This window comes from Carcharhinus amblyrhynchos, chromosome 5 (genome assembly GCF_965287045.1).
Source record: "Carcharhinus amblyrhynchos chromosome 5, sCarAmb.v2.hapA, whole genome shotgun sequence".
NCBI classification, from domain to species: domain Eukaryota; kingdom Metazoa; phylum Chordata; class Chondrichthyes; order Carcharhiniformes; family Carcharhinidae; genus Carcharhinus; species Carcharhinus amblyrhynchos.
The window spans coordinates 95,701,669-95,823,564 of record NC_137328.1 but is presented as its reverse complement, the minus strand read 5'-3'; the positions used below and the strand labels follow the sequence as shown (position 1 = coordinate 95,823,564).

Below are 121,896 nucleotides of genomic sequence, written 5' to 3'. Positions count from 1 at the left end.
ACTTCTCTTGTTTCGTATTTCATTATCTCATTCTCATTATCATGTATGCTCTGTCTATGGCTCATAAATATGTCTCTCTGTCCAGAGACGGTCTTTTCATTTTCCAATAACTTCCTTCAATTTTTAAGCCATCCGACATTGATAGTTTCTTCCTCCTCTTCCCCTATTTCCTTCAATTCTTCACTCTGCAACATCTCTTACAAGTCCATTTCCTTTTAGAATGAGCCCTGCCTAAACTCTGTCTTTTCATAATTGCATGCAGCAAATTTCTAGGTTCATTCACTTTCCCAGCACTTAGTCATTTACTTTTTCCTTCCAGCTCATCCTTTCCATTCTCCTCCAAACTTGTGTTTCAAAGCAATTTAGCAAGTTTCTCTCCTCCCTCTGTAAGGTCCATGGCTCTCATGCATTAAAACCAACATCCCAAATCAAGCTCTACACAAGGTGCTTCATGAGTTGATTATTTAGCTTCCTGGTTAGCAACTGTCTAATCACACTGAATGCATTGCTATCCCTGTTCTTATTTCTTTGTTCAAACTTCCATCTGCATACATTATGCTTCATAAATAACTGGATTCTTGAGCCTGTTCTAGTTCTATTTAGTTTATGAATATATGATTATTTCATGGTGTTCTTGAGATATGCATCATGTTGGTTTTGCCAATGTTCACTCATCACAGATCATAGAACCCTACAGTGCAAAAAGAGGTCCTTCGGCCCATCAAGTCTGCACCAAACACCATCCTACCCAGGCCCTACCCCCATATCCCTACATATTATACCCACTAATCCCTCTAACCTATGCATCCCTGGACACTAAGAGGCAACTTCTTAGCATGACCAATCAACCTGACCTGCACATCTTTGGACTGTGGGAGGAAACAGGAGTACCCGGAGGAAACCCATGCAGACATGAGGAGAATGTGCAAACTCCACACAGACAGTGACCCGAGCCAGGAATCAAACCCAGGACTGTGGAGCTGTGAAGCAGCAGTGCTAACCACTGTGCTACTGTGTCACTTCATTCCAAACTTCATGCCATTTTTAAAAAACATTTATTTTTCAGATGTGGGTATAATTTATTGCCCATTCCTAATTGCCCTTGAGAAGGTCGAGGTGAGTTGCCTTCTTGAACTGCTGCAGTCTATGTACACCCACAATGCTCTTGGAGAAGGAATTCCAGGATTTTGACCCAGCAACAGTGAAGGAATGGCAATATATTTCCAAGTCAGAATGGTGAGCAGCTTGGAGATGGAAATCTAGCTGGTTATATTCCCATGTGTCTGTTACCTTTGTCCATCTAGGTTGCAGCAGCTATGGGATTAGAAGGTGCTGTCAGAGGAGCCTTTGTGAGTTCTGGCAATGCATCTTGTAGATGGTATACACTGCTGCTGCAATTCATCAGTGGTGGAGGGAGTGAAGATTAGTGGATGGGGTGCCAATCAACTGGGCTTCCTGGATGGTATTGAGCTTCTTGAGTGTTGCTGGAGATGCAACTATTCAAACAAGTGGATAGTATTCCATCACATTCTTGACTTTTGTCTTGTAGATGGTGGACAGGCTTTGGGAAGTCAGGAGATGAGTTACTCACCATAGAATTCCTAGCCTCTGACCTGCTCTTGTAGTTATAATATTTATATGGCCAGTCCAGTTCAGTTTCAGGTCAATGGTAACCCTCAGCATGTTGAAAGTGGGGGATGCAGCAATGGTAACGCCATTGGATGTCAAGAGATGATGGAAAAGTTCTCTCTTGTTGGATATGGTCATGGACCGGCACTTGTGTAGAGTGAATGTCACTTGCCACTTGTTGGCCCAAACCTGAAGATTGTCCAGGTCTTGCTGCATTTGGGTATGGACTGCTTCAGTATCCGAGGACTCATGACTGGTGCTGAACATTGCGCAATCAGCAAACATCTGCATTTCTGATGGAAGGAAGGTCATTGATGAAGCAGCTGAGAAAGTTTGGGCCGTAGACACTCCCCTGAGGAAATCTATTCAAAATATGACCATGAACATGGCCCTGAGTAACCCTGCTATAACTAATCTATTTCAGAGTTCTTGTAATTCTTGCTTGTTACAAGTGCTTTTTCATCTGAAAATCTAACTGATGTTATCATTCATTTCCCCAATATTACCACCATTTTTGGTGTCTTGAGATTCTTCTTTAATCATTGCTTCTGCATAGACATTGAAGAGAACTGATGCTAAACAAAACCTTTATTTCATTCTATGCCAATGATATTTGACTATCTTTTAAAGAACTTAATCCAGTCATCCTCAACTGCATTTGTTGTATTTAATATTGACCACTGTGCAGGAATATCATTTCTAATCTTGCTCAGACTTGCTCATTTTAAACCAGTGTCTTCTAGATATATCTTTGCAGTCCAAGTCAACTAGCCTGATGGCCTTTTCACCATATTAAGTTACTTGGCAATTCAACAATTAAGATAATCTTTCTTACAGTGGTCTTTTCTCCACTTTAATAACAATTCTGATTTAAGAGTCTCTCCCCATAACTTGCAACCCAGTCATCAAACCTCATTTCATTACCCATTAGTGGGCAACACCATTGCTTCCAATCAGAAGGTTATGCATTCAGAATCCCACTCTGGACGAGAGCTCAAGCACTGGGTTGATGCTCCACTGCGGTACTGAGAGTGTTGCACTACTAGAGATGCCATCTTCCAGATGGGATATTGGACTGGGACCTCCATCTAGGGTGGATGCAAAAGATTCCATTGCACTATTTTAGAGAAGAAGAGCAGGGGGATTATCACTGATTTGTTGGCATAATATTTATCCCATAGTCAATATCAAGAAAGCAAATTATCTGGTCACTATCGCATTAGGGGATTTTCACAGTAACTTCATTGAGGCATTAATGTAAGCCTGTGACACTAGTAAATAAACTTTAAGATCATTTTTGTGCACATACTGGCTCCTGTGTTTCCTACATTATAAAAGCGGCTACGCTTGAAAAGTAGTTTATTGGCAATGAAGTGATTTAGGACATCCTGGTGTGAAAGGCAAAACCATTGAGTCTTGCTGTTGTCTCTGAATCCTCCTATCTTCAAAAGCACAGTAAAATTAAACCTTATCATGTCTTTAGAACATGCTAAAGAACGATCCTATCTGAAACAAATCAAAAAAATGCTGGAAATACTCCGTTCAGACAGCATTTGCAACTTTTCAGGTTGTGATTACTTTTCATCAGAATTCAGTTCCTCTCCAGAAGCCTCTTGACCTGCTGAGCACTTCGATCAATTTTTGACTTATTTCAGTTTTCCAGCATCTACAGTATTTTGCTTTTGTCTTACGTTTAAAATGTAGTTGCTACTTTGTGAATGAATGTGCAATGTTGCACAAACAAGACACTAGTATGGATTATTTTTGATTGATGTTAGCCAAGACAACTTCACGTCCTGCTGTGGAATTACTTATATTCGCCAGAACAGGTAGGCTGGCCCTCAGGTTAACATTTCATCTGAAACGTGGCACATCAAATCATTAGCCCTTCAGTCATGCACCCAATTGTCAGGCAAGATTATGTCTTCAAAACTTGGTGTGTAGTCTGATGCTACGACATTCTGATTTAGAAACAAGGTTGCTATCAAATAAGCTAAAGCATACCTGATTTTGCATCGGTAATAATGGCAAACCTGTCAGTGTAGGCCATCATTCCTCTGCTAAAACTGACAGCTGCTTCTGGAGTCCTCACATTCAAAATCATGCAGAAATCCAGAAGTAGCTGGTGATAATTATATGCTTCACCAGATTTGTGTTATTGAGTTGGGCAATCTTCTGAATGGACAAGAAGTTCCATTCAACACCCTCACTCTTCGTGAGAAGCTAATTTCAAAGTTCTGGAATGTCAAATTTCTGCACATGATAAAAATTACATATTTTTAAGTGTGGTTATCTTTATTTTAGCTTCCACCTTAATTCCAGTTATAATTTCAGTATGTGAAATCTTAATTTCGAAGTGATATTAAGTGCTTTTAACATTTTGATTTGCTGTATGATTATTATACATTGTCATACACAAAGCTGCTATTGACTGATTGGTGACATCTCTGCTGCTGCATGCAAGAGATCCCCTTGGTGCCAGAATTCAACTGGCATCAGAGGAATGTGAGCACAGGACCTTTGTGGGTAGTTTCCTTCAAGGTCAACAGTGAGCACCTTTGCTTCACAGCAAAATCCAGGTCATTATTACAGAATTGTTGCACAAAATAAATGATAGTCCCAACAAAGAATCTCAAATTCCACATATTATTCCAGTTATGAACATACCAGTCACCTGCCTGGGGTTAGAATTTGTGCTAACTTCTGGTCACTCAATCCCCCTCCCAGCCTGAGCGCTCATGTTATTTTTTTTTAAAAAGTTATTAATTTCAGCTTCAATTGTTTTAAAATGTCATTAATTAATGGATTAGAATGCAGTCTATACAGCAGTGTTTTATTTCTGTAAGATCTGATTATATTCTAATTCTGTAAGATCTGATTATATCCTAGAATAATCAACATTTACCATACAGAAGGCTGTTCAACCCATTGCATTACCTCTCTGCTTCAGTTATGAATTCTTTAGACCCAATGGCAGTATCACCAGACTAATAATCTAGAAACTCAACTAAAGTTCTGGGGGCCCAGGTTCAAATCCCACCACGGCAGAGGGTGGAATTTGAATTCAATAAAATATATCTGGAATGAAGAATCTACTGATGAACATGAAATCATCGTCGAAAAAAATCCATCTGGCTAATGTCTTTTTAGGGAAGGAAATAGAGCCATAGAACATTACAGCACAGAAACAGGCCTTTTGGCCCTTCTTGTCTGTGCTGAACCATTTTTCTGCCTAGTCCCACTAACCTGCACCTTGACCATATCCCTCCACACTCCTCTCATCCATGTACCTGTCCAAGTTTTTCTTAAATGTTAAAAGTGAGCCCACACTCACCACTTCATCTGGCAGCTCATTCCACACTCCCACCACTCTCTGTGTGAAGACTGCCCCACTAAATTCCCTTTAAACTTTTCCCCCTTAACCCATGTCCTCTAGTTTTTCTCTCCCCTAGCCTCAGTGGAAAAAGTCTGCTTGCATTCACTCTATCTATACCCATCAAATCTGCCGTCCTTACCTGGTCTGGCCAACATGTGACACCGGAGCCACAACAATGTGGTTGACTCTCAACTGCCCTCCAAGGGCAACTAGGAATGGGCAATAAATGCTGCCCAACCAGTGATACCCAAGTCCTACAAATGAATAACAAAAAAAGCTGCGCTGATCCTTTCCTCAATTACTTCCAGCCACACAATCACCTTCTCAAGGGAAATTAGGATTGGGCAATAAACATGCTGGTCTAGCCAGTGATGTCCAGTCTCATGAAAGAATAAAAGAAACATTAAGTTGCTGAGTACATAATTTTACTCTGTGACAGCTTTATGTTGATGAGACCCTAAACAAAGAAAATATCCTTTCCTAAGTCAGGCTGGCAAAGTCCTTATACAAGCTTACCATTAAAATAATGATAGACTGGGACAGCAAGTGGGTAACATAATTGTTACTTGCATTAACATTGATAGGAAAAGAAAACATAACTCAATTGTTGTTCTTCATTTTATTGTGGGTTTTAATTGATCCCTTTACATCAAATACTCCAGTGGCAGGGGATATTGCACACAAATATCTGAAAAGCACTACATAATACTTTCACTGAAAACTAAGTTCTACATTAGATATGACTGGATAGAATTTTGCAGGATTATAAGACATAAATACCATACACAGCTGCAGTTTGACACATAAAACATTGTTCAGATAATGGGAGGATTGTGAGTTGCTCAGCCAGCAGTAAGGCTGGTCTTTTCCATATTTGGAAGATAAAACTGCATGCAAGTGTTTAAGCAGATTTTTTTTAATGTTCGCAGTCTATTCATTTTTTACAAGTCATCAGTAGAACTTCTGTGAGTTAAGGATGAGAGTAAATTTGGACAGTCACAAGATTGGTTGCAGTCACTTACCCGGGCATTAGGCATTAACAGTTTTTGGTCACTATTACTTTGTAATGTCACAAACATCCCATAAACAGCATCACTTAGTAAATCAGCTGATGTATCATCAGGTCACAGCTACGTAATGTGATGTCACACATAGAATTCAACTTTTGCAATGAGATTTGCTTTAAAAACACTCGGAACCTCAAACACGCATTCACTCTGGTCTCGAAAAGTGAGCAATTCCCTCGCCGCAGTTGCTATCTAAATTTTAAAGGTACTCAATTGTTCTCTTTATTAAAACAAACTTCACAACATTCACCCGTTTGATCCACAGTCTACCACAACGGGGACATGACTGCAGTAAGGTGGAAATGAGTTGCATTGCAAACTTGAAACGTGCAAGTGGATTGTGAACAAATGTTTCATCAGAACCCAGTACGTTAGTTTTGCTACAGTATACAAATCTGGAAGAAAATTAACGATGGCAGGATATCAGTGGATTGTCTATTTCAAAAAATGGTTGGTTGTCGGAATGTAACATGTTCAAACCCACTTAGTTATGGCAATTCTTCACGGCTTGTTCTTTGATCCTCAAACTCCTCAGGAACCATCAGAAATAAGTGCGCAATCATTTTCACCTTACTGACATTGTGAGTTTGAAGGCTTTTAAAAAATACCACACAGAAAGAAACGTACAATACATTGTTAAACTCGTTTCACAGAATCTATTCCGGAGATTCCGACGCTTCCACAGCACAAAGTTTGACTTCTTACCGAGTTCCTTTTAGCTTTGACATTTATTACCACAGTGCACTCTCACAATTACACAACAATGATTTGTCCAACTCAACTGCCTTTTTGTTTGTAGGAAATGTAAACATGAAACAGGAAACAAACAGGGGTGCAAATCAGCAAATGCAACTTGCTGCTTTTTTTTAACAAAAAGCACACTTTGACTATCTGAGCTTTACCTGTTTCAGTACCTGTTGCCTTCACTCTAATTCCATGCTTTGTTATCGCATTTTGATTTCTTCTCTGAAAGCTAGATTTTGATGTTTTGTTTTTATAATTAAAAATTGACCTCAAAACATAATCCATCGCTTTTCAGAAGAAACAAATGAAAAAAGAAGTGCCAGAGGAAAGGGCCTGTGGAAAGCTAAGCTTTAAAATACAACAATGCACTTGAAGAACCGCACCCCCTTTTAAAAAAGCATGTACCCATTAGGAAAAGCTTTGTACCACTCTGTGCATTTATGCACCTTGCTCTGGGCAAATTACATGCCTCTTCAACCAGTACCACTTGAGAAGGTGTCGAGACACATTCAAAGGACTTATTCAAAAGGAACTTGAAAGGAGTCTCCACAAACATTTTACAGAGACATCAATTAAACAGCATGCCACGTGTACATTCTCTCAACACTCACCCAATAATAACACAACTGTCTACTCGAGGTTTCATTATGGTTCCAAAGAAGTGTCAGGGAGGGCAATTTATCTGAAACTGTCATAACAAACTCCTTCACAAGAAATACATAAATTAGAACAGCTTATCTTACAACATGTTTAAATTCAACCATCGGTTCTATATAAGAATCATACAACACAGAAACAGTCTATTCAGCCCATCATGCCTGTACCGCTCTTTTAAAGAGCTATCCAATTACAAACAGGTTTTTAATAAAAGAAACTCAGTAACTTTGATTTTACAATTTGTAATTTTGTACAGATGTGTTCAAGTAAGTAGTACAAGAACAAAGTTTTTCCATGTCTTGTGTTAAGAATGTTACTCTGTATGAAGAACCAAACAATTTACTTCAATCACGACCACCTTCATAAGGACAATTAGGGATGGACAATAAATGCTGGCCTGGCCTAACCCTCATCCTACGTGAGTATACTTTAAAACAACTTTTGAATTTAGCTATTTTTGTATTTCTCCATGATTTCAGAAGTAAAGGCTAGTCAGCAATGTAATGAGCAAGGGAAGAAGGTAGTGCGGTGTCACATTTGGACCTTTGTCTGATTCACCCCTGCCACCCTCACTAACTATCTGCTTGTCACTTCTATTCCACCCCTCTCGAGCCAGCTGGTGGAAGATGTGCAAATTGGCCCAGGGCTTCATTCATTTAAAAATATTTTCTTGGGGGAAAATTATCAGAGACTTCATTTGGCCCTTTGTCTTGACCATGTGGCTAGCAATAGGGCAGTGTGTAAAAACTCAATTCTGTCACCCTGTAGTATAGTATAATCAGAGGAACATGACAGAGCAACACCACATATTTCAAACAGCAGCAGCGGTGTGCAGCTCCAAAAAAACCAAATATAAAGTAAATGGTCACTGCCTTTATAAACTTCTGCACAATTATAATTAGAGCGAGGCCATCCTTTAAAAGAAAAGGCTTCAATTTAGCCAGCATTTAACCACACCAGGTATAAAACAAATATCCTTTTAAGTATCTAAAACTTTCTTGAAGTTTTGGCATTAATTGCAGAAGCTAAAATTAAAAAAAGGTGTTTTTTTTTCCTTTAAATTAGAGAAAACAAATAATTTAATCCCATGTGCTTCAATAATCCTTCTTAAATAACCTACTTGAAAAAACATTTTCAAATAAAACACCACAATAACAAAACTTTATAATACAAATGTAATATTGCATAAGTTCAGTGGCTGAAGCAACATGATAAAACTTGATTCTAATGAAGCCTGCCCACATTAGGAAAGCTGTGTACAAAAACAGTGCAAACATAATGGTGCTTTCATTTTCTGTTAAAACAACTTTGCATCACACTTTTGTTCATATAAAGTATTCAAAAAATAAAATAATCAGCTTTCTTTAAAAAAAAGTACTATACAAAAATGAGGTCATATCTGTGGGGAAGCAGCTGCTTAAGTTGTGCCTCTGATAAAGTTACAATCAGTGGGGTCAAAGGTCATCTAATTCCAGACTAAGGCTCATTACCGAGATCCAACAGTGGATATTTTCAGATCACAATGGAGAGGGAAGTTAAATCCTAAAGATATGAGAAGTTATACTTCACTAAATTCTCCCTGTCCTCATACATTTCTTCTTCTGTGCACCAGTCAATCATTCTGTGTCGGGACATCATGTAACTAGAGAAATGATTCACTTTTGTAAATAACGTTCCCTTTCTGTATTCCGGCAGGACTGCACAACACCAACCTACTCTTCACCAAAGTAGCTGGAGGCCACAATATTTAAACCCCGATCAAAAATCTCCTAGAGCATTCTGCATCTGAATGAGACACGATATCACAATCGAAAGTGGTTCCTCATCCTGCACATTTAGCTAGAGATGGACGCATGCAAGTACCGCAACAAAAAAACTGCTGTCATATTTGGTACAAAAGAAAAGTATGTTCTTGTCACAAAGGTGTTCGCAGTATTCAGCTCTCAGCTGTTGGGATGTTTAACCGGGAAACTACAAGCCTTGGAATAGTACGCAAACAAGAATGAATCAAAACTGGCAGAAAATGATGGGCTTCAGATTATCATTAACGCTGCATATTCACCTCTAACGTAGCATTTTATACTGCACTACCATTTATCAGGTTAAAACAGAGATCTCAATGTATCTCACTTAAACATTTCAATATTCGTTGACCTGTGTTTCTCCTCAAATTAATTTCCCCTATTTCAACAAATCAAACAGGTTTACTAAAATATACACCAAATACATTCTCAACACAAAAATATAATATTCAAAAATATACCAGCTTCCTTGCTAGTTTTTCTAGGAAAGTAGGAACAAAATTATGATCAAGCTTTACAGAGAGGGATTTTCAATCATCTCAGCTGCCTAATTAACTTCTGTGGACTCCAATTATACTGTAAAAGAATCCCAAAGCCTTTATTGCGAGTATCTAATTCACTGATGAGCTGCTGGCAAACCATTTGAAATAGCTTTAGCCTTTCCAGTGTTACTTCAGCTAACCAATCTTTATCATCATCCACACACATTTAACATTGTGGAAGGTACAAGTTGACTTCAGAAAACTCTCCCAATATTTCCATTAGCACCATCTCTAATTGGGAATCCAGTCTGATACAACAAAACATTGTTAATTTATTGGCCCATTAATTTATTCGCTCAAAAACATGCAGTGCACTTTTTTTTAATAAAATGGAAGTGTAGAAAGAATTTTTAAGTGCTCTTTGGAGTATGACACTGCACTTCCTCACTTTTCAAATAATATAGACTTGACTGGTTTTAACCAAATAAAGTAGTGGTGTAAAGAAATGTACTCAACACTTCTAAATCCCTTGCAGAACACAAAATTACAATTCTGTTCACCATATAGTCTGGTACATTTACAGACTTGCAGACTGGTACACTTATAGACTTGTACAACTTGCGTCTTGTGTGTGGTTTCAAGGTAAAATGAGTTTTACAATTACAAATGCTTTGAAGGTATAATATATTGAAGAAAACATACCAAAATATTTTTCCACTGTTGGATCTTTTTCAAATATGAATTAGAACAAAACTAATTCAAATTTGAACTGCACAACATTAGCAGCATTACACCAGTGACTGCACATTACCAGACCTAGTCAAACTTGGATGTAATGCTAAGATATAAGGATCATCAATAAGGTTCTCCCATAGGTATTTTTAGAATTACAAATAATCAATAGTTTGGCTAGTTACAAGCACAAATCCCCTTTCTACCCCAGTCAACATAATGTACCCAGCTAGTGAACCTTTACTGAATTATTTTGGCTAAAAAGGAATTAATTCATGCAAAAAGAGTAGAGGCTACTTCTGAATAACGTATTAAATAACTAAGAAAGAAAGAAAACTTTCTGCATACTTGGAGTGATTTTTCTCCATATTCCAATTCTGCGCTTGCTAAAAAATCAACTACTCTTGGAAAAAAAATATACATCACATTTGAACATCTGCTATGACTGGTCTCAAGGAAATCGTGGTGTCGCATACACAGACACACGCACACTCACACACACATCCATACCCATACACATCACAGCACTAACTCAAACTACTGCCCTATACTGATCTTCACTACTGATCTGTTGTCTGCCTCATACACTTCCCATTTTAAAAAAAGTGCAACCTAGATCACAATACATTCAAGTCACTGTCTAAGGCAAAATGACTAGTATGTGTACTCCCAACTCCTTTGGTTTCTGCTTAAGTATATTAGCTGTCATTTTTTTTAAGCATGCAGTTTTATCAAGGCTTAATGGCAATATGCCATGTTCAAATGCAGAATTAAATCTGTCCAGAAGCTGGTACACAGGGAACATGCCTTAGTTAAATATCTCTGCATATTTATGGGGGGGTGGGTGGATGGGCTGGTTACGTGAATAGGGTTCAAAATACTTGTGAGTTTCGTACATGTTGCATTACCACATGGGAGTTGTATACTGCCTTGCACAGCATTGTAGTCGTTAAAAAGCTAAATATCACACTTCTTTAAAACTATCGTTGTAATGTTCTTTTGTCGTGTAAAAGTTCTGTTCCCATAGGTAAGAATCATGTAACTTTCTTTCACTAAATCAGTTTCTTCCAAAAACTAAAATCCTGAACCAGGATCAACCACACCACAAACGTAATAGATTCGGAGCTTGGCTGATTCAAGTATTTTAAACCCTGTTGTTACTTTTCTTTAGGAATACGAAAGTTTTGCCTTAGCATAGGAACTAAATAATCTGGAAAGTGTTACACGCTAGTGACCTGTATAACAAATCTATCATACAATATTCAGCAGACTCTGAGTTAGATCTGCTTTCCCTCTTTAATTTTAATTTCCATTTGAGTGCTTCCCCTTTTGACAACTGGTTGAATGTTCTGGTTTTAAGGGACTCCCAGTTACAATTCGATCTTGCACGCAGGGAATGATTCATCTTGCATGACGACAGTGCTGCTGCTCGCTAGTACCATGATGTTGAGGTCCTGTTGCTTCTCATGGGTCTGCTGGTACCATTCCCGCATGACTTCGGAGTCATGGGTTGGGATCAGAGTAACCTATAATCCAACACAAAAAGCAGGGTGAAACTCTACTCCATCTGCTAAACAATCAGAGTCACAGCTACTCCCAATTCCATTCATCATTGGTATGAGGACAGTTCAACCTATGAAACAAGTTGCCAGCTGATGCTATGATTGCCGGCCCTTTGCAAACACTTAAAAGAGAACTGAGCCAGTTGCTGACTGGGGCAGAATTTGCATCTTATAAAATGTGGCTGAAATACCAGCTAATGTAAGCAATTTGCATTCATATAGCTTTTTAATGTAATAAAAAGCCCCAAGGCACCAGTCAGGAGTGGCTTTCAACAATGCTTAAAGTGAACCACATAAAGAAGTATTGGGGCAGATGATGAAAAGTTTGGCCAAAGAGGTAAGTTTATGGATTGTCTTGAAAGACAAAAAGGTTTAAGCTCAGGGTGTAGACAGCTGACAGGATGACCATCAATGGTGAAGCAAAAAAAAAATGCTCAACATGCCATAACTGGACAAGTTTTTAAAAAATCATTTATGGAATGTGGGCATCGCTGGCTGTGGCGGGTGGGGTGGGTGGGGGTGGGGGCTTCTCTAGTGCAGAGATTTCAGTCTCTTAGGACTGGCGGTGTTTACAGAGATAAGCAGGAGCAAGGTGATGGAGAGATTTAAAAATAAGGATAAAGATTTCAAACTTGAGTATTGATGGACTGAGCAGCGATGTAGATCAGTGAACAGGGGGGTGGTGGGTGACCCAGGCTGAGGCGGAGTTCAGGTACAGGAAGCAGAGTTTCGGGTGAGCTGAACCTCACAGGAAGTGTAAGGTGGGAAGCCAGCCAGGGTCAATGTGATCTCCTGGACTCGTTTAGTTGCTGAAAAAGGGATCGGGGATAGATTTTTCTTTTTTGTTCTCTTGGAAGTGGTGTCACAACGAAAATTCCCTGGATGCTAGTGCATAGGGATGATTGATGGTGATGCTTCAGGCAACATAACTGTGTCAGCCTGATGAATCAGGTTGTCAATTTCTACCCGTTATTATTACATGTTTGTGTAAATCAGATCAGCCGTGATTTTACTGAATGGCACAGTAGGCTTGAGGGGCCAAATGACCTTCTCCGACTCCTTATTCTGATGTTCCTATGCAAAAACTCAGTCTGGTTAGATGATATTAAACAGGATATACTAGTGATGACTTTTTTTTCACATCTACCTTAGTTAAATATTTTCTATCACATCACTAATTTTCAGCTCACTGTACCTGGCTTCATTTCCCACCATGTCCCCTGGCCTAACTGTACTGGTGACAGAATAGCATTCATTTCCATACTGTCTTTTACTCCTTTATTCATTCTTCCAACTCTGCTGCTTGTGAACACTTCATCCTTGGAGGCTTCACTCCTCTTCAAGATCCTCCTCATTGAAGGTTCATGGTTCCTTTACTCTCAGAATGTTCCTCATTTCGGTTCTCATGTCTCTAAGCGCTTTGTTAAGACCCCCTTAAGAATCAATTCCAGAATTTCCTGATGACTGATGTCAGGCTAACTGGTCAGCAGTTCGCTGTTTTCTCTCTCCCACCTTTCTTCAATTGGGCTGTTACATTTACTGACTACCAACCTGCTGGAGTTATTTTAGAATCGAGAGAATTTTAGAAAATGGCAATGACCATATCCACTTTCTGTGCAAAAATCACTTTTCGAACCCTCAGATGTAGGCCATCAGCTCCTGGGGATTTGTCAGATTTTAGTTTTGAATATGTTGGAGATGGCCAGCTGATATATCCTCATGCTTCACACTTGGCCTTTGTGGTTATTGTCATTGTCAATTTCAGGTGGATCTTGTCTAACACAAGGCGGTGGTCAGGTCCTACATCAGCACCTTGACAAGTCTGAACACCTTGTAGGAATGTCTTTCATCTGCTTTTATAATCAATCTAATTCAGGATGTTAGCATCTGGAGTCCTCGAGTGAAATTCTCCGGCCTCCCAGCAGGGGGGTGGTGCATTGTTTGCTAGCGTCGGGATTCTTTGGTCCCAGTGCTGTCAGTGGGAATTCCCATTGATGTCACGTCATGCCAGTGCAAAACCTGCGGGTATGGGTGCGCTGCCAGCTGGTGTGAACGGCTGGAGAATTCCAGCCCTCGTCTTTCTGTGGATGACCTTGTGTTTGAAGAAGGTGCTTCCAATGCTGAGCCCATTGCTGTTGCAGCAGGTCAGCAGTTGCTGCCCATTTCTGTTCCACACACTTGCAGAGCTACAGGCCCAATCAAACCGTCCGTTTGCCATTGAACTTAGCGTTGAGATCACCAATATTGAATCCTACACATTTACAATACTGATGAAGTTGGGCAACATTGAGGAACAGTTGCAAATCTTCAAAAGAGAAAATAAAGACGGTGAAGAAATCAACATCAGGCAGAGAAGAGGAATCAGCAAAGAACTGATCCACCTCAGGATGCCAACTCCGACTGGTCAGATTCCAAGAGACGTTGGGGAAGTGATGTCATGGAAAGCTGGCAGCATCGTACGCAAGCTATTTAAAAAATAAGCCACATTGCATATGAGGGCAGCACGGGAGATACAGTGGTTAACACTGCTGCCTCACAGCTCCAAGGTCTCAGGTTCAATTCCAGCCTTGGGTGACTGTGCAAACTTCACACAGACATTCTCCCCATGTCTGCGTGAGTTTCCTCCGGTTTCCTCCCACAGTCCAAATATGTGCAGGTTAAGTTGATTGGCCATGCTAAATTACCCCTGAGTGATGGGGGGATTAGCAGGGTAAATATATGGGATTAGGGGGATAGGGCCTTGGTGGGATGGTGCAGGCTTGATGGGCCAAATGGCCTCTTTCTGCACTGTTAGAGATTCTATGAAGTCATCAAAGCAGCTTCCTTGAAATCTTTCGAATATCTCAGTGCAAGAAACGGTGGCAAAGGCTATATATCCAACTGTGAGAAGAACAAGGCCCTTCAATCAACAATGTGCAACAGAACATCCAGGATATCAGCCACTTTCCCTACACAGGAAGCAGTATCACCAGGGAGAATGAGAAAGAGACTTGAAATCCAATCACTCCCAAGCCCATCTTCAGTGTGGGAAAAGTTAAGGCATAACAGGAGGGAGTGAAAGCAGATGGGAGGAGCCTGACCTGACCTCAGGACCCTAACCGAATTCAAGGAGCCAGTTGGCTGTGGTGGGACCAATCGCCTGCAGCGGTTGAAAGGTCAAAGGGCAGCTTCCATCCAGTTAGGATCCACGCATGTCACACAGAAAGAAACCTAAGGGTCCAGTATTGCTCCACATCAGAGACAGTTCAGGGAGTCACTCGCTGTCTCCTCTCACTTACAAGTGCCAGCAGGAAGAGTGCAAGAGAACAAGAGGAGACCCTTTCTCCAGAGAGGACCGAGGACATTGGGGAGGAGGAAGGAAAAGCACCAGGCGAGGCATCATAGCAGTAGCCTGCACCCTCCATCAGTGCAGGAACACACAGCGCGGTGGGCATAGATGTAGTTCAGGTGAGGTCTCACATTCCGGTGGTCACTGCACAGACACATGTCTGCAGCAGGAGAAGGCAGAGTCAGGTAAGTTCACCAGCACTAGGAGGATTGTTGGGGGAGAGGCATCTAAAATGTCCAAGTCAGGTGTGAGTCTCTGGGGTGTGACGTCCATGAGATGCTGGGGAAGCTGCAAGAGGTGGAGCAACATCAGGCAGAGGTGTGGAGGGCCCTCAACAAAGTGGCACTTGAGGTGGAGAGGTCCATCCACCTGCTCCCTAATGAAGTGGTGCTGACAGGTGTATGCATTGAGATCTCCAGGGGGACAGGCCTTTCTGCTGGAGATGTGCGCAGACCTGCACTCCATCACTGTCGCCATGCCTGAGCTTTTGTTGTGAATGGGAGAGAAAGGAATGGGACACCCCAATCTCCCTCCAAGTGCCCTTCTCCTCAAGGAGTCAGGCAGGGACCCTTGGACACTCAATGGGAGGAGTATCTGTTGGACAGCCCTGGGATTACCACTCAGGACTGAGAGAGTGGCACTTTCGATACCCACTTGCCTGTGAACTCTTCAACCTTGCCCTCTGGCACTGCCGAGGCAGCCACACAGCAGGACAGCCAAAGTAAGCTGGAACCCCCAGAGAACAACTGCTAAAGCATCAGAATCAACGGGACAGCGGGCTGCCTCCATCCCTGCTGCGGATGTCAGGACAACAGGTAGAATGCGTAGTCTTGAAGCAAGGTTAGGACGTTGTTGTTTCAGATGTGGTTGCATGGGTGCACTATGATTGTGAAACTTAAGTAAATATAATCCACCTGCATTTTAAGGAGGTTACGTTTCAACCTTCCCCCATCAGCCTCCATCCCATGCGGTGGACCTTGTCCCCAACCTTCCCAAGAAGGACACCCTCTTGACTGGAGACCTGCCCCCACATTATGCTGACCCCGAATCCGCATCTGCTTCTGCACTCCCTTCAAAAACGTTCAACGCCCACTTCACCAGCCATTACTAAACCCTCACCCTGCACCCTACTAGCTCCCACTGCCCCCTTTAACCCTCACCAATTCTTCCTATCACTGATTTCCTCACTAGCATCCCCCCAGGGACTCTTCAATTGACATTACAAACCCCTCCCTCTGATCCCCTTTCCTCTCCTGTATCTGACCAGAGTTTTATAAAGCCTCAGCAGTACATCCCTGCTTTTGTGTGCTAGTCCTCTCAAAATGACCGCTAACATTGAATTTGCCTTCCTAACTGCTAACTGAACCGGCATGTTAACCTTTAGAGAGTCCTGAACCAGAACTCCCAAGTCCTTTTGTGCTTCAGATTTCTGAAGCCTTTCCGCTATCAAACCTCCTACTAGAGGGACTGGAAAATTTCACCCAAAGTGTAAGTAATCCCCTTGAGTTCCTATAATACTTTTTATCTGTTAATATTAATTCCATTAAGTTTTCAGCTCATCTTAGCCCTAGGGTACCCTCTATTTCTGGTATGTAATTCAGATCCACTACTTATTTTACTTCTTTCTTCTATTTATATCTTCTAGTCAGTGGGAAGACCACCTGCTGATTTTATTTGCCGGCCAAAGCTGCCAGTTGGAGGGCGTAAAATCCAGTTACCAAGTCAAAACGGGAGCCAAGATTTTGTAAAATAATTTTAGCAATGAAATCAGGAATTCCATCTGAGAACACAGTGACACTATCAAATAACAGGAGATGAAGAGGGTAGTAAAGTGGAAGAATTGAAAGGAACAAGATGTTATTGCTTCATTGAAAGGTTTGCAAAAGATCAAGCTGCAGCAATTCAGCCATTAAACTGCAGGAAGGTAGGAGAGGAGGATTAATAACAGCATCGCAGTGAAGATCATTGACATAGTACTGCTGGAGGTGCCTGTCAGGACTGATTATAAATCTGTATTCAATTTCTCAGCAGTAACACTAATGGGAAAATAGAACAATCAAACTTTAAATTTAAAACATTATATTATTCAATTTTTTGAATAATTTGTTATCCTTTTTGGAACATGGTAAAAACAGTAGAAGAGAAAGAACACTTAAAAAAAGAAACACTAAGGAAGGGGTTAGTAAGCTTACCGGCATGTTACTACCCCATTGAGACTTGCCCTCGAGGAGAGCATCCAACACAGCCCTGCTTGGCTCCTCAGCTGCATGGTCATTTCCACTCACTACATAGTAGGAAGATCTCACGCGTTTGAAAAACTCTGCATCCACCGTCTTGGCACTGCAGTGATTTGGGATGTACACCAGGTCGAGGTACACGGGAGGTCCTGGGGGCACCGATGGCATGCCTGCTGCCTTACTGCCACTGGAAGCTTAAACAGAAAGGAATCAACATTTCACCAGAATGGCATTTGTAAAAATCAATTCCTACAAAGAGAAAGTGAATTGCAGAATTTTGTTCTAGATACACTCATTTAGTGACAATATTAAATCACCTCAATTTCTCCATGTTGTTCCTGGGGGCACTAATTCATACTTTTTTTCCACTGAGGCTAGGGGAGAAAAAAAACTAGAGGACATGGGTTAAGGGTGAAGGGGGACAAGTTTAAAGGGAATACTGGGGGGGCTTCTTCACACAGAGAGTGGTGGGAGTGTGGAACGAGCTGCTGGATAAAGTGGTAAATGTGGGCTCACTTTTAACATTTAAGGAAATCTTGGACAGGTACACGAATGAGAGGGGTGTGGAGGGATATGGTCCAGGTGCAGGTTAGTGGGACTAGGCAGAAAAATGGTTCGGCACAGACAAGAAGGGCCAAAAGGCCTATTTCTGTTCTGTGGTGTTCTACGGTTCTGTATTGGGTTTATATATCCTCAGTACTGCTAGTCCACCAGTACATTGGTCAAGTGATTTTTCAGGCCTAGACTGTGCATATTGATAGACTATTCAACCACCAGAGGCTTAAACCATTGTCCTGACCCAAAGTCTACATTCAATGGTGTAATGCTTTGTCTCAGATAGTGTTGCATCACCATCTGGTATATGCTCAGCCTCATATTCAATTCTACTGGATATGAGAGTACAGAACTGATTTACCAGGATGTTGCCTGGCATGGAGGGCATTAGCTAAAAGGAGAGGTTGGAGAAACTTGGTTTGTTCTTACTGGAACGATGGAGGTTCCTGATAGAAGTCTACAAGGTTATGAGGGGCATGGATAGAGTGGATAGGCAGAAGCTTTTTCCCAGGGTGGAAGAGTCAATTACGAGGGGGCACAGGTTTAAGGTGCGAGGGGCAAGGTTTGAAGGAAACATACAAGGCACGTTTTTTTTGCACAGAGAGTGGTGGGTGCCTGGAACTCACTTCCATAGGAGGTAGTGGAAGCAGATACAATACTGGCTTTTAAGGGGCATCTTGACAAATACAGGAATAGGATGGGACTCGAGGAATATGGTCCCTGGAAGGGTAGGGGGTTTTAGTTCAGTCAGGCAGCATGATCGGTGCAGGCTTAGAGGGCCGAAGGACCTGTGCTGAAAATTTCTTTGTTCTTTGTGTGAGACCACCCAAAGCTTCCACCCTATATGCTTTCCATTAGGAAGCACAAAGTTCTATTAGGAGTGGAAACTCTGGTTGATTTTTCTTTTTGCTCTCCTTTGAAGCCAAGGGTTTGGTGAGCTGTTATCTTGGCTGAGGTCAGTGAAGTCAGCAGCAACTGGCAATTAACCTGGTTTTATGGTTGAATTCCCAGTTAGATGGTCCCCTTGCCCAATGACGGACAAAGTTCATTATTTGTCATGGATTTTAATAGACATTGGACGTTTTTTGAACAGCTGACTTTGGTTTGAACTAAATCAATCCTTCTCTGCAAATGTTCCCATAAATGCAGGGTTGGTAAATATGATGATTGTTCCAGACTAAAAGTGTCGACATTCTCTGTGCTCAGTTATAAAATACAGATAGATCATAACAATTCACGTATGAATCACTAAACCATCAAACACCTCTTCATTAATTATTGCCTGAAACACATTACAACATGTGGGTTTACTTAAAGCCTTTGCTGCGTAACTTTGAGATTAATTTGACAAATACAAGCCTGTTGGTGCACATACAGGTTTTTATTTTACTGCCAAAGTTGCTGGAATTGTGAGGGCAACAGGGACTTTGGTGAACAGTGGGACAAATAGTGCACCTCCTTAAGCAGTAAGATTTAAGGATTGAGAAATAAAAACTGGAAAGACTGAGGAGGAGGAAGATCTAAAGTGGATGAATTCAATGTCAAATCAGGCATAGAAAGAGAAATAAAAAAAAGGGAAAGAACAACTTAGTTAAGACAGAGAAAAAAAGAGTAACGATCAACTAAGAAAATGGTTTAAATTTAAATTTTACAATTGTAAAATCTCACAAAACAATTCACAACCTGAAAGATTGAGAGTCCGCGGTTATTACTGCTCATTTTCTGGGGAGAAGTTGAATGACTTTCATTCTTCATTATCACATCAATAAAAGGGTACTTATACTCATAATTACTAGATTTAACTTTCTGTGGCAAGTTTAATGGATAGCTATTCATGAAACTCATTGGGACGTTAATGAAAGATGCTGTTTCCTTGAAGAAACAACAGAGCAGTGCAAGTTGGCCTGGGATTTGTAGCGATTTGCAACTCATGGGGTATCTTTTCCTCACTCTAAATTGCTGGCCGATTGGGGCATTAAGTGTAATTCAGATTTCAGTATCTTTTCAGGCAAATTTGACCCAATGGGTGGGGATTTTACTGTCCCACTCATACCAAATTGTAAAATCCCGCTCGAGGTCAACAGATGTTTATATGGTCCCCAACTCGCCTGCTCCATTTCCCGTAGCGGGCAGGATAAAAAAAATCAACATGATGCTGTATAGGTCTTTTTGCATCCTCATGTGGCACGGTGGCACAGTGGTTAGCACTGCTGCCTCACAGTGCAAGGGACCTGGGTTCAATTCCTGGCTTGGATCACTGTCTGTATGCAGCTTGCATGTTCTCCCTGTGTCTACGTGGGTTTCGTCTGGGTGCTCTGGTTTCCTCCCACAGTCCGAAGATGTGCTAGTTAGACGCATTGACCCGAAGAGGCACTGGAATGTGGTGACTAAGGGAATTTCACAGTAACTTCATTGCAATGTTAATGTAAGCCTCACTTGTGACTAATAAATAAACTTTTTACTTTTCATCCCAGACTAACTTACTGATCATCTTTTTGTTTGCCACACTATTTTGCTTTATGTTTATTTCAAAAATTAACTTTGGGATGACAGTCACTTTGAACTGTGGAAAGTATATGTCCAGATATATTTCAATTTAAAATCACACAACTACAAAGGAGCTTTGCAGCTAAGAGAAACGGTGGTGAATGAGTGTTTAAGACCATTTATTTCTCAGCGAATTCATTTTAATTAAAGACTTCCCAAATTCAAACAAAGCTGTAAGACAGGAAGAATGTGGTAAAGATAGAGAAACATTAGAAACTATGGGCACGATCTTGTGTTTCTTCACATCAGTGGGACCCAGTGCACCACCAATATGTGTTTCCCGACAGAGTGGAGGAGAATCAATGGGACATCCCGTTGATAGCGGCAGGACAAAAGATCCTGCCATATATCCTCCTCCTCCCATTCTGATATAGGTTAACAGAAAATACCAATATGGAAAGTACATTTTGCTTATTAAGACCAATTATTGGAAGTAAATCAACAACACTTTGGTCAGAATTTTGCAGCCAGAACCAGAGCAGAAGGGAAGGTGAGAGAAAAATGTGTTGAATTCCAAATTCAGAATGGAGTTACACAGGGAATGGGGTGGCATGGTGGCACAGTGGTTAGCACTGCCACCTCACAGCACCAGGGACCCTGGTTCAATTCCGGCTCTGGGCCACCATGTGGAGTCTGCACATTCTCCCTGCTTTTGTGTGGACTTCCTCCAGGTGCTCCGGTTTCCTCTCACACTCCAAAGATGTTCAGGTTGGGTGGATTGGCCATGCTAAATTGTCTCCTTGTGTGTAGGTTAAAGGGATAAGCAGGGTAAATATGTAGGGCTGTGGAGATAGGGTGGGGTGGACCTGGGTAAGGTATTCTGTCAGAGAGTTGATGCAGACTCCATGGGTCGACTGGCCTCCTTCTGCACTGTAGGGTTTTTATGATGCTACATTTCAATGGCTCCACAGCATTAGAAGTGAATGGTACAGAGGAACATTCAGCTCACAGTGAATGCAGCAGCCATTGCTGAGTTACTCTTTAGTGCACCTGGGGGTTGGAGCAAGAGAACAACCCGGGAATTCAGACAGCAGATGAGCTAAGGTCTTGGGACAATAAACTCCCCAGACATTAAATCTAGCACAACAGCTTGAACAGTCGCGAAGTTTGATAAATGAGGTTGAACAGAGCAGGGATTTTCCATTTCTACTGCAGGGAAAGCCACCAGTGTTCCCAGGTTTAATATCACAGGATCTTTCCCAGGCACTGACAACATCACATGATTCAATTATTTTGCTGGCGACTGCTCTGTCACTTAAGACCTGCTATGCCAAGCACCCACTTACATTTAGTTTAGTCACAATTAACAGCAGAGGCGGCTAAAGACTTTGAAAATTACACTTTACTGCATGGGTTTCATTTTCTGTACATGTTGAGTAATTTATGTCTATTAACGATTCTATGGCATACCTAACCAGGAAAGGACATTGTTGGACATTAATTCTGGTGATAGAGCAACTGTCAAAGTACATCAAGGGATGGTGTCTGTGTGATGTTTCCATTCTGAGGTTATCCATTGTGACTGAACCCCATAGAGCAGGAATTCTCCAGTTTCCTGCCACCCGAATGTCCACAGGAATACACCTCCGCCAATCTATGCAACCCCTCAGCCATTTAAGTGATCAATAATTGGGGTGAGGGTAGATAAGACCCTAAATTGAGGACATGTTGGGGCATTTAGTAGCACAGTGGGAAGACTACCCAGGGAATTCTATGGCACTAGAGTAAGAAAGAGGTTGTGTCTAGGGATTATGAACAGTTAGGGACTAAATTATAAACTATAATAGATTCTAGCAATTTCCCTGTGAAGATGTTAGGTTATTTGGCCAACAGTTTCCCACATTCTGTCTCTCTCCTTTCTTAAGTATGTTGAATCTATTATTAAGGAAATTATAGCAGGCTACTTAAAAAACCATAATGTGATCAAGCAGAGCCAGCATAGATTTCTGAAAGGGAAATCCAAGTATACTACATTTACAGGTTCCACTTTATCCAGCTTGCTGTCACTTCCTCAGAAACTCTAATTTAGTTCAACATGATTTCCCTTTCAGAAAGCTATGCTGGTTCTGTTATGTTACATTAGCTATTCTTCAAATCTGCAGAGATCCTTCCAGGATCTGTGAATTCTGGGAAATTATAACAAATTATCTTTGCAGCCATCTCTTTTGAGACCTTAGGATGCAAGCCATCTAGTCCTGGGGACTTGTTTGCTTTTAGGTCTAATATTTTTGATAAGGTGCCCCATCATAGATTACTACACAAGATAAACCACACGGTACATGGGTTGTGGACAGCGCGGTGGCATAGTGGTTAGCATTCCTACCTCACAGTGCCAGGAACCCGAGTTCGATTCCCGGCTTGGGTCACTGTGTGGAGTCTGCATTTTCTGCCTATGTCTGCGTGGATTCATCCACAGTCCAAAAGGCCTGCTGGATAGGTGCGCACTGACCATGCTAAATTCTCCCTCAGTGTACCTGAACAGGTGCCAGAGTGTGGCATCTAGGCGATTTTCACAGTTACTTCATTGCATTGTTAATGTAAGCCTACTTGTAACACTAATAAATAAACAAAGGGGGGGGTTATCTCAGTTGGCTGGACAGCTGGATTCAATAACAGTGTCGATTCAATTCCCATACTGGCTGAGTTTATCTATGGAGTCCCTGCTTTCTCAATCTTGCCCCTTGCTGATCCTCAGGTTAAATCACCATCAGTCACCTCTCCCCCTCAAGGCAGGAAGCAGCCTATAGTCATCTGGGACTAGGGTGGCTTTCCCCTTTTTTAAATATATTTGCATAGCTAAAGGATTGATTAGAACATAAGAACATAAGAACATAAGAAATAGGAGCAGGAGTAGGCCATCTGGCCCTTCGAGCCTGCCCCGCCATTCAATAAGATCATGGCTGATCTGTCGTGGCTCAGTTCCACTTTCCCGCCCTCTCCCCATAACCCTTAATCCCCTCTCTTATCAAAAACCCATCAACCCGCTTCTTAAAAATATTTAGCGAGGCAGCCTCCACCACTTCAACGGGCAGAGAATTCCAGAGATTCACCACCCTTTGAGTGAAGAAGTTCCTCCTCAACTCCGTTCTGAACCGCCCCCCCTTTATCTTGAGGCTGTGCCCCCTAGTCCTACTGTCTTTTTTGAGCGGGAAGAGTCTTTCCACCTCTATCCTATCCATCCCATTCATCATCTTATACGTCTCAATGAGATCTCCCCTCATTCTTCTAAACTCTAACGAGTACAAGCCTAGTTTATTCAGCCTCTCCTCATAGCTCAACCCCCTCAACTCCGGTATCAGCCTAGTAAACCTCCTCTGCACTCCCTCCAAGGCCAAAATATCCTTGCGCAGGTGCGGCGCCCAAAACTGCACACAGTACTCCAGCTGCGGCCTCACCAATGCCCTATACAGCTGCAGCAAGACCTCCCTACTTTTATATTCAATCCCCCTCGCTATGAAGGCCAGCATCCCATTCGCCTTCCTGACCACCTGCTGCACCTGCAGGCTGGGTTTTTGCGACTCATGCACAAGGACCCCGAGGTCCCTCTGCACCGTCGCCTGCTGCAGTTTTTCGCCACGTAAGTAATAGTCCTTCCTACCATTCTTCCTACCAAAGTGGACCACCTCACACTTGCCAACATTAAATTCCATTTGCCATTTCCTGGCCCATTCGCCCAGCCTATCTAGATCCTTCTGCAGACTCTCCACACCCTCCACACAATTTGCCTTTCCCCCAATCTTGGTATCATCAGCAAATTTCGACACCCTACACTCGGTTCCCTCCTCCAGATCATCTATATAAATGGTAAATAGCTGAGGCCCCAGCACCGACCCCTGGGGCACCCCACTAGTCACCAACCGCCAATCCGAATAGCACCCATTGACCCCCACTCTCTGCCTCCTATTTGACAACCAATCCTCTATCCACGCTAACACCCTACCCCCAACTCCATGTCCTCTGACCTTCTGCAGTAACCTCTAGGAGAGAAAGGATAAATGGGTCTTTTTAAGGTTGGCAACCTGTAACTAGAGTGCCACAGCGATCAGTACTGGGGCCTCAAGTATTTACAATCTGTATCTATGAACTGGATGAAGAAACCAAAAGTACGGCAGATGAATTTGCTGGTGACACCAAGATAGATAAGAAAGTAAGTTGTCAAGAGAAGGAAAAAAAACCTACAGAAGGTTATTGATCAGCTACATGAGTGGGCAAAACAATAGCAGATGGAGTATAAATGTGGGAACAGTGTGAACCTGGTAACAATGGCAGAAAGAATAGAAAATCAGAATAGTTTTTTAAAATGGAGATTAAAAACTCTGCAGGAGAGGGGGATCTTGGTGTCCTGGTACATGTATCACAAAGTTAGCATTCAGGAACAGCAAGTGATTACGAAGGTAAATGAACTGTTGGTGTTTATTGCAAGGGGAATGGAATATAAATCTGAATAAGTTTACTGCAGCTGTACAGGGACTAGGTGAGGCCACAGGCAGTGGAACACTTCCGTCCCGCCTATCACAGGAATTGTAGCGAGCGGGGACTGGACCATGCAAAGGTCCATTGACCTCGGGCAGGATTTTCCACTCTTGGGGTGACCATGACAGGAAAGTCCCGCCCCATATCTGGAGCACTGTGTACAGTTTTGGTCTCCTGATTTTTGATAAGACATGGCAGTCAAGGATCATGTGAAAAATCACGACCAGCTCAGCCAAAATGTTACTGAATGGTGGAGCAGACTCAAAGGCCAAATAGCCTACTTCTGCTCCTGAGTCCTCTGCTCCTATTTGATCAGCTGATACATGACCAGGCAAGTTTTCAGTATTCCAAGCACTGTTGACAATCGATTTGCCAGCCTGGTTCAATAATGGACACCAAGAGGTGTACAGGTTAACCTTGGAGAGGATTCATTCCACTAATGCTCCCGGTATTCCTGAACTCCTACAGCCAAATGAATAATAAAAACAGGAAATGTTGGAAAAACTCAGCAGGTCTGGCAGCACTTGAGAGAGAAAAACAGTTAACATTCTGAGTCTATATGACTCTTCCTCAGATCCTTCTTACCTAATGAGTAAGGTAAGCAAAACAAGAAGCAGGAAATTCATCTAATTCTGTGATGATAACCTGTTACTTTCATTGGTGAAACTCGCAGAGTAGTTTTCAAAATAAGAGTACGAAGCTCCAGGTCAATAGTTTTATTCCTGAGGAATGCTAGAGCAAAAGTGTGGCAAAATCAAATGATAAAGAGCACCATGAGTGAACAAGTACTCAGTTAGTGCGTTCCAGCTTCTCCTTAAACACTAACTTATACAAAATTGAGACAATGATACAAGGTGGAAGAGGTTCCGTGTAGTTTAAGGTGAGGGATTTCTACAGTTCTCCCGATTGTCTGCTATAGCTATGGTGGATGATCAACAGAAAACCTTGAAAGATAGTATTACTGCCTCCTAACTCTCCACCAATGATTATTAAAAGGAAGAGAAAATTCCAGGAAAATAAATGTACTCATTTTCAAGAACGGTTGAACACTTAAAATGTGATATTCTGGCTCCAAATTGAATTATTTAGTACATTCGCTCACTATACAATGTCTAAGTATTTTACCTGGATTTTTAGTAGTATGTGTAGATTTGGAATTTGTGGTGTTAGTAGCATTTTTTGCTTCTTTGTCATCGCCTCGAGCGCCCTTTACTTCTGGATTAGTGTTAGCTTTGGCTCCTTTCTCTACGGAATCCTTCTTTTTAGGAGAGGCTGTCTTTGCAGTTTTATCAGCTGTTTCCTTAGCAGATGCTAGTGCATTGGTTCTGGAAGGGGCACTGGAATGCTTTACTTTGCTGTCAGTTTTTCTGGAAGGGGAGGAAGACTTTGTCTTTGTGGTCTGTTTTTTGGTCTTTGTTCTCTCTTTAACCTCTTTCTTCAATGGCTTGTCTGCCTTTGCCAAGCTCTGGTCAGTCGGCAGCGCCTCAGGATCTACCATGCAAACATCTGGATGTGGTGGTGGAGGACTAGGGTCCTTTAACGAAACAGGTGGTGGGTCCATTTGCCTGTGTACAAGTGTTCTGTCCGTGGGAAGAGTTTCTGACTCATCCTCAGAGTCTAAGGCAGCATCTGCAGTGATCGAAGGGCATTCCTCTGTCCCGGGGGGAAAATCGGAATCAGTCTGCGACGGAGCTGAGTCGCTGACTGATGTCCCCGGAGTATCGTCACATTGTCGGGCCTGCTGCTTCCCACCGGATGGGGGCTGCGCTCCTCCACCTTGTGTCAGTGGCCTTTCGAGATCTTCAGGATCGTCATCCTGCTCAAAAAATTCTAATGGGCTTGGATTGATGAATGAAGGGGAAAGGTCGGCCATATTGAGCCTGAATGCAGTCGGAGTTCTAAAACATGTATCTGCGGCATGTTGAACCTCTGTTGATCGCGCTGTTCCGGATGCAAAATGTCCATCTCCAAGCTCACGTGCATCTTTGGCTTTGTCTTGTTTGCTGCCGAATGTGTCCATTTCTTCCACGTCTGACTCTGTGACCGAAATTTTGCTACGAGAGAGGGCGGGCTCTTGGAACGAGTGTGATGCGTACACAGCGGCCACTTGCTCTGAAGGAGACATGATGGATGAGACCACTGGAGTCTTCTCCTGCAGCAGGCCTGAGCTTGGTGAATCAGGTGTGTGCAGATGGGACACTTCCTTTGCAAGGGAAAGAGGCTGAGCAAGATCAAACATCTGTAGTTCCTCCTGGTCCTGCAGTGGAGAACTTTGCTCTGGTGAACGGGCAGACGATACCCTCTCTGTAAGTAATGGCATTCCAGAAGTAACTGGTTTTCCAGACAGTACACCATATTCCTCTTGCAGTGGAGAACCTGTCTGTGGTGTACGAGCAGATGAAGTTGATGGAGAAGCTTCTGTAGGTGGGGTCGAACCAAATTGCAAATGATCTCTTTCTTGACCATAGAATGATCTGTCAAGCGTAGGCAAAGCATGCTGGGTAAACCCAGGCTCTTGCATATCTGAGGGGCTATAATCTACTTCAGTGGGTCCATTTTCAGATATGTGCTGGAAGCTGGCATTAAACGCAGGTTGTTCAGGAGATTGTCTACTGAAATCCAAAGCCAAAGACTGTTCCGGTGACTCCTGACTGAATTCCACAGACATTGTCGAATGTTCAGGTGACTTAACCTCCTGTACGGGAGTTCTGGATTTGGCAGTTTTCGGAGACACCTCGGGAGGAGAGATGGACATCGGCCTTGGGCAATCCTCTCTGGAAGGTGAAACTTCCGCTTCTTGGAAAGTTGTAGGCGTTTGGACAACAGATACTGAAAGGGATTCATCTACTTCGGTTGAATGAGGAGACCCAACTTCTGCATGCAGTGAGGGAGAAACATCATCTGCGGTCGGTTCTGGGAAAGAGCTTGTGGCAAGAGACGCTGTTGAAGCTGATGCGACTCCTTCTATGTGGGAATAAGTGTCTTCCGCAACCACCTCATCGACAGGAGTAGCTGATTTGTCTGACGTGGTTCCTTCAGAAATAGACATTTTGCTGTCTTCTTTTACCGACCCGATCTGACTGAGATCGACCAGGGTCGGGGACAGTTCGGCTGCTGTTTTAGGAGCGTCAAAGGGACCAAGTGATGGGAAGGTCGGAGCAGCACTTTCTTCCACTTTAGGTTCCTGGCTAAAACTATCTTTGGGAGTCAACAACTCAAAGTCGACAGCACTCTCTTTCTCAGGTGCTGCAGGGCTGGATGAGAAATCATTAAATGGATAAAGATGGGGCGAAGAAAGTAGTTTAAGCTTATCACTCGAGAGTTCCATTGCACCTTCAAGGAATTGCACAGGGAATTCTTCCCCGTCATTTGGAGAGCTATCAACAGGTGAACTGGAACCCAACATGGGTGGACTTCGTAGCGGAGACAAAACCTTTTCTACGGGCGATTCGGAATCAGGTACAGGCTCATCCATGGGGCTATATCTTGGACTGGTCTCGTCGGCTTTCATATCATCCGTCTCAATAATGATTGGGGTTGGGAGTTTTCCTGTCAATTCACTTGCAACTTTACTGTCTTTCTCATCTACTGGAGACTGATAAAATGGGGTGTGACCAGCACTGGGAGACCCAGAGTGTGTGGGAGATGCCATCTCCAGGGTCTTTTCTTCGGGACTAGCACAATGATCATCCGGAATTTCTTGGTCAGAGGTTGTGAGATCTGTGGAGGCCTTGATGTCCGATGAAGTTAAATCAAAGTTGACATTATTGTCACTCAGGGGTGTCCTGGACTGTGGTGATGACCCTGCTGGACTCCTCGCAGGGCTTAATTTGGCTTCCAGATCTTTTATTTGATCCTCATGCTTTTCAGTGTCTAGTTCCTCTTGCTTATCAAATTCATCACGTTTAGGAATGCCTCTGGATGGGCTCTTGAAGCATTTGTCTTCTTCCAGAGAAGATGAGGGAGATATTGTTGAAGCTGATGCTGGATAATCATCACCTTGTGTCACTTCAGTTTTTGAAGTTTCTAACGAGAGTCCATTGTAAGTGTCAGGGACAGGAGAAAGCTTGGCTCCCTCACGACCCTGAGAGATAACTGTAGTTTCCAACTTTGTCATGCTGACAAACTCCTGAGTAGGAGACTCAGTCTCTTCATTATTGGTTTCGTCACTCATGACATCTCTAGGTGTGGACATCTCATCCATCGGGGTTGGTTCACTCGAAATTTCAATTGTGGACTGAGTGAAACCTGATGTTGCTGTAAATTCCTCTGGCGGCTCTTCGTGGGTTTCTTCATCAGAAACAGTTATTTCACTTTCAAAATCAGTGGGTATTGTCTCATTACGAATAGACAGCGTTTGATCAATCATTGAAGAATGAAGTGCAGGGAGTTTATCCAAAGTTGCACCAGGGAACGGAATGTTTACTTTATGCATCTCAGTTGTTTTAATCTCGCCTATATCTTTCTCTTCATCAGCTTCAGCTTCTTCGCTAAGATCGACTCTATTCTCTTCATCTTCTGCCTCATCTTCCACTTCAGCCTTTTCAAGAAAGTCTTCTCGTTCTCTACGATCATCTCCTACTTCAGAATCTTCTGTTTCTTCTTTTTCTACAATCTCTTCTTCAGCCGGTTCCTCAGTTTCAATTAACTCTTCCGCTTCAATGTCTTCGACCTCAACCTTTCCCCCAGTTAAGACGTGCTCTGGTCCAGGTTTGCCTGGAGGCATCTTCTCTCCCAGATCTTCCGCTAGCTCTTCAACGTCTTCAGTCTCTGCCTTTTCTTCATAGTCACCAGGTTCGGACGATTCTTCAAAAGCAGCGCCTTCATCCTCAAATCTTTCTAACGTAACCTTATTTCCAGTTTCAATGTATTCTTGAGGAGACTGTTCAAACTCGCCTTCTGCTTCAGTGGTTGTTATTCCTTCATCAGGAGATTCATCCGTCTCCAAAGAGTCCCCTCGGATGATAAAGCCTCTTTTTTTCACAAGTGTAGCTTCCTGCATTTCGTTATTTATTGAATTTTCTGTTGGGACAATAGGTTCTTGAATGTCTCTTTTCTCCTCTTCATTAAGTTCTTCAAAGTCCTTGGTTAAATCTTCTGGTGAGGACATTAGTGATCGTTCGATCTCTAGTTCATCTGTAGCCACTGCAACGACTGCTGCTGCTGTTGCTGCTGCTGCCCCCGCCATAGCAACTTTCTCCATTTTGGTTTCTTTCTTGACTGGTTTTGGCTTCCCTTTTTCTTTCGGTTTACTTGTAGCAATGTCTTCCTTCTTTATCGGTTCACTCTTCTTTTCCACTTTGGGTTTGGTTGGTAATTTTTTGGCCTCAGTTGCAGTCACTGGTTTTTTAGCTTCTTTAAGAGGTTTCTTCACCTCCTTCTTGACATCCTTGTCAGGTTTTTTGATTTCTTTCTTTTCTTCCTTTTTCACCTCTTTCAATGGTGTTTCTTTTTTCTTCACTTCTTTTTTAACCTCTTTCTTGGCTTCTTTCTTTATTTCTTCTTTCTTAGGCTTCTCTTCTTTTTTGACCTTTGCTTTGTCTTCCTTTGCCTCTGGCTTGGCACTCTCTTTTTTCACTTCCTTTTCTTCTTTCTTCTTGTCCTCCGGCTTCTTTGCTTTCACCTCTTTCTTCACAATCCGTTCCTTGACAGGTTTTGGTTTGTTCTCGGATTTCAGCTTGTCATCCTTCTGCGCTTTCTCCTCGAGCTCCTGCTTAGCCGCTTCCTCTTTTGCTTTCGTTTCTTTTTCTTCGAGCTTTGATTGTGACTCTGTTCTGGGTTTCTCCTTCTTGACTGTGGCTTTTTCCTTCTTCTCCACCTTTTGAAGTTTTTCTTTCTCTTGTTGAGTAGCTGCGGTAGGTTTCACCGCTTCTGCTGTTTCCTCCTTCTTAACTCCTTTAGCAGCGGCTGGCTTCGAGTTAGATTTAAGACTCTCCTTGCTGTCACTGCGTTGCTTCATCTTGGCCTGTTTAACAGTTGGCACAGCCAAGCCAGCTGATAGCTCTTTTTGAGTTACCACTGGGTGTTTAAGGAAGTCTAAATCTTTGAGTTTCTCTAATCCGTCCAGGATATTGTACTGTGGGGCATTTCCTGGGAACAGGGCACGCACTATTTTCTCAGTTGGATTAGCTGGATGCCACACAATCAGTGAGGATATTGAGGTCAAGTATGGAAATGAGATTTCTGCATCTTTGCCATTTGGTAACACCAGTCCAGTTTTAGCTTTGTTACTGCTAGACCAATGTTGCATGAAAAACTGTAGCTCTTTGCTTCCTTTCACTGGATTTAAAATGTACATTTCTAGTCTCCCCACACCCATTTTCTGGAATAGGATTACTGGATCGATTGCATTTCCTACAGTCCTGTACAGGGGTTCTGGTTTTATAGACAACTTGTTTAAGTACTGGAGAGTAAGGCAAGTCTCCTCAGTGTTTCTCCTGACCCTGAAATTAGGCTGCAAGTTTGTCATATTTTCCGGGACATTAAGAAAGACGACGCCCAGTTCTGGCGAGATGAGGTTTTTCAGCCAGTCACTGTTAGCCGTGGACCCTTGCGACTGCTCCTCCTCCAGCTCGGCTATCTTACGTTGCAGCAAACTGTTGACGCCGGGGAGGTTGTCAGCTCCATTGTGGGTGAGCAGGATCGAGTCGACCCTGTCCAAATGTCGCACCAGTTTCCAGAAGCACGACTTGCGATCCGAGCCCCCGTTTATGAGCATGTTAAATCCGTTCACGGCGAACAGTGCCGAGTCCCCTCTCCCGCCGGGGAAAATGTAGCAGCAGGGTTTCGACAGCTTCAGGAAGCCGCCTGAGGCTGGGGGCTCCAAGACGTCAAAGGATGACGGCACCTCAACCGACTCGGAGAGATACTCGGTGAATTCCGAAAGTCCTTCCATCTCTGGCAGAATGGAGACCGAGTTGAGTTTTATATTGATGAAGTCCTGCAGGTTATGCTTTTCCAGATTTGTGTTTTTCCAGTCACCTTCCTCAAGGCAGAATAATGTGAGGCTGGCTTTGTTGGCTGGATGTGTGGTGCTCAGTAGCTCTCCAATCTGACAGCAGAATAAAAGATAACACCTCATTAGTAATTAGTTGTGAAAGACCTCAATTATCACCAAGTTGCCTTTTATAAATAGATTGCAGAACATTCAGTTCCTGCCAAATAAATTATAATTGCTTATTAGGAATACTCACAGCAGGAAGAAACAATGCAACATCCTTCCATTTGTACTTTCCATTATCAAAATAAGTGTAAATATTTTGAATTGCTAATTTTAACTTTGTGTAGTTTGATAACAGAACTCAACTCCTTTTTAGGCAGTTTCATTTTTCTTAGTCCCAATTCTATTCAGTAGATCCCCATTCGCTAACAAAGAACTAAGAACTGCATTTTTCCATTCATATTTCCACGTGTGGGTGTATTTTAAAGGTCATTTTCTCGCCATCTCTTGGTGACTAGATCTCCAGAGGTGCGTGAAATTGGATTACTATAAAGGATAATTAACTTTATTGTAACCTAGAACCTCCAGGTTTTGGAGGGAAATAATGCAGTTGTGTAGTTTTAAACAGATGACTCAACTTAAATAAGGAGGGCATGTTGTGGCACAGTGGCTGGCCTCAAAACACCAGGGACCCGGGTTCAATTCCAGTCTCGGGGGACTGTCTGTATGGAGTTTTCACTTTCTCCCTGATTCTGCATGGATTTCCTCCAGGCGCTCTGGTTTCTTCCCACACTCTAAAGATGTGCAGGTTAGGTCGATTGGCCATGCTAGATTGTCCTTTAATGTCCAAAGATGTTCACATTAGTGAGATTAGCAGGATAAATGTGTGGGTTACAGGCATAGGGCAGAGGGTGGGCCTGGTTAAGATGCTCTGTTGGAGAGTCAGTGCAGATGTGATGGGCCAAATGGCCTCCTTCTGCACTGTAGACATTCTATGATACTATGAAATACAAAACATCTTAGTACCAATTTTACACTTGATGTTTATAATGACTTTAAAGGAAAAGTACCATGGGATTATTTATTTACAATTTGAAATTTCTGCCTTGCAAGCAAGAAATTCTTGAGTGTATACAAAGTTGCCCACTTACCATAGTGAAAGTGAGAGCACATTGTAAGCTTAACATCATCATTTTTGACTTAGACACCAGTTCAAAGCAATTACAAATGGTGTACCGGTGTATTTGATAATCCATTTCTACTTGTTATGGGCTATTCGAGTTCCTTCACCTCCGAATGGTTTGATACCATGGGTGAGATTTTACAGCCTTGCTCGAGCAAGACAGGAAATTCATATCCAACGTCAACAGACTTTTCCGTTGTCTGCCGCTTGCCCACTCCTATTCTGTGGCAGGTGGGGCGGTAGAATTCCGGCACAGCTCTCCAAAGATCCAAAGCAAATTTGGTCAAAGCAATGTTTGACTGCAGAGCAGCGCTGACAATATCAGAACGTTAAAAAAGTGTCTGCTGACTTACCTCCTGGTCTGTAAATATTTCAATAAAGTTCTGAAACGAGAATGAACCGGATTGCAGAATCAGTTCCCCTGTATTTTCACAGCACTGTCCAGTTAGCACCAACAACTTGTGTCGAGCAGCGTCAGTGATCAGGAGGCGTACCTAGGAAAAGAATTTGCGGCTTAGAAATTTGGAGTAAATAGCTACAAGGGTATATTTAGCAAACTTGCACTCCCAGATGAAGTTTCTCATGCCTGGGGGTGAGGGGCGACATGATTGAGGTGTCTAAGATTATGAGTGATGTGGACAGAGTGAGTAGGGAGCAGCTGTCCCCCTTGTTTGAGGGGTCAATCACAAGGGGGCACAGTTTTAGGGTAAGGAGTAGGAGATTCAGAGGGGATCCGAGTAAAACATTTTGATTCAGAGGATGGTGGGGATCTGGAATGCACTGCCTGGGGAATTAGTTGAGGCCAGAAACCTTAAAACCTTTAAAAAAATATTTGGATGAGCGCTTGAAATATTGTAATATTCAAGGATATGGAACAAGTGCAGGAAAATAGGATTAGTGCCCTTTAAGCGGTAGGTATTGTCGGTGCAGACTCAATGGGCCGTAGGGCCTTTTCTGTGCTGTATGACTATGTTAACCTCCCTTTAGGATTTAGCTAATGCCTTCTTCTGGTGTATGAAGGTCGGTGAGGGGAGCACAGGCAAATCTGACAGATTTGCCGTCCCCACATTGAACGTTGTGGTTGCAGTAGATGCCGGAAGTCATTCTGACATGAAAAATAATGGCACAACGTGAGAAGGGATGGGTGCCAAGGTTTCCCAATGTTGAACTTGAGGCTTTGGTTGAACAGATGCAGGGATGGAGAGATGTGCTATATCTGTATGGGTCAAGAGGCCCACCAGACAATCTCTCTGCAGGTAGAGGGATCGGGTGGCCATGATGTTCGAGCCCAAGGACTTGAATGCAGCGCAGTTAAAAAGTTCAACGACATCACAAGATTGACCAAGGTCAGTGAACATATCTTCAAATGCCACATCTCACCAACTGTACCACTAGCCTAATGGTGCTTAATGCACAACAGCCCCTTCACTTACCTGTCAGCCTAACAGTCATAGATGGGCCTCTTCCTCACAGGTAAAGCACTGCTACAAGCCTCATACACACATGCACAAAATGTCAGTGTTTAATCGGAACCCAGTGCATTGCATTACATTCAGTGATGCATTTTCCTCTCTTGCAGGACAAGGTGGCACACAACTGGAGGCAGCAGCCTCCAAGCGCTGGAGGACAGGAGGGGACCATTATTGGAGGGGACACTGTTGAGGCCGTGGCCAGTCACAGCTGGAATATCAAATATGATGGTATGTTAATATCTAATTCTCCTCCTCATGTCTCATTCTCTTCTGATTTACAAACTGCAGACAATGTAATCAGATATTCCTCCCACAACCCTATCATCACGTCCTTCTTTGATACTATGCAAGTGGAAGGGGTGGAAAAGCAACAAGACGATGGAGAAACAGTCAGTAAATCTGTAGCTGCCGGCTCAGGTACAGATACTTTGCATCGTTGTTAGGAGCAGGGTCTGCATGTGGTAAGATGTGGGCCACAGATGTCAGCTCGCTGTAGGGTGAGGTTGCACATGTGTTCTGCTGCAGAGGACTCAGATGAGCACTACAATGGGCAAGATACTGAGGGAAGCTGACGTGGACATACAACCAAATACACACTGTACTGGGAGGCCTGCCAGAAATCCGGTCATTTTTAAAACTTGTTTATGGGATGCCAAGCCTGCATTTATTGCTGAAAAAATGAATTCAAATTCTCAAACTGTCATTGCAAGAGTTAAACTGATGACTTTTAGTCTCATGGTACAAATTTCATAAAGTGATTTGAACCCAGAAATATCAAGTCCACCATGGCAAAATCTGCACAATATTGTACACTAGGCAGAAAATTTCCCAAAAAAAAAACTAGTGTCATTACGGTGAGAATAATGGAATGATCCTTGTCAGTCTCTCAGGCACACTCCGCACGGTAATCCTCCCACACTCAAGGTCACCTTTTTTGGAGAGTTGGGAGCTCTGTGCTGGTACTGGGGATGTGGGAGGGGAGACCTGCCCTAATCATATTGGTGAACCCAGCTTTCGAGTGCTTAGGTATCATTTCCCAAGGGTGCCCCAATCTTACAGGGCACTGGGAGTCCACCTCCCTCCCCCCCCATGGATATCGGGATCCCCCCCCCTCCCCAACATGGGTCACTCGCAGTTGGGCAACGAGGCTCCCTGCCTGACCACCAACATGCCCTCCCCCAATCATCACCACCTTCATGCTACTCTCTCAATTGCCGATATCATGATCCATTCCTGCATGAGCCCCTCCCCATCAGAGCAAATCCACACCCCCCCCCCCCAGTCATGGCTTCCACTCAGGCTCCACCCTCTTGGCATGCCTTGGCACACTATTGGTGCCCAAATGGCACTGCAAAGGTGCCTGGTGGGCACTGCCCAATTGCCCGTGATCACACAGGGGCTTCAATGCTCTGCGAGCCCCCTGGCATGGCTATCACTCCAGGTGACCAGTTGGGCTTCTCGCAATCCTCACACTGCGTCCGAAGGCTGGAGCAGTGTGCGCACTGGGGTTCGAACGGGTTCTACAGATCTAAATGCTAGATTAAATATGCTAATCAGCCTCATGCTCTTACTGGGCACGATCCGGTTTGTGTCATTAGAAAGGGACGGGAAAATTACAAACTATTTGGTGCCAGAAATGAAGGCGATTTTTAGGCCACACGCTATTCTCTGGGATTGGCCCAATCTGTGCCAGGCATAGCAAGGTCGGAGAATCGCCCCCACTGTTTTCAACCTACAAAATTCACAAGAAGCAGGTTCTAACAGAATAATCAATGTTAGAATCACGACAACGTTCTCTAGTGCTCCTTACCAGCTGCCCACCTCGAGCTGTTCTCTTACCTCAGTGCTCACTGCCTCATCGGAAGGATTGATCAGGACAACGGTTTCCAAAACATCACTTCTGTGGTGAAGGATTTTCTGACCTAACGGACATCAAAAATAAAGCTTCAATTAAAAAAAAGAATTCATTCTGAACTGAATAATGAATCCCCTAAATAAGATTTGATCCCAAGACATGCACTGTCCGCCACTTATACAAAGGCAAGAGACTGCAGATGCTGGAAATCCATAACAAAGGCAGGAAATATTGGAAACATTCAGCAGCTCGATGTACCGGTCCTGAAACTGTTAACTCTGTTTCTCTCTTCATGGATACTGCCTGATCTGCTGAGCGCTTCTGGCATTTTTTGTTGTAATTTCTAGCTGAGTATGAGCACAGTTTCAAAGACAGCAAGAATAATATCAAAGGCAAATAGATATAGCAAATTAATAACTGGTCTATCCAAAGATACATTGATTTTCGAAATTGCAAACGGTTTATAAATTGGCATCCAACATCCTGGGTTTACTACTGATGAGAGACTGAACTGGACCAGCCACATAAAAGCTTTGGCTACAAGAGCAGGTCAGAGGCTGGGAATTCTGCAGAGAATAACTTATTTCCTGACTCCCAAAGTCTCCCTACAGTCTACAAGGGACAAGTCGGGGAGTATGAGGAAATGCTCTCCAATTGCTTGGATGAGTGCAGCTCCAGCAACATACAGCAAACTCAACACCATCCAGGACAAAATAGCCTGCTTGTTTGGTACCCCACCCTCAGACATTCACTCCCTTCACCGTCTACACATACAGTGGCAGCAGTGTATATCATCTATGGGATGCATTTACACATCAAGGCACCTTCAACAGCACCTTCCAAACCTGCAAAACGCAATCACGTAGTAGAACTAAGTTGACGGACTAAGATGAATGGAAATGTTGCCACTAGCAAGTCCCTCTCCAAGTCACATACCATCCTGACTTGGAATCATTGCCGTTCCTTCGCAGTTGCTGGGTCAAAGTTGTGGAATTCATTGTCGAAGAACAGTGTGGGTGCACCTACACCACATGGACTGCAGCAGTTTAAGAAGGTGACTCACTACCACCTTCTCAAAGGCAATTAGAGTTGGGCAATAAACATTGGGCTAGCCAGCGATGCCCACATCCCATGAATGAATAAAATTTTTTAAAAATTAGGACATTCTGATTCTTGTGTGCCTCATTTGGACCAACTCTTTGTTGACCTTCCAAATTATTAATTTTAATGATTCCAAAATGTATAATAATGATGAGCGGGATTTGTTTGCCTGAACTCTCAGTATGCACTCCTGCCATGTGAAGCTCTGTACCTGGAATAATGGGACTACAGAAACTTAAAGCAGGCCAAAAGGTCACACAATTATGGAAATATTTATTTAATTAGACCATTCAAGTCATCATGTACTATTCCTCTCTCCCATCGATCTGTCTCTCTTTTTAAATTCATTTAGGGGATAGGTGAGTTGCTGGCAAGGCCAGCATTTATTGCCCATTCCTAGTTGCCCTTGAGAAGGTGGTGGTAAGCTGCTTTATTGAACTGCTGCAGTCCCTGTGGTGTAGGTACATCTACAGCACCATTAGGGAGGGGGTTCCGAGATTTCCAAGATGTGGTGGTGGTGGAGAGAGGGGATGTTTGTGGAAGGGGTAGCAATCAAGCAGGCTGCTTTGACCTGGATGGTGTTGAGCTTTTTGAGTGTTGCTGGAACTGCATTCATCCAGGTGGGTGGAGGGTGTTCCATTACACTCCAGTAGTCTGTCTTGTAGATGATGGAAAGGCTTTGGGGAAATCAGGTGGTGAGTTCCACACTGCAGGACTTCTAGCCTCTGACCTGCTTTGATAGCTATATTACTATATAGCTGGTCGGGTTCAGTTTATGGTCAATGGTAACCCGCAGGATGTTGATAGTGGGGGATTCAGTGATGGTAATGCAATTGGATGTCAAAAAGCGATGGTTATATTCACTCTTGCTGGAGATGGATATTGCCTGGCACTTTCTAAATGATTTTTTTTCTGACCTTTGTGTTCTGGTTTTGTCCCAGGCAGCATTTTTGTTTGATCAGCCAATTGAGCACATTATTGGGACTTACGGAATAGGCCAGTCACTGAAGAGAAGGAATCTTTTCACTTGGCTCCTTGCTAATCCTGAAAACCACACATTCTTACCAAATTAAACTAAATCATTGTCTCTTGCCAAGCTCCAGTTCTGCTTCAGGCAAGTTTGATGTGTCCTTACACTAAGATATATCACAATAACAGAAATACTAGCTGTGCAAACTTTCAGACTAGTGGTGTGCCTCAGGGATCAGTGTTGGGACTGCAATTGTTTACGATTTACATAGATGATTTGGAGTTGGGGACCACATGTAGTATGTCAAAATTCACAGATGACACTAAAATGGGTGGCAGAGCGAAGTGTGCAGAGGATGCTGAAAGTCTGCAAAGGGACACAGATAGTCTAAGTGAGTGGGCGAGGATCTGGCAGATGGAATACAATGTTGGTAAATGTGAGGTCATCAATTTTGGTAGGGATAACAGCAAAATGGACTATTATTTAAATGGTAAAAATTTGCAGCATGCAAAGGCGTACAGAGGGACCTGGGTGTCTTTGTGCAGGAGTTGGTTTGCAGGTGCAGCAGGTCATTAAGAAGGCAAATGGAGTTTTGTTCTTCATTACTAAAGGGATAGAGTTTAAAAACAGTGAGGTTATGTTGCAGCTGGATAAGGTGCTGGTGAGGCCACACCTGGAGTACTGTGTACAGTTTTGGTCTCCTTACTTGAGAGAGGATATACTGGCACTGGAGGGGGTGCAGAGGAGATTCAGTAGGTTGATTTCGGAGTTGAGAGGGTTGGCTTATGAAAAGAGACTGAGTAGACTAGGGCTATTCTCACTGGAATTCAGAAGATTGAGGGGAGACCTTATAGAAACATATAAGATTATGAAGGGAATAGATAAGATAGAAGCAGGGAAGCTGATTCCACTGGTGGGTGAAACTAGAACTAGGGGGCATAGCCTCAAGTTAAGGGGAAGCAGATTTAGGACTGAGTTGAGGAAGAACTCCTTCACACAAAGGGTTGTGAATCTGTGGAATTCCCTGCCCAGTGAAATAATTGAGGCCAACTCATTGAATGTTTTTAAGGCAAAGATAGATAAATTTTTGAACAGTAGAGGAATTAAGGGTTATGGTGAGCGAGTGGGTAACTGGAGTCCACAATAGGATCAGCCATGATCTTATTGAATGGCGGAGCAGGCTCGAGGGGCCAGATGGCTCACTCCTGCTCCTATTTCTTATGTTCAGTCGCTTTGTTTGAAGATTCTTTAACTTGGGCCCAGTTCCCCTGGTCTCCAGATCATCGGAGACTGTACATATGCATGTCGGCACCCTGTGGAAGCCCTGATCCTCTGGCCTACATGGGACCTGTCCAGGAAGGTTCAGCTTCTGACAGGCACTTCCCATGGTCCCCCAGAACCTTCTGTGAATGTCTCCAACTTGAAGTCAGAAACAGAGGCTTTGGACAGTTTCCACGCATTTACCTGGATAATTACCTCAGAAACGTTAGACAGACTAAAACCTGGTCTGACACCAAGACATCTACAAAACTGTCACTCACACTGACCACCACAACCCACCACCCCCCCAAACCCCACCCAACTATCCTCCAGCTGACCCCACCTCACCCAACTGCCACCCTACATGCTTCACCTGTCATCTCAACCACCACTGCCATCTCTGTGCACTCAGTGTACATCCCCACTTCCGACCCCGTGATAGAGAGAAGATCATTGGTGAAGCAGCTGAAGATGGTGGAACCTAGGACACTATCCTGAGAGACTCCTGCAGTTATGCCCTAGCACTGAGATGATTTCTGGGGGTTGGCAGAGGTACTGGAACTGTTTAAGTTTTTAATTTATTTATTAGTGTCACAGATAAGCTTATGTTAACACTGCGATGAAGCTACTGTGAGAGTCTCCCAGTTGCCACACTCCGACGCCTGTTCGGGTAGCACTGAGGGAGAATTTATTAACCTAACCAGTACATCTTTTGGACTGTGGGAGGAATCCGGAGCACCTGAAGGAAACCCATGCAGACAGGAAGAGAACGTGCAGATGCCGCACAGACAATGGCCCCAGCCTGGGAATCGAACCCAGGTCCCTAGCACTGTCAGGTTAATCTCAGAAAACCAGTGGATTTCTCAATCGCATTTTTCTAATGCCTATTGTAATTACCCCAAGGAACCGATTGAAATTGTAAATCTTGAGCAGAGGCTGTAAAATATCTGGCACTCTGAAAATACTGAAATCGGCATGTTATATGCTCCTGAATAGGTCTGTATTCACGTAATGGAAGGATAGAGAAACAGATTTAAAAACGGCACACACGATTGAATTGGAACACAAACCCATGAAACAGGATAACCCATAACATTGCTGCCTCAATTTAAAGAGAATTGGTAGGAGTGATGCAGGATAAGTTCCCTGTGCGTTGCTCCTTTGAGCTCTTCAACCCACGTGGATACAGTCCTCAGGGATCCCAGCAAGTTGGTCCTTCATAAGTCATTGCAGGAGTGCAGATTGCTGCAGTCTTCACAGCCTTTGAATTCTTTATTTGATTTATTATTGTCACACGTATTAGTTTACGGTGTAAAGTATTGTTTCTTGCATGCTTTACAGACAAAGCATACCGTTCATAGAAAAGGAAATGAGGGAGTGCAGAAGATAGTGTTACAGTCATAGCTAGGGTACAGAGAAAGATCAACTTAATGTGAAGTAGGTCCATTTGAAAGCCCGATGGCAGCAGGGAAGAAGCTGTACTTGAGTCGGTTGGTACGTGATCTCAGACTTTCGTACCTTTTTTTTCGACGGAAGAGGGTGGAACAGAAAATGTCTGGGGTGCATGGGGTCCTAAATTATGCTGGCTGCTTTGCCGAGGCAGCGGGAAGTGTAGACAGAGTCAATGGATGGGAGGCTGGTTTGTGTGATGGATTGGGCTACATTCACATCCTTTTGTAGTTTCTTGCCTGGCCGCTGCCCTGCATTCCTCAACAATATAAAAGGGAGCTGTCAGCTCACTCCCATCTCCACAGGCTTGCCTCCAGGTTACATTCTTCTCTGAAAATTGCGAAGCTGTATAATGGAAACATGACCAACAGGCTGCTGCCACCACCCACTTGCATATCTTAGAGGCAAGTAGACTGAGCATCACAATAGTGTTTATCTGAATACCAAACATTCCTCTCCTAGGTGTCCAAACAGGCCTGTGGTTGTGGTGTCACAAATCTCACTGCATGTTACTTTTGATGCTGTTGAAAGTTTCTCAAAATTGGATGAAATGTGAATTTAGGTTTGTATAGTATTAGCCCTGAAAGCAAGAGTACAAGAACAAGCCAACTTTAAAGATTGCTTCACAACATGAAGCATCAATAATGAGGAAAGGAAAAGCGATTTAGCACCAATGAAGACATAGAACATAGAACATAGAACATTACAGCGCAGAACAGGCCCTTCGGCCCACGATGTTGCGCCGACCAGTTACAAAAACAATGACCCACTAGCCTATACCAATCCCTTTTCGTCCATAAACCTATCCAGAGATCTCTTAAACGCCCCCAAACTAGACGCATCTACAACTGCAGCAGGCAGGGCATTCCAATCCCTCACCACCCGCTGGGTAAAGAACCTACCCCTGACATCCGTCCTGTAGCTACCCCCCCTTAATTTAAAGTCATGCCCCCTCGTGCTAGCTTTCTCCATCCGAGGAAAAAGGCTATCACTATCCACCCTATCTAAACCCCTAATCATCTTATATGTTTCAATAAGATCCCCTCTTAGCCGCCTTCTTCCCAACGAAAACAACCCTAGATCCCTCAGTCTCTCCTCATAGGACCTCCCCACCATACCAGGCAACATCCTAGTAAACCTCCTCTGCACCCTCTCCAACGCCTCCACATCCTTCTTGTAATGCGGGGACCAGAACTGCACACAGTACTCCAAGTGCGGCCGCACTAGGAGTAGTGTACAGTTGCAACATTACACTGCGACTCCTAAATTCAATCCCCCTACCAATAAACGCCAAGACACCGTACGCCTTCTTGACAACCTTATCTACTTGATTCCCAACTTTCAGGGATCTATGTACACACACACCTAGATCCCTCTGTTCATCCACACTATTCAAAGTCCTCCCGTTAGCCCTATACTCGACACATCTGTTGCTCCTACCAAAGTGAATTACCTCACACTTCTCCGCATTAAATTCCATCCGCCACCTCTCGGCCCAGCTCTGCAACCTATCTAAGTCTCCCTGCAGACTATGACACCCTTCCTCACAATCTACCACACCTCCAACTTTGGTGTCATCAGCAAATTTACTAATCCACCCAACTATACCCTCATCCAGATCATTAATAAAAATTACAAACAACAGTGGCCCCAAAACAGATCCCTGAGGCACACCACTCGTAACTGCACTCCATGATGAATATTTACCATCCACCACCACCCTCTGTCTCCTATCTGATAGCCAATTCCTGATCCAACTTCCTAGATTACCCACAATCCCATACATCTGCATTTTCTGCAGAAGCCTACCATGGTGAACCTTATCGAACGCCTTACTAAAATCCATGTATACCACGTCAACTGCCTTACCCCCATCCACCTCTTTGGTCACCTTCTCAAAAAACTCAATAAGGTTAGTAAGGCACGACCTACCTGCTACAAAACCATGCTGACTATTTCTAATCAATTCATTACACTCCAAATAACTATAAATCCTATCCCTAATAATTTTTTCTAAAACCTTGCCCACAACAGAAGTAAGACTCACCGGTCTATAATTCCCGGCAAAGTCTCTGTTCCCCTTCTTAAACAATGGGACAACATTCGCTATCCTCCAATCCTCCGGGACTACACCAGAGACCAATGACGACCTGAAGATCTGAGCCAGAGGCTCTGCAATCACCTCTCTAGCCTCCCAGAGAATCCTAGGGTAGATCCCATCCGGACCAGGGGACTTATCTATTTTCAGCCCCTCAAGAATTTCCAGCACATCCTCTTTATCAACCGTAATACTTTCTATTTTACACCCCTGCGACCCAATGTCCTCCTCAGCTATATTCATGTCCCCCTGCGTGAACACCGAAGAGAAATATTGGTTCAATACTTCTCCAATCTCCTCCGGTTCCACACACAACTTCCCCCTGCTGTCTGTAACTGGCCCTAATCTTGCCCTGACCAACCTTCTGTTCTTGACATACTTATAGAACGCCTTAGGATTCTCCTTAATCCTATCAGCCAAAGTCTTCTCATGTCCTCTTTTAGCCCTTCTCAACTCACTCTTCAACTCCCTCCTAGCCAATCTAAAGCTTTCTAGTGCACTATCTGAGCCCTCCAATCTCATCCGAACATAAGCCTCCTTTTTCTTTTTAACCATCGACTCAACTCTTTTAGTGCACCACGGTTCCCTAGCCCTACCAAATCCACCATGCCTGACAGGGACATACCTATCAAGGACTCGCAGTAGCTGCTCCTTGAAAAAATTCCACATTTCAGATGTTCCCAGTCCCTGCAATCCCCTAATCCAATCCATGCTTCCTAATTCACTCCTGATAGCCTCATAATCGCCCTTACCCCAGCTAAAATTGCTGACCCGAGGTTCACGCCTATCTCTTCCCATCACTAAGGTGAACGTAACCGAATTGTTAACAAACTGTGGCATGCTGGCACAGTGGTTAGCACTGCTGCCTCATTGTGCCAGGGACCCAGGTTCAATTCCAGCCCTGGGCCACTGCTTATGAGGAGCATGCACGTTCTCCCCATATCTTCATGGATTTCCTCCGAGTGCTCTGGCTTCCTCCCACAGCCCAAAGATGTGCAGGTTAGGTGGATTGGCCATGCTAAATTGACCCTTAGTGTCCAAAGATGTGTAGGTTTGGGGGATTAGCAGGATAAATACATGGGATGATGCTCTGCCAAAGAGTTGGTGCAGGCTTGATGGGCTGAATGGCCTTCTTTTGCACGTAGGGATCCTATGCTGCTGCTGCCTCTCTTGACACCAGCTGACATGTAGTCACACACAGCAAAGGTAAAACAAGAGGGGTAATTTTGGTGACGTTCCACATCTAATATCCAGGTTCTGTATTGGTGAATGCAGATTGGAGAATTTGGTCTGTAAGAGTAGATTTTATGAATCGGCATTCCAAATATAATTTTTTTTATGAAGCATAAGCACTGAACAAGAATTTGAGTTCTGAAGTCAGTGGTCCTTGGTAACCCCAAGCCGAATCTGCTAATGTCTGAGCCTTCGTTTCTAATATATGTATATATATATACACACACACACACACACATACATCTGATATATAAGGCTCCAAATCAGATTTGTATAATCTGTCCGACATTGTACTGTTTCTATCTTGGGCGTGCGCTCCCATTAAATGAGCTCTGTGCTGGGACTGCAAGCTTGCAGAAATTATCTTTACAGCCACATCTCTTGAGCTGCATTCACGGCCTACAGGATTCCAAGGAGCTTCATAAAATTATCCTTATTCATTTTTCAATCAATTCTTTCCTTTATTCCTATCACGCTTGTATTTCCTTCAAATGTTCCATTCTGGTTTGTACATTTGTTTTTCAACCACTGCTTATTTGACAGCAGAATCCTTGGAGGTTCAGAGAATGACACGCAACCTTATGAAGTTAGGTTGAGGGAGCTGGGACTCTTTTCCCTGGAGAGACGAAGGTTGAGAGGCGACCTGATAGAAGTTTACAAAATGTTGAGAGGAATAGATAGGGTGGACTCTCAGAGGCTATTTCCCCGGTTTGAAATGGTCGCTACGAGAGGACACAGATTTAAGGTGCGGGGAGGGAGGTTCAGAAGTGATGTTAGGGGTAAGTTTTTCACTCAGAGGGTGGTGAGTGAATGGAATCGGCTGCCGTCAGTGGTGGTGGAGGCGAACTCGCTGGGGTCTTTTAAAAGACTTCTGGATGAGTAAATGGGGTTTAATGAGATTGAGGGTTATAGATAGGTCTGTAGGTTGGTAGGTGATGTGATCGGCGCAACTTGTGGGCCGAAGGGCCTGTTTGTGCTGTAGTGTTCTATGTTCTATGTTCTATGCAACGGGCAGACTACTACTGGGGGCGGAGGCTGGGGATTTCTCACTGGGGACAAAGTTCCATCCTTGGCCAATCCGACTGGCCATTCCAGAATCTAGGGACCAATACAACCACCATCTCAATCGTCACTCCCTTTATGACCCAAGGATACAGGCAATCGGGTCTAGGGGACTTACCAGATTTTAGCCCCACTAGCTTTCCTGATCTATTTCCTCGAGTGATTATCACTATTTTAAATTCCTCCCTCGTTTTGCTCCCTGCTGTTGGGTTATTCTTGGGTTTTTTTGGGGGGCTTTAACACAAAATATTTGTCCAAAGTCTTTGCCATTTCTTGTTTTCCCATTAGTAATTCCCCACTCTCACCGACTTGGGGTTCAGCATAGTCATATTTCAATGTATTTATAAAATATTATATTTTATGCATGTAATTAACCTTCCACTTAGCATATATGACTTCTAGGTTCAATGGAACAGAGACTCATTTACCTCTACTGTACACTGAGCATTTAAATCACTTTGATCATCTCCAGTGGTGTGCGGGTTATGTTATTGACAATGCAAAAGTGACCCTTAGGCTGGAATTTTACCGGCACGCCTGGCCCAATTGCGGGGTGGGGGAGGCTCGCAGAATGGCATTCTACATTGGCAGGATCTTACGAGCCTTGAGTGGGCAAAGCTGTAAAATTCTGACATTAGTGTCAAGGGGACCACCGGAGTAAATACGTAGGTTTACAGGAATAGGGCCTGAGTGGGATTGTAGTCAGTGCAGGCTCAATGGGCTGAATGGCCTATTTCTGCACGGTATGGATTCTATGAACATTGTACAATCGGATCATAACATTGCAGAAGGAACAGTGGATTGGGAACCCCTCACAATAATGAATGAGATTTTGCATGGATTTCCTCCAGATGAAATGGTCGCTACGAGAGGACACAGATTTAAGGTGCGGGGAGGGAGGTTCAGAAGTGATGTTAGGGGTAAGTTTTTCACTCAGAGGGTGGTGAGTGAATGGAATCGGCTGCCGTCAGTGGTGGTGGAGGCGAACTCGCTGGGGTCTTTTAAAAGACTTCTGGATGAGTATATGGGGTTTAATGAGATTGAGGGTTATAGATAGGTCTGTAGGTTGGTAGGTGATGATGTGATCGGCGCAACTTGTGGGCCGAAGGGCCTGTTTGTGCTGTAGTATTCTATGTTCTATGCTCCGGTTTCCTCCCACAGGCCAAAGATCTGAGGGTTAGGTTGATTGGCCATACTAAATTGCCCCTTAGTGTCCTGAGATGTATAGGTTAGAGGGATTAGCAGGTAAATATATAGGGATATGGAGGTAAGGCCTGGGCGGGATTGTGGTTGGTGCAGACTCAATAGGCCAGATAGCCTCTTTCTGCACTGCAGGGATTCTATGATTGGAAATCTCTGCTGGGATTCATTCTTGGATATTAAACGACTAACTTTAAACTAACTGACTATATCAAATATATGGATTATCTTGAAAAGATCAAATATCAAATACTCTACTCCTCATTCCTCACCCCAACAATGTTAGAAATGTACTGGCTGTCGGTTGTTACTAACTTGAAAAGTAACGTTGACGAGCTGCATTCATTCTGTTTGCAGTTCTGTTTTCCTGCCTCCTATGGTTGACCTTAAATATGAGTATTATGATGCATAATTTGAATTCTGGTGCCTTCTGCAATTGCTAACAAACATTTGGCAATTGCTACATTATCTTCCAGTAACATTGAGATGGTAGGACAATCCCTGTGCATGGTGGTACAGTGGTTAGCCCTGCTGCCTCACAATGCCAGGGACCCAGGTTTGATTCCCAGCTTGGGTCACTGTCTACGCAAAGTCTGTACGTTCTTCCTGTGTCTGCATGAGTTTCCTCCCACAGTCTGAAAGACATGTGGTTAGGTGCATTGGGCATGCTAAATTCTCCTTCAGTGTACCCAAACAGGTGCTGGAGTGTGGCAACTAGAGGATTTTCACAGTAATTTCATGCAGAGTTAAAGTCTACTTGTGAGACTAATAAATAAAATAAGGTGTGTATGCAATCTACTAAAGCAGACCCACCTTTAACTTTTCATTTTATTAAACAAACAGAGATTGCTACATCAAATTGCCTAAAGGACTCTGACAAGCATGGCTGTGCCATTAGGTTAGCAACAGCCTCCTCATTTGATGACTCACATCAGTAATGAGTCCCTGTGGTGCTGCAGTAAAAGTAGAAGTACACTCACTCTTTCCTCCAGCCAGTGTATCTATACAAAATGTGTGGGTTCAAAAACAATAGGCCTTGACCCATTGTCCTGCTGGATGAATGGTCACATTGCTGCTCACATTGTGACCAGGACTTTGTCTGACCCCAGACATGGTCCACAAGTGCACATTCATCACCTTGGAACAAACATTGTTCTGTTAATTCAATCAGACTCGTGCAAGATCATATGTTTGGTATGAGCACAAATCAATCAATCCCTTCTTTTCTAGCTGGTGGCTACCAAAGGGCAGGCAGTCGGTAGATGATATCACATTTCTTTCCAAGCTCGGAGGCGGACTTACTTAACTCTTCCAGAACTTTGGTTGATTTTAATTCTTTCGTTGAAATACTGTGAACCCAATAATGTTCTGTTGTTCATTATTATTCATTAAAGCGATGTTTCAAAGGAAATGAATTTTGAAACATTTTTGTTCTTTCCTAATCTTATTTCAATAAGTTGAGTTGAAATTAATGTTTCCTACCGCGTTTGCAATTACAGATCAAAGCATTCGTCATCCTAATAATTTTGCCTGCATTCTTTAAAGAGTCCATGGCACTCGTTTCAAAGTTTGAAAGAAGGGGCAGGATCCACTGGAGATTAACTCTTTCTCTCTTCACAGATGATGCCAGACTTGTTTAGTATTTCCAGCACTTTCTATTTTTAACTTCAAAACTCCGGCATCCTTAGCGATTTGCTTTTCTTTTAGTCCATTGGTACATTCTGTATAAGAACCACTTTTCTTTCCCACTCTTTTGCGGATGTTTATTCTTGGGTGTGTGACAATTCCATGGACAAAAAGAGTCTTCCAGTTTGCTCTCACTCCCCACCTTCTCCCCAGCCAGGCCATCTTTCACTCTTTTATTTTATCCTACTCCAGCAATAGGCCAACACAATTCCTACTCTGATTCAATTATCCCTCAGTCTGCACACTCTGTCTCCAACCATCTGTCCAGGATCGAATCCCCATTGAGCAAGTGATTAGCTTTCTTCAGCTGCTTCCCATGGGATTGTCCTCTGGGTCTAATGTTCCTGCCTGACAACCTATACACCATTCCCCCACCATGCTTTGGTCATAGCTTCTGAGCAGTTAACCTCACTAACCTCCTCCTCATCCCTTTCGCACTAACATTATCCCACTCACACTAACCTCAACGGCACAGCAGCAATTACTGTCCCCCTTTATATTTTTCCCTGAAATATTTGTTCACTCGTGAATAAGGCCCTTGTCCTCCATAACTGTATTGTGGGTGATATCTGTCATCTCTGCACTAACAAAACAATGAATCACGGATAGAAACTCTGGCTGGAATTCTCAGGCTGTTCGTGCCGGAGGGAGTCTCTGGTCCTGCCAGCAGTGCACCCCTTGCTGTGCATCTATGAGGTGGAGAGCTCCATGGGTCATGTGTTCAGAGAAGCAGCCACAATGCAGCTTAAGAGCCTGGAGGCAGAAAGAGAATGGGTGGCCACCAGATAGTGTCAGTCCAAGAAAACTAGGCAGATAATGCAGGAGACCCCCAGGGTCCTGCTCACCAATCGGTTTTCCATTTTGGATACTGTTTTCTCAGAGGAGTGTGGTCAGACCCATGGTTGTAGCACCTTAGGCAGCTCTGCTGTACAGGACGGGAGGGAAGAAATAAAGAGCAATTGTAATCGGGGATTTATTAATAAGGGGAGCAGACAGGTGTTTCTGTGGCTGTAGACATGACCCCAGGATGGTATGCTGTCACTGTGGTGCCAGGGTTCAGTTTGTCATGGAGTGGCTGCAGGACATTCTTCTGTGGAAGGGCTGATCAACCAGAGTTTGTGCTCCAAGTTAGTACTTAGGTAGGAAAGAGGTGAAGCCCTGGAAGCAGATTTCAGGGAACCAGAAAGGAGGTTGAAAAGCAGGACCTCTGAGGCAGTAATCTCAGGATTATTCCCAATCCTGTGTGCAAATGCACGTGGAAATAGGAGAATTGAGTGTTTGAACATGTAGCTGGAAAGATAGACGTCCAAATGTGGGGATTTGTTTTTCTGGGTTGGGTGTGTGCATGGGGAAGATGGTTATAATCAGTTTTGCTGTTCAGTCTGCCCTGTGGAGGAACTGGAATGGATTCCGAAATGTTATTTTCTTCTTATTGTGAAAGGGGAAACATCAAATTTCTGAGGCATTGGGGCTGGTTCTGGGGAAGGTGGGGCCTGTACAAACTGGACAGTCTACACCTGAACAGGGATGAACATCCTCACAAAAAGAGATTTGCTCGTGCTGTAGACGAGGTTTTAAACCTGATTGGCAGGGGGTGAGGGCAAGTTCAGAGCAGGGAGAAGGAGATAGAAAATTAGTAAGTGACCTTGAAAGAGAGACGCAGGAGAGGTTAAAACATGTACAGCACAGGAATGTGGCAGTGTTGAAAAGGTATATATGTAACTGCAAAGAGCATTGCACATAAAGATGAGCTGAAGGCTCAGATAGACAAATGGCAGCACAATATCATCGCTATAACAGAGGCTTGGTTTAAAAAGGAGCAGAAATGGCAACTCAATATCCCTGGATTAGAGTTTATTTTTCAGGCTGGAATAGAGTGGGGGATTAAAAAAAAAAGAAGGGGGGGAGGTAGCACTATTGATAAAAGAGTCAATTATAAAGTGCAAAATATTTTTCAATAACAGAGAAATATAATCATCTTACCAGGTTACAGGACAGGCAGACTTAAAATAACATTGAATGTGTTCATAATATTGTTAGATTGGATATAATTCAGCAGGCAAGGCTCGTCAAATATAACTTGGTTAAAAGCAACTGATATCTCCTGAAGGTGTTGGTGCTCACTTGAATTGAGTTTATTGCTCATGGAACATGGTATCAAATATCGAGGAGCAGATGTGGTTGCTATTAGCAAGGACTCAAAATCAGCTTTGATGGCTTGTGGGCAGATGTGCTCAATCTCACGGAAGAAAGATATAACTCTGTCAAATGTCAAAAGGCATTTTAAAAAAAAAACAGTGCCACTGGTTGAAAACATGCGTGCTTTTATTCATTGGCTGAACTCGATAGTATTAATGACCGCATGCTTTGTGAACTGATGGCTACCACAGCAATGATTATGTGGGTCTATGAATAAACTGCCAAATGAGAAGCTGCTGGTTTCAGGAACACACAGGAATTGTGAAGAGTCGCTGCCCCTAGCTATTTTTCTGAGTAAAATGTCCCATGAACACCAGGTTAAAGTCCAACAGGTTTGTTTGGAGCGACGAGCTTTCGGAGCACTGCTCCTTCATCAAGTGAGTGAAGAAGGAAGGAGCACTTGCTCTGAAAGCTCACAATTCCAAACGAGCCTGTTGGACTTCAACCTGGTGTTGAGAGACTTCTTACTGTGCCCACCCCAATCTAATGTAATGCCGACAGCTCCGCATCATGGCTACTTTCCTGAAACTAACACAGCAATGTCTTTGTACTTGAGAAGAGGTGGAGATGGAATATTAGAGAAAGACAGAGGGTTTGCAATGGTGCAAATAGCTTCTTCATGAAGAGAAATGTGGAACATTGAATACTTTGCCACAAGAGTGTTGGTAAAACAGAAATCACTTATTTTTAAACAGTGAAAGCCGGCAGGCAACTTGAAGCAGAGGAAGTCAAACTATGGAAAGAGTATAGAGCAGGCAATTTGGCTTTCGGTTGTTCCACAATTGCTCTGGGATGCTTGCCTTTATTAGCCGAGGCATTGGATACAAGAGCAACTAGATAATGAGTAGCTGTATAAAACACTCGTTAGACCACAGCTAGAATTCTGTGTGCAGTTCTGGTCACCACATTATAGGAAGGATGTGATTGCACTAGAAAGGGTGCAGAGGAGGAGATTCACCAGGGTGTTGCCTTGGCTGCAGTGTTTCAGCTTAGACAAAAAGCTGTTTAGATGTGGTTGTTGTCCTTAGAGCAGAGAAGGCTGGGGGGAAAACCTGATTGAAGTGTACAAAATTAAGACATAGATAGGGTGGGTAGGAAGAAACTTCCTTCCTAGGAGAGGGCTCAATAACCAGGCAGAATAGATTTAAAGGCAAGGTGCAGGGGATTTAGAGTAAATTTGAAGGAAATCTTTTTCATCCAGATGATGGTAGGAATCTGGAACTCACTTCCTGAAAAAGGGTGATGAATGCAGAAACCCTCACAACACTTAAGAAGTTTAGATAAGTACTTGAAATACCATGGCATACAAGACTATGGACCAAGTGCTGGAAAATGGGATTAGAATAGACAGGTGGTTGATGGCCAGGGCAGACATGATGGGCCAAAGGGCTTCTTTCTGTGCTGTAAAACTCTATGATTAAAAGAGGCAGCAAAGACACAGTGAACTGAGTGTAAACTTCTATTCTGTACACTGGAAGGACAAGGATAACAGGTATCTGGGACCACCATCATCTGCAAAATTCCCTCCAAGCTACTCATCATCCTGACTTGGAAATATATCACTGTTCCTTCTCAGTCATTGGATCTAACTCCCCACCTACACACAAGGACTGCAATAGTTCAAGAAGGCACCACCTTTTTGAAATGACTTCCATCAAGCCATTGAGGTTGGGCTATTAGAATATGAACTCCCTGATTAAGGAGTCAATTGATGGGCCAATCCGGAAGTCTTTTTCTTGTATTTAACCGAGAGTGCCAGCCCCTCTGGGATTCCTGATGGTAGACTGCTGATTGACAGCACTCTGTGTACTGCTGTTGGCAAAATAAATAAAGGGGTTTTGGTGAAGGGACTTGGGCCTCTGAAGATTTATTACATTTCTCAAGGGCAATTAGGGATAGGCAATGAATGCTGGCTGAGCCAGTGAAGGCCACATCCCATGAATGAATAAAAAAACCTCTTTATTCTCTGTGCATTGAACAGCCAGAGGAACATGTTGGTATGGCAAACAGAGGGGAAAAGATTCGATTCATTCAGAATTCAATTAAATGATGTGAAGCAAGAGTATATTGTTTTCAAACATGGATGAGACAAATGGCCTCTTCATCTGGATTTTTCTGAAGCTGGTTTCTGTTCAGCAGTGGTGCAGTAGTTCAGATGTTCTGTGGGCTATAACACTGTGTGCAAGATAATAGATGTGACTGAATTAGCCGCTTTTACTCAAGTGTTAGTGGTTAAATGTGCAGTCTTGGTTGCCAGTTGCCCAATCACTTCAGAAATCACCCACTCCGGTGAGTGTCTGTATTGTCAGTAACCTATGATTGGAAAGTAGGTGAAATGTCACCAAGTTGCTGGGCACCTGGAGAAAGGACAGGGTAGTGTTTCACTGTTAAAAGTTACTGCTGCTTGAAGTGGGAATGGTTAGCTGTAGAATCACCAATTGTTAATGTGCTCTGCTGTCACAATCATTACCATTTTGTCAAAATGAATTAAAATAAGAATAATTCCCAATCTGCCCTCACTTTCAGTGTGGGGGATGTGAGAACTGCGACTGTATTATTTTCTCTGACTGCATTTCCCAGATGGTGCAGTCACAGGTTCTAACAGCCTTGACCCAGAGGCAGCTACCACAGCAACAATCCTTTGTATAATCAGTCACCATGGAACAAGTGGATCTCACTGCTTTGTGTCAGAATTTAAAGTTTGTATAATGACACTGCAGGTCTGCAGCATAATTGGTAACTGCCAACAGCCCTTACACAAGCTGCAAATTTCTTCCATTCAAAACTTCGCCAAAGATATGCAGGTTAGAATCACAGAATCCTTACAGTGCAGAAGGAGGCCATTTAGCTCAGAGTCAGCACTGACCACAGTTCCACCAACCCCTATCCTCACAGCCCCACCTATTTACCCTGCTAGTCCCCCTGACACTAAGGGGCAATTTACCACACCCAATCAACCTAACCCACACATCTTTGGATTGTGGGAGGAAACTGGAGCAAACTAATGCAGACACGAGGAGAATGTACAAACTCCACACAGACAGTGACCCAAGCCAGGATTTGAACTGTGGGTCCCTGGTGCTGTGCCACCATGTTCAATTGCCCCTAAGTGTTGGGGGACCAGCAGGGTAAATGTGTGGGATAATGGGGATAGGGCCTGGTAGGATTGTTGCTGGTGCAGTCTCAATCGGCCTATTGGCCTTCTCTGCATTGTAGGAATTCTATGATTCTAATAATGCTGTTTGGTCTGCACTGTCTGTGATACCTTATGATAAGCAGCAATTTCTTCCCTCTTTTCAAATTACATCAAAGTTTTAGTACTGTTGAATTCTACAACAATAGATGAGTTTCTGCAGAGCACAGATTTAACGTTCAGAAGCATACTTGGCACCTGGTCAGTGAAGACGAAGCCCATCTGTTACAGAATACACAGTGAACAATGTTTAATGCACAAATGCTACAAAAGACCCCAACCTTTTCAATGTTAAACATCTTATGCATTTAGAAAAAACTCCACAACATGCAGAGGTGTAGACAGAAGCCATTATGCTATTTACATTAGCTTGGTGATAACTTTTATCCTCATCTCCACTGTTCACTCTCACTCACTCAGTAAATAACTTGTTTCCTGGCATGTATCAATACTGCTTTGGGTGTGGCATCAAGCAAGACGCAACAACAACACTGAATGGATCTTCTCTCTTGGAAGAAGCATCTTGTCAGACCTAAAGCTGCCAGAATGGCAGTTCCTAATCAGAGACTTAGACATGAAGGATCTATTGGTGCAGATCTTTGTCCTCATGTTTTATTTAAGGCAAATTGCAAAGCACACTAACATGCTGCACTATTAGGCTCCTTAGATGAGTTGCTTTATACACCAGTGGAACTGTGGTGCAGTGCTTCAAAAACCATGGCCATTGTGCTATTAGGCAGAGACTGAGGCCTATCAAATATTCAGTGTGTGCAGAGTCAGACAAGGCAACATGTATAGAGTCTGCAAAGTGAGTCAGATTTTGTGGAGGCGATGAGGATCCTAACTGCCAGCTGGAGAGCCAATGAGACTCCCAAGTTGCTTCTTTTCGGGAAGTCACTCAACAGGCCAGCAGTGGGTCTTCTCCCACGGATCAAGGATCCCAGGGATTGAGGTCCTGCCCAGTCAGAGCTGCTGGCCAAGCAGTCAGAGACCAGTCGTTCATCAGTACTCAGCACCAACACTGGAGGGAGAGGCTGCTGCCTGCACCATACCCGAGGGCAGACCCAAGCACATCTGAGTGTTAGAGAGAAGGCGTCATGGAGCTGAGGTGGTACTGGGGTAGTGTGGAGAGGGGAATGGCAGTGCAGCAAGGGAAAGGCACAGCTTTCAGTGGGGCATCCCCCTTCCCAATGCCTGATTCCTCAAATCAGGCACAGAGTGCCTTTAAACAAAGGGCACCTCTTCCCAGATACCTGTCAATGCTCCCCACAAATCAAACCCCTGTGCCAGTCTGATGAGGCCTTTCAGTGGGCATTAATTGTCCACTTAAGGAACTCAATTAGTGGTGGAGCAGAAAGGCAGTCCATGGTCACACCCATCCTGGATTTAATCAGAGTTCCCACCCACCAGCCTTCTGTCCGATTAAATTTACCCCCTGCCACCAAATCTGCCAGGGAAGAACATAAGATTCTGTCCCATGTGTGCAATGTTCATTAATACGTCCAAACATAATTTAAGAGGCACCTCACCAGCTCTTTAAGTGGCATCGTACTTCAATGACTGAGGGCGGGACTTTCTGGTCACACCACCCCAAAAATCGGAAAATCCCGTCCTTGGTCAAGGGACCTTTGTGTGGTCCGCGCCCCCCCCATCTGCTACGATTCCCATGGTGAGCAAGATGGGAAAGTATCCCCCCTCAATTTATGAGGGTAGCTTAATTCCCAACAGCTGGAGAAATAAAGTGGCAACACATCATTGACTGGCCAAAGCCCTTCTCTGGCTGTTGGAAACTAAAATCCTACCTTAATCTCTATCACCCACAGGTCACGCAGCAAATACCAGCAATATTATTGAGGGGGAAAAAAAAGCAGCTTTCACAATCCCAGGATACCACAGCATTTTAAAGACATCAACGTACTTTAAAAGTGTAGTCACCACTAAAGTAGGCAATACAGAGACCAATTGGTGAACTCTTTTATCCTTTAATAGTGCGTGGGTGTCACCGGCAAGGCCCATTCCCAATTGCCCAATAGGCTCTTTCAGAAGGCAGTTAAGAGTCAACCGCAGAGCCACCAGTAGATCTGAGTCACATGCAGGCCAGACCTTGAAAGCCACCTTCCAGCCATTTCACTTGATTTGATTTATCACCTATACTGGGATATAGTGATAAGTATTGTTTCTTGTGCGCTATACAGGCAAAACATACTGTTCGTAAAGTATATAGGGGAAAAGAATAGAGAGAGGCAATGGCTTAGTGGTGTCATCACTAGACTATTAACGCAGAAACTCGGCTAAAGTTCTGGGGACCCGGGTTCAAATCCTGCCATGGATAGTAGAATTCCATTAAAAATATCAGGAATCAAGATTCTAAATGGTGACCATGAAACCATTGTCGATTTGTCAGAAAACCCCATGTGGTTCACGTATTTCCTTTAGGGAAGGACATTTGCCTTCCTTATCTGGTCGGGCCTACATGTGACTCCACAGCCACAGCAATGTGGTTTACTCTCAACCACCCTTGGGCATCTAGGGATGGGCAATGAATGCTGACCAGCCAGTGACACCCATGTCCCACAAATGAATAAACAAGAATGTAGTGTTGCAGCTACATGTAGGGTGAAGAGAAAGATCTTGGTCTGACAAAGGAGGATGGCATACTTCCTTCCCTAAAGGATATTGAGAACCTATAGATGGCAGTTCCATGGAACACCATTACAGAGAGTAGCTTTCAATTAATTGAATTTAAATTGCTGTGGTGGCATTTGAGCCCTTGTCCTGAGAGCCTCTGGAATATTAATCTAGTGACATTACCACAATGCCATAATTTACCAACAATTAGCAAGGCCCCACAGCCAACCATATGAAAATGACCGGTAATTTTTTTTGGAGATGCTGGCTCGCGGATAATTACTGTCTCCGAATTGAAGGGTGAGCTCCCGGACTCTTCTTTTGTCTAGTGTTTTATACATCCACCTGAAAAATTAAACCAGGGCCATGGTTTAAGGTCTCATTCAAAAGACAGACTTTTATTTCTCTCAAGAGGGTCACTGATATGTAAAATTCCCTTCCCCAAAGGACAGTGGAGGCAGGATCATGGAATTTTTTTTAAGGCTAAGAGAGATTCTTGATTGAGAAGTGAATCAAAGGGTAGAGAGGAAAGTAGATTGGAGGCTACAATTAGATGAGCCATGATCTTATCAAACAGCAAAGCAGGCTTGAGGAGCCGAATGGCCTACTCCTATTCCTAATTTGTATGCATGTTTGGATTGTGCAACTCTCTGCATTAGGGCACTGAAATATTAGTCTGGATTTTATGGCTCAGTCCCTGGAACCTTCTGACTCAGGGGCAAGAGAGTTACAATCGAGCCAAGGCCAACACGTTAGCCCAAATTACTTACACTATAGCTGTGGGAGAACTGCACCAGGAGCCATTAAATGTTGTTGGAACTATTCATCCCCCTCCCCCCATTAAATGAGACAATGCATTTGGGGAGTGGCAACAATACAAAGGGATACACAATAAAACGTAGGATTCCGAGAAATGGAGCAAAACAAAGGAATCTTACAGTGCATGTCTGCAGGCAGCCGAAGTTAGCAGGTCAGGTAAAGATGGTTAAGAAAGCATAGCCAAGGCACAGAATATAAGAGCAGGGTAGTTTTGCTAGAACTTAGTTAGCTAGATGATTACATGCTGTTCAGGTCGCCACATTACAGGCAGGATGTGATTGCAACAGAAAGAGTACATAACAGATTGTTGAGGATTTTTCCAGGGATGAAAACTTTTAGTTAAATAGGGAGATGTTATAGGCTTGGGTTGTTTTCTTTGGAATGAAGGAGGCCAAAGGGGAGATTTAATTGTTGAGAAACCCATACTTGGACGTTGGGAACTCTGGTTTGCCCCGTCTCTCTCGCTTCTCCCAGGGTTTTTGTTCCACTGATTGAGTTTTCACTTTTTGTGTAGGTGCATGGGATCTTTGTCTTCAACCCCAAATTTCATTGGTCAGGCCTGTGCATATGATCAATGTGAAATATCTAAATCACACATCTGCAGCTCCTTCCCAGCTGGTGCATGCACGGGAGACCCAAGATTCATTGGGTTTTGGAGATGCCAACCACACAGCTGAAGATGAAATTTAGTTTAGTTTAATCACATGAATATTGGATCTTTTTTCACGGCATACTAGGGGAGTCTTCACAGCACAATGCGGCACAGCAGGCACACTCGTTGGGAACCAGTGGTGCGCCGTATCCAGTCACAATTTGCCTGTTAAATAACACCTACATCATACTTGCCCTGAATGTTAGAGTATAAGACAGATATCGCAAATTGTTTTATCTTTCTGAATTTGTATGGCAAAGTTTATTTTTGTTTGTACAAAACCTGTGGTATCTTGTGCCTTTATTCAGCTAGTAAATGCATCTTGAATTTCGAGCTTTATCTTTGTCCAAAAGATATGCAGGTTAGATTGAATGGCCATGTTATATTTACCTTGCTAAGGGTTTCTTTATGGGGTTACGGGAAAAGGGCCTAGGTGGGACTGTGCTTGGTGCAAACTTGATGGGCCAAATGGCCTCCTTCTGCACTGTAGGGATTCAAATGATTCTTCTATGATATTTTAGACAAAATGTTATTGGTCTTTAACCAGATTCCCCCAACCCCTACATTCCAGGACCAAGGATCATAATATAATTTAGTCTATCAAATTATTAAGGGCCGAATGAATGGCCTATTGCACAGTGAACTGGAAGGAACCTTTTTCCCTTTACTAGAAAGATCAACAACCAGGAGCCATAAATTTAAAGTCACTGGTAGAGGGATTAGAAGGGAGCTTAGGGGGGTGGGGTCTGGAAATGACTGCCTGAAAGGCTGTTAGAGGCAGAAATCCCTCACTGCACTTTAAATAAATATCTGGTTACGATGTACTTGAAGTGCCACAACCTACAGACCAGGAGCTGAGTAATGGGATAGCTCTTTTACAATCCATACAGCGACAATGGGATAAATGGTCTCTTCCTGTGCCATATATTTTCTATCTTCTCTTCTGTTCTCTGCCCAAGGTCAGGATTGACTCTCAGCATCGCAACCTCCACCACTCACAGGGTTAGAAGGCAGGTCCTGAATTCTCCCCAGCCAGGACCGGAATCGAATCCTGTATTGTTAGCACCAATCTGATCCACACCAGCCACCCAGGCAACTGATATTTGCACTGAACAGATCACATCCAATTCCTGGATGACAAAGGGCAAACCACAACAATTAAAATGACTATTTTCTGTTATAAAATGCTCAGTGAGATAAATGCAAATAGGGTCAGACATCATCCTCCTCTAGCCAACAGCCCTACAAAGAAAACAAAACTGCTGCAAGTGTCTCTGTCACAACCACTTTGTGGATGTGCCGGCGTTGGACTGGGGTAAACACAGTAAAAAGTCTGACAACACTAGGTTTTAGTCCAACTGATTTATTTGATAGTAAACTCACAAGCTTTTGAGGGGACTCCCTGTCTGTGCTTTCTATGCTCTGTCCGAGGCCAGAACTCTCCATTCACCTGACGAAGAGGGAGTCCCCTCAAAAGCTTGTGGGTTTACTATCAAATAAATCGGTTGGACTAAAACCTGGTGTTGTCTGACGTTTTACTGTGACAACCACTTTGGGCAGAAATGCTCCAGGAATAAGTATTAATCAGAAGATAATAAGGTTCATTTTCCTCTCTCACTTTCCTGCCTTGCAGCGTCACACCAATTTACAATACCTTGATTTCATGTGCCATTTGGAGGATTGCCTGTTAACACCAAATCCCCAGAAAATTGATAACATTAGATTATCCTTGGAGCTTTCATGGGAATTATTTGGTCCTGCAAAACTTGTGATCCATAGAGCTGGAACGGTATGCATTTTTAAAAGCAGACATGACATGATGAATGGGGATTCCACAGACAGCAGCAGCAAGGTGAACTGTTAAATTAGAAATGGGATTTTGGCCTTTGCTTTGTGCAGTGTCAACAGGAGCATGTTAAAGGGCATTCATTTTGATCTCCAGACATAAATGTGGCCATAAGTCATTGCAGTAGAGTTATTTATTTCACATATATTGTTGATAACTATGGCTGTACAGATGGAAGACTGGACACAAGTGATTTCATGCATAAAGCCAGTTTATTCTTTATCATTAATCATTTTTATCTGATAGAATTGGGTACTCTTTTCCCCTGAAAACCTTTATCAATTTCAGGCTCTTTTGATGTGGCTCGTCAATATTCCTCTGCTGCTAGTGTTAACAGGAGCTGGGAGCAAGGGAAGCAAACTGGAGGAGATGTGTGGTATAGAATGAGGACACAGTCCAGAATATTTCCAATTTAGTTTGAAAAAAGGACAAGCAAGGTGTTCCAGCTTCCCAGCTGCGTGTTTCCCACCAGCAGGAGGTGCGCTCTTTATTTGCTAGCGGTGGGGTTCTCTGGTCCCGCCACTGTCAATGGGAATTCCCATTGATGTCACCCCATGCTAGCGGGAAAACTTCCGGCACGAATGGCCAGAGAATTCCAGTCAACATTATTAAAAAAGGTAAAAGAACAAAAGGTGTTGATAAGTGAAGGATAAAATAATGAATTACACTTATCTCTTTGAAAATACTCAGGGTTCTCTGAATTTAAATTCAAAATGTGAGTGCTGTCTTGAGGAGGCATTTCTCCCTCTCTCTGAGGCCATAAGGTGATTCACTTAATCCATCACTTATTTGGCCATTTTCACTGGTTTCACTTTGATTTGGTCAATAGCACTGGAAGCCATCTCTTTCCTGAAAGAGTTTATAAAAATTACACAGTTTAAAAGGAAATTATGCAGTGTTTCAGTATAACCAGTTAACCAAATAAAATATTCACTGATATCTTGCTGGCCTAAGCAATATTAAAGCAAATTACTGTGGATGCGCTGGAATCTGAAACCAAGAAAGAGAAAATGCTGGAAAATCTCAGCAGATCTGCAGCATCTATAAGGAGAGAAAAGAGCTGACATTGAGTCCAGACGACCCTTCGTCAGTTTTTTTTCTCTTTACAAATGCTGCTAAACTTTTCCAGCATTTTCTCTTTTGACCTAAGCAGTATCCTGGAGAACAACCTGAATCAATCTAGTGCCACTTCTGGGGTCAATTAATCACTTAAGTGGTTTTTTAAAACCTACTTATAACATGCATGCTTGAGTTTAATCGAGGAAAAGTACAAATAATAAGCAGACATACATTACTTCTTGCAGACTTTCCCTCATCAAGCGAAGTCCAATTTGCCAACCGTTTGATTTAAATAGCAGCTGCTAGCACTCTTTCATCTGAATCAGAAAATTGCTGGTTTTAACATATCATTCCAGGAAGCTGAACTGATGCATTAAAGAGGAGTGCCGCACTGCTAGAGTTTCTGTCCTTTGAAAGGGAAATTCAACTGGAGACTTGCTTAGGTGGCCATTAGAGAATATTAGGTACTTGGGAGTTTCCTGAAGTCCTGACCAGAACTTTCAGCCTCATTGGCACCAAAGACATTGGTTATTCATCTCACTCGCTGATTGTAGAACTGTGTGAATATTTCCTGTTGTATATACAGCTGTGACGTGCAAGTAATTGGACTTAAGTGCTTTGCAATATCCTGAGCCATTACAGTTATGTGCTGTTGTGTTCTAAATCAGCTGAGAGTGCTTCAGAAATCCACTACAATCCAATATACTGGTGTGTGTTTAATTATTTATGGGGAGATGATGGCCTTGTGGTATTATCGCTAGACTATTAATTCAGAAACTCAGCTCATATTTTGGGGACTCGGATTCGAATCCCACCACAGCAGGTGGTGGAATCTGAATTCATTAAAAATATCTGGAATTAAGAATCAGCTGATGACCATGAAGCTATTGTTGGAAAAACCCATCTGGTTCACTAATGTCCTTTAGGGAAGGAAATCTGCTGTCCTTACTTGGTCTGGTCTATATATCTGGGTGGCATGGTAGCACAGTGGTTAGCACTGCTGCTTCACAGCTCCAGGGTCCTGGGCTCGATTCCCAGCTCAGGTCACTGTCTGTGTGGAGTTTGTGCATTCTCCTTGTGTCTGCATGGGTTTCCTCTGGTTTCCTCCCACAGTCCAAAGATGTGCGGGTTAGGTTGATTGGCCATGCTAAGAAATTGCCCCTTAGTGTCCAGGGATGTGTAGGTTAGAGGGATTAGTGGGTAAAATATGTAGGGATATGGGGGTTGGGCCTGGGTGGGATTGTGTTTGGTGCAGACTCGATGAGCCAAAGAACCCTACAGTGCAGGAAGAGGCCCTATAATTCTATATAGGTCTCCAGAGACCAGCAATGTGGTTAACTCTTAATTGCCCCTCGGGTAACTAGGGATGGGCAATAAATGCTGAAAATCCAGTGATGCCCATGTCCCATCAATGAATAAAACAAAACATTTCTCCAATTTGGAGCAATGTAGTTTTCCACATAGCAATCTTATGGATGGCAGAAAGAAATGGTCGAGGAACAGATAAATGAAGGGGAAGGAGATTGCTTAATAAAAAGGGAAAATCAATTATATTATGTAATTATGCTTTAAAGCCTTTACAGTTCTTTGCCCTGTTTTACATTAAAAGATTTATTGAATACCTTTTTTTCACTTGTATACTAGATTCACATTCAAATAATTGTTGAAGATCCTTCTTATCACTGGGAAAGTTGTATTTGACCTTATTTTATGAGATGGCTATCATTTGTGTTATGCTTAATGTGGCATTCTGTGAAATATTTATTAATAATTCAAGAGATTTTATTCTCGTGTGTCTGGAGATTCCTGAGACACTGCTCAATTAGAGTAAATGTAGCGGTCAAAAGTGCCACCAGTCACCCACCTCAAATTTCAGCATGGTGCTTATATATGTTGCTGGTACCAGAAATACATCAGTGATGGGCACTCCAGTCCAAGCCAATCTGCCACCCTAAAAGCAGAGTTGGTCCCCCTGAGAGTGCCTAACTGCTCAGGAGAAAGTTTTTAAACCTCTTGGACCTCAGATCCCAGTGGGCCCACTCCAACTAAATAAGATAATCATTTCCCTTCAGGATGAATTACGTTGCTTTAGTGAAGCTCAGCAGAGAAGTCTCATGGGTGAGGTGGGTTGGGGGGAGTGGGGGTGGTGATCATGTCAGATCTCAGCTGGGGTGAATCCTCATAGTTCCTCTCACTATGCCCCCATGAGATGGGAGGAGGGCAGCTGAAGAATCACCCACTCTCACGCAAACAAAACTTAAAGGCCTATCAAATATGATGGAATTCTGGCAGAGCGCAAATTCTGTACCCAGTACAGAAGGGTAAAAGGATGACTTATGCCCTCTCCAGCCTAAAATAATTCAGGACTATTACATTTCAACACCCGGAAATCAGTGAAGATAATAAAATAATTAGTACTACGCATTAAATAGGCCTAGCTCTTATAATGAGAACATTGTTGTGCATCCCACATGGTAATTTTAGTTTAGTTTTTTGTTAGTGTTACAAATAGGCTTACATTAACACCGCAATGAAGTTACTGTGAAAATCCAGTAGTGTCAGACACAATTGTCTATCACAGTTTCCAACATTACCGAGCCCACCTTGTGATTACTTCATAACACAAGTGGCTGACCTTAAAAGAAGAACACACTCACATTTTACATTTATAAGGTCAGAAATATTTAAAAAAAAGAGTGCACTGCAGTGAGAGCCTGATTTTAAAACCTCCAACTAAAACCCTACAACATTGAAAGTAATTTGATATTTGCCATCTGTTTCACGTTGGTCATATTTGAAATATCATACTCAAAATTTCTGAGCCCAGATCTTTGGGAAAAAAAAGGAAATAAATATTAATGAACGCCAACAATCATTTCTCACTTTTCCACACTGCACTGCCGAGTGTTCATGATGCTTAGCGTAGAGGCCCAGTTGCTATTGCAGTCACTTGATATTGGAACATCTGTTCTGATCCATCTTCGGAATCAGCAGATAAACCCCAAGAGTCAGACAAAATCACGGTTCCTTTCTAATGAATAATGCGATTAAAGGTTAGATTTTTCATTTTAGTGTCCAGCGCCAAGTAAATTAATTCACTTGTCTGCTTTGTTACCTTGCAGAAATGGAATTTGTTTCAACTCTGAAAGGCTTTTGAAACTGGAAGCAATCCATTCAGAATAATTTTCACTTTCATCACCTCGACTGCATTCTGTAACCTAGGACCAGTTACTGAAGAGGTTTCTTTTGTTTTACAAGTGGTGGTATATGACTTAAAAAGGGTAATATGCAATACATACCACTATATTTCTCAAGAGATTTTAGGTAAACTGGGACCAAAAACCCCAATGTCAATCTGATTTACCATAAATTTAAATGTAATAGAAATCTGAACATAGTGTGTTAATGAAATTCAGACATTATGGATGGGACTGCACTTATCCGTCTGTCACCCCCCCCCCTCCCCCTCCCCCTCCCCCTCCACCCAACCAGCCCCCAACATGCAGTGTGTTTAGACATATGGCATCCTTCTGCCCCTTCAGCCCAATGAGTCTGTTCTGCCATTCAATGAGATCATAACTGGTCTGATGGGCTAACCCTCAACAGCAATTTCCTGCCTTATCTCCACAACCCTTGATTTCTTTACTGATTAAAAAGATCTGGCAAGAGCCCAAGTTGCCTCTTCAAGGGAAGTCCTACCAAATTAAATACAAATCATGCACTTAACCAGCTAGTTGCAGGTCCTCCCTGAAATCAAGAGCCCCAAGGACAGAGGTCCCACCTGCCAAGAGCTACCAGCTGGAAGCCAACTGCTTGAGGCCCAGCATCAATGCTGGATCCCAGGCCACAGTTGAGTGATGGCAGGAGGTGGGTTTGTGGGGTGGGGGGGGGGGGGGGTTTAAGACTCTCAATAGTGCCTCCTTTCCTAATAGCAGGTCCCTAGGCACTGAGTACCTTTGAATGTGGCTCCTCAGAAGCCCATTAGCAGGCCTGTAGAGTTTGCTTCCTCACGTGGCAAGCCCCCTACCGCCATTAGGTTAATAAAGCAGAGGCAGAATGAGTCCCTTAAGTGGGAATTAAGTAGTCACCATGGTAGCAATCAGCTAATTGAGAAAAGAGCAGAGATTAAACAAGGGTTCTCCCCTATTGAGGCTGGACTTTTTCATTTATGTATTAGAGAAGCCTAACAGGCAAAAATATTTAAGATGAACAACTGTACTGCATTATTCAAGAGGTAATGTTTGCATTATATTATCACTGTTCTGTCATTATAGCCAATGCCTTTGTTAATGATTGTGACCTATACAGGTGCTTTACTCCAAATACACAGTAAGAGTATTTTGTACAGCAGCTCTGCACTGATATTGGACATCACAACTGTAACATTAACTATATTGATATGATAAAACACATAGCTCTTCATCATTGCAACGGCTTCACCCAAATGTATCACATTTTTAGAAACTTTAGAATTAATAAATTAGATTTAAAGGTGAATTGCCAATGCATTTTTGATTTGTTTTCGTCCTATAACATATCCAAAATCAGTGAAGTACTACCACTACTTAAGAGTAAGGTTGAGGCACCAGGGTTGGAAGAAAATCTCAACAGCAATTCAGATTATTTATTATTTGTTAATGCAGATATTAATTGACTTATCCACATTTCAGACATTCCCAGTCCCTGTAATCTCCTAGTCCAACCAATGCTTCCTAATTCTCTCCTAATGGCCTCATAATTACCCTTCCCCCAGCTAAAACTACTGACCCGAGGTTCATGCCTATCCCTTTCCATCACTAAGGTGAACGTAACCGAATTGTGGTCACTATCACCAAAAAGCACACCAACTTCCAAGTCTAGCACCTGGTCTGGCTCATTTCCCAGCACCAAGTCCAATATAGCCTCACCTCTAGTTGGCCTATCTACATATTGAGTCAAAAAACCTTCCTGCACACTTTGAACAAAAACTGACCCCTCTAACGAGCTACAGCTATAGCAATTCCAATCAATGTTAGTAAAGTTAAAGTCCCCCATAACAATTACCCTATTACTTTCACTCCTAACCAGGATCGTCTCTGCAATCCTTTCCTCAACCTCTCTAGAACTTTTTGGAGGTCTATAAAAGACTCCCAACAGGGTGACCTCTCCTCTCCTATTTCTAATTTCTGCCCATACTACCTCAACAGACAAGTCCTCATTAAACTTCCTCTCTGAGACTGTGATATAGTCCTTGACCAATAATGCTACTCCACCCCCCCTTCTACCTCCTTCTCTACTCCGACTAAAGCACTTGTACCCCGGCACCTGCAACATCCATTCCTGACCCTGCTCTATCCACGTCTCTGAAATGGCCACAACATCAAAGTCCCAGGTACTGGTCCACGCTGCAAGTTCATCCACTTTATTGCGAATACTCCTCGCGTTAAAGTATATACATTTCAAACCTCGCTCCGCCCCACCCCCACAATGCCGTGCAATGCCGTCCCCTTCTATGCCCCCCTCACTTTCACCCCCTCTACCCAGGATCCCACCCCCCCTCTGAAATGTGGAGTTTTTTCAAGGAGCAGCTACTGCGGGTCTGTGATAGGTATGTCCCTGTCAGGCAAGGAGGAATTGGTAGGGCTAGGGAACCGTGGTGCACAAAAAAAAGTTGATTTGTTGGTTAGGAAGAAGAAGGAGGCTTATGTTCGGATGAGGCTTGAGGGCTCGGGCAGTGCAGTAGAAAGCTTTAGATTGGCTAGGAGGGAGTTGAAGAGGGAGTTAAGAAGGGCTAGAAGAGGGCATGAGATGTCTTTGGCTGATAGGATTAAGGAGAATCCTAAGGCGTTCTATAGGTATGTCAAGAACAGAAGGTTGGTTAGGGCAAGATTAGGGCCAGTTACAGACAGTAGGGGGAAGTTGTGTGTGGAACCGGAAGAGATTGGAGAGGCATTGAACCATTATTTCTCTTCGGTGTTCACGCAGGACGATATGAATGTAGCTGAGGAGGTCACTGGGGTGAAGGGGTGTAAAACAGAAAGTATTGCAGTTGATACAGAGGATGTGTTGGATATTCTAGAAGGGTTGAAAATAGATAAGTCCCCTGGTCCAGACGGGATTTACCCTAGGATTCTATGGGAGGCAAGAGAGGTGATTGCAGAGCCACTGGCTCTGATCTTCAGGTCGTCGTTGGTCTCTGGTATAGTACCGGAAGATTGGAGGACAGCGAATGTTGTCCCATTGTTTAAGAAGGGGAACAGAGACTTCCCTGGGAATTATAGACCAGTGAGTCTTACTTCTGTAGTGGGCAAGGTTTTAGAAAGCATTATTAGGGATAGGACTTATAGTTATTTGGAGAGTAATGAATTGATTAGAGATAGTCAGCATGGTTTTGTAGCGGGAAGGTCGTGCCTTACTAACCTTATTGAGTTCTTTGAGAAGGTGACCAAAGAGGTGGATAGGGGTAAGGCAGTAGACGTGGTATATATGGATTTTAGTAAGGCGTTTGATAAGGTTCACCATGGTATGCTTCTGCAGAAAATGCAGATGTATGGGATTGGTGGTAATTTAGGTACTTGGATCAGGAATTGGTTAGCAGATAGGAGACAGAGGGTGGTGGTTGATGGTAATTATTCATCATGGAGTTCGGTTACAAGTGGTGTGCCTCAGGGATCTGTTTTGGGGCCACTGCTGTTTGTAATCTTTATTAATGATCTGGATGAGGGTATAGTTGGGTGGATTAGTAAGTTTGCTGATGACACCAAAGTCGGAGGTGTGGTAGATTGTGAGGAAGGGTGTCATAGTTTGCAGGGTGACTTGGACAGGTTGCAGAGCTGGGCCGCGAGGTGGCGGATGGAGTTTAATGCGGAGAAGTGTGAGGTAATCCATTTCGGTAGGAATAACAGATGTGTTGAGTATAGGGCTAACGGGAGGACTTTGAATAGAGTGGAGGAGCAGAGGGATCTAGGTGTATGTGTACATAGATCCCTGAAAGTTGGGAATCAAGTAGATAAGGTTGTTAAGAAGGCGTATGGTGTCTTGGCGTTTATTGGTAGGGGGATTGAATTTAGGAGTCGCAGCGTCATGTTGCAACTGTACACAACTCTGGTGCGGCCGCACTTGGAGTACTGTGTGCAGTTCTGGTCCCCACATTACAGGAAGGATGTGGAGGCTTTGGAGAGGGTGCAGAGGAGGTTTACCAGGATGTTGCCTGGTATGCAGGGGAGGTCCTATGAGGAGAGACTGAGGGATTTGGGGTTGTTTTCACTGGAAAGAAGGCGGCTAAGAGGGGATCTTATAGAAACATATAAGATGATTAGAGGTTTAGATAGGGTGGATGGTGATAGCCTGTTTCCTCGGATGGAGAAATCTAGCACGAGGGGGCATGGCTTTAAATTAAGGGGGGGTAGTTATAGGACGGATGTCAGGGGCAGGTTCTTTACCCAGAGGGTGGTGAGGGACTGGAATGCCCTGCCTGCTGCAGTTGTAAATGCGCCTAGTTTGGGGGCGTTTAAGAGATTGGTGGATAGGTTTATGGACAAAAAGGGATTGGTTTAGATTAGTGGGTCAATCTTTTTTTTTAAAAATAAGACTGGTCGGCGCAACATTGTGGGCCGAAGGGCCTGTTCCGCGCTGTAATGTTCTATGTTCTATGTTCTATGTTATCCAATTCATAGATCAGGTACTATCGGTGTTAACCACAACTCTGCACAGTAGAAGGAGGTCAATTAAAAGCACATCCCTCAACCAAGTGGCTACTGAAGCAGTTCAACATAGATTATTTAAAACAGCACTTCTAAAGTACCAAAAAACTTTCTAAAACACTAGCAGTAAGAAGTTCTCCTCAACAGATTGGAGCTTTAGCAAGAGTATTCTTTTCAAAGATTCTGGGCCACATTTGTGTGTTTTGCTCCAATTAAATCTGACAAGGATTGGGGGGCTTATACTAATTTAACTCCCCGACTTAAAGTTTTACTAAATGCTAATTTAATTTGTGCAATCTGCTATCATCCTTGGGATAAGTTCGGAGTAGTAACTGTTCTCCGACCATTCAAAGCAGTTATGAAGCAAAAGCACCAAAAGAAATAAGTTCTCCCATATCGAGGGTAGGGCAGTGGATGTTGTCTACATGGACTTCAGTAAGGCCTTTCACAAGGTCCCTCATGGCAGACTGGTGCAGAAGGTGAAGTTGCATGGGATCAGAGGTGAGCTGGCAAGGTGGATACAAAAACTGGCTCGGTCAAAGAAGACAGAGGGTAGCAGCAGAAGGGTGCATTTCTGAATGGAAGGCTGTGACAAGTGGTGATCCTCAGGGATCAGTGCTGGGACCTTTGCTTTTGTAATATATAAATGATTTGGAGGAAAATGTAACTGGATTGATTAGTAAGTTTGCGGATGACACAAAGGTTGGCGGATTTGTGGATAGTGATGAGGACCAGAGGATACACTAGGATATAAATCAGTTGGAGTCTTGGGCGGAAAGATGGCAGATGGAGTTTAAGCTTGACAAATATGAGATATTGCATTTTGGAAGGTCTAATTCAGATAGGAAATACACAGCAAGTGGCAGAACCCTTAAAACTACTGATAGGCAAAGGGATTTGGGTGTACAGGTACACAGGTCACTGAAAGTGGCAATGCAGGTGGAGAAGGTAGTCAAGAAGGCATATGGCATGCTTGCCTTCATCGGCCAGGGCACCGAGTTTAAAAACTGAACCTTAATTAGGCCGCAATTGGAATATATAGTGTTCAATTCTGATCGCCACACTACCAGAAGGATGTGGAGGCTTTGGAGAGGGTACAGAAAAGATTTATTAGGATGTTGCCTAGTATGGAGGGCATTGGCTGTGAGAAGTTGGAGAAATTTGGTTTATTCTCACTGGAGCGATGGAGTTTGAGGAGAGACCTGATAGAAGTCTACAAGATTATGAGAGGCATGGACAGAGTGGGTAGTCAGAAGCTTTTTCCCAGGGTGGAAGAGTCAATTACAGAGAGTAGTGATTGCCTGGAAATCGTTGTAGGAGACGGTAGTGGAAACAGATACAGTAGTGACTTTTAACAGGCATCTTGACAGGTACACGAATAGAATGGGAATAGAGGAATATGGTTCCCTGAAGGGTATGGGGGTTTTAGTTCAGTCAGGCAGCATGGTCGGTGCAGGCTTGGAGGGCCGAAGGGCCTGTTCCTGTGCTGTAATTTTTTTGTTCTTTAATTCCATTTGCTTATTTGTGCAAAGTATCTTATAATCATAGAATCCCTACAGTGCAGGAGGCGGCCACTTGGCCCACCGAGTCTGCACCAACCACAATTCTACCCAGGCCCTAGTCCCGTAACCCCTCGCATTTATCCTGCTAATGATTCTGATACTACGGTTAATTAACCCGTACAGCTTTTGGAGGAAACCAGAGCACCCGGAGAAAACCCACGCAGTCATAGGGAAAATGTGCAAACTCCACACACAGTGACCCAAGGCTGGAATCAACCTGGGTCCCTGGCATTGTGAAGTAGCAGTGTTGCCCCTCAAATATTGTACATAATTCTGCTAGCAAAAATATCAAATGTATAAGATTTATGGGTTGCAAAGAGTAGATTCAAATGAAATAAATGCTGCCTAATATAAGAGTTACTGTGAAAGAACTCTGAAAGATGATATGTAATTTAGTTCAAAAGTGGGGTTGTTTTACAAATGATTTCCATATATTCTTTGCTAACTATAAATATTCACGAACGAGCTGTTTCGTAAGCAGCCTGTTGTGTCAGTAGTGCATCCAGAACATTCATACCACACACGCTGCAGCTCCAATGCTGATTTCAAAATGGCAGAGTTCCAATGCAAGAGGTGGCAAACTGAGAAACATCTATCCCATTCACCTTGAGCTCTCCCAGAAGCGTCAGTGGGATTATGCTGAAGCAAGACCATAAAAGCTCTTTTGGCTCGATTGAAGCTTTGCAAATTGCTTTCTACAGAATAGCAAAATTACATGCAGCAATTATACATTGGAGAAATCACATTATAGCAGGGTACACGGTTTCATTAAAGGGAAGTCGTGTCTGACAAATTTACTGGAGTTCTATGAGGATGTGTCTAGGGCGGTGGATAGAGGAGAGCCAGTGGATGTGGTCTTTCTGGATTTTCAGAAGGCGTTTGACAAGGTACCTCACAAGAAGTTATTGCAGAAGGTCAGGGGACATGGAGTTGGGGGTAGGGTGTTAGCGTGGATAGAGGATTGGTTGTCAAATAGGAGGCAGGGAGTGGGGGTCAATGGGTGCTATTCGGATTGGCGGATGGTGACTAGTGGAGTGCCCCAGGGGTCGGTGCTGGGGCCTCAGCTATTTACCATTTATATAGATGATCTGGAGGAGGGAACCGAGTGCAGGGTGTCGAAATTTGCTGATGACACCAAGATTGGGGGAAAGGCAAATTGTGCGGAGGGTGTGGAGAGTCTGCAGAAGGATCTAGATAGGCTGGGCGAATGGGTCAGGAAATGGCAAATGGAATTTAATGTTGGCAAGTGTGAGGTGGTCCACTTTGGTAGGAAGAATGGTAGGAAGGACTATTACTTACAGGGCAAAAAACTGCAGCAGGCGACGGTGCAGAGGGACCTCGGGGTCCTTGTGCATGAGTCGCAAAAACCCAGCTTGCAGGTGGTCAGGAAGGCAAATGGGATGCTGGCCTTCATAGCAAAGGGGATTGAATATAAAAGTAGGGAGGTCTTGCTGCAGCTGTATAGGGCATTGGTGAGGCCGCAGCTGGAGTACTGTGTGCAGTTTTGGGCGCCGCACCTGCGCAAGGATATTTTGGCCCTGGAGGGAGTGCAGAGGAGGTTTACTCGGCTGATACCGGAGTTGAGGGGATTGAGCTATGAGGAGAGGCTGAATAAACTAGGCTTGTACTCGTTAGAGTTTAGAAGAATGAGGGGAGATCTCATTGAGACGTATAAGATGATGAATGGGATGGATAGGATAGAGGTGGAGAGACTCTTCCCGCTCAAAAAAGACAGTAGGACTAGGGGGCACAGCCTCAAGATAAAGGGGAGGCGGTTTAGAACGGAGTTGAGGAGGAACTTCTTCACTCAAAGGGTGGTGAATCTCTGGAATTCTCTGCCCGTTGAAGTGGTGGAGGCTACCTCGCTAAATATTTTTAAGATGTGGGTTGATGGGTTTTTGATAGGAGAGGGGATTAAGGGTTATGGGGAGAGGGCGGGAATGTGGAACTGAGCCACGACAGATCAGCCATGATCTTATTGAATGGCGGGGCAGGCTCGAAGGGCTAGATGGCCTACTCCTGCTCCTATTTCTTATGTTCTTATGTATAGAGGTGCTGAGTGAAGTGGGAGCTGTGTGGGGGGTGGGGGGGGGAGATCTCAAGTATCTAGAAGAAAAATATCATAAATATCCTAGGCTTCGTTAATGCATACAGTATCCTGGGCTTTATTAATGGGGCACAGAGTATAACAGCAAGGGGTTTATGCTGAATCCATACAAGGCACTAGTTAGAATTTTGTATACAGTTCTGGGCATCACACTATAGGAAGAACATGAATGCACTGGAGAGAGTGCAGCAGAGACTTGCAAGAATTGTTCCAGAGATGAGAAACTTCAGTTCGGAGGATAGATCGTAGAGGTTGGCACTGTTCTCCTTGGAGAAAAGTGGCTGAGAGGAGGTTTGTTAGAGATGTTCAATATCATGAGGGGGCTGGACAGAGATATTGTCCCCACTCGTAACAGTGTCGTAAATGAGACAGCCCAGATTTAAAGTGACTTACAAAAGAAGCAAATGTAATGTGAGAAATAACTTTTTCACACGAGTGATTTGTGTTTGGGATGCTCTGTCTGGATGTGTGGTGGAGGCAGGTTCTATCAAGGCATTCAAGAGAGTGTTAGATCACTATTTGAAATAAAACAACGTGCAGGGGTACGGGGAAAAGGTAGGAGAATGCACTCAGTCACAATGCTCATTTGGAGAGGTATGAGTGACCTCCTGCATCGTACTAATTCTGTGATATAAACTAGTTTACAATTTTATTGCAAATCGGGAAGATAACAGAAATCGTTATTCAATATTTTTGTTCCTTTGTGCTGAAACAGGATTTCTGTGGCTGGAGTGTGTCTCTGACAAAATCCATATTTAATTGAGATGTATAGTATCAATATAGCATAATAACCTCAATACGGAAATGCTAATTAGAGGAAGGTGTACCATGGTAGAATGTTGAGATTGCATCTTTGCATCTAACCTTGTCTCCCATGAAGGAATTAAAATGCCTTCACCTCCTTTCTTACAGAGGATAACTCTTGCAGAGGTCGGGATCCACACTGGTGATAAACCAATTGGATGCTCTCCAGGCAGAAGTCCAACACTTGGGCAGAATTCTCCCATCTGGAACTAGGTCCCGTTGCGGGACAGGCAAGGTGGTACATAGTTTGTCATCATATCCGGGCACTATAACAATCACTGACTAACTACTGAAGAAACAAGGTGAACCTGAAATTGAAGACGGATTTCCAGGAACATCCCAAGACCAGAAGTTGGCCCTTATGAGAGAGCAGGTGAATCTCCAGGAACATTGAAGCTGGAAGATGGACCTCCACCAGGACATTGAATCTGGAAGGTCCACTTGTCGACGCTCCTTCCACCCACTGCTGTGGTGTTCCAGGGTCCAGGGTTGCCTGCAGCTTCCATTCTGAACTCTGGAGGCAGCTTCTGGCATTGTTGAAATTAAGTCCCAACCTCGCCATGTTGTTGCAAATGTGTTTTGCATATTTTCCTGGTGATATCAGAGAATTGGGCTTGTGCCTCCGTCAGAATCTCATTAGCAGAATGCTACTCAGTTTTATACCGGCCTCCAGTGGGTTTCCTGATCCCCTATGGATGGCACCAGCAGAAGATACCACAAGGAATTCACGCTGGCATGAAACTGATCTTTGCACTCCTGCCAAATTCTCCTAACACCCCGACCCCCACCTGGGTGCTATAGAACTTGCTGGCGGGGACATGAGAGAATTCCAGCCTGTGTGTCGGCAATGCATCTGATCATGAACAGCAGCGCAGCTGCAGCTATCTTCACTGCTCATCCTCACTGCAGGGGGGTGGGTGATAATGATCACCCAGCAATCAAGACTGGAAGGCCTGGATGATGTTTTGCCGCCCTGGGGAGAGGGTAATGGGATTGGAAACACAGTTTAAAAATGGGATGCAAAGAACGACCTGTACTGTTTGCTGACCATTATTCTGGGTCAATTACGACTTTATAGGGCTGCAAGTGCTGCAGAAGTCCGTATGCACATCCTGATTCATTATACACGGTCACAGGATCGCAGAGAACTCTGCCAAATATTTAGTGAACGTCAGCGTCATTAGTATGTTGTTTGATGATTTTACTGGGCAACGATGTCTCATTAATATATGCAAGGTGGCACAGTGGCTAGCACTGCTGCCTTACAGCACCAGGGACCCAGGTCCAATTCTGGCTCACTGTCTGTGTGGAGTTTGCACCTTCTCATCGTGACTGTGTGGGTTTCCTCTGGGCGCTCCACTTTCCTTACATATCCGAAGGTATTTAGGTTAGGCGGATTGGTGGTACTAAATTGCCCCTTGGCGTCCAAATGTGTGTAGGTTAGGTGAATTGGCCATGGTAAATGCACAGGGTTATGGGGATAGAGTAAGCTGCTCTTTCAGAGAGTCAGTGCAGACTCGAGGGGCCAGATAGAATCCCTACAGTGCAGAAAAAGGCTATGATTCTGGGAAGCAAAGCCTGTTGACAAATGCATTAACAAAGAAAATGTTGATTCACTATGAAGGATTGCCAAAAATATTTTCATTTTCGATTTTTCCTACTCTTGACTGCTGTCCAATGTGTACACATTTCAGCCGAGGCCATAGACACAGCAGCCTTTGTAGTGTTGGCGGGGTGGAAAACAAAGAATGGGAGCAGATGTCTTTCCCAATTTCTTTGTCATAAGCAGTGCCCTACCCCCACTCACTGCACCCTCTAATCAAACTGCTCCTGGGTCTGAATACTTGTCTGTGTCTCTACACCACAGCATTGTTAGAAATGACGTGCATCACTCCCAATACCAAAAACATTCATTATGCAGAAATCCCTGACTGTCTAGGCTCACTGAATTCCGATGAGTCCTGAGAAAAACAAACACTAATCCATGTAACTAATCTGTATTCATCTCACTTGATGGATGAGTGGTTAAATGCAGTGGCTGATTTATTGCTGGGTCACGCAGGCCAGAAAAGCTCCGAGTTTGATCGTCAGTCGAATTTAACACATTACCATTGAGACAGTTTTAGAGATCCAAGAATTGGGCTCAGTGTCACCGGTATTGTGAGGAGGGGTGGGAATCCAATTGATCTCCTGCTCTTGTCCAGTGAGCCCTGTCGTAGAATCTTGTACGTGAGTGCAACTCTACCCCCGGTTAAATGGCTATTTGGCCATGGTACTATGCAACTGTCAGCAGCCACGAAACCATATTCCAGCTTGGTCTTTGGATGGCACTGCTGCCTCAGTGCCAGGGACCTGGATTCAATTCCTGGCTTGGGTCGCTGTCGGTGTAGAGTTTGCACTTTCTCCCTGTGTCTGCGTGCGTTTCCTCCCACAGTCCAAAGATGTGTGGGTTAAGTTGATTGGCCATGCTAAAAATTGACCTTAGTGTCAGGGGGATTGGCAGGATAAAAAGGAGTAGGGTCTGGATGGAATTATGAACAGTACAGACTCGATGGGCTAAATGGCCTCCTTCTGTACTGTAGGGATTCTACCTTGGGATATTATAAAGGGATTTGGAGAAATAAAAAGTAAGCAATATTTACAATTAGATTCACAGCATAACAAACAACTGTTAATAATCCTATTTATCAAAACAGACTGCATCATGTAAACTGTATAATCTCTGAAAAGGAATTTTAAAAAATTCTTTCATGGGATGTGGGCATCACTGGCTTAGGCCATTAGTACTTGGTCAGTGCTTAATTACCCTTGAAAAGGTTTTGCTAAGCACCTTCTCGAACTGTTGCAGTCCATGAGGTGTAGTTACACCCACAGTGTTGTTAGGGAAGGAATTCCAGGATCTTGACCCAGTGACCGTAAAGGAATGGCAATATATTTCCAAGTCAGTTTGGCAGGGAGCTTGCAGCTGATGGTGCTCCCATATATCTGCTGCTCGTGTCCTTCTAGCTGGGAGTGATCATGGGTTTGAAAGGTGCTGTGAAAGAAAGTTTGATGAGTTGCTGTAGCGCATCTTGTATATAGTACACATTGCTGCTACTATGTTCGAGGTGGTGAAGTGTGTGAATGTTTAAATTGGTAGGTGGTGTGTCGATCGACTGGGGTTCTTTGTGGTAAATGTCATTGAGTTTCTAGAGTGCTGTTGAAGCCTCCCTCGTCTAGGCAAGTGGAAAATATTCCATCACACCTCTGGCTTATGCCTTGTAGATGGTGGACAGTCTTTGGGGAGCCAAGAGGAGAGATGATAGAAAATAGACTGATGGGATGGCAATCGGCCAGATTGCACTTGTCTTGGGTTTTGTGCATTAAGCATACCTGGGCAATTTTGCATCTTGTCGGGTAGATTCTGGTGTTGTAGCTATACTGGAACAGCTTGGTTATGGGTGTGTGAATTTCTACAGTATAAATCTTCAGTACTATTGCTAAGTTATTGTTAGGGCCCATAGTCTCCAATACCTTCAACTATTTCTTGGTATCACATGCAACGAATCAAATTAGCTGAACACTTGCATCTGTGATACTGGGGACCTCCAGAGTAGGCCAAGGTGGATCATCCACTCAGCACTTCTGGCTGAAGAAAGCTTCAAATGTTTCAGTCTTTTGTACTAGCGTTGTGTGTTCACCCATCATTGATGATAGGAATATTTGTGGAACCTCCTCCTCCTCCTCCTGTTAGTTGTTTAATTGTCTACCATGACTGGATGTGATAGAACTATAGAGTTTTGAACTGATCATTGGTTGTGGGATCACTTAGCTCTATATATTCAGTGCTGTTAGGCATGTAAATGGTCCTTTGTTGTAACTTCACCAGGTTGACACCCCTTTCTAGTAGGCCCAGTGCTGCTGTTTGTATGCCCTCCTGCACTCCTCATTGAACCAGGGTCAACCCTTGCCTTGATGGTAATGATAGAGAGAGGGATGTGCCAGGTCATGAGGTCATAGATTGTGGTTGAAAGCAGTTTTGCCAATGGCTTATAGTGCCTCATGGATTTCCAGTTTGGAGCTGAGAGATCTTTCTTCATCTAACCCATTTGGCATAATGGTAGTGTCTCATGGAGGATAAGCTTACTGTAAAGAGAAGACTTTGTCTTCGAAGACTGTGTGGCGATCACTGTTGTAAACTCTCATGGGCAGGTGCTATTGTGGCAGGTCGACTGGTAAGTCGAAGGTCTGCTAGGTTTTTCCCTTGTGTTGGCTCCAATGCCACTTCTGCAGATTCTGTCTGACAGATATGTCCTTCAGGACTATGCCAGCTTCCTCACCAACAGTGCTACCACCCAACTCTTGATGATGGGGTTAAAGACACCTAGGGCAACTCTTTACCAACTGTATGTCACTCTACCACCATCTCTGCCAGTGTGTCAGTACAAACCCAAGGATAGTGATGATGGTGTCCGGGATATTGGCTGTAAGGTGCGATCCAGTGAGTAACATTACATTAGGCTTGACTGGGCAGTAGGATTGTTCTCTCAAGCCCCTCACTATTAGCAAGGAGAAGCTTACAGGGGTGACAGGGCTGGAAGTGCCTAGGTCAAAGTCAGGTGGTCTGCCCAGTTTTTTTTCTTTGACTTTTCTGTAGTGATTTTGTAAAACTGAGTGCTCATTTTGGAGGAAAGTTAAGAGTCATCTACAGCACTGTGTGTCTGGAGTCGGATGCAGGCCAGTCAAGGTCAGGTCAGCAAATATCCTCCCAAGGTCATAAGTGTTTTTATGACAATTGATGATAATTTCATGGCATTACTGAGACTAGTTTTTGTTTCTAATTTTTTAAAATGAATTGTCTGACTTACTGAATCAATCCCACCCAGCTGCTGGTGGGATTTGAACCCATGGCTCCAGGGTATTAGTCTGGGCCTCTGAATTACGGTCTCCCCCAATTATTATTGGTCCTGCTCTTCACTATGGTCACAGATGCCCTGCTGCTTTCCAGCTGAAGTTTGCAGGGGAAAAAAAAGACTAACTCATGACATAAAACACTCTACTCCAGCAATATTTGGATCATTTTGAAAGATGTTCATATCCAGGCCACATGAAATCTTGTGGCATCAGGTCAAACTTGGGCAAACACAGGCCCTGCTAATTGTCACATACTGCCACCCCCCGCTTTCAGCTAATGAATCAGTACTCCACCAGGTTGTACATCTCTTGGAGGAAGCAGCGAGGGTGGCAAGGGTGCTGAATGTACTCTGAATGGGGGCTTCAATGCTCATCACTAAGAATGCCACTAGCCAAGATGTTCCAGTACAGCTACAACACTGGCACCTACCCAGCAATGTGGAAAATTGCCCAGGTATGTCCTGTACATGAAAAGCAGGATAAATCCACTACTAACCAAGCTGGCTGGGTCCTGAAGGACTGCAGCAGGTGGCGAGGGAAGCAACAAGAGGGAAAAATATATCTGACCTCATCCTCACCAACTTGCCTACTGCAGCTGCATCTGTCCATGATAGTGTCAATATGCGTGACCACCGCACAGTCCTTGTGAGACAAAATCCCACCTTCACACTGAGGAAACCTTCCATCATGTTCTAAATAGGATTGATTTTGAACAGATCTAGCAACTCGAGACTGGGCATCCATAAGGAGCTGTGGACCATCAGCAGCAGAATTGTACTCAACCACAATCTATATCCTCAAGGCCCAGCACATCTCCCACTCTACCATTATCGTCACCATCGTGCCAGGGGACCAGCTCCAGTTCAATGGAGTGTGCAGGTGGACATGCCAGGAGCTGCACCAGGCATACCAAAAAGGGGTTACCTTGGTGAAGCTGCAATACAGGATTACTTGCATGCCAAACTGTATAAGCAGCAAGTAATTGACACAGCTAAGCAATTCCACAACCAACGGATCAGATCTAAGCTCTGCAGCCCTGCCACATCCAGTCATGAATGATGGTAGACAATTCAACAACTCACTGGAGTTGGAGCCTCCAGAAATATCTCCATCCTCAATGAAGGAAGAGTCCAGCACATCAGTACAAAAGATAAGGCTGATGCATTCACAGTAATCTTCAGCTAAGACTGCTGAATGGATGATCCATCTCGGCCTCCTCAAGAGGTCTCCAGCATCATAGATGTCAGTCTTCAACCAATTTGATTCACTTCACATGATATCAAGAGATGGTTGGAGGCACTGGATACTGCAAAGGCTATGGCTCCTGACAATATTCCGGCAAGAGCACCGAAGACTATTGTGCTCCAGAATTTGCCATGCCCCTAGCCAAGTTGTTCCAGTACAGTTACAGCACTGGCATCTACCCAGCAATGTGGAAAATTGCCCAGGTGTGTCCTGTACACAAAAGGCAGGATAAATCCAACCCTGGCCAATTAGCACCCCATTAGTCTACTCTCAATCAGTAAAGCAATGGGAGGATCATCAAAGCACCATTAATTGGCACTTGCTTAGCAATAGCCTGCTCATCAACATTCAGTTTGGGTTCCACCAGCTCCTGATCTTATTATACCCTGGGTTCAAACACAGAAAATAGGAGCAAGAGTAGGTCATTTGGCCCTTCAACCTATTCCGCAATTCAACATTATCACAGAAAAAGAGCTGAACTCCAGTGATGAGAAGAGAATGACTGCCCTTGACATCAAGGTAGCATTTGATCAAGTGTGGCACAAAGGAAGTTGGGTGTGATGGAGGCCAATCACCTCAGTTCCAAGACAAGGGTTCCTCAGGGTAATAGTGTAGGTCCAATCAGCCTGCTTGATTGGCACCTCATCCACAAACATTTGCTCCACCACCACCCAACATACAGTGGCAGCAATGTGGACCATTTACAAGATGCAATGCAGGAACTCACCAAGGCTCCTTAGGCAAACCCATGACCACTACCATCTAGAAGGACAAGGGCAGCAGAGACACACCAGCACCTGGAGGTTCCCCTCCAAGTCACTCACTATTCTGACTTGCAAATATATTGACGGTCCTTCACTGTCACTGGGTCAAAAACCTGGGACTTCCCTCCCTAACAGCACAGTGGCTGTACCTATACCACATGGACTGCAGCGCTTCAAGAAGGCAGCTCACCACTGCCTTTTCAAGGGCAATTAGGGATATGCAAAAATATTTCTTTCCCAGTTAGAGAAGATTGTATCCAAGAACTCTCATTTTTGAGCCCATGTCTAAGTCTGATATATGGACTGATTTATTGTTTAGCTCTGAAGTTATACAAGCACAGTGGAGGCAAAAATGTTCAAAATAATATCATGGACCTGATTGCAGGCAAGTATGCTTTCAGGAGTTTTTCATTGGCAGAAGGTTTATATTTAGAGCTACCTTAGTGTTTATACATTTTTTTACCTAGTACTCTTAATTCATCATTTCAAATTATTTCTTCATCCATTTTTTAGAGTTCAAAATCTCCTTTGATCCTAACACAAGTATTGGAGGGTATTTTGTCATTATTTTTCCAAAGATAACAAGTTAAGAAAATTTTACACACTCATCATTACGTTTAACTGAATCCTAACAAGAACAATATCCACTGTGTGGAGCATGAATAATCTGGCAACAGTTCCAAGTGCCCACAAGGCTCCAGGGTCACTAAAATATATTTCTGAAGCTTTTCTTTCTGACTTCAACAGTTAAAAGTGATGGGAAAAGCTGAAGAAATGAAATAAAGTGAAATTATCAAATGTACCGTTAGCACAATGATGATTAAAAAGCAGTTTTGTTGCTCTGCAAAGGTAGGCAAATTTCAAATAAATGGAACATGTAATTAAATGTACTCAAGCATGAGGGAAAACGAAAACATGAAGAGCTCAGGCAGAAAAAAAAGAGTTAAAAGATTACTGTTCCTGTGTCACACAAAAAAAGACTTTGTGATAAAGTGTAATTTCTCTAATTTTCACAAAGCAATTGCAAGCCTGGACTAAACAATTATTTCTTAATCTTTTGTTAACTGCTACTTAGGCTCCTTCTCGGGTTGAAGCAGATGAGGTGGCCCATTTGTTCAAACTAAATTGCCAGCTCACCTAAAAGCAGCTCCCAGCTGGTTTCTTTATTTCTGTCAACCCGCAGGCGACATGCGAGCTCCCATCTGTGCCCTGACATCAACATAGGTCACCTGTCCTGACAGCTTCATTTCCATCTCGCTACTTATCTTGCAGCTTTGATTTGTACAACTGTCGCCTAATTTTTGCCTAACTGACATACCGCCAGGACTGCAACTTAAAAAACAAAGTGGTGGGCACAGATGTTAAGGCTTTTAAAGCATCGGAGACTAACATTGAAATCTTTGGACAAAACCTGTTGCTCTAAAAATAACAGAGCACGTTTTATCTTACTTTGGATTGGCCACTAGAGGAGCAACAGTCTCCAATAATTTGGACCATTGGGATTTCAGAGCAGCACGGAGCTGAAAAACTGCACGCAATTTTCCTCAGGTCCTGACAGTAAGACAGTAGATACACTGAGGTGCATTGCATTATCCTGCTGCTAAGGTGCGGTGTCACGTAATCAGCTCAAACTCTGCAGAGTCTACCTGAAGATCTGACAATTGGTTATGGAGCCACCCCTTCTCAGGTGCTCCTGAAGTTAATTAACAACGTGACTGTTTCCCTGGAGATTGGCGGTAACAGAAAATAACAGGCTATCTTTCTTTCATCTTGTTTAAAAGATCGTTCGGAGAGGGGGGAGACTTTCTCCATGCTACGTGCAAGGAAACCATAAACCATAAAACACAATAGTCAATGTTGTTCCTTTGTTGAAGAAAGGTAGCAAGAATAAACCAGGTAATTACAGGCCAGTAAGCCTGACATTAGTGGTAGGGAAAATATTGGAGAGGATTCTTCGAGACAGGATTTATTCCCACTTGGGAACAAGTGGACGACTTAGTGAGAGGCAACATGGTTTTGTGAGCGGGAGGTCGTGTCTCACGAACTTGATCAAGTTTTTTGAGGAGGTGACAAAGATGACTGATGAGGGTAGGCAGAGGATTTTGTCTACGCGGACTTCAGTAAGACCTTTGATAAGGCCCCTCATGGCAGACTGGTGCAGAAGGTGAAGTCGCATGGGATCAGAGGTGAGCTATCAAGGTGGATACAAAACTGACTCGGTAAAAGAAGACAGAGGGTAGCAGTGAAAGGGTGTGTTTCTGACTGGAGGCTGTGACAAGTGGTGTTCCTCAGGGATCAGGGCTGGGACCTTTGCTGTTTGTAATATAGATATGGAGGAAAATGTAACTGAATTGATTAGTAAGATTGTGGATGACAAAGGTTGGTGGATTTGCGAATAGCAATGAGGACCATCTGAGGATACAGCAGGATATAGATTAGTTGGAGACTTGGGCAGAGAGATGGCAGATGGAGTTTAACCCAGACAAATGTGAGTAATGCATTTTGGAAGGTCCAATACAGATAGGAAATATACAGTAAATGGCAGAACCCTTAAGACTATTGATAGGCAAAGGGAAAATGGCAATGCAGGTGGAGAAGGTAGTCAAGAAGGCATACGGCATGCTTGCCTTCATCGGCCGAGGCACTGAGTTAAAAAATTAGCAAGTCATATTACAGCTTTAAAGAACCTTAGGCTGCACTTGGAATAGTGTTCAATTTTGGTCACCACACTACCAGAAGGATGTGGAGGCTTTGGAGAGGGTACAGAAAAGATTTACCAGGTTGTTGCCTGGGGTGGAGGGCATCAGCTATGAGGAGAGGTTGGAGAAACTTAGTTTGTTCTCAGTGGAGAGACAGAGGTTGAGGGGAGACCAGGTAGAAGTCTACAAGATTGAGAGGCATGAATGAGTAGATAGTCAGAAGTTTTCTCCCAGGGTAGCAGAGTCAATTTCTAGGAGGCACAGGTTTAAGGTGCGAGGGGCAAGGTTTAAAAGAAGCTGTATGAGGCAGATAGTTTTTTTTTTACAGTGTAGTGGGTGCCTGGAACTCTATGCTGGGGGAGGTAGTGGAAGCGGATACGGTAGTGACTTAAGGGGCATCTTGACAAGTACATGAATAGGATGGGAATAGAGGGATATGATCCCCGGAAGGGGATTTTAGTTAAGTCGGGCAGCATGGTCAGTGCAGGCTTGGAGGGGTGAAAGGCCTGTTCCTGTGCTGTAATTTTCTTTGTTCTTTATAAAAGGTTAGAAATTTCTAGTTGTGTTCAAATTCTTCAATTCCCATCTTTTTTCAGAAAAGAGAATAGTTTGTTACATATTGTACATTTTCTAAATATTTAGGGGAGAATGTATTAAAGTATTCAGTATACACATACAAATTTAGGAAACACAAGCAGAAGTAGGCCATTCATCCCCTCAAGCTTGCTCTGCCAATCACCCAGATCACGGCTGATCTGTGTTGGGTTCCACATTCCCCATCCACCTCAATACATGTTAATTGCACATCAAAATCATTTGAAGATGTGTCTGGGAGTTTTGGAATGGCTGCAGCCAAAATGTTAAATATCATCACCAGTCCTGGCAATTCCATCTCATTCAGCCATTTTGCCAGCAGTGCAGGAAGTCGTAGGGAACATGATGAGATCAATAACCCCCTGACTGGTAGAGCAGCTGCATCCTACTGGCTCCCAATCGATCAGCCAAATCCACCAGAATGGAACTTGGATTTTGTCAATCACAGATTAGCCACCATTAAACCTCAGCAGTTTGCACCCTGTGCCTTGGTAAGCTTGTCAAACAAAGTTTATTTAAGAATATAATTAATATGTATAGTAAGAAAATTAACAAACTTTAGTTACAACCATAGAATCCCTGCAATGCATCGAGCTGCATCGACCACAATCCCTATCCCCGTAAGCCCACCTACCCAGCCTGCTAGTCCCCCTGACACTAAGGGGCAGTTCAGCATGGCCAATCCACCTCACCGCACACATCTTGGTGTGGGAGCAAACTGGAGCACCTGGAGAAAACCCATGCAGACACACGGAGCATGTGCAGCCTCCACACAGTCATCCGCGGCTGGAATTGAACTTGGGTTCCTGGCGCTGTGGGGCAGCAATGCTAATTGATATTGAATACACCACATAATTGGAAAACCAAAGCAAATCAATTGTATTGGAGACTCAATTGAGTGTGCAAAGGCAGGACTTGAGGAAGATCTGTAGCAATGAAAAATGAAGGGGGGAAACATATTTGTCACAGGAAAACAAGCAATTTGTCAGGAATGAATAAAGGACAATTTTCTATCCCTACATGTACCTCAATTTCCTCTGAAGTAGGCATACTTCTACAATCACCCCCATTATCTCGCCCAAGTTGCCATCTTTTATATAGAAGCCTTGACAGTAAATGGTAATGAGTCATTTAAATGTTGAAGACATTACAGCCAAGCTAATTCTGCTGTTGTCAATGGCCAGAAATGCACACTTTGCAGCCTCCACGCACCCTCCTCCCCCTGCAACCCTCCAACCTCCACCCCCCACCAGAGAACAACTTAATTGCTGCCCAACTGAGATCAGTCAGACCAGTGATTACATTTGGCACTTCTGACTTTGTCTCACACCTGGCATTATATTTAGCCATTAGACCACCAGGGGAACTAAGGAATAATTGGCAAGTTTGCTTTTTTAAAAGTGCCTGAAGTGAAACAGTACCCAGCTCACCTGAAAGAGCCAGTATTCTGAGTATAGATAGCTGTCAGTAGTTAATGCTCCGAATTTAAACCCAACATTTCATTTGAATTTGGCTAAGATGCCTCAGTTCAGTGAAATACAATACTTGATCTCCATTGAAAGTCAAGGTATTTGCTTGGGATAAGTGAATCTTAGCCATTTTTGGGCATTTGAATAAAAGGTCATGAATATAACCCAATCCATCACGCAAACCAGCCTCCCATCCACTGACTCTGCCTACACTTGCCGTTGCCTCTGCAAAGCAGCCAGCATAATTAAGGACTGCATGCACCCTGGCCATTTCTTCCAGAAGAAGATACAAAAGTGTGAGGTCACATACGAACCGATGGTCCTACCTTGCATTAAGTTGACCTATCTATACACCCTAACTATGACTGCAACACTACATTCCGCACTCTCTCATTTCCTTCTGTCTGTATAGCGCGCAAGAAACAGTACTTTTCACTGTATGTTAATACATGTGACAATAATAAATCACAATCAAATTCACTCATTCTCAACCATTTCAGGTCACCAGAGAGAACTCCTTGAAGTTGCAGAGTGCTCCTTGTGCAGATTTGCAGCAGAATACATTTCAAGAAGATTGCTTCATCATAGCAATATAACATAAATGTCGTAAGAGTACAATTTAAACCATTCTGTCTTTCAAGCCAAAGGAAACAAGCCAGGCTAAAAGGCTGAATATGAAAATCTTGTGAAATATTGGTTAAATTGCAACCTTGACCAGTAGCTTGATGAGACAAAATAATTCTTGCAAATAGATCTGTCATATCGATAAAGCCAATGGAAAAAAAATCAATTTCAGGTAATATTCTGTACAGAAACTACATCAGTATAGCATCACAAGAGAAAACCTGTTATAGAAATTAGCCACAGGTAAATTTCCTCCAACCAAACAGCAAGAGGTTTAAAGATCCTATTCTAGAGCTTGAGGATATGTGTAAGAGTTGTTCTACCAGCTGACTACATAGGAAGGGATTCTCCCATGTGGAGACTAAGTGCAGTGGTGAACTGCTCCAGCAGTGTCTTTCCCACTGGCCAGGTTGGCAGAATCCCACACCAGGTAGATGTCAGCATTGTAGTTGTACTGGAACAGCTTGGCTAGGGCACAGGAAGTTCTGGAACACAAGTCTTCAACGCAATTGCCAGGATATTGTCAGAGCACATTGCCTTTGCAGTATGCAGTGCCTTCAGCCATTTCTTGATATCACATGGGGTGAAGAAAATTGGGCAAAGACTGGCATCTGTGATGTTGGAGACTACTGGAAGAGGCGAACATGGATCATCCGCTCAGCACCTTTGGCTAAAGAGCTTAGCAAATGCATCAATCTTAATATTTGTACTTTTGTGCTCTGCTCCCTGATTATTGAGGGTGGAGGTAATTGTGGAGCTTCATCCTTCAACGAGTTATTTAATTTGTTCAGAAGTAGAGGTAGTTTAAACAATTTATATTTTGTTTATGGGTTTTAGGAATAAAGGTATAAAAGTAAGTTTAAGCTTAATTTGTATTTCTGTATTGGTGTTCCTAAAAAAGGTTAAGCTTCATGTCAAACAAAGGTACCTGAATGCCTATAGGTTTTAGTTTCACTTTAAACTCTGCTTGTATTACAATTGGGGGTTCACAATGTAAAAGCAATTACAGGGGCAACAATAAACTAAGCAAATGAGAGCTCACATTGAAATGTAGAAGCAGTTTGTCAAGTTTGGAGCCCATTAACCCAGAAGCAAGAAGTTTTTTATAGAATCTGTCAGTACAGGCAGGACAATAGAGACAGAAAGCAAGTCCCAGATCCTAAAGAACAGAAGGTTGCAAAAACCAGGAATGAAATGAAGAGTCCCAGGAAGACCGAAATCAAAGGGACAAGGGACCAGAATCTGAACAAGGCATTGTTCACTGAAGTTAAAGAAACAAACAGAGAGAAGTTCCCAGGTAAAGACAGAGCTGCAAGATGCAGACATGGAGAATTTGGCTAGTGAGAAGGCAGATATCTGAGGTAATCCTAAGGTTTGGTGGCACCTAATTACAGCCTGTGAGGCAGTGGTGTTCTGTTGGCATGACTGGGTACCTGCAAAATTGTGTGGAAGCTTGAATGCATGTGGCAAATCGAGGCACAGTAATAGAGAAATGGGAGACCGAAATCCTGGATATGGATCCTTGCTGAAGGCACCTGAGACAGCCTTTTACGAGACATCCATAGTGCACCAAATGATCAATTCTTCAGTCCCTTGTAATGCTGGCCTCAAATAAGTACTAGAAGAGAGGACACAATTTCCTTGGTTTCTTCTTTGTTCCTCCTTATGGAAAAGCACGTGGTCTCAAAATAACTTGATCCCCTCTCGGTAGGAAATCAAGAATTCTGGACAACTGCTGTCAACCTTTAAAATATCCAACAGCTTTTTGAATGATTCCAGAGTTTCTGATTTTACTATCCTACCCAGTGGATCATTCCAGCTGTTAATCCCGCTGGATTAAGGGCTGCCCATGGCAGCACAGTAGCATAGTGATCAGCACTGTTGCCTCACAGCACCAGGGACCTGGGTTCAATTCCAGCCATGGGTCAGTGTCTGTGTGGATTTTGCACATTCTCCCTGTGTCTGCATGGGTTTCCTCCCACACCTGTTTCTCCTGTTTCCAGTCCAAACATGTGCAGGTTAGGTTGATTTGGCTATGCTAACTTGTCCCTTAGTGTCAGAGGATTAGCAGGATAAACATGTGGGTTTAGGGGTTGGAGCCTGGGTGGGATTGTTGTTGGTACAGGCTCAATGGGCCAAAAGGCCTCCTTCTGCACTGTAGTGATTCAATGATTCTGTATTCAACCTCCCTGAACTTGTCTTTTACAAACTTATGCTTTTCACCTTGCTGCCATGGTTTAACATGAAATTTCGGCCCAGATTAAATCCACTTTGATTTAATATACCAATTTTTTTAGAATTTAACAATGAAGTTCTACAGCATGATACATGTAAATTGGTGAAAAATACCAACATTAATAATCTTAATGAAAGAAACAAAGTTTCAAGTGGGAAAGTCTTTATTTCATTATGAGGTGCACAGATAAGGCTGGCAGTCAGAATCTTCTTCCCGGGGTGAAAATGTCTAATACTAAGGGGCATGCACTTAAAGTGACAGGCGGAAAGTTCGAAGAAGCTGTGAGGGGCAAGCTTTTTATATAGAGAAAGTTGTCGGTGTCTGGAAAGCACTGCCAGGGGTGGTGGTGCAGGCAGAAAGGGGTGTTTAAGGAGCTTCTAGATAAGCATATAAATATTACAAGGAATAGAGGGATATGGACCAAGGGCAGGCAGAAGGGATTAGTTTAATTTAGCGACATGCACGGCACAACATCATAGGCCAAACGGCCAGTTCCTGTGCTGTTCTATGTTCATCTTAACATCTCTGCATGCTTTCTTTTCTCACTCCCTTTTCTGGTTCATACATGGCTGGTGCCCAAACACAGCGTAACTGCTGACTGCAGTGACTCATATGCTCTCGATGTTTTGTTCTGTAGCCATTCAGCATCCACAGCAGAGCTGCATGTCGATGCAATATGAATACCAAGGAGGAGCCATTTCACTGCAGGGAATCAGTGGGGCAAAAAGCACTTTAAAATATATCTTTTACCTAGAATGCATGACAAGTGACTCATCATCCTTGAATTATATATCCAGAAGGTAGCTCAGTGCTACATGCAGAGAACTGCTGAATTCCTTCACGTAGTTCCATCTGGCATTGTGCTAATAAAGATGAATTGATAACACTTTTTTGCAATTTGATATTTAACGATCTTGACTTCCAAATAGCTGCACCATTTTCACACCCTTCTTTTCATATTGAACCAGATTTTCCACGAAATAACACTGCTTTTGAAATGCACTTATTTTTCTTGATTCAGTTACGACAGCACAGAAATGGTACAACACAAATTAATGTCATGAAACAAAATTAAATAAAAACTATCCAAAATCATCATTACTCCTTCAGACACGATACCAGCTGGACTCAGTGGGAGCAAACAACAATTTCCAAACGAGTTGCTATCATTGTCGTATTAACATGATAAAAGGTGATGTCCACCTTCCCAGAGGATTAGCCTCATACAGATTAGCAAGTGGACAAAATCTATGTGCGATAACTTTAATCCCCCAAGTAAAAGGAATTAAAAGGGAAATCCTCATCCTCAGCGAAATGACATTGTGTGCTCAAAAGAAAAAGCCTTCGAACAAGTCATATCTCCATAATTCTGTAGGACTTAAATGGCTGAAATTAACTTAACCTGAAATCCAAAACTGCTTATTATTTGGATAATATCTGAAAGGGCAATTAAATCTGAGTTTTAAAAGGCTGGCCTTTCCAATAACACTCATCACATGAATGAGGCTGCAGCCAGGGATACTTGGGGGCCAGTTCCTGGCAATCAGGAGGGAAGGAGCGAGAGATCAAGGTTGGCTGAGTAGCAAGAGGTGAAAGATTGCAGTAATTTGGTGAGATGGTGTTAGAGTTTGGGACTTGGGAAGGTATGACGTGGTGGGGTGGAATGTGGTTGGCGGGGGGGGGGGGGGGGGGGGGGGGGGGGCGGTGTGGAAAAAACAGGGGAGGAATGATTGGCAACGGGGAAATTTATATCGAGACCAGTAGAACATAGACCACAGAACATAGAAAAACTACAGCACAAACAGGCCCTTCGGCCCACAAGTTCCACCGATGATATCCCTACCTACTAGGTTTACCTATAACCCTCAATCCAATTAAGCCCCATGTACTCATCCAGAAGTTTCTTAAAAGATTCACAACTCCAGCCCAGGACAGATATAACAATACTCTGCATTTTTTTTTATTTAGTCTTCCAGTCTTCATTCAAAAGGTATTAATGGAACATTAATCATTAAGATGGTTCCTAAAATATTGCTTCCATTGTTACCCATTGCACCAGACCTCAAGTCTAATTCACTGATCTTATTCCCCCCCTCTGGTTTTAAACCAAAAATGAAAACGATCACAATTTTTGTACATCATACTTTCCACCCTGTTCAAAATTCTACTGCATCATTACCTGCTGTGTGAAATTCTTATCTATGGGTTTAACTGTCAGGTGATATTGGCATCTCCTCATTCAGACTGACACAGCGCAAGGTAATCTTTATAATCTTCACAACAATGCGTTTCCTCTGAGCCTGTGCTGGGAGCCACAAAGCACGGCATGCATTCTCATTATAGCAGGAAAACTGTGCATTATTTAAAATAATTTTTTATAGACTGCAGAAATGAACAGAGATTATGTATGAGTACGCATCACTTCATTTTAAAATTCACAATTAATGTGCTTCTACCAGAGAGAATGAAAGGGTTTTGTATTTTCTATTCCACACTCAGAGGCTTAGGAATGTGCAGAAATTGCTTTTTGTTATGATGTGATACAAGTAAATTGGATTACATGTGAATATAATAACATACTGAACAATTGCTTTTGCAGTTCTTTGTTCAAATACCCAATCTTTCTAAATAGCTCCTTCACCACTGTATTGCGGGACTTGGGCTGTCTGATTGCTGCCACCAATCCAGCCATACCTTCCCATTCTCAGCCAATGCTATAGAAAAGGATTTTCATGGGCACTGCACCAGATTAATGTGGCTTTTGAGCCTCACTGATAAGAGTAGACAGCAACCTCTCTGAATGAGCCAAACACACACGTTCTGTAATATATGCAACTACCTACCATATCAGCAATTTCCAGAGAATAAATCACTCTGGTGGCTCTGCCAATGATTCCAGTGTCCCACTGCAGATTCAATGGCTTCCCTTAGTCAGTAGTACCCTCATGTTGAGGACAGTGATCTAATTACACATTTCAAAATTTAATTGAAGTGATAGCAAAGTATTTGATCAGGATGTTTCTACGTTTGTACTGCATTGGTTGATTTCAAGTAAAGTAAAATATGGGGCTGCAATTTCATAGAATCATGTGGCACAGTAGAATGCCAATCTGTCCACTGTGCCCCAAAACAGCTCTTTGAAGAAGCTACCGATATTCCACTCTCAACCCCCTTCGCCACAGTCTGGGAGTTATTTTGGTTTCTCTTGGTTAGGGAAGCATGGGGTTCACCATAATCGTTATCCAATAACCTCTGTTGGAATGTAAAGTTGGGAGCAGTTAGGAATAGGAACGGGGTGGGGAGGCAGCAAACAGTCACCCTGAGAGGCATCCTGGGGTGGCACAGGGGCAGAGTGGTTAGCACCACTGCCTCACAGTGCCAGGGATTTGGGTTCGATTCCCAGCGTCACGCACTGAGAGGAGTTTGCATGTTCTCCCTGTGTCTGCACGGGTTTCCTCTGGGTGTTCTGGCTTCCTCCCACAGTCTGAAAGACGTGCTGGTTAGGCACATTGGCCATGCTAAATTCTCCCTCAGTGTACCCGAACAGGCGCTGGATGTGGCGACTAGGGGATTTTCAAAGTAACTTCATTACTGTGTTAACGTAAGCCTACTTGTGACACTGATAAGTAAACTTTAAAAAAGATGGGCACATCAACTGGGGATCCCCGTGTTTGAGCTGAAATATGGATGATGAAAATGCCTGCAGCCACTTCCATTTCAAGAGGAGCAATTTGGAAGTGACACTGGACGATTGTTAAGAGTCCATAACATCTAGTGCCAGCCGTCTCACATCAAGTAATTAGACAAGAGGGGAGAACGTAAGCCATGTGAAAAAAGCAGGGCAAACAGAAAACTAATGGCTCTCTGTAGTAGCAAAAGATCAAATATGGGAAGATTTGCTTAACAGACTGAAACAATTCAGATGTTTACATATGAAAGATAAAAGAATTAGTGCCGAGGAGTGGAGTTCCCCCATTTTAACACTAAGTGTGGTGGTGACTGGCTCCAGTGGCAGCTGTCCCGCCAACCAGAATGACAGGATCCTGCGCCAGATTCAGCACGTGGGACCATATTCCACACAGGCGAGTTCCCCTCTGACTCGCCTGGTGCGCACACAGCTGACTGTGGGTTCAAAGGTCCCGGCACCATACTTAAATACCAATCCAGCACTCTCTCCAGCCCACCAGACCATGCTTTGCACTGGATAGTAATGGGCTTCTTGATTATTATTAGAGCTGCACCCATCCAGGCAAGTGGAGTGTATTCCTTTACTTGTGTGTTGTAGCTGGTGGACAGGCTTTTAGTCAGGAAGTGAGTCACTTGCTCCAGAATTTATGCGGTTAGCCTGGTTAAACTTCTAGTTAATGTTCACCTCAGGATATTGATGCTGGAAGAAACTGAAGCTTGTCATGTCACTGAATACTAAGGGGATGTGTTTAAACTCACACTTACTGGAAGTGATCAGGAACTCCAGTGGTTGATCAAGGCAGCTCACCTGCCACCTTTTCAAGGGCCTTAGGAATGGGAGTTGGGGGAGTAGTGGAAAGGGTGCAGGGAGGGGGAGAGGTGAAACAAAAGAGAGTGGGTACCATTGTGCTAAGAGTGAATACCCCCAATGGGGACAAGAGCCATTCTTTCTTCCCACCTTTTAGCCTGAACTATTAAAGTTATGGACTGGGTGACGTATTATGATGGCAAAGGCAGATGAGATCCTTAAGTGATCTTTAATTGGCCTTTAAGAGACTTAATAGCCTTGAGAGCAAACAAGCTTCCTGACATCTTCCCCACCCCCTTATAGTATGGGCAGGAAGGCAATAGGCTGGCTATTCATTTTATATCCTTCTCTCTCCCCAACTCCCTTCAAATATGCCAATGCAAGCTGTAAAATCCACCCCATAAGAGATTTTATTACAATCAATTTGTGCAAAACAAGTTTAATTTTTTTAAAGCCACAATGTGAATAAAAGTTATTTGGGATTTTTTTCTTCATCTCATCTATTATTAACCTTGCTTATGTAAATGTTACATCTGTGATTCCACACAATTTCACTTATGCTGAGTCTGAAGTGCTCCAAACCCATTTCAAACTCATTAACCCAGCTCAAAATAGGAAAGATGTGATCACACTGCTTCAGAACAGCCTCTTTCACAGAGTTGCTGTTGGACTGACTGCAAACATATAAAACATCAGTTTGTACCAACCCCTTTCCCTCAGCACTGGCGACAGAAAGATTGGAGTGATCATGACTCATTTCTGCGCTGGCACTGGTTTCAAAACCTGTAGCCAAGACACAGATTGTTCTCATGAACATTTTGGACATTAGAAGCCCAGGACTGTAGACACTGTAACCACCACATCATAATTAAAGATGGCAAGAACTGTACATACAGCAAACTGATGGTGAAAACAAGAGTTGTGTTCTATTTAAGGACACAACTGTTGTTGCATAGCTAAAAGTTGTATTAGCATAATTATTACTTAGAATAATTATTTTAATTAGAAATAATTCACTTGATGGGACTCTTTAAGGTGAACCTTTACTGTCTTCCATGATGCATATCAGAAGTGCCAATTTGAGCACAAGAACAAAGGGTAAAATTCTGTTCCAAAATGTGCTATATTATCCAGATTTGCCACCCAACTGAGTAATGTTATCCTACCCAATGAATCATAGAAATATAGAAGACCTACAGTAACAGGAGGCGGCCATTTGGCCCATTGGGTCTGTACCGACCACAATCCAAAACCAGGCCCGATCCCCATAACACCATGCATTTACCCAGCTAGTTCCCTGAGACTAAGGGGCAATTTACCATGGCCAATCCATCTAACCTGCACATCTTTGGACTATGGGAGGAAACTGGAGCAGCCAGAGGAAATCCATACAGACACAGGGAGAATGTGCAAACACCACACGGACAGTAATCCAGCTCCCTAGTGCTGTGAGGCAGCAATGCTAACCACTGTGCCAAAGGTTTCCTTTTTTCCCCAATTCTCTGCACCCCCGCCCCCCTTGAAGGTTTGTAATGTGCTGCAGTTCCACAGTTGCCAGCAGCCCTCAGGTATCAATCAATTGGCCAATCGTGTATGAGCCCAAGACGACAGTAGTAATAGGTCCCTTGTAGGACAGAATAGGCAGGAAGAAAGAAATGGGGTGTGTAAGAAAGGTACTGCAATGAAGGTCATTTTGATCTACATGTAGATTAGGTGAATCAGATAGGCAAAGGTTGCCTGGAAAATGGGTTTGTAGAGTGTGTTCAGGGCAATTTCTTAGCGGGTCTAGAATAGTCTGCTCCCTGTTTGGCTCTCAAACATACGGCTCTTACATACAATGAGACAGGACAAATTAATAACCTCTTGGTAAAGGAGCATTGACGTGACAGTGGTCATTTCATGATACAGTTGTACATTCATTTTGAAGCAGAGAAGTGTGGCTCTAAGACTAGTTTTTAAAATAGGAAAAGAGTACTAAAGCCAGTGTTAGTCCTCTAGAGAGCGAGTCTGGGGAGTTGATTTTGGAAAACAAAGAAGTTGTTGAACAGAGTTTGTGTCTGTTTTCAATCAGAGACTTGGAAAACTTGCCAAAGATACTTGAAAATCAAGAGCTGAATGGGAGAGGGAAGTGTGAAAACAGTCACCAGAGAAAAGCTTCTGGGGAAAACTATTACACCCAAGGCTGAGAGGTCTCCAGGATCAGACAGTCTGAATCCTAAGGAACTAAAAAAAAGTAGCTGCAGAGAGAAGCATTGATTATACTTTTCCAAAATACCTTAGATTCGGGAAACAATCCCATTGATTGGAAAATGGCAAATCCATCATCTTTATTCAAGGAAGGAGGTTTCAAGAAATCCAGACTTACCTCATTGTTGAGAGGCTGGGGACAACAATACTCAGAATTCCTCAGGAGTTTCACATGCATCATCCAGGGGCAGGTGACACTTGCCCAAACAAGCCTTTCTGAAGTTCTTTGAGCCAAGGAAAGGCCCAAAAAAAAAAGGAATGGCATGGAAATCTAGGTCATGTGACCCAGAAGAGAAGTGCAACAACCAGAAAGAGTCCCAGACAGGACACAAGGAGAGGTCCCAGTTAAAGGGAAAGACAAGCAGAAAGGGCAGCTCCAAGCAAAAGAAAAATGTGGGCTCAGGGGAAGTCATTGTGAGCAAAGAGGGATCAAGAGAAGCCCTGGTAATTGAGAATTGATGAATCCTTGCTGCATGATGTTGAGACAAAGATGAGCCTTTGCAGCAGCAGGGTTCTGCTCAGCGTGGCTGAAGAGTTGTATTTCTGAGTTGGTGCTAGAGTTCACACTCGGAACAGAGGCTCAGGAGACTGCGTTGAATCTCTACAAGGTAAGCCATAATTGACACCATCCGATTGGAGTGGCTTCTGGAGAGAACTCCAAGGAGAGGCCTTTGAAGTGAAGACTGAAATCCCTCATGAGAGTGTTTCAGTGAGATTAGTTGATTTGTAAGGTGGAATTTTACCATCTCTCGCACCACAGGAATTGTAGTGGGTGTGACATGGTCCAAGCAAAAGTCAGTTGACCTCAGGTGGGATTTTCTGACCTTGGGGGCGACGCAGCCAGAAAATCCTACCCATAGTATTAACTGACATCTGGATAAGTTACTGAGAAATACATGGAATCTGTCTTGGTCACTTCTGCCACTGACTGGTCAAACACACCAAACTGCACACAGTTTTCCTGTTTATTCATATGTACCTCATATTGAATGTCAGAGTATACAATAAATACTGTAAATTGCTTTCACTTTCTGACCTTGCATTGTAAAGTTTATTTTTGTTTGTTCAAAACCTGTGGTTCTTGTGGCTTCATTCAATTAGGAAGTGTCTTGGATTTCAAATCCTGTCTACTTTCAACAAATGTATTGGTTGCTAACCAAATCTTACCAAACATTTGGAGGTCTCATTCAGTATCAGAACAGAGGGAGACCAAAAACAAGAAACCAGAGGTCCGTAAGCCTAATATTTGCCAAAGAGATGTTGCTACAATCCATTATTAAGGCAGTTTTAGCAGGATATTTTGAAAATCATAATGTGATCAGGCAGAGACAGCAAGTTTCTTGAAAGAGAAATCATATTTGGCTGATTTATTAGAGTTTTTTGAGGGACTAACAAGCAAATTTGACAAAGGGGAACCTGTAGGTGTTGTGTACTTGAATTTTCAAAAGGCATTTGTTAATATACCACATCAAAGATTGCTACACAAGAACACATAGTGTAGGGGTAATACATTCGTATGGATAAAGGTTTGATTAGCTTACATGCAGCAGAGAGTCAGGACAAATGGATCTCTTTCTGTAACTACTGGAGTGCCACAGTGACCAGTGTTGGGGCCATTATTTATAATCTATATTAATGACTTGGATGAAGGAATCAAACATATGGTAGCTAAATTTGACAATGACGCCAACATTGGTGGGAAAGTAAGTTGTCAAGAAGAGGTAGAGAATCTGCAAAGGGATATAAATAGGTTAAGTGAACTGGAAAAAAAAACTTAGCAGATGGAGTACAATATGGGGAAATGTGAACTTTCCCATTATGGCAGGAAGAATAGAAAAACAGTACAACACACTAGAGAAAGATTGCAGAGCTCAGTGAAATCTTGGGACAGGAATCACAAGAAACTAGTATGCGGGTACAGCAAGGGGTTAGGAAAGCAAATAAAATGTTGGCATTTATTGCAAAGGGAATGGATATACAAGTAGGGGAAATTTACTGCAGTTCTACAAGGCCTTGATGAGACCATATCTAGAGAATTGTTTTGATCTCCTCATTTGAAAAAAAATGTAAATTGTGATGTTTAGAGAAGGCTCACTCTATCATTCCTTAGATGAAGGGTTTATCTTACGAAGAAAGATTGAACAGGTTTGGCTTCTACCCACTGGAATTAAGGTTGAGAGGTGATCCTATTGAAGCATAAAAGATTCTGAGGGGCTTGATAGGGTGAATATCATGAGGACGTTTCCACTTTGTGGGAGAAACCTGAACTAGGGGACACCGTTTAAGGATCTTTTACTCTCAAAAAGGTTGTTAGTCTGGGGAATTCTCTTTCCTGGAAAGCAGTGGAGGCGAGGTCACTAAAGTTATTCAAGCCTGAGTTAGATTGATTATTGATAGATAGAACTGGGGTGGGATAGGGAGTGTGGGAATAGACAGGATAGTGGATTTAAGACCACAACCAGATCAGCTAATGATTATATCAAATGGTGGAAGAGGCTTGAAGGACTGAATGGCCTGTTCCCAAGTTTCATATTCCTATGTAGAGGACAACTTGACCACAAGGCCAAACATTGCTTGTCTACGGAGTTCAGAATTACAACAGTCAGTGCATTTATCCAGCAAACTACAGGGGAGCTGCATAATTACATTCCATAAGAAAGTAATTCCTCAGAATTTGATATGGGTCATAGTTTAGTGTCCCATGGCTGGTGACAAGGTGGATTTGCATTAATAAAACGCTTTAGGCCACACACACTTACAACATTTCAATGTATTTGTCCAACCACATTCCCATTGCAATAACAAATGATTAAGTAAGTCCAGCCTCCTTGCATCAACTACTTTCACAGGAACACTCCTCCAGATGTTAATCTACTTACCAGCAGAGGTTTTTCCTGGCAACTGCCTTACATTTCACTTCAGCAACCTTCAACCCTTTTCTCACATACCTACAAATATTGTTCCAGGTTTTGCTTCTCACACACCTCTCAATATCCCAGGCATCTGAAAATCACTCTGACGTATCGCATTGTAATGCTGCAGAGAACTTGTTGATCAAATCAATCCTCAGTTCATACTGGGGTCAATCTTCACAGTCCCCGACAGGGAGAGAACGGGCAGAAGCCTGTCTATGCAAAGGATAACTTGGCAGGATATACAATAACCTGCTGCACCCATTTCCCATCTGTCGAATGCCACTCAGCGACAATTAAAATCAAACCCCCTGATTTACCTATACATCAGCAACCTATTCACATTATTTATTACTACTTCCAATTATCTGCAACAAGTTATCCAGGCCCTCGCAACAGTGTAACCTTCTAATCCCAAGGTAAACGGAGATTTCAATGACACGGCAGTCTCAATGCAGGGGAACCTGGTGGAAAATTCCTCCCTTATTACTTTGTCTCAGCACTTACAGCTCTTATCTGTGCTTCCAACATGTATTACTTTGGTTTGGCTCAGTTGGCTGAACAGCTTGGTAGTGACACCAACAGCGTGAGTTCAATTCCTGTACTGGCAGAAATTCATGAAGGCTCCGCCTTCTCAACCTTTCCCCTCACCTGATTAAATCACCATTACTCAGCTCTCCCCCTCAAAGGGGAGAGCAGTCTATGGTCATCTGGGACTAGGGCGACTTTACCTTTACCCTGTATCAGAGGTAATCAGCATAGTCCGCAAAGGACCATAAGCATCTATCTCCATTAGGGTGAAACAATGAGTTACCTGGAGCTAGAGGGCACCAATCCATGAGCATGGGGCATGGTGAGGAGTTAGACCTCTATGGCCTACCACAGCCTCGACAGGAATTCAGCCCACACTGATCTGAGTGCACAGAGTTTCATTTGCCAGAGATCAGTCAAAGGATACAATCTGTCAAACCATTTTTTGTCAGCCCTTCATAACCTTCCTTTAGTCTACAAAGCCTTGCATTTATATGGCAATTCTTGCAATCACCAGGCTTTATCAGTTAAGTGATTATTGAAGTGTAGTCATGGTTGAGATGTAAGAAACACAAGTTAATTTGCACACAAACTCTCACAGTCAGCAATGTAATAAATGACTGGATCATTGTTTTTTTATGATGTTGGTTGAGGGATAATTAAAGGCCAGGACACCAGGAACCCCTGCTCTTCATGGGATCCTTTACATCCACCCAACCAAACACTTGAGGCCTCAGTTTAACACCACGTTCAAAAGACAGTGCCGATCTCCCTCAGTACTGCACGAGAGCAGCAGCCTTGATTTTTGTACTCAAGCCCTGGAGTGGGACTTGAGTTTCAGACTTCACCACAAATGTTGGAGGAGAATGTGCCTGACCTTGTGGAGACAGGGGCCAGGAAAATAGGGGAAAGCTGCATTGGGACAGCTCCGCATCTGGAGGAACTCCCAGGGAAAGGCTTGGAACAAAGTCAGCTGCATGCGCCACTGAGGTGGCAACAGATTAAGGACCCACTTAGAGGTCATTTTCCAAAAGGACAATTATCCATCATTGGAGCAGTCTTTCGTTGAGTGCAGAGCCCAGCAGCTGTGACCAAAAGCAACCCTGTGGAGGGTTTTTCCACCACACTGACAGTTCTACTAGCTTTCGACCAGCCACTTAATTCTCAAAATGTACACACAAGGAGAACAGCTGCTCCTTGTCTACTCTGTCCCTGCCCCTCAATCTTGTACATCTCAATCAGGTCACCCTCTCAGTTGTCTTTGCTCCAACAAAAGCAACCCAAACCTATCCAATTTTTCTTCATAATGTAAATGTTCCATCCCAGGCAGCACCCTGGGGAATCTCCTCTGCACCCCCTCCAGTGCAATCACATCCTTCTGATAATGTGGCGACCAGAACTGCACACAATACTCTAGCTGTGGCCTTACCAAAACTCTATACAGCTCCAAGATGACTTCCCTGCTTTTGTAATCTGTCTCGATTGATAAAGGCAAGTGTCCTTTATGCCTTTTTCACCACCCTACTAACACGTCCTTCTGTCTTCAGAGACACCAAGGTCCCTTTGTTCCACATAACTTCCTACTGCCTTGTCATTTATGTGATATTTCTTTGTTAAATTCATAGAATCATAGAACCCTACAGTGCGGAACAAGGCACTTCGGCCCATCGGGTCTGCACCAAACACAATCCCACCCAGGCCCGACCTCCATATTCCTACACAATACACCCACTAATGCCTCTAACCTACGCATCCCTGGATACTAAGGGGCAATTTTTTAGCATAGCCAATCAACCTAACCTGCACATCTTTGGATATTTTTGGGAAGAAACCGGAGTACCCGGAGGAAACCCACACAGACACGAGGAGAATGTGCAAACTCCACACAGACAGTGACCCGAGCTGGGAATTGAACCCAGGACCCTGGAGCTGTGAAACAGCAGTGCTAACCACTATGCTACCATGCCACCCAACACTTTTCAGGGTTAAAGTCCATCTGCCACTTCTCTGCCCATTTGATCATCCCTTGTAGCCCAATACACTCTGCCTCACTGTTAATCACCTGGCCAATCTTTGTTTCATCCACAAACTTACCAATCCTACCCCCCACATTTATATAAATGACATTGATGACAATGATGAATAATAGGGTACCCAACACAGATTCCTGTGGTATACCACTGGACACTGGCTTCCTGTCACTAAAGCAGCCATCTGTCATCACCCCTGTCTCCTACAACTGAGCCAATTTTGAATCCATTTTATCAAATTACCCTGTGTCCCACGTGCATTAATCTTCTCCCGGGATCCCAGAATGGTTTCTTGCCAGCCGTTTTTAAATGGCTCCCAAGTCCCTGTAACTGTGAATATCCAGCCTTAAGCGTGAAATTAAAACCTGTTTCATTAGTCACCATAAACATCAGCTTTCACCACTGCCTCTGAAATAATGACTTGCTTTATAAAACTGTCCATTTGGGCTAATTAACTGTGAAAAATTACATTCTTGCCATGGCCAAATCATTAACTTTGATTTAAAAAAAAGGTATTTAAATGGTCCATCAAATTTAAACACCTTTGGCTATCAAGTACTAAATAAATCTGCGTATTTGACATTAACACAAGGAAGGGTCTAGTTGTAAACAACCTTTAGTTATCTCATGAGATTAATGGCAACGTGATAATGAATGAGAGATTGGGCAACAGGCAACAAACATGTACCCATTCACCCGAGCCTCACTTAGAGCATCTTAAAAGATACAACTCTGCTTGAGATGTAACCAATTGAGAATTGTACTAAAAGCAGCAATGCTTTTATATTTTACAGATGCTGGAAATCAGAAAATCACCAAACATCTTTTGTTCAATTTGAGAATACATAAAATTAGAAAGCAATCTAATAAAGTGGAACTTGGAAATGATAAACGTTTGTCCTAAAGGTACACAAGTTATTGAATTATTATGTGAAGGATTGTATCGTAAATCAAAGAAGCGGCTGAAAGATTAGATCTTTAATTTAAAATTTCAAATCTTAATTCATTAAAAATCTGAGTCCATGAGTCTCAAAAAATATTGGCTATTAAAATGATATGGCAATATTTCTGAATCACAAGTTCATTCAGTGATTCCGTTTGTTTCTGCTGCTGCTCGGCAATCCAGCAGCACGTGGCAACAAAAAAGAGACTCAACTAAATTAGACTGGGCGGAATTTTACCACCATGTCTGCCTGAGGTTCGTACGATCCCGCCTGAAGCCAGTGGAGAACGCCATTCTCCAAGCCCACCTATGGAATCAGGGCGGGAGTGCCAGTAAAATTCTAGCCAGAAAATCTTTCTTCAGTCTGAAAAAAAGCTTCAGACTAAACAAAATGTGTTTCCGAAGTAATATATTGCACATCACAGCATCAAAACAAAGCAGGAAAACCAGCCGTACAGAAGATAGCACTTGATCACATTCCCTATAAATGTTTCAACATACAGGATACAATTTTACCTTCCTCCGCTGGCAGGTGTGTAAGTGGGGTGGGGTGGTGAGAGAGCGCTGGAGGTAAGGGTAAGTTATGTTGGATGGCCTTCCTAATAAATTCCTGCCCAACCTTGTCCCAGCGGAGGCTCTTAAGTGGCCAAACATTGCTTTCCATCTAGCCTCAATTTTCAGGCTAGCAATGTTGTGTATGTCATGTCTGTCTCTTTAAGGCAACTTAGTAGGAGCAAGTCACCTGATTTGAGGAACCAATGGAATCTGAGAGTGAGTGATCACCCCTGAGGGTGGAATCCTCTCTTGGACAGAGAATTTTCTGGCAGTCGTGTAGTGAGCATGTAAAGACTGGAGCTCTGCTCCAGGGCAGCAAACCTCCTGTAGCAAGTTTCTTATCAATAAATACCTCCGTATACCTCCTGTATAGCTGTGCTCAATTATGCTGCCTGTGAATTCTAGTATAAATTCCAACACTTAAAATTATTTCACCACAGTCGTAAGATTGATTGTATTATGCTGACTATTGTTACCAGCTCCATTCTAATTCTCACTGTTACCTTCATTCCATTCACTGTCCATTTCACCCACATCATTCTCTTAATATAATTTCCATCTCTGTATCCTCTCAGCTGAAGGCCATTGGTTGCTGAATCAGGTGATTGATCCTGGGGTAATCACACTGAAGGAAACAGGTGAAATCACAACTCGTTTTTTTCCCAGAACAAATTGTCACCTCAAAGCCCGTGTTGCCTGTTCTTCCGCAGTCATTTCCAACACAGTGACAGAAGTTCATGAGCCTTCAAGTTACAAATTGAAACTATCCAAAACGCTACCTCAGCTGCCATTTTGTCCTCTTCCACTCTATCCCAAATTATTCCCAGCATCTCAGTCATGATAGGCAACCCCCCTCCCCCACTCCTCACCATCCCTCGATCATTTTCCTCCTTGTCATCTCCAAGCAGACAGGACACTGGGATCAGGAAAATGTCAATCATCCTCTTCAGCCTGTTCATAACCACTGCTTGCACTTTGCAGGGTTAATAACCCTATGCAGGGTTATTAAGTGTGTTTAAATGGATTGCAGGACCTTTCATCATATGACTTCTCTCCTACGCTCCAAACATTAACACACTATCTTCCTAAACCAATTAGAAAGCAAACAAAATTACCCAATTGGATGATGCTTGACCATCAGCCAAATAGCCTTTATTTCCTCATATTCAATATTTTTACATCCTTCAAAGAAAATGAAAAAATAAATCATTTTTAATCTCATTACAATTATTCTCCAGGATAGCATACAGCATTGTCCTGGAGATTGATCTTTAATTCCTGAAGCCTCTAGGCCAATCTTGGAGGGTTGGTAACCTTAACTCCATGTGCAGGATTTGTAAATAACACATACAAGTACACATGTGATGGGATATCATAAAGACCCACTGACTGTATAGCCCACTCCACCATTCAATACAACCATGGCTTATCCTGGGTCAACTGAACTTTCCCATCTGATCCCATATCTTTTGATTCCTTGGTTGAGCATTGCTCCATACTTTGCAGAATAGTGGAGGGAGGAGTTGGAGGGATTCCCAAGTTGAGCATCAATCCATTGAACCATGTTGAATGCTCCTTCCATGGCCAACAAATCCTAGTGTTGGGCTTGAACCCAGATGCTACCACTGCACTGAAAGACTTCCTGATCCCCTGACAAACTAACATTGTGTCTACCCCAGCCGTAAATATATTCAATGATGGGGTATCTGCAATCCTCCGGGGTAGAAAATTTCAAAAGTTCAAATCATTCAAGTGAAAAAAATTGTCCTCCTCTCAGTCCTAAGTGATCAACCTCTTACCTAAGAGGTCCGCTCCCGTGTATCAGATTCCCCAGTCAGGGAAAACAATCTCTCAGTATCCCATCAAGCCCTGAAGAGCTCCATTTACTCTTTTGTAGATATATTAATGCATCCTGAGTAGTTCAATACATGGTAACTTATCCATTTCAGGCATGTCATTGCTCCGTCTTCAATACAATGCCATGTGATACTCAGGCAAAGTACCTACAGTTGGAAGGAATATTTGCTACATCTCCACTGAAGGGACAAGACAGGTGGCATGGTGGTACAATGGTTAGCACTGCTGCCTCACAATGCCAGGGACCCGGGTTCGATTCCTGTCTTGGGTCACTATCTGCATATTCTCCCCGCATCTGCGTGTGTTTCCTCTGGATGTTCCAGTTTCCTCCCACAACTCGAACAATGTGCTGGTTAGGTGCATTGGCCATGCTAAATTCTCCCTCAGTGTACCTGAATAGGTGCCAGAGTGTGGCGACTAGGGGATTTTCACAGTAATTTCATTGCAGTGTTAAAGTAAGCCTACTTGCGATAAAAATAAAGACAATTCCAAGTTAACACATTGATTTTAAAAAAAGCTTGTTGTGTTTCACATTTTATCTTTGAGAGCTGTACTTTGTGATCTTGCATATCCTGAAATTAATGTACAAAACAACTTAGTGATAAAATGAACAGTTAGGATAGTCTCTGTGCAAATAAGGAGCAAAATGAAATAATTTAAGAAGTGTGAACTTATATCTGTTTGCTGTACAGTAATGGTTAGCAAATGTGCTAAATTTATTTCTTTACCCCTGAATACATGCTCTGAGATTATCAATCTATTATTCCACTTCCATTAAAACCAAAAGAGCCTGACTGACTTCCCATTATGTTAGCTGGTCCTTCAATGACATTAGTCTGTCCAAGCAGTGCAGACATACTGGCTCGGGTTATATTTGCAGGGATGGAATTTTCCACAAGCTACAGAACAAATGCTCTCACTAGGGAACTCCAAGGACAAAGAAAGATCGACCAGCAACCTCAAGGGCCGTTTGATGCAGCAGACAGCCTTTTATTCCAGCTAAAAAGCAAAGATTTTAACGGATTACTATGAGAATTTAACTAATCCGCTTCTGCGGCTAATGCAAAATTTTGTTTGCAAAGACACAGTGCATTGTAGGTACAGCCCATGCAGATGCATTAAGGATTCTGCAATAAAAATGGTTCGCTCTCTGGGGTTCCTTGTGTTTATTGATTGATGGAAGTGCTACACCACTGAAACAAAAGAAAAGGCTGCCAGTTTATTGTATGGCTAGAGAGCGAACGTAATTTCCTCAGTGAAAAGGAACAAGAAGCACTGAAAGATGTTAGATAAGATCACCTATTGATACGGCATGATGGTTAGCACTGCTGCCTCACAGCACCAGGAACCCAGGTTCGATTCTCAGCTTGGATCACTGTCTGTGTGGAGTTTGCACATTTTCCCATCTGCGTGGGTTTCCTCCGGGTGCTCCAGTTTCCTCCCACAGTCCAAAGATGTGCGGGTTACGTGGATTGGACATACTAAATTGCCCCTTAGTGTCAAGGGGATTAGTAGCGTTAATATGTGGCATTATGCGAATGGGGTCTGGGTGGATTGTTGTTGGTGCAGGCGCAATGGCCAAATGACCTCCTTCTGCAATGTAGGGTTTCTGTATGATATTGGAATAAAGTCAGTTCAAGGGAAAGAATTCATGTGCAACATGAAAGTGAAATGGAAAATAGTCACTGTCAGCAAGGTGGGCACTTGCGTCCACAAAATGACAAGAATTTTCGTAGTTGTGGATTTCCCCTCACATTCTGTGGATATTTTGTTTGTTTGAATGATTGAAAATTTAGGAGATTCATCTCTCCATGAAGATTCCATGGGAAACTTAATTTAAAATATACAAATCACGTCACAGATACATCATTGGACACATATGGTCAATCCTGCACACAAAGCATTATTAAAATATAGCATGCTACTTGCTATCAGCATATTCAAATATCATAATCAATACACTAATATTTACAGAAATTATCCTCTCTGCAACATCTCTTAATAATTTGAATTTTAAAGAATTTCGCAAAGACATCTTATGATGTATATACTTCAGAATGACACAATCTTTATTATATGAGCTGCAGGTGGAGTCTAGTGTCATTACACCCTTTCTCTTACACAGTTAAAGGGCCATTAATGTATACTAATTGCACATAGATAAGCATTCAACTTAATTGCAACATTGGGATCGTTTTTCCCATGTGAAACTGAACACGGTTTTTAATGATACCTTTTTAATGTTGCATTTCACCCCAGTTTGCTCCCAGTGGACAATCCATATCACATTAAGACAAAGTGATGTGGAGCATTATTTCTATTTTAAGCCAAATAGTTATTATGCAGTTGAAGCAATTTCATGACACCTTACCTGCCACAATTGTCAAAAACAGTCCCACAATCATCAAAAACAGCCCATAATCTACCAACAGGAGATGTAGGTGGTCCTTGGTGATATTGCAAAGCAGGCGGCAATGAACCCACTGACAATCCCCTTTAACATCCTGCCTGATTTTTCTCTCCCATTGACTTTGTTGATTCACTGTAATTGCAATGCCTGCAGTTTTGGAAACTGAGTTTGGTGTAGCCAGCTGCTCCCCTTAATGGGGTGGAATATCTTGCACTGTATGGTGAGAAACTCACAATTGAAAAGGGCCAAGCTTAATGAAACAGGTTTGATTTAGAGAAACAGGCCGGAATTCTCTGACCTTGCCTGCAGCTGGGATTCTCCAGTCCTGCTGTAGTGGATGGAGTTTTGGCTGAGTACCAAATACTCTGTTCTTGCTGGCAGGGCAACATCAGAACTCAAAACTGTGATTATCTAATCAAAAAGTGACATGGTGAGTACCTTTTAAGAAAGATTACTATTAAAAGGAGAACCAACACATTTTGAGAAAGAGTGTAGAAGTTAGATGAATGAATCAATCAATTAAATCACAATGTAAATAATGCCAGAGTAATATATTTAGGAAAAAAATAGCAAAATCCCTGCTGATAACCTTTCAGGAATTACAATACCTCTCTGAGGCAGCTTGAGAGCACACAATGATGATGCAACCGATGGACCATACTGTGGAATGGGTAAAGGTATACACCCATAATCCACTCAAACACCCAAAGCAGAGAATGGTGGCAAGCAAAAGGCAGGGTGTTTCCTCTCCAGGAGATTGTGGTAAAACTTGGCAACCTTTCCTACATTTCCTAATGACAGGAAGAACAACAATGACACAGCTTAGGAGCAGCTGTTTGTGAAAGAGTAGGAAAACCTATTGGAGAATTTACAACAATGTGTACCAAGTTTTAACACAAATAACAAATAGAATTGGTCCCTCTCAGTCTGAGAGGCCTAAAGGAGAATACATTTTTCTCAGTATGTATGAATGGGAAAGTCAGGAAGGATAAAGATTAATCATCCTGAATCCCTGCTCCTAATAATGGGGAGAAGCCCAAGCCACCCACTTCTGTTGGGAAAGCAGCCTCTCAAGTGGCAGGCTGGCAATTTATATATTATAATACGGCTTGCATGCCTCATGTTTATTCACCATCTGATACAAGGCTCAAGAAAGCTGCCAGTTAAACGGAAGAGAGGGAGGGTTGGACCAGGGGGCAAGTACCTTTCCATTTGCTTGCTGGATCCACTGTGCCTGCCTGGACAACCTCTTGTGATTAAACACACCCCAACCTCCCACCCTCCTCCTCTGACCTCATTGCTCCCACCACCACCAACACCTCCTCCCCACGCCCCCCCCCCCCCCACCGAAGCCTCTGATTTCCCCCTCCTCCAATCTTTCTTCCTAACTAACCGCAACAAGTCCTCCAATGTCTCAACTTCTCAACCCACGGCCTCTAACTTCCCCATAAAGCCTCTGGTTTCCCCCACTTAGGATCGGATCTTCCTAGGCGTGAACGTACCTGGTTCTGTGGTTCCTTCTGAGTGGCTCCACACCCAAACAGAAGCCAAGCCTGTTAATCAGATTTATTTCCGGCTAAGGAACCCTTGGTGACTCCACACCCATGCTGTGCAGTCAATACTTCACTGTGTGCAGGGGAACCCAGACTTTCTGATGCTTCACCAGATCCACTGACCACCCCACAGCTCCAACAAGTCAAGGAAATTGATAAGAACTACTCATTTAATTAAAGATTGCATAAATGATGTGCACAAAGGGTATAATTTCATAGTTCCTTGTGGTTTTTAATAAGCCATATCATTACAGTAATGTAGAATATTATTTGTCCTACTCAACAAACTTAAAATGTTACCTCATTAAAAGGCCTTTGCCGTTCCTATGCCTGGATGTTCACTGCACTGCGAACTATACACATTTTAAAAGGATTTCAATGGAACTGATGGAATAATTCATCACTGCTGTCAACTGGAACAACAGATCTCACATTAAAAGGACTGAGCTGTTACGCCACCACACTCTGCTCATCTCACTTCCTTCTGATTTACACCGTGGACATATTCCTTTCCTTTGAGTGACAAATTCGAAAATATAAATCAGTTAAATGAAGAACCGATTCTGCATGTTTAAAACAATTCTATTCCACAGCAACCACACATTTCAATTCTTGTTCAATTTGAAATGTTACATTTAATGCTTACCCACATGGTCCCCTCCCCATCACAACATTTTGTTTTGCAAAGTCATTTTACTTTTTCTTCTTCATATTCCCTTTTGCAACATATCATTTGTTGACTGGTAAAATTGGCAGGCCCACAATGCTCTGTAACTAGCCAGCAAGAGGGGTTGAGAAGCTATGCTGGATGATAATCACACTGATTTTCTCTTCCTTCCTGCCAAGCCAGGGAGATTGCAACCCCACTATTTGAGGAATGGGTGGCATAAACCTTAATGCCAATGCAACTCTCAAATACAACCATCTGCACAAGGAGACTTTGATTCGTCGAAGAAAAGCCACCTCATCAATGCATTAAACAGATAACATGCCATCGTCCTTCAGTCATCTTATAATGTCCACAATGCAGTGCAAAACTGGGGATGGGAATTTCCAGCCATGCAAGCCCCAAGTCTGGGAATTCCTGCCCGATCAACGGATCTTTAAATGGTCAGCCAAATTTTCTGTCCTGCCCTCTACAATTCTGGTGGCGGGCAGAGTGGGACGTTTCACCCAGTGTTAATCACTCACTTAAAGCAAAAGTCTCTCATGAAAAAAATCAATATTTTTCCATTCGTAACAGCTATGTGTGTACAGCTGAGCAAGTGATTTTGCTTAATGCAAAACTTAAAATCCTGAGTATGGCACTTTGGGGTGGTTGCAATCTTCATCCTTGAAAAGAAATCTCCAGTTGTATTTGAACATCAAACTTAAAAATAACTAGTTCCCCAAATTTACTTACTTATCAAGCTTTTTTTTGTACATCCACCAATTATTGCTAATAGTTACATTGAGTTAGCTATTTAGAATTTTACTCCTTCTCATTCTGAGGAAGAGTAAGCACACAGAAAAAGAAGTCATGACATTTCATTGTTAATATTTTAGACCCATGTGTATTTTAATCAACACTAATGTCATTACTGCACTGAATATACAAACAACAATAAGACTGACTTCTATCAAAATTAGTTCTGTGAACAATAACTTGAAAGAACCAAAGATTATTTTCTGGAAAATACATTATTTCATCATGTGTAAGACAGTCCTCCAACATTAAAAAACTGTCTGCTTGCAGCATAAAATAATGTTTTGCACAGCAGTCAAGTTAAAATATAAATGAGAGAGAGGGCACGTGCTGGAGAAAGTAATGTAAACCGTGTCTGGAGACACTCAGGAAAAACCAATAAAGCCAGCCAGAAGACTGAAGATTTATAACTGCGTAAAATGTAAATAAGAAGTCTGGACCATCATGAAATTGCCCAATATGGAAGCTCAAGGACGATGAATTGAATGAAGGAATCTAACAAGAATATTTAATGTAAGTCTACACGCTCAGAATCCTTCTTTTCTTTGTCAAGCCCGTGTTTAATTGATCAATTCCAGGAAATGAGTGTCAGTTCAGCGCTCTTCGCAGACATCACAATATTGATACATTTCCCTCTGATCATCCCTCTTCAAACTTTCTTACTGAAAGTAAATTAAATTGTAGACCGTGATAAACGTGTTTTGCCCGTGGAAAGGCAGAGCTAAATTTGATAGTCCTGCCACATTCAGCTTTACTACAGCTTGGATATCACTCTGTTACCAATTACGCAAGCATTTATTGTCTATTCAGGAATGAGGTACTTGCTTTCGAAAAAGTGTTTCTCACTTAGCAACACTAACCTAACACATTAAAATCCAGTTTTTAAAATACTTCACTTTTTTTTAAATAAATGCAGCCAAATGCAACTGTTAATACGTAGAGAATCTTACTTTTCTGTTCCACACTGCTCTGCATAGTTTTGAAGGTTTACTTCAGAACTTATATTGTCCTATTGCAAAGTAGGTCTGGGAAGAGATGCAAAGATTTTTGTTGAGGTTCAGCCCAAACAGCTCTGTGATACAGGACTTGGTCCCATCAGCTGTTCCCACAGAGAAACATCAACTACTGCTGGAGGCCATCAACTTGGTGAGAGATACTCCTGCTTGCCTGAAACATATTGCTCTTCCAGTGCAGAGATGTACGTGACTGAGTGTTGCAGACTGGCACATTCCAACTACGTGCAAAGAGATGCACAAAGCTTGGGGGAGTCACCACAAAGAATACTGTTTAAGGTCCACCTGTTTTTATTAATGCTTGGCCAGCATTTATTATCCATCCCCAATTGCCCTTGGGAAGGTGGTGCTGAGCGGCCTTCTCGAACTGCTGCAATCCATGTGGTATAGGTAACCCACAGTGCTGTTAGGAAAGCAGCTGCAGGATTTTGACTTTGTGAGTGGTTTGGTACAACTGAGTGGCTCATTAGGCCACAGTATACCCAGCAGCTGGAAACTATGTAAAACCCTCTCGGGTGGTATCTTTGTATGGAAGATATATTGTAAATATTCCTTGTAACTGCTGATGTATTGAGGCACCTCAAGAATGCCACATACTCTATGGAAACAAGTTGGACTTTATTGCACTTTCTGTAATGGTTATGAATTGTTAATGAATGTAACTTTACAAATGTTCATAAATACATATTTTAGCAGGGGAGAATAAAGCTTTACTGCCCTAACTCACATCCTCGGCTGGATTTTCATGGAATTTGCGAGGCTCAGTGGAGGGGTGAAAATGATGGCTGGGATCCCTGATACCATTCCATGGTTTCCAATTTTCAGAAATACATTTTAAGCTGTTTTGGGTCATTAGCCTGCACTCAAGACATTGATAGCACAACTGGAGGTATAGACGTGTACATCCGAGTTCCCCACAACGATCATGGGGTTGGGTCAACTTTGCAAAGAACTGTAGTTCGTGGCAACTCAAGTGTTATGAACGCCAAGCTTTCGTGTGTCTGCATGAAGGAAGATTTTAAAAGGCAAGTCAAGGCCCGCATGTCCCCATCACCCCCCCCCCTACCCCTAACCATGCCTTGGCCCAATCCCTCACGTTAATATCTATAATAATTAAGCTTGTTTGAGAGCCCAAATATCCATTACAATCCAATAATGGATTGACAGCTTTAACTCTGATCTTTACTGTCAATCGAAAAAATGCTTACTTCTATAAAGGTAGAAAGGTTTCAAATGCCTTCAGTTTCTGGCTTGGATACTAAGAGGGCTGACTCATGGATGCTTTTATTGACATGCTATAAAGAGAGGATTTGATTTACAAAGGAAATGGAAAATTATGAATGATTAATTTTTTTAAATAATTTTTATTGGGTTCCTTGTTCCTGTACATTGTATAGTACGTGAACGGGATTCGAAGTGCCATAGCTTAGCATCACGGTGCATGAGGTGGCATGGACTGTGTGTTGGATGTGCAGAATACAAGGCCTTACCTTTTTCATTATAAAGGAGGACAAGTCCCACTGCACCGAGGTGAGCCTTTTAAACAGCCCACAACTGCCTCCAAACTCTTTTCCAGTCAGCTGGTCTAACTGCAGCTCACACCCAACAAAAATCCTGTCTTTCTCCCGTGTGGGCTAAGCTAGGAATTTTCCCAACTCCCGCATCGAATGAAAATTCAAACCAATATGGTGTGCTCATTGCTCTGCAGCAACCTCCAAATGTTATAAGAGCATCAATCAGATGGCATTTAAAGCCAATATGTTCTGGATCATAGCACTTGATAAAAGTTGGTGTTGCAACTCAGTTAGAGACAGTAGTATTTGTGTTGTTGGTTAGTATAATGTGATACTATTAAATCGATCTATAATGATCCTCAAACATCTTTTTAAAATCTAACATGTACTAGAAAAACAATATATTGGATATACCTTGAAAGAGTTTCATTTGGTGTTATTAGAATGAATTGTGCAAATGGTTACAGTACAGAATCCATTCAGTAATGTTGTGGTATAACAAGTTTTTAAGGGGCATCTTGACAAATACATAGATAGGATGGGAATAGAGGGATATAGTCCCCAAAAGGATGGAGGGTTTAGTTCAGTCAGCAGCATGGTCAGTGCAGGTTTGAAGGACTGAAAGGCCTGCTCCTGTGCTGCAATTCCCTTTGGTAGTAACAAGTGCATCATCAACCATTGTTGTTTTCTGTATGTTACCACATTCCCAATGTTTGCACAGAGGGAGACTGAGTGAAGGCCAGACATCTCTTCAAGGTAGAATATAAAAGACATTGATATTGGGCCATTATATCATGCTTCAGTGATTAGTTGAAGGAGGAACAAGTTCCAAGAACTTGTGGCATGTCAAAACCAGCTGCAGTTGCAAAATCAAATCTCAATGATTACCAGTTTTACAGTCTGTCCATAGCCCAGAGCAGCCTCTGCTTTTTACGTCTTAGGACTTGGTGTACATGTTTCACTGTGATCGATATTAAAACACATTGCCTAAAAAACTCTAGGGTTAAGATCTAAATTGAATTTCAAATCCATATCAAGCCAAACTGTACATTAACCAAGTAAATATTTTGCCTATAGATGAATTTACCAAATTCTTGAAGAAATTGGTGACATGTTATGCCAAAATCATTCTGCCCATTCTACAGCTAAAGTAATACCATGTGATGTCACACTGGAAATGATTATGTCAGAAGGCAGAAAAGAGCATCTGACAAAGAATATTATCTTTAGTTTGTTTTTAAAATAAGACAATTTAATACTGATTTCTTTCACATGTGCCCAATGTCCCAGTGTTCTAGACAACTATGCATCCACGGATTAATTTATCTGCTATTCTAAGGCCAATCTTTCTGAAGTATTTGAAACATTGCCTCATTTGAATAGATTGCAGAATCACCCATCTGTAGGAAGCTGCCCCCAGTCTTTTCTATCCTAGATCCAAAATAAATGACAGCTTTCCAACAAAATATTCCTTAAAAATCTCAAATGTTGGAAAAAAGAATTATGCTTTTGTTAATTTCTCCATATTGACTGTTGAGAATTTTCAAAAATATATTCAACAGTTAACTTCTACAAATCTTAGGTTGCATGTAGCTTTAACTCGACCCTGTATACTACCATCTCTATAAGATAGTGTTTGATTTTAACCGCCCCCCTCCACCCTGATTTTCTCTTCATTTTTTTCTGTACTCCTTCCTCACTCCACAGGAAATAGGAATCCTCCGGTCCTTGCTTATGTGGAAATTCCCTGTACGCAAGTAGTTTCCTTCCTTATTTTGTGAAGTGCCTTGGGCACCATTCTATCTTAAAGTGGTTGTATACATGAAAATGGTTGCTATCACAGTAGAGGGTGAATGCTGGCAATTTGTTCCCCCCCAATTATGGAAGCAGTCCTGCTTTCACCAGATAGCCACACATGAATTTCTAGCTAGAGTCACTGGATACGATCAGCACTGTCTGCAAACCTTTGCTGATGTTCCCTCCCTACTGCAAGGATGAAACCAGTTAGAAGCAGCCAACTGTTTTCCTGGTCTGTACTAGTCAAGAATCAATCTCAGAGACCATTGGCTTAATGCAACAACCAATAGCATCTTCAACCCATTGATCATTCAGGGAACTGTTGTGACATTTCTTTGGTTACTTGTGTTCACATATAGAAAAATATAAAAGCAATCTTCAGCTACATAGAAGTGGAATTAGGCACGTCATAATCATTCTTTGATATGAATAGTATTTCAATCAAACCCATGATTTTCAATACTTTAATTCATTACAGATAATATTTCCTGTGGGAGATGATCATCAGAATGGTGAAGATGACAATTTATTTTCTCTTGCAGGTGTCTTTCACAAGCACATTACTGCCACAAATATGTTGGTGACCAAAATATTCTGGGATTGCATGTGATGCAAGGACCACAGTTTGGGGTTAGTCCTGTCATAATTTCAACCCCATTTCCTGTTTACACCAGACAGATATTGCAAGCCATTAACAGCATTTTCAAAATCACTTTTATTCATTTGCTTTTGCATAATCCTTGGTTTCACAAGCTGTAGCAGTGCCGGCTAGAACCACAAATGGAATTGAACACATCTCAGTAGCTCCAATTACCAAGATAATCAAGTCATGTCATTTTATACATTTTGATCCTGAAATTCTATTGAGATTCCACTGGTCTTTTGCCATTAAGTCTAGTAGAGGTTTCAGAGAAAGTTAGGGAAACGGGTATTTCTGACAATTACCATGGGTGACCTGTGGAAGCCCAACTAAACTTCAGCCACATAGCATAAAACCAGATTGAATCCACATACTAACAGTCTGCATCTTGTGTTACTTGATCCTCCAAACTGGCTAAAAACAATCATTCGTAAATTATTAATTGGTGCATTGCTTAGAAAAACTTGCCCAATGGAACTACACCCAGATTAAATGGTGAAAACAGAATATTATTAAAGACCTGCAGAAGATTCATAGCTTTGGTGGGCATGGGTGATATCTTGCAAGTTCACACAGTCTAATATTTAAATAATTAGTATTTTTAAGCATAGAAGTATTACTGATTCGATGTTTAGTGATATTTTTGTGAACTTAAATTAATTTTGATTTTGCACCTGTTTAAAACAAGCTAATGAATAATGTGAAGACCACCGGTCTCATTTTATGGTTATATTAAACAATCTAGCACAAACAGTTTTATTTTTGTAGCCTGGTGTACTAGCTACAATTCTGGTTGCATTTGCAACAAGCCTTACCTCTAACATCTGCTGAAAATCTAGCTGAATGACGTGATACAAAGAGTTTGAGTTCTTGGTCTAGGTTGCAGGCTATCAAGTCTGTGTCCCAGGAGCGGATACCTGAAAAGAAAAGCAGCGATATGGGATTATCTCTGGTACATACCTGAATTTATAGTAAAGGACATGCACTTTGCTCAATCTCTATATCACTGATTATGTATTTAAAATGATTGTAACTAGCTGGTATCCCTTAGGTTCCAGTGCAATGATTGCATTGGCAGAAATTTTACAGCCCCTCCCACCAGCAGGATCTCTGGTCCTGCCAAGGTCAAGAGAGTTTTGAACACCCTGTCATTCCAATAACTCCCATGGATGCCCAAAAAAATTACAACATCATAATATAGTGCTTTGAGACAGTTCAAAAGTAATATAGTAAGTCATTTTAAATTTAATGAACACTATCCAGGACTGAGCCTTATGTGCCAGGAAAGCTCCAAGTTTAATCTTCAGTATCTGATGAGTAGGCTGATTCTGGCAGGACATTAGTCAGAATGTTACTGCTGGTCTCAGCACCACAGGTTGAGAAAAGGAAAATCAGACAGGGTTTCTAAAGCTGACCTCTTGCCAGATACCCATCCTAATTTGTGCATATGTGTAACCATAAGATCAAGGGAGGATTGGATCTTGGTTCAAATGCCCTACGAGGCCAAATAGCTGTATCCATGGAAAATTTACACTTGGCTAAAGACACAGGTGAACACCAAACCCCATTGATCCATATTCCTGATGTAAATCAATGTTGTCCAGAATAAGAGCAGTAAAAATATTTAGTGCATAATAACATTTCTGTAGAAAGATTATTTCCATTTTAACATCAAATTTCATGCAATATTGATTAAATATAACATCACAAATGTGATCATTCTTGTTATGAATGCTGGACTTGGAGGCATTTTAAACTGTCTTCTCTAATTCAAGGTAAAATAGCATTGTTTGGAGACAAGGCTATGTGACTCCATACGATATCTGCTCAGAAACAAACGCATGTGACCTGGTTTCCATGGTGACAGGGATCCAGGTCACACGATGTTAAAAGTACTATGCAGGTTTGAACATCGAACACAAATAAGGAAGCATTTCTCATGTTACATGTGGACTCAGGCTCAGAATAACCTATTTGTTACAGTAAACATTGAGTTGTCTTTTGCAATGATAACTGGGAAATTCAAATAACTTTTAAAAATATTATTGGTCTCTATGGGGGATCTTTAACACATAGAACATCTGTTTGAGAAATTAGGCTGTATAGAAGCTGGCTATATTGTTAGCACATACATCTAGACTTAAGTGAACAGTTACACCACTGACAGATTTTTTTATTCTAGATAAGTAGGAAATGTAACATCTGATGAATGCCTTTACTCAAAAACAGAGACATTAATTAAAAGCAGAAGGCCATTTGTCCCCTTAAGTCTGTGCCACCATTCAATAAGATCATGGCTGATCTGATTGAGGTCCTGTGTCACAATTTTGCCTACCCCTGTTGCTCTTGAGACTCAAGAGTCTATCCACCTCTGACTTAAAAAGTATTCAATAACACAGCCTCTACCACTCAAACTTCCGCTCACCTCCATCTTAAGGAAGTGACTCCTTATTTTTAATGCTGTGTTCCCCTTGTTCCGATCTCCCTCAAAAGAGGAAAACATGTTTTTAAATATCCACCCTATCAGTTTTCCTCTATACCAGAGGAAATGGTAGAGAATTGTGATGTTCTTATCAGGGATTCAATTGGGGAAGGAGATGTACTTGACTAGAAGTGCAAAGATGCTTTCTCATGAGTCACGTCACATCTTCCCTCATGGAAGACGGCAACATACCGACACTGAGTAACAAAACAGCCTTTGGGCAATAATGCTGTGCAATTCTCAATATAACCACCATTTGCAATGAAATAATTGATGTTTACTAAATAGCTACCATTGATCCACCCGATTCAAATCTTGATAAATTAATATCCAATTTGGTTTTCCTTGAGATGAGCGAGGAAATAGGGCAGCAATTCCAAAGGAATAGAATATATCCATGCCTATGCCCCAAGAGTTGAACAGATCTCAGTTTGTTTTCTGCTAACCAAAATTTTGACTAGTTCCTGGAGCCAAACATTAAATTGCTGAATTGGCCTCAAGCCAATAAAATTCAAAATCCTATCCTTGCAATTATTTACAGTTAGTTGCTTGTGCCAAACTTGCAGATACATTAGTTTCTTCTTGCAAGCCAGAAGAGCAGCAAAAGGATACTGTGACTAATTATTTTAATGTGCAGGCAGGCATCCAATTCCTAATTCTAATCACTGCAGTGAAAGAGATGTGTCACCTCAGACAGTTTAGGGAATCAAAATATCTATTAGGTTATTGCTGTGGACTTGCTTGACTGCCCATATCAGCTGGTTTGTAAAGTACCTGCTTGATTATCAGAAAGCATCTCCGACAGGTACAACTGCCTCTCAATGCTGCATCTCACTATTGCATATGTCCAGGAATCATTTAAATACCTGTTCAATACATTACATTCTACATTTTTAGTGAACAATGAAAAACATCATTTTTGAAAAAAAATTATTCTAAGGATATAGGTACCATAGCAAGACTGGCTTATGTTGTTCACTCCTCGATTTGATGCAATCGGTTAGATTGCCAAGGCCGCTTCAGAAGCGGTTAAGAATCAACATGTTAGTATGGAATAGGAGTTGTTTGTTGGTTAGACTGGGTGAGGACATTGCCTTTCTTTCCCCAAAAAGGTATTTGTTGAATTTTTTTTTTTACAAGAACTGTCATTTTTGTGATCACTTGATACAAGCTTTTCTTCTTTGTTTGCAAATTTTTAAAATTAAAATCCTCAAATTGCCATGGGGCGGGGGGGTGAAATCATTCGGCCAGACCTTGGTTTATTAGTCAAAAGACTTAACCACTACGTTACCATACCAATCTAATAACAATGGTGCTGCCAGAAGCCAAAAGGATGTACAAGAAAGCTTTGACTTCTATTTCTAGAAAATATTGCAAATGAGAACAAATTTAACCTGTATGCCAGAACAAAATTTCTATCACAGCGCAATATTTAGAGAGTGCTGCAAAAAATGTGCTTTTGCCCATCTTCAATTTAAATTATACTTGCAGGATCGGGGGAAGTCTGTAATGATTATATTGTGGAGATGGAGGATAAAAAGGAAAAAGGCAGTACGCACAATACAAAAAGGTATCTGCTCCATTGATTAAAAATCTATCTTTAAAATGAGTTTATAAAAATATTAGGAAAAAAGCAAACATTTAGTATGGATGGATATCATGATTCTGGTTACAAAGGGAAGATGCTATAATTAAATAAAAGCTCATTTAAAATTGTAAGAAAAACCACCCAAGTTAGCTCAAGAAGAACAAGCAGACCTAATTTTTTTTTTAATTCTAAATTTCTCTGTATAGTCAGTTTCACCTTGCTGCCTGAAGATAGATGGGCATCCTGTCACTCATTTTATTCATAAGCACAAGCGTATACTTGTGGACAACAAAGTATATGCTTCCTTTATTCAGCTACAAATATTCTTTGTCCTGCCATGAGCTGGAACCTTCCAATACCAGTGGCAGAGGGTAAAATGAAAAATTAAACCCAATCCAACCTTTGAACAGGCATGTCCCCTGTTGACTAAGTATGGAGTAGCAACCAGTGATTATGGAGAAATCGACTGCTCTAGTTGCCCCACCCATCTGAATGAACAATGAGACATGGAGTCCAGAAGCCTAAGGAAATTTAAATAGGAAAGCCAGCCAAGGACAGACAGGTGGGCCTGGGCAAAAGCACAGCAATAATTATTAATAGATTTTTAAAAAAGTATGCCCCCTACATTCAATTAATGCTAGGGAGAGGGGTGGTGGATGTGATCTTGGAAATATAATTTGCTCTCTATTCTTCCATTTACACTCAGTGCTACTGCTCAAAATAATAATCAGTAAACTGTTTTTCATTCCTATATCATCAATCCTGGAAGTCACATACTTGTGAAACTGAAATTGCTACTTTTTTCAGTATAAAATCCATATCTTCTTACAATATTTGCAAATGATACCAGTATTACCCCTGTCACACTAATTAATACCCAAAGGGGTCTTGGTTTGAAATATATGTTTGTATCCCCCTGTGAGCATCGGATAATACTTGGCAACAGTTCAATTTTCCAGAACAATCTAATGCGTGTGGAATGTGTCTTTTAAACCGCAGGAAAATGCACCTCATCTCTTTCTAAATGAAGGAACAGAGTAATTCTGCTCCTGACGCTGAGCTCGCCCTCTCCATTTGTCTGTTGCAAAGCAATGATAGAACCAGCTCGAATCAAAACGTTTCAATGCGTTTTGCATTCAGTTCTGAAAGGTGTTGAGAGCTCTCCTGACATCTCAGGGTGGGGGTGGGAGGTGGGGGGTGTTGCGGGACTACAATTCCCAGCAGGCGGCTGTCTCAGTGTCCCTCCCTTTGTCTGGATCTACACTCGCAGCTTCCGGAGAGACCGCACTGCGGAGAGTGCGCCACGCCCACGGGCCGGTACCGGCTCAATGAATGAGATACAGCAGCAGCAGCAAGTCAGGGCGTTGCAAAGCATATTTCTCACCATCATTCGGTTCTCTTTATTACCCGCCCCCCCCCCCCCCCCGAAATCTTTAATATTCAACTCTTCACTCATCATTTCAACAAAAATGTTCTTATGCAATTCTCCCCGCGGTTTGAATGTGATCAAATGGGATTTCTGCTTGCTGTCAATTTCAGATAAGACTTCATGCTTTCATGCATGGTGGCGGACACAGGAGACAACGCCTCTCACTCAATCCATGCAATGCCTCAATGCCCCACCCAGAAGAGAAGCAATAAATGACCCCATTGATTCCAAATATCAAATGCAAACGTACCCAATAAAAACACATATGTAAAAGATGCTACAATAAGTTTGCAGATCATGGCCAGACAATTAAAAAAAGGGTGTTTTTTTTCATTTTACCGTACAAGCTGAGTGGCTGCATTGTTATACATGCTGGTGAACTTTGCTTGATTCAATACCATTTTTGGTCGTACTTTTTTTTGTTGTTTAGGTGTTTTGGCTAAAGATCGACATGCAGTGAAGGAATAAAGTGGATTTCAATGGACTGTTCCATCAATTCCGCCCCTACCTTTGGGATAACACTTTAGCATTATGTGTTAAATATTGTGCTCTGATCTGGATTTTTATCTGTTTCCAATAAATGCGCTTAAACATTAAAAGAAAACAAGCCAGCGATCCAGATTTCCGCAATTGCCTTTAATGGTAGCCCAGACCCGCAATGCCAACAGATGATTTGGATGTGGAGTAGACAGGGAGTGGTGCCTTATCTTTCAGCTAAGTATTTATCTTTTCATCCATAATACAAATTAAGGATCAAATGAAAGTGCATCTCTTAAATGCATCGGTGCCCTGCATCTTGATTTCTTCAAGGTTATTTCTAAGTCGCAAACACAAGTACAGGTTAAAATTCTAAAAGCAAGCCCAGCCAGTTTCAAAATCATTGGAATGTGATTTTGTTTTGATTTTGCAATATTACATATAAATTCAGTATTTTATATACTGAACATTCCTCCCCCACCCATCCCTGCCATTATTCCTAATGCCCCGCGTTCATATCAATTAATGCTGTTGGCAAGCCCCTTACCTCGCTCTATATCTGAAATGGCACATCTCAGATGATCTTCGGTAACAATTTCCCCAATAACCACTAGTAAATAGAACTTATTGTCGAGGAATCGGTGAGTCAGGCTTGTGTTTGATGGTGATGGGCTTAGTTTGCTACACGAAGCCTCTGGGTCCTCGTCTATGGTCGCCATCCTCAGTCTCTCTGTCCGGAGCGGGCACTAGACAGGGAGCGAGTGAGCCTGGGAGGCGAGGCTGGAGCGCTTTTATAGCGCAGACGTTCGCCGGCTCCCGGGGAGGAGAGACAGCGAAACTGCCTCCTTCCCAACGCCAACTGATGTCATCGGCAGCGAATCAGACCGTCGGCAAGCCGAGGCGAAACGTCCTCCACTTTGCAGCAATTATTAGATTACAGTGCAGCCAAAGATTCCGCCAAGTTTCATTGTTTTGCTTTCCCAAACAGCACTGTGCTCCGTTATCTTCTCCTCCTGACAATCCAGGTCAGGATACATCCAGGATTAACCCCTCCAATTGCCACATGGTTATTCGGGTATAGCTGGGATAATCTCCATGTCATGAGGGATGTTTCACTTAGTTAAGAAAGCCCATGTAACTCTATACTTCAACCATTAACTCTTGACTATCACTCAACACAGTGATCACACCAGTAAGAACATAAGAACGTAAGAAATAGGAGCAGGACTAGGCCCTTCGAGCCTGCCCCGCCATTCAACAAGATCATGGCCGATCTGTCGCTGCTCAGTTCCACTTTCCCGCCCTCTCCCCATAACCCTTAATCCCCTCTCTTATCAAAAACCCATCAACCCGCGTCTTAAAAATATTTAGCGAGGCAGCCTCCACCACTTCAACGGGCAGAGAATTCCAGAGATTCACCACCCTTTGAGTGAAGAAGTTCCTCCTCAACTCCGTTCTAAACCGCCCCCCCCTTTATCTTGAGGCTGTGCCCCCTAGTCCTACTGTCTTTTTTGAGCGGGAAGAGTCTCTCCACCTCTATCCTGTCCATCCCATTCATCATCTTATACGTCTCAATGAGATCGCCCCTCATTCTTCTAAACTCTAACGAGTACAAGCCCAGTTTATTCAGCCTCTCCTCATAGCTCAACCCCCTCAACTCCGGTATCAGCCTAGTAAACCTCCTCTGCACTCCCTCCAAGGCCAAAATATCCTTGCGCAGGTGCGGCGCCCAAAACTGCACACAGTACTCCAGCTGCGGCCTCACCAATGCCCTATACAGCTGCAGCAAGACCTCCCTACTTTTATATTCAATCCCCCTCGCTATGAAGGCCAGCATCCCATTCGCCTTCCTGACCACCTGCTGCACCTGCAAGCTGGGTTTTTGCGACTCATGCACAAGGACCCCGAGGTCCCTCTGCACCGTCGCCTGCTGCAGTTTTTCGCCCTGTAAGTAATAGTCCTTCCTACCATTCTTCCTACCAAAGTGGACCACCTCACACTTGCCAACATTAAATTCCATTTGCCATTTCCTGGCCCATTCGCCCAGCCTATCTAGATCCTTCTGCAGACTCTCCACACCCTCCGCACAATTTGCCGTTCCCCCAATCTTGGTGTCATCAGCAAATTTCGACACCCTACACTCGGTTCCCTTCTCCAGATCATCTATATAAATGGTAAAAAGC

The 121,896-nt window shown here is 42.8% G+C and overlaps 1 protein-coding gene across 1 annotated transcript; it reads right to left on the bottom strand.

Moving 5' to 3' along the window:
* Positions 1 to 6,713: 6,713 nt before the first annotated feature.
* map1b (microtubule-associated protein 1B) lies at positions 6,714 to 120,463 on the bottom strand. Its single transcript, XM_080189235.1, has 7 exons — positions 120,261 to 120,463; positions 114,553 to 114,654; positions 36,626 to 36,708; positions 33,668 to 33,808; positions 26,317 to 32,242; positions 17,572 to 17,810; positions 6,714 to 12,015 (listed from the first exon to the last, which is right to left on the bottom strand). The coding sequence occupies exons 1-7, from the start codon at positions 120,430 to 120,432 to the stop codon at positions 11,860 to 11,862; spliced, it is 6,819 nt and encodes a 2,272-aa protein (XP_080045361.1). The 5' UTR covers positions 120,433 to 120,463; the 3' UTR covers positions 6,714 to 11,859.
* Positions 120,464 to 121,896: the final 1,433 nt, after the last annotated feature.

What these genes read in the sequence shown, in the direction of transcription:
- map1b (XM_080189235.1), bottom strand. Translation starts at nt 120,432, where the DNA reads ATGGCGACCATAGACGAGGACCCAGAGGCTTCGTGTAGCAAACTAAGC. An exon ending in ACATACTACTAAAAATCCAG is followed by an intron (nt 17,811 to 26,316) that starts GTAAAATACTTA and finishes TTTCTGTTTAAG; the next exon opens with CTTCCAGTGGCAGTAAGGCA. An exon ending in AATGGGGTAGTAACATGCCG is followed by an intron (nt 12,016 to 17,571) that starts GTAAGCTTACTA and finishes GTTGGATTATAG; the next exon opens with GTTACTCTGATCCCAACCCA.